This window comes from Pleuronectes platessa, chromosome 18 (assembly GCF_947347685.1).
Source record: "Pleuronectes platessa chromosome 18, fPlePla1.1, whole genome shotgun sequence".
Classification (NCBI taxonomy): Eukaryota; Metazoa; Chordata; class Actinopteri; order Pleuronectiformes; family Pleuronectidae; genus Pleuronectes; species Pleuronectes platessa.
Window position 1 is genome coordinate 1779251 of NC_070643.1, and position 139538 is coordinate 1918788.

The 139538-nt window shown below is 40.6% G+C and overlaps 3 protein-coding genes across 3 annotated transcripts; all 3 read right to left on the reverse strand.

The window, feature by feature from the left end:
* Positions 1-6924: 6924 nt before the first annotated feature.
* epb41a (erythrocyte membrane protein band 4.1a) lies at positions 6925-49267 on the reverse strand. Its single transcript, XM_053446589.1, has 20 exons — positions 48953-49267; positions 46663-46944; positions 46173-46277; positions 43809-43851; positions 43627-43702; positions 42815-43033; positions 42259-42346; positions 40559-40711; positions 40327-40424; positions 39357-39532; positions 36735-36982; positions 36306-36380; positions 36058-36105; positions 33996-34058; positions 30659-30829; positions 17021-17149; positions 15753-15869; positions 14083-14163; positions 13646-13765; positions 6925-9415 (listed from the first exon to the last, which is right to left on the reverse strand). The coding sequence occupies exons 1-19, from the start codon at positions 49265-49267 to the stop codon at positions 13667-13669; spliced, it is 2586 nt and encodes an 861-aa protein (XP_053302564.1). The 3' UTR covers positions 6925-9415; positions 13646-13666.
* A 34812-nt stretch (positions 49268-84079) lies between these two features.
* On the reverse strand, positions 84080-86260 carry LOC128461600 (piggyBac transposable element-derived protein 4-like). Its single transcript, XM_053446590.1, has 2 exons — positions 84678-86260; positions 84080-84555 (listed from the first exon to the last, which is right to left on the reverse strand). The coding sequence occupies exons 1-2, from the start codon at positions 85995-85997 to the stop codon at positions 84130-84132; spliced, it is 1746 nt and encodes a 581-aa protein (XP_053302565.1). The 5' UTR covers positions 85998-86260; the 3' UTR covers positions 84080-84129.
* Positions 86261-93165: 6905 nt separating this feature from the next.
* Positions 93166-107398, reverse strand: ccn2b (cellular communication network factor 2b). Its single transcript, XM_053446591.1, has 5 exons — positions 107264-107398; positions 105096-105312; positions 103740-103991; positions 96132-96388; positions 93166-95762 (listed from the first exon to the last, which is right to left on the reverse strand). Exons 1-5 carry the CDS (start codon positions 107315-107317, stop codon positions 95457-95459), a joined length of 1086 nt encoding a protein of 361 aa, XP_053302566.1. The 5' UTR covers positions 107318-107398; the 3' UTR covers positions 93166-95456.
* Positions 107399-139538: the final 32140 nt, after the last annotated feature.

Sequence of the window (139538 nt, forward strand, 5' to 3'; positions counted from 1 at the left end):
GGGCGTTGGCTGTTTCCTGCAGTTGCTCCTTGTCCCCACTGGGAGTTTTGACATTCACTCCCAAGCCATCAGTCCCTTCTCCGAATTTCGGCATACCGAACACAACCCGCAAGCAAACATCCAGAGCCTGTGAGCCTATCTCCAATTCCAATTTAGCCATTTTAGTTTTAACATGGTGGTTGGTGAACAGAGTGCATTTAGCTGCTTTCTCTGCTGATTCCGCCTCGTCCACTGCTAAGAGCAGTGCGGCTCTCATACTTCCAATCACCTTCCGGGTTGGGGCTATGTTCCCTGGCAATATCCACCCTTTATTCCGCCACCCGATCAAAATCTTGCTCCACACTTCCTCCCTACTCTTCCACTCCTTAGGAGCGGTCATATTTCTCACTTGTGCGGTCACATATTCCCCAAAATCCTCCATTTTTTTTTTTTTTTTCAGTCAGTCTATGAAATTGTGTGTGTGTTGCTCCGTCAGTGAGAGGGGATGTGTGTGCGCTTTGCAATCAGTGTGTAGGAATGCTAACACACGGGCAGAGACCGCAAAAGGGCTGCTCCTCAGAAGTCTCCCCCACAGTCACTTTTTCTAATTATAATATTTGATAGTCCAATTGTTAGGCCCTTCCATTCCCTTTTTTGCGAGATTTGGAGGGCCTGTGAGTTAAATCCGTAGCGATAGTCCCACACACAAACCCGTTAAGGTGCTTTGTTTTACAGTGTGTGTCGTCACGCCAACCCCCACATCAACCACCGTCGTGGAGCTATTTTACAACATGGGTCTGGCTGAATTTTAACTCCTTTTTTTTTTTCTCTCAGCTACTCTTACACCAACTCATTTAGTCATATTTTACAGTGTAAGCTGCCGGTATCTCTTTATTAAATATAAAACCACAATTGCTAAATACACAGCGTTTTCAGACCTTTGCAATTACTATTCTAAATTTAGCATAGGCAACTTGTACTCACCCTCAGTACTACTGATCAAAAATTTAGTTTTATTTCCTATCACGACAATATGCAGATTTCAATTAAATAGGCTCTGCTTACCTTTTAATAGTACAGCGCTGTTTTGATCAGGTTCCCGAGGAGAGACAAGTCACGCAGGGCGGTTCTTTCCCGTCCGAGAGACGACCTCCTCCCCGACTGGTTGTTTTTCCACTCCGCTCTTTTCAATCGTCTGAAACCATCCTCTGCTACCATTTGTTGCGGGTGGAAATCAAAGGAGAGGAGTCGTCGTTCTCAAGTTGAAGTTAAGCAAGTTTATTCAGAGGTCACAGGTCAGGAAAACGCGGTGTCCAGCAATTGAACATGCATGGGTCTCTAGTTCTACGCAGGAGGCTGCACAGGAAGAAAGACGCTTAAACAGAGTGCGCACATAGATTATATCCTCTTGGAATATCGCGTGATGAAGATGTCGTACGTGCACTCCGTTGTCGTGGTTACCAGAGGTGATAATGTTGCTGTATCAGTGCAGCTGCGTTAGTGTGTTGTCTGGGAGAGAGATTGTGGGCCAAGGTCTACTCACTGTCTCTGTGTGAACTGAATCAGGGAGCTGGGATGTGTGATATAAAGTGTTGACTATGAGTATGGTTTAAGGAATATATGTGGTGTATCAATGTGAGTATGTATTATGTGTTTGGTGTATGTCAATATGTGTATGTGTTATGTGTTTGGTGTTTGGTGTATGTCAATAATGGGCAGAGGGGGGCATTTAATAATGTCATTGGAAAAAAATTAAAACTCCAGGACAACAGAAGGGGAATTCAAAGTATGGGATGCATATTTGATAATTTATATCATATAAAATATGTCATCAATATCATTTAAAATCATTTTTCAGTGTGTTTCCTGGCGCGATGCGCTCGCGTCAAGCGGAAAAAATAGACTCGACGCCGAAACGATCGCTGCACGGCGCTAGGCAGCCTTGGTGCAGCCTTGGTGCAGCCTTGGTGCAGCGCGGCGCTTCAGCCTCCGGTGTGACCCGCACAAAGGTTTAACATGGGAGTGGATGGGAGTCAGCTGTTTTTTAAGGCTTGGCGCGGCGCTGAAGCATCGCTTTGGCGTCGCCTTAAGCGTCCTTATAACTCACAATGCGTCGCTTAACATACGTCACATACTACGTTGCTCTGATTGGTTGTAGGTCTACCCAATTGAGACAAGAGGCATTTTTTTTCTGGTTCGGTTGAAACACGCCCCATAATCACAGCCCAATGGAACGGTATCAGACTCACATTCTGACTAGAATTGTGAGTATGACAACGTCAGGCCATCTCAGACCCATCCAGCACATGCAAAATTGACTAGAGACAAGAAAAGTGATTCAGGTTCCCTTGATCCGTAACTTATTCCCCATTCCTCCCTACCTTGACACTGACAGCACAGATGATTCTGATGGCAATACTCAAATTTAGTTTCATTTTACTTTTTTTATTTTACTTTTCTTTTTATGTTATTTGCTCCGTCCAGCTTGCTTATGTGTTTCTTAGTGATTTCTCTAGAAAAAAAAAAAGCTACTGCAATGATCCCTCACATGTGTCTCTCTCTCTCAGTGAGGTTTCTACTTATTTGTTATCCTGTGAAAAGGGTTTTTAGAGTAGTTTTCTTCCTTATGCTTGTTGAGGGTTAAGGGCAGAAGATGTCACACCATGTTAAAGGCCTATGAGACAAATTGTGATATGTGAATATGGGCTATACAAATGAAATTGGATTGTTTGATTGATTAATACATTTTACTTCCTAGCATACATTTTGAAAGTTTTTACTGGATATTTTCAACCTTAGATATACTATATGTTGACATTTCACATTTTATTACATGTTAATATGATTTACTTTTGCCGATAAATAAAGTATGTTAAATTTTGATAATGGTTAATGAGAAAATGATTTTGTATGACATGATTTCCTCCCATCTTCAGTTTAAATGCTTGCTCAATAACATTCCACATAAACAGCAGCGGCTACCTATTGTGACCTCATCGTCATGCATTGCTCTAGAACTCCTCCAAGGTGAATGTGACTGTACGTAAGCAAAGTACCAGGATAGTAGACTCGTCGATTTTCTTCTATGATTTGATGTTTGTTATTGATGTTGATTATGATGTTTCTTGATTAATCTTTGGGTAGTGATCATATTTTTATTGATGATCAAATGCGGGAGTGTAATGGAAAATTATAATGACCAGTGTCTAAGGTTGTGGAAATCCACTGACTAGGTGTCTCACTCCTGTGACCTTGGCAAACAGGGAGTTTGCTACAGCGGACGGACACAGCATATAGACATAGAGGAGGATTTCATAACTTTTTTTGTTATTACGTTTTATGAAGCACCTCTTTGTATTAGTTCTGGCATGTCTTCTTTTTTTCATATTGTCTTGTGAAACGTCTCTTTGTATAAGTTCTGGCTTTTGTGAACCTGCGGCCAGTTGTTCCATTTTGAGCGCCCGTGCTTGTTGTTAACTCTGCAGAGCTTATTATTATAAAGACCCAAAAGCAACTCCGGTCTGAGAATTTCATTATTTCAAATCTCAAGATGAATTTCCATCACACGCTGAAGCTCATTCAAAAGAACCCGACTCACCCGCTGCGTGCCGACAATGTAAACAGAGAATGGCTAACTCCGTGACTAAATTACTCCCACCCTGCGCTACCTGTAGCAAAGGGAATTAAAACTGCTTCGGACCTCATTCCGCTCGCCGAGGGGTGTTAAAACGGAATTAATGCAGTCTTCTTATCCGTTTGATCTGTATGATCGTGAATCGCCATACAGCTGCTGTCCTACTATTTTCGCTGTTACCATCATCAACCGGCAATGCACAGCAGGTGCTTTATCAGGCTCAGACTGGAAGAGTCCACTTCGGGATTTTGTGTGTTTATAATATCTGTCCGCTCCGTTAAAGCTACAGGTATTTACAAGAGGTGAGTTGCCACGTTGAAAGGACAACAAATAACTAGTTTAAATAACAAGATACATACTTAAACATAAATAACAAAATAAACCCAAAACAAATAATAATTTAAGCACAGGGAACACCAGGGAAGATAAGAACACAAACCCGATATTCCATTGGAAAGCTATGGTGCAAAATTATCAAAGTCTACCTTTGTTTTACAAAGTCTCGTTTTAATGCACCGATGCAGTTTTTACTTAAAATGTCTCTACCTCCAATTTCTTGCCTTTAGGTGCTTCAGGTGAAGTCTCAATGCACTTGAGAAACTTGACTTTCCCAGTGTCAGGAACCTTCCCAGGAACCTTCCCAGAGGTGATGTAGTCCTAAAGGTTTTTTTTCTTTTGAAAACTTCTTTCTCTTGGTTTGTGATGACCCTGAATAAAATGAGACAGTAATTGAAACCTCTAAAAGATTACCTGCATCAACTTAACAAGTAAATTATTTAACAAATTTACCCGACACAATCTAAAAGCTCTTTTTCAGTGGAGGGGTTCAGAGGTTTTAAATTGGGGGTAATGTAGTGGAAATATGCAGAATACTTTAACGGGTTGTTGGGAAACACGTTTTTATGAAACCAAAGGCCAATTTCCAGCCTTCATGTCTAGTCAAAAGCTTGAGAGGAGAAACCTGATTTATCCAGCTCAACCCTACTCTTCGCATCCAAAGAGAGGAACGCAAAGGTCTAGCTTCCAGCTCACCTTCTCAAGGAAACCTCCTCGCCCTTCAAGCTGTACAAACTCCTAGCAGCGACTCAATGTCCTGCAGGTAAGGATTTCGAACCATCATCGGAGCGCACGGCTCCCCAGCAACGCTAAGGCAGACACCTTACACAAAGCCAGGAGACGTCACAGAACTGCAAACTGCACAGCAACTTTCTCCCTTTCAAAGGACTGGTAACATAGTGGGCTTAATAATTATACTAGACTAAGCAAGACTGTTTATTTGATTCTGTGTGTGTTTATAAGTTTTATATATGCTGTGATATTGTAGGCATAAGTTAAATGAAAGTTAATGCTAGTTAGGCTCGCCACAGGCTTTCTCCCTGACTCTCTCATTATCTGATTAACATCTACACAGACACACTTATAGTCTTCACCTTACATATCTCCTCCCCCACTTCAGAAAAGGGGGGGGGGGGGGGGGGGGGCTGCTATCTTAGGGGGTCAGCGACCATTTTGAAACAAGCTCAGGAAGGCGTTACTCTTTGGTCAACCACCATTTTGAGAACACCCTAATTTACACACTCACACACACATACACTCACATACGCATCCTTGTTAGTTAGTACGTTTGTTTAGTAATTTGTGTTTTTATACTTTATTATGTTCATAATAAATGTTTTCTTTTACAAATGTTCTTTCATTAATGTTGCGTAAGTGAATTTTGCCAACCGTTACACTGTTAAGAACTCTATAACCTTCACTGTTCATTATATGCTCCCCGGGCGCCGTACATGGTCGCTCACTGCTCTTTGTGTCCTGCACCAGATGGGTTAAAAGCAGAGGTTAAATTTCCCTACAATTGCATGAGTGTGCCTGTGCATGTCTGTGCATGTGTTTGGGATAAATAAATGTATCTTAATCTTAATCTTAATCTTATATAATCTTTATAGTAAAATATTGAGATTTCGAATTGAAATAGATCTAAATGAGACTGATCTTAATCAATAAATTGGCTATATTTTCCCTTTCTTCGAAGGGTGGTGCCCCAAGACAACTTTAACCAATTAAAGTTATGATTTAATATTAATATTTTAAATATTAATGTTTTGTATTTTATTTTGATAAAAGTTGGAGTTGGACTACCTACAGCTGAAGTGGGATGCCAGCCTTTTCCATGTTGATTGGTCAGACCTGTCAGATTCACCTCTCCCGACAATCGCAGAGTGTTGCAAATTCAAGGCTGATCTTAACACACTATCTGATCCTGTAATCTAACAGACATATTCTATTATATTTGTAAATATCACACATGTTCAGTTGAAACCCACAATAGCCAATTAGACCAACTGACCAGGAAGCATCATGTTTGGAATCAAATTTGCCTATGCAGCACAAATGTCTCCAATGCTAAGTGGAGAAACTTGTGTAATTAGGACAACAAAATTAGGTCTTGTTTTATATGGTCCCACATTTAGTTGCAAAATATTGCACAAACAAGTGCAACCAGCAGTCCGCCTCTATGGTTATTTTTTAATCACTTGTGGTCCTGCCTCTTGACTTGATAATTTAGTGTGTTAATTCTCATTTTTGAATTGGTAACATATGTATTTATGTCTGTGGTCACCCATAATTTTATACTCAGTTAAGATTTTAAAATCCTTTAGTGTGCAGTACACAATATTCAACTGCTATCTGACACTACTGTTAAACTATTGTTACTATTACCTCAATCATTATTTATTATCAGAATTATTATCATTATTATTGAATAATATGAACCCTTGCTGTTATCATTAATAATATAATTATATCTATTAATATCACTGTTATTATAACAGTCTAATCAGGCTTATACAATTTTATAAAATCTTTCTCCTCTCTCTTCCCTATTTTTCCCCGCTCACCTCAACCAGTTGAGGCAGATGGCTGCACAAACTGTCTACTTCGGTTTCTTCCTGTTTAGTTTTTTTCTCTCCAATGTCACAAAGTGCTTGAATATTGTGGGAAATATTGTAAGATCTCCCAAACATGACTGCTTTCATTCATCAAGATCCATGCATTATTCTCTTAAGAAATTAACTAAAGAATGTTAAAGAAAGTAAAAAAGTTCCTGAATCCACCCCCTGATCCAGATCCGAATCTTCTTCTTTCCTTAGCCCATGTCCCATCCTTCAACCAAGGTTCATTGAAATCTGCTCTGTTGTTTTTGTGTAATCTTGCAGACAAACAAACACAAACCAACAATGGAACAAATGTACAGCAGCCAAAACACAATAATAAAAGAGACTTTGAGTACATTGATTTTTATTGTGATGTGTGCTGCTCTTTCACTAGATGACTTCCTGTAATGGTAAAATGAGGGTTCACATTCAAGAAACGTAGAAATGATGGCTTGCTTATTTCCGATGAGAAAAGGGAGTGCCACATATAAGATGACATCACGATAAAATAAGTAACATTTTGGGATGACTGTACAAAATATTGTGTTCTAAAGAGGCATGATAATAAATAAAATAAACAAAATGTAAATTGCATGTGCTATAATAAATATGATCTAAATGGGCAGTGTCTACTGAGCAGGGTTTTATTTTGCTCCTCTTGTCTTGGTACACTATAATAATAACACAAGCAGTATGCCAATTCTTAGACTATTCAGATTAAAGTAATAGTTTAAAGAAGATCAAAGCCTATTTAAAGGAGAATTATGAAATAAATTGAGGGCATTATAAACTGTTGACTAGTATTTAACTGAAAACTAATTTTGAGTTCACATGAACTGTCCATTCAATGTTTTTTAACATCATCTCAGGAATAACTCAGCAGTTCACTAAGGTGCACTTATGGTTAATACTGGTGTCCCACATGGATCTACTCTGGGTCTTCTTCTATTTACCATAAATGAAAATCATCTCTCCCACTCCACAGGACATTAACATTTTATGCAGATCCTAAGCTATATGACACATGTCTTATTTGGTTTTAAATCATTTGCTTGACTGTTTTGTGTACCAAGATTTACATTGTACAGACATCATGTTGACTGTATGACCTACAAACGTTGATTATACTTACTTTGTTTCACTCGTTTACAGCTAAATTTGATGGCTTACAAATAAATAGCAGCTAGCAGTAACTAACGGCATCCATACTCTGTGTCAGAGACACTTGGTATGATTGTAAGAATTTCAGCTCAGAGCTAATTCCTGAGTTTATGTAATGGGAATATTCAATTTAAAAATGACATTTGATAATACATTTTCCGAGCAAAAACAGAATAATGTAATTAAAGTCAATCAAATGTTGAAACAGAAACTTGCTGCAGCTTCACACATTCAAACAAAACAAAAAACAAAACTAGCCAATTTTATTCTAACCTTTCATTCAATATTTGTATTTATTTTGACTATTATGTTATTCATTTAAAAGCAGTATAAAATCATCTAATTTTACATGATTATAGATTGTTTAAAATGTCTAGATATTCTTGATAAACTGTTCTTTCTGTGTTTATTGACTTTGTTAGTGATGCCATGTTGTTCCCAGATGTGATCAATTACTTTGTGAGATGTTATGAAGATAAACAAAACTATGAAATCAACTTTAAATTGGAATTCCACTTTAAGCTTAAGCAGAGATCTTAAATTCACAGCTTTTACATTTGGACCTGGTGTAATTAAAGAATGGAATGTGTTGACAATGACATGCAATACTTATGAAATTGCCATTTGACTTCCCTCTCCCTGGATGAGTACACACTGCCCATTTAGTGGAGGAGTAGAAATGGAAAAATATGCATAACCACTGTAAATGCTAAAATCAATTAGTAGACTGTAATTAACTGTATGGGATGACTGAAATGTTCTCAGTAAAAAATCTTGAGGTTACATACAAGTGTGCTGAGTATATCTCAAAATGCGAAACACACAAAAATACGATAGGGTTGGGTATAAATAAACAAAAGGTAATTTCATTACACTGCTGTCTCCTTGGTCCTGATAAAGCCCTGTTCTAGTGACACAAGCACGACAACAATAACAACAAGAACAACTAAAACAATCAAAGATTTAAAAATCACTCAACAAATGAACAAGTCATAACTTTAAATAAGGTGAAGGAGTACTAGCCCCCCGGTTTGGTAAAATCAATCTTTTTTTTTATACATGACTTGAAAAAATATTATTTTCACATTGAGAGGGAAAATACATATTTACTGTACAAGAAATGACACCAAACCCGTGCTAAAATTTGAGAGGGATCCTCATCTCCCATTGTATACAATCCCAAGAAAAATCACCCACAATCCCGCAGTTGATGCTTTTTTGATAACATTGTTAAAAAACGCTTAATTTCCAAGTTATCGGTAACCAATTCTGATGTTAAGAAAAACTGTAGAAAAATAAAGTACCAGTAATCTCAAGATTAAAACACCAAATACCCTTGAAAAATTGTCTTAAAACCCAGAGAAATTTCCACTCATGATTTACTTTATTTTCTTTTTTTTTTCTCTTAAATTTCCCTCTTTTGTGAGTCCAGTGGTTGTTCTTTTGGCAGTAACTGGAACAAGACGGGGATTGTGGGGAATACAGGGGGGTTCTTGGGAATGTTCTGGTGACTGTATCCTTCAGGCTGAACTCCATGCTCATGGGAAAGTTCATAGTTCAATGTTGATGTTCGTTCTCTCTCCTGTGGTCTGGTGATTCACGTCACAAAGGCAGTGCATTTGGGTGTAATGGCTGGGGGGTGCTGAGGTAAAATGGTGTGATGTCGACACACAAAAGGAGGGAGAAGTGGGGGCAGCTGAGGGGTCTAAGGTGTAGAAAGAGAGATTGACAAATGGACAGAGAATGGGGGGGAAAAAGAGCCAGATTTCAGATCACATCGTGACAACACCAGCAAATTCTGACATGTGAGCACAGACTGAAAATAGATGGTAGCTCCTGTGATGAAGTAAGTAAAAATAGAACATAAAAGAGAAAATAATGAACATTTTAATATTTGCATTAAGTTGGATTACTATAAATGAAAATGTTCATTGTCAAATAAAATCATGTGAATCAGTCTAAACTTAATCTGCCACAAGGTTACCGCTGCTTTGATTGTTCACATTATAAATTCAGTCTAATTAACTTAACAATCATGTCAGAATATTATAATTATTCAGGAATGTTGTGTATACATGAAGTCATATAAAAATTAAAAAGTATTAGATTTTTAGTGTTTTTTCATCTAGATGTATTTTGCCTTAAAATTTGTCACGTGATGCGAACGTAATTTATCTTAAAATTAATTAATTTCCTTAATATGCTTACATTTTTTTTTTACAATTTCTCAATAATATAAAGTCATTAGTAACAAAGTAATTGCATTTCTTTAGAGTTTTTGTATATAATGATCTCATATTTTTGTTCTATAATGTCACCTTCCCCTTATTAAATGTAGTTAACAGACTTATTTTTCAGGTAAAGTGCATAATATTGATAAAAATGTTTAAAAAAATACCATTAATTTAAGAATAGTGTACTAGCGATTAATATTTCAGCCACTGAAATTTTATATTTTACTTTAAATTGAACACAGGTCTTGGTATTACTGGTCGCACCACATGATAAGTGGTCACTCCAAATGATATGAAAAATACAGATTCAGTATACCTTGGCAACAAGAGACACCAACACGAAGGAGTACATAGCAGTACAGCAGTATATGCGAACATAAAGTGTGCTTAATGTTTATGAAAACCAGGAGGGAAGGCAATAAGAAAGTCCATGTCACAGCAGCTTACATTTCTATAAGCTGAACATGAATAAAGCATCAAGTCTTTGCCAGAGTAATGGAATATGTAGGACTCTGATAAAATACTTTGTAGTTATATTTAGGGGATATTTAAACATATTGACGTTGACTGAATATGCCAGCAAACCAAAAGTACATGGGGGCATTCAGGTCCTCAGTGAGGTGTCACAGACTCTATTTGGACCTGGTATTATCATGTGTTCCAGACCTAACCCATCACATACTAACCGCTTGGACAGTAAATTGTATTCTAGTGTTAAGGTGTTGAAATAAATCCCACTAGTATTCATTATGTATTCTGCTTGCTTCTTTTTTACTGTATTGACATTTAGGTGTGCAAGCAACACTTTAAACACCAACAATCATTTAAGAGCTATCATAGTTTTGTTCAGTTTAATTTTTTATATGTTGCCTGTTTTGTTGCAATACTTTTGCTCTTTGCCCGTGAGAAATTATATTTCCAACAAAATACTTAAATTGTGCTTGTTTTACAGCAACAACCAAACTAAATGTAGTTACACAAAAGTTGTATAGCTATACATATACATGGCTGGTGGGAAACACATACTTGAATACTTTTGTTAACATTCAGTTCTCAAGCCTCCTTGTAAAATGAGCAGAGCAATAATACTTGAGGACTGTTTGGGGCCTTGGAACAACTGAAACATGACAAATGATGTTGCAAGTCTACAAGAACAGAGAGGAATGCTGCGGTCTGGCAGACCACACTGGGGCCTAAAAGGCCTTTAGTTCTGGATAACCGCCTCATCACTGAAAAGACAGACTGGGAGGTAGGGCTGTTATGTTTACATACCAGGCTGTCAGTGGGTTAAACAGCACCAGATTCCCAACCTGGACCCTCATAAACAAGGCCACAATTAAAGCCTCATGGGCACCATTACTTAACATACCTCATGCTGCTGAGGCATCTTGTTTCATGATGAATCAGATTTAACCAAACTACATCTAAACACTACTTTGGTTCATCCACATTTTCCTTTGCATGCAACTTGTGTAATAAAGAAGAATATTAAGTAGAGATTTGTGGTTAATTGAGTCCCAATGTAGACCTATGTAATGTTATATACAAATCACCATTTCCACATTCACATAATAGTATTTGTTCTCCTGGTCACCAGTTGTTTTCTGGTTTAATTACAGTGATAGCTTCAGTGTCTCATTATGGGTTAATTTACAATGAAGTCAAATTTTTTGTCAATACATTGAAGTCTCGCCTCCAGGCTTACTTCTAAAGCAAGATTATCAAGGCCAGATTTACTAAGAAAAGGACATTGGGAGAATGTGCACTGCAGTCTCTGATGACTCTGCAGCTGGAAGCTGTATGCAGCATCTGAGTTACTAAGACAGAAGCATAGCCTGACCATTATATGGTCAGGCTATGTATTGAGCCTTGTGCTTCCCTGCAACAAAGAGCAACACACAGGCGCTGCTCAGTGAAGAGATTTCACTAAAATCACAAAGCTCCGAAGATAAATAATGGTGTAGCTTATCTTCAGTCCACGTGTTTGAACTACATCTTAAATATATTACACTCACAGTGGAGGAAGTGAATATGGATGTTACTGCAGCAAATGCAGCCAAAAGCACATTTTAATGTCTTTGTTCTAAATCGTTGGGCTCTGTAGGCTAAATCCCATTACTTCCTGTCCTTGTTCTTTGTCAAATGCATTTGGAATGTGGAGAGGTGCACCTTGCAAACACTTGCTAAAATTACTTGAAAGCTGTGACGCCAGCACATATGTTTGAGGCAGAATGTGTTATCGTATTATTGTGGGGCGGCTGTGGCTGATGGGTAGAGTGGTCGTCCTCCAGCCTGAAGGTCAGCAGTTCGATCCCCAGTCTGACCCATCTGCATGCCGAAGTGTCCTTGGGCAAGATGCTGAACCCCGAATGGCCCCCCATAGAATAATAAAGTGCTGCAAATAGATGCGACTGTATGAATGTGTGTGTGAATGTAGAACTGTACTGTAAAGCGCTTTGAGTGGTCATCAAGACTAGAAAAGCGCTATATAAATATAAAGCCATTTACCATTTATGTGGATCAAGGTTTATCATTATAGTTGTATGAATCACAACTTTTAAATATTTTACAAAAATGTGCTCTTTTCAGATTTGCTTTTCATTACCTTTTAAATCATCAATACCACTAGATTTAGTAATCGACTTGTTACCTCGGATCAAAAGATTTTCTTCAGTTATTGATCACCGGTCCGATGCTGTACACTTACGACTTGGTCAGTGACGTCCCAAAATATTTTGTTGAGATTATATATCGCACAATCAACATGTTTCTCACAATGGCTTAGACAATAACAGACGCACCAACATGCAGATGAGGTTTGTCAAATTTTTATAGAGCCTTTCTAAAAGAACCAGTGCAGGTTTAATGCCGAGTTGGTGAGGAGGAAGAATTTTGAAGTGATAAGTGAGGCAGAGGAAAGCTAGCCACCATGCTAACTGCGGTGGTAACAGCGCAAAAACCCGCTGTCACGACTTTAACTCCACGGCTATCATGACACTGAATTAGAAAAACGCAGTTCGGAAACAAGACCGAGGAACCGCTGCGCTAAGAAACGATACTATAAGCATTTTGACCCGCTGGGTGTCACTTTATTTCAGCTAAAACTGTCCTTTCTAGGCGTGTTCGGAGTCAACTACAATTCTCTAAGCTCGTGCCAAGCAAGTCCTCTTCCATCTCAAGCAGCTCAAGCTCCATCAACAGCCTTTGTCTGATAGTTGCCATCATTCACTGTGTGTGAGGAAAGCCGGGAGGACGTAAATAAACAATCGTGGACTTTTCTACATATAATATCATGAGGTAGGCGTCTATAAGCTCGTCTCCCGTTGCGCCACCTACTGTTCTGTAATGTATTTTTATCTTTTACTTGACGTAAGAAAAGAGCTTTTATTTTCTATTAGATTTCTTATTTATAATACCTCAAATCAAATGTGAAAACTTGCAATAAATATTGTTAAAATATTATTCTATAATACATTATTTGATTTGTCAGTTGTTGACTAGACCAGACGTTAATACAACTTATATTTCAATATTTATTAAACTGAATCATAATGCTATTTTTCGGTACCTTTGCTTGAGGAAATGTTCTCTATCTGGATCTCTCTGAATTTTAATTGAATACCCCTGATCTGCAGGAACAGCAGCATCATTGTGATGCTGCTGTTCCAGTTTCAGTCAGAGCAGTCAGCGTAGGCACTCACCTTCAAAAGGATCAGCCTATGTTACTCTGGGGTGATCTCTGTTTCCTGGTGCACAACCACTTTGGTAACGGACATATCTGGGTGCTGCTCTTTTGCCTCTTTAATGGCCTGAGCCAAAGCCTGAGGAGTGAACAAAGGACAATCTAGGTTGGTTAAGGAGAACACAATTTATGAGTTTAATTAAAGTGGCTTGCGCACAAAACAGATTTACATGATATATGAACACAACTACTCTATAAAGCAAATTGGGACTTCAAATTATTCCACCTTTTTCTATCATGTTCACAAACATTCCAAGCAGACATCTGAGCCAGACACACAATTACAGCACTTTCTTAGTAGAGCTTTAAGGAAAAACAGCATTATTTAGCACTATTTATTGTGAGCAGGGAAACGTGAAAAAAATATTTCTCCTCCTCCATTATTTACATTCTCACCTTGTCATGATCAATTTCAGTGTCTCCAGTGATGACGATTCTCTTCTCAATGCGAGTTTCAGACATCCCTCCTTTCACCGTCTAAAATAAAAACATGATACAAGCTGAAATAAGAGAAGAAACTGCTGGCCCTGAGAGAAAAAATTTGGATGTAAACACAGTTTTTGAAAATGTTGCATGTCAACATGGATGCATGAAAGAATCTTTCTGAAACATTTGACAGCGTGCATGCATTTAAATGAGAATAAATAACTAGAATGGTAGAATGTCTTGCAGAAAGACACTAACTGCTCAATATACAATTTCTGTGCTGGTTATGCCAATATCAACTGCATACATCAGCATTCTTGTGTCAACGATAGGCTATGCTAGAATCCTTGAAATATTATTGTATAGTATTCTTGTAAGTATTCTATTGTCATAAGTAAATCCCCTAGACCCCTTGCTTTAGAGGATGTAAACAGCCAGTATAAGGATGCTGTAGATTCAGCGAGTTATGCTGAGGGCCACAACTTTTGGATATCTGGCAATAAATATAATCATTCTTATGTAAGTACTGGAGACTGGAGCATCTTCATGCAATGATATAAGCAGATAGGATGTATAAGTTCATCACATTACATTTTCCTTTAGCTGATGCTTATATCCAAAGCGACTAACAATAAGTGCATTCAACCATGAGGGTACAAACCCAGAACAACAATAATCAAGAAAAGTACAATTTTCTTAAAAAATGCCAAACTACAAAGTGCTATAAGTAAGTGCCATTTAAGTCTAACCCTAACCCTTTTTTTTTTTTTTATCAAGGTATAGTCGAAAGAGACTTTAGTTAAGTCACACTGAAACTTTAACGCACCAACTGGACATATATTAGGAACAACACACTAATACTGGGAAGTTCCTCCATCTGCTCTCAAATTGCCTCAGTTTTTCAAGAAAAAAATTTCACGGAATGTTTGACATTTCCCTTTGGGATTCTGCTCCATGTTGACATGACTGTATCACATAATTTCTGCAGATTTGTCAGCTGAATGTCAAATGTCAAATGAGCCTACTTTCTCTAGCCTCAGCTAAAATCCAACTTCATCAGACCAGACTGCATTTTTCAGGCTTTAACTGACCAGTGTTGGTGAGACTGCAACTACTGCCGCCTTTCTATGGCCATTGTCCTCTGACCTTTCTCATAAACAAAGCATTTCCATTTGCAGACATGTCAGGCACTGGGTGTATTTAGTTTTTGGCCTCATTCCGAGAAAAAAAACCTCAGGAGGTGGATAATAAATACTCAAAGAACCCAGTAAATGCCCAGAGATAAACTGTAGAGACTGTACTGTAAAGCGCTTGAGTGGTCAAGACTAAAAAAGCCCTATATAAATACTGACCATTTACCATTAGTACCCAACTGAAGTTTTCTTAATAAAGTATAAATAACATAAACTATCCTTATCCTTTTATAAAATAAAACAAAAAAACTTTTGACTGATTTTGATAGGACATATGAGGATATGGGAGGCTGTATAGTCTTCAGTAACCCTCAAGCAGGTACTCAAACAGTGGTTCAATACCAATGGCACAAGTGATTGAATGTAAATATCCATCACAGCATGGTAGTAAATTACTGTATTGATGTATAATGAGTTTCTGCAGGTCTGTTAGTGATGTGAGCAGACCTTGGTGATTTGGGTGGTGGTGGTGGTGCTGATGGTCTCGGAGGTGATGGTTTGAGCACTCAGCAGTACCCCTGAGTTCCTCTCTGCCAGGCTGTCCACCGGCTGTGGGAGAGACACCTTTTAAGTGTTGGAAAAGAATCTCAAATTAATAAATTTTAAACACACTTGTATATTATGTGTAATTTCTGTAATTGTTTACAGACATTTAACAACATTTCATTTTGGAAATTGTTGGCTGTGTATTGAACCTCAGGACATAATTCACCAAATTGGTAATCTTCTTTTCTTTTTCTTCAATCTAACTACATTTCCAATTATAGGTTGCTTTATTCAGATTACTTTAATCTTGGTTTTGTTGTAAATTCAAAAACGATATACATATTTCTCAAAATAATCAAAAAGTGGTTATGATGATAGATTATGGATTTAAATGGAAATAGAAATAATAGAGGCTGGATTATTGAGTAAAAGGAGCAACTGCATTGCGGCCCCAGTATCTCAACCTACCAAAAGGTTCCAGATTAAGTGTAAATTGTAAAGTTCACCCCTTCAAACTGATTAAAGCAATCCATCATGCAAAAGGCTGGTCTTACCATTGGAAGCAATTGGAATAAAAACTCCTGATCAAGGAAACTTGGACATGCGGACAGTAGGACTTGATATTGAACTGCCCAATTCTATAATGGGATGACCTGCTCTACTGCATGAGCCACAGCGGCCCAGTGTGTGATATTTAGTTTCTGGTGATGTAATATATGGTTTGTTAATACTGTGTGGATAAGTACAGTATTATTAGTAAATATTGATATGTCAAGTCATGTCCAATTTTATTTATATAGCACAATATCACAAATCACATACTTTCCTCAAGAGCTCTAGAGTGTGTTGAGCATTAAACACCCTCTATAGTGAAAATATTGTTTCCCATTTGGGCCCTCTACTTAATCTTTGGACATAATATAGACTGTTTCCACAATTTGAAAGTAGCCACAGGTTTATAAAATATGAAGATTTAATGTCCTATAGACATGTGAATAGCTTTAGCCTCGCCTGATTTAAACAGATAGCCAGAGGTGAGACAAGGGTAAAGATCTATGGTCGGAAAAAGTTCTCTGCAGCAAAGATTTGGTAAGTCAACATGTGCAGTTGAAAATAATTCTACCCTCCAAACGATGGGAGACCATTCAGGCTTTACTGATTGTATTTATCAGAACCTCAGATACTTTGAGAAATGTTGTATTCTGTGCGATTTCCAGAATTGCCCTCACCTGTGCTGACTCATATGTAATGGTCTTGGTCTCAGTGTGAACTAAGGGGACGTCCTTGTAGGTCACGGTTCCTCTCAGGGAGTTGGTGACATCTGAGATGGTGATTGTCTGGGTCTTTAGCACAGGAGACTGGGGGGATAAAATGAATAATCAGGTGCAAACTCTCTGACACTCGCACATTATAGCCTCTAGCTGGTACCATACTGGTGGGCAGAAAACATTGGTACTCATTGTCCTGTTAGCATGCACATACATTAATACTGACTGCTGGGGTAACTGCTGTAGTTTTACATTAGTTAAAAAAGGCAGAAAATTAATACCAGTTCATTTTTTATTTCACACATGTTATAATTCAAGTTTGTTTCTTCTGACTTTGAGTTGTGTCTTTGTTATCATTGTATGTGTGTATGAAGCATCAGAAGAATGAAGTGTCTCTAAAATCAGTCGCAGTCCATATTTATATCTGGAGGTGCACATGCCTGTAGTATCTGTATTGTCTTTACATTACTCAGTCAGTATAATCTTAGATAATCCTAACCAGAGTTACACTGATGGTTCACTGAGCAAGAGCAGTACAATAATCACAACCAGGTATTTCCCTTATATGTACCTCTGCCGAGTTTAGGTGAGACAGGTGATTCGAGGGTGAAAATTGGTCTCATCTACCACATCATTCACAAAAAGTAAATTGCTCCTGTTTTTCAAAATGGTGCCCAGGACTAGATGGTAAATGTAAAATGGTTTTGTACTTATATAGCGCATTTCTAGTCTTGATGAACACTCAAAGCGCTTTATATTACAGCTTTACATTCACCCATTCACACACACATTCATACAGTGCATCTAATCGCAGCACTTTGTTATTCTATGGGAGGGCCATTCAGGGAATATCCCAAAACAACAGACACGACCAGAAACTATCCTGAACATAATTGTCTTGAAAGTGAAACACAATTTCTGGATACAATCCCATTCTAGGTTCTTCTAAGACCTCCTCCCTCCACCAAGTTTGATGAAATTTGTTTCATTTGTTTTCGCGTAATCACGCTAACAAATGAGCCAGCCGACAGACATGGGTGAAAACATAACCTCTTGTTGGAGGTTATTAGCTTCTCTCTCACAGCTTTCCAGTGGTATTTCTTTTCATCTATAAAGAAATCCATTTCAGTCAGACAACTTACGTTGTTACAACAGATTTAGTGTTTGGCGTCTAGCCCCCCCCCCCCCCCGGGATGGTGGAGGGGCTGACGCAACTGGTGGCAATACTGCAGCAGCAGTCCGAGCAAGAGGTTGATGGGAAATGTCTCTATGGTTAAATAGACAACCTGATAACGTGGGTGTGTAATATAGATGGTTGTGGAGAGCGAGGTATGTCCCATGATGTATGTCACATGATGTATGTATGTTGTATGTTGGCGCAGCGCAGCTCGAGTTGCCTGCCAGAACTAGCTCGCCGGCGTCGCCACATTTCTTGCATTGAACACTAGAGGACATTCTATGTTAAAACTGTGAAAACAAGGCATGAACCTGCACAATTCAAACACCACCGACTTCTTTCCCAGTGTGATCATCATGTCACAGTCTCGGCCAATAATCATCATCCTGAGGCTCTGCAATTCACTTTACTGCAACCATGAACATAAAAATTCCCATTGATTTCAGTGATGTTCCTCTGTCATTCCTTTCAATTAGGTGCAAACTAAATCTGCAATATGGAAACAATAAAGCCTTGTGTTTTAGGTTGCTAAACGCAAACCTTACACAACCAGTGAAAAGGTTACAATAAAATATCATGGTCTAAGACTCTATATTAGAACAGGATAAACCACCAATACCCAGAACTAAAAAGTCCCCATACGGCAGCTTCTCAACAGGTTCAACTCAAGAAAGCACTGAACAAACTGATTGCTTGTGCTGAACACTTGCCGTTTGTCAATGAACCCAAAACCCAAAACTCCAAAAAGAGCCAAATACTGCTCCCTGAACTACATAATGTTTGTGTACTTGTGGACCACAGTTCACTGGTGGTGTGTGCTTTATTTCGTTGTCAGTTGAAATGAGTAGTGGGAAAGCTGGTGAAACAAACTGTACATATTTGACCTGTACTGTCACACATGTCAGAGAATGTGAGAGGTGACCTCCATCAATGCAGATTGGACTGGTTACAATCAGGAAATATACAATATTTGTGACAAAAGGTTTCAAAGATCCCAAAACCCACTCTGAGGGCTCGTAAGGAACTAACTTAGTAAAAGAAGCTTAAAAACTTGCATTTGAACCAGGAATTAAATTTCATGAAATTAAAGGGATAGTTCACCCAGAAATGAAAATTCACACAATCTACTCACCCATGTGTCGATCAAGGGGTTGGTGAGGTGATTGGGTCCCAAAAAAACGTTTGGAGTTCAGGGCTAAACAATGTTCCAGACCTATCTTCAGACGTAAATAAAGCAACAGAAAAAAACACAACATGCCTCCATACTGCTCGTGTGGTGTCTTGAAGCCCCGACATTCATATTTGACTCTAAACAAGTTAAATTGCAAGGTGTTTTCAGCCTAAATGTCCTCTGATATATTTCGACGAGGTGTATTGAGGGACCATCGGAAATGCTTACGTACACTAGCTCAGCCAATTCTGCTGGACTTTTAGGCTTAAAACATGGTGTACATGACCTCATTACGAGTTGTTTATGACTGTCGGGGCTTGCTGACACTTTGATGACACCACAGGAGCAGTGTGGAGGCATTTGTGTTTTTTCTGTTGTTTTATTACGTCTGAAGCTTTGGTTACTAAAGTCTTCAATTGTATTGGATTTGGCTGCAACACTGTTTACCCCTGAAACTCCAAAAGTGTTTTGTACACTTCACCCACCCTTCCATCAGCATAGGGCTGAGTAGATAAGGAGTGAATTTTAAAAAGTTAATTTGTCAACCATCATCGTATCAGGCCAGCATGAAATATCAGGAGCGGAAATGTGTGCGTGTGTCTCCAGACAGCACACACACACAGGCCCCGGGGCTTCGCCCCAACTCACTCAATCAGAGACGCACATATCAGATCAGAGCTCGTTCCTGTGAAGCAGCCGGTCAATGACAAACAAGACACAGTGTTAAAAAAACAAGTTGAAAAGAAAGTATTATGAAGCCTGTCTTGCTCTTTGGTTCACAGTGAATGAAGGAGGACATGAGGAGAGACCAGTGTGTATTTTAGGTCTGAAAACTCTGGCAGCTGACAGTTAGGGACCCAACAAATTAAGAAGACACTTTGAAACATTTCTCCCTAGTCACATGCATGTGTTCTTTTTTGTTAAGCTCTATCATCGTTGTAACAAAGCGATTATAATTTAAGTAATTTTTTCTCTATTTTTTAAAAAGTACAGACTGATGGAGGAATGTAGTGATAAATGTCACCAAAAGTACTTCAATTAAGTTGAATTTAAGCAAAGTTTAAGAAACAGATTAACAGAAATAAATGTTGCATGTTTTAATATATCTGTTTCCTACCATCTTTGTTGTGGAAATCATTGTTAATAATTATTGTGAGAAATAATTAACATTGACATGATCAGACAGTCTCTTCACATATATTATTATTGTTATTAAAAGGTGATCTTTGCAACTTTGTTATTCAGGAAGTTTGTATCAAATAAGTAGCCCTTCGTACTACTCAGTACCTATGAAGTAACTCTCAGTTTCAAAAGGTTGGTAACCCCTGCCATAGATCATCAGTTCCCAAACTGGGTTACGGGGTACGCGAAGTGGTTCAGGGTGTACATAGTGGTGTGCACAGAGCCCTTGGGGGCTGGAATCCCACCTCAGCCGGCGCGCCGGCCCTCACCTTTCACTTTCAATGCTTACGTCAGACCTCCTAGGTCAATGTTCCAAGATGGGTCGGACCCCCCGTTATGTTGGTTTCATGTTGGTATCCGCCGCCGCCACGCCCCCCCACCCTGAACGACGCAACATCATCCAGGGCGGAGGGGCGTGGCGGCGGTGAAAAAAAAAAGGGGGAGTACGAAGCTATTATGCTATGATTTTACTGGTCTTGGCCCACTTGAGATCAAAGTGGGCAGTATGTGGCCAATTAACTAAAATGAGTTTGACTCCCCTGCTTTAAGGTAAAGACAAACATGCAAATAACAGCATTTGGTGACATTTATGAGAGCTAATGAATAGATAACATACATACAACAAACTGCAAGTTTCTTTGACTGTTAGCTAGAGGCAGGAGAGACAGTGGACTAGTGGCAGAAACTTGGACTATGAGCAGAAAAGGTCTCTGGTTCGTCTCTGGTTCGACTCCACGGAGAAAAAACTAAAAGACAAACCCGGATTGATCTGTCCAAAAATCCAAGAGGATTCTCCCTACCCTGTCTAGTGCCCCTGAGCAAGGCTTCTATAACCTTCACTGTTCATTATATGCTCCCCGGGTGCCGTACATGGTTGCTCACTGCTCTGTGTGTCCTGCACCAGATGGGTTAAAAGCAGAGGTTAAATTTCCCTACAATTGCATGAGTGTGCCTGTGCATGTCTGTGCATGTGTTTGGGATAAATATATGTATCTTAATCTTAGTCTTCTGTATGCTATATGATGAGATAGGAGGCAGGTGGACAGACCAAGTTGTCGTCTAAGGTGGAGACGGGATCAGCTGTTCATCACATGCGGAGTGGCAGTAGTGACTTTCACAAGGTGATGTCATAAGTCCACTCTGTAGGCTCCGGTTGGACCATCATTGAACATATGTGAGGCAGGAAAAAACTAATAAACTATGATTCTTACCAATAGATGCAAACATGATTGAATAGATATACATCTAATACAATCATGTTTGTCAGTGTAGATTAATCTAGTTTTCACACATACCATACTGGGGCTTTAAATTATTACTATAAAAGTGACAATATACCAAGATAGAGAAGAAATCCATTGGTTGCATGAGGGTAAAAAGTTTTGTCATTTCTAATATTGACACAGTGAAAATGTTAAATACAGAATCCAATGACACTGACTCTGGTCATAATAGACGTCCAATTATCCACCAAAAGGCTGAGTGCATTAACTGAGCATATAAACAGTCTTTTTTTACAGTATTTATTTCATTAGTAGTGTTTTAAAAGTAGCAAAGACACATTACAACTTATATCATGTCAGTCCAATCATCATTTCAAAGGGTAAACATTACACTTTCCCAGTGTTTTTTAAAATAATATTTTACATTTTATTCTAAAAGCTCTGAGCATCACCTTCACTGTAGATACAACATTCCTTTCTATTCTTTGAAATTATGTTGATGAATATTTAAATATAGCAATGGTTCTTACAAGAGGGATAGTGTTAGAGCCTCTGAGCCTCTGTGGAAGTCCCAGAGTAGTGTTATGATCAGGTGTAAAAGGAGATAATGTATCACATTACATGTGATATATTATCATCATATGCTCATTACATGGTCCACATGAACAACATGATCCACATTTACAAATGCACCACAACAAAACTTAATAAAATGCACAAGCACTGTAGCTAATTAGGCTGAGCGAAGGTTTCAATTCTGCCACTGTTTATGGCAGTGTGTGGACACGTGCAGAGACCAGATGTAAAGCTATAAATGCAACTTTTCACAGTGAATTAAAATTGAAATATTAATTCACAAAGGACTTTTTGGGGAATTCCCGCACACCTGCATATTACCACTAAACTGTAGTGTATCCTTTCAAGTTTTTTTTTGTGTATATTTCAAACACGTGGGTATGTTTCTCATAATTATCAGATTATTAGTACAACTATTGTAAATATTATCTCTACAGTCATCTGATAGCCACTATACTTGTGATGCTGGTTTTAATTGATTTGGTTGATGGCTAACTTTCTATTTGTACCGCATTATATTGAGTGAGGCTCAGACTTGACAGAGAGGTCTGAGCTCTGCTGAGGACATTTTCTAGTAGTAGAATTAATTGAAATGCATATGCCATAATCTTCATTACCTCTACTGATGGAGTATACAGTACATTAAAAAATACAACTGGTGCTGATCTTATATTTTTGTATGCCTGTTTTATAGCAGATTTCTTGTTATGGTAAAGTTAATTTAGGCAGTATGAATGAAAAATAAGTCTAATTATAAACTAAACTGCAGCAGTGAGTCTTTCCAAATTCTGCAGTGACTAACAAACTAATAAGTTTGAGTCTCCTGAATACTGCATGAATGAATATGTGGTAATGGGCAGTAGTTCAGCATGTACAGGGTGAAAGGTTGTCAAGTTGAGGTGAGTAAAGTGTATGGGCATCAAGTCCATTTACATGTATCAGTCAGTCAACACCCACTCTACTTAAAGTAATCTAAAGTTGAATCAACAGTACTCAAGTAAATTTGTAACTGTTTAAAATTATGAAGAAAAAACTTTCCAGTCTCTTGGGGTGCATATATTCTTCTTTTAAGTGAGGAACAAAATAGGCTTGTTTAGTTTATTAATATGTACAATAACAACCAACTTGGGCCAAAATACTGAAATTTAAAAAAAATTGATCCTGAGATTTAACAAAGATAACCGCACCAGATTTATTTGCTATCCATATTTACACCATGCTAAAACAGTCATTTGCTGCTATTAGCTGCAGAAGTAAAATGATCTGAACAATCAGGAACTTTGACTGATGTTGGCCTTCAGAGTAAAACGATTTCAACATTGTGCCAAACATCTTTGAGCAGGATTATAACAATCTTTGTCTGTGTCAACAAGAAAAGTTGCATATCATAGCTTGACATACAAGGAATACCATCAGCACTTATACAACTAAAATAGTTTACATACTCAGCAATGATGTCATGTAAACAAGTACACCACATTATAAGAGGTGCAGCAGCTTACATTTAAGGCATTTGAAGGTACATGAGCAGTGCAGGACTGAGCTGAACCATCATCTCTTGCAAATGTCTTAATAAGATGATCACGTTTCTTATAAGGTGTAGGAAATTCCCAAAGTCCCACTGAACTATGGTTTTATCCCATTCACATCACTGTTATTATATCCTTGCATCATACCATGGAGGTGTCTACGTGGTTAGTTCAATCATGTATTTGGGCTTCCATCATTAATGAGGTCATAATCAATATTTGTTCAACAACAAAAAGTTACTGGAAATGTATAAAATTACTGTGTTGCATTCCTGAGTAATTCCACTCATGGATTCTTAACTCCCACGTGGCCTGATTGTCATCTGATACTTGGTCCAGGATTAACATGGGGTTAATGCGAATCAATCACAATAGCACTCTACTAAGCTACACGTGGATTCTTAATAGTGACTCAGTATACTTGTTCCACACAACTGAATGGGGACTGTTTAACGTAAACAACTGAACTGAGATCTTGGTGTATTTTGTCATGTATCATGCCACTATAGCCACTGGACTGATGGACAGCAGACAGCAAAAAGTGCTTGATACTAAAGAGAATACAGTGTATATATATATGCTACAATGCATGTGATAAATAGAAAGTTCCTGAATAATTAAAATGTCAAGTTTGTTTAATCAAGATTCAAGATGACAAAGGAATGTTACCTTGTTGTTCCCTCGAGCGAGAGAAAGTAACTTCTAAAACATGAAATTGCACTTCATTCTCTATTTCTTAGCAATAAAAAGCATGTTTGCTAAAATCAGTTAATTCACTTTGCTGCTATGTTCTGGTATGACCAATAGGTATGATTAATGTTAGTCTATAGCAGCATATCATGACAGTGAAACTGACATTATCAGTGATATTGTTTAGGGCATATCGTTAGTATTTTAGCATTTACCATTACTGTCATTGACCTTCACAGGATGAAACAATATATGGGGCTATAGTAATGACCATGCTTGATATCCAAAGACTTCAGTGGTGTGATTCTATGTTTTGTTCTCCAGCCAGTAACATCAGAGCTAACATAATCTGTTAGCTGGTAGCAATGCCTGTCAAACCTGCTTTCAAACTACAGATGGTTGCCTGACATAATTTCAAGGGGCCAGTGGCATATTGTTAATTACGCACATTATTTTTAGGGTTATAAGTCACATGCAAAAAAAAGAAGTGTGTGAGCGCTGGTCCCAGATGCCCTAATACCTATATCTCTATCTAGCTGCTTAATTGATATGCAAGTTCACACTCCAGGAATGCTTTATACCCTGGGGGGTCTCAAAGCAGTGTTTTATCTTCATTGTGACAGAAGACGGAACATCCCATTTATCCATGAAAACATAAATATTAATTCAGCCACTGGGTATTTTGCAGACTGTTTATACCCCAGATAGTTTGCCAAACTCATTGGTTGGTCATCATTCCCAAAGCCTTAAGATGTATTCCTGACATTATCACTGACTGATTCAGTAGCTTTTAGCAATGGAGCTCCTGATTGATGACCAAGAGCTCTACTGTAATATATAGTATGTTACTGCCTCATTAAAGCTTAATAAAACACAGAGAAAGCATAATCCAAAACAATAAGCCGCTGAGCCATTAACACTATGTGCAGTTAATGTAAGGTCTAAGTTTGTACTGAACTCGAAGTTCGCACCAGAAACAGATTGAATATACAAAGGACAGTGATGCATTCACTTACTATTGTACTTACTTTGGTGCATTTATCACAAAGGGTGATGCATTAACTTACTGGAGGACATACTGAAGTGCATTTGAACATCTTAGGACAGGATATGAACTAAATAGTAAATGACTAAGAATCTATAGACTGAACTGAATTAAATTATTCAAATGATTCATGATTTCCAACACTAAATATGGATATGAAACATCGATGATTGTAGGTGTGGACTAATTATTGGTTAAAACTGTGTCTCGAGGAGTCCTCTTTCAAGCACTTCAGGTATATCAATGAGTTAGCTTGTAGGAGCTTATCATATCTGCCAGTCACAATTATCATTTCAGTCAGAAAAGTTGATAGCTTTTGAAAAAACAAGAAGGCTGTTTTGCAAACCTCTATCTGAAAGTACACTGGATTTCTGTAGATTGTTCATAATCAAATCTCCATTATTGTTATGAAGAAGTTGACAGATATAACATAGAAACAGTAAATAAGCAAGGGAGGAGCATATCAAGGATGACTGGTACTTCAGACCACGTCCATAGAGGTCGCTGTTTAGTGAAATTTACACATGCTAGCTTAAATGAGTAAAATTTATTTTGGAATCTTGCCAGATGTAGCTCAAATGTAGTACATGGAGGAAAAAATAAATAATTGCAGTATAAAAAGGTAAAAATAACAAGTTCAAGGTAGAGGGACAAACCAGCACTTAAATGAAGCAGTCTCTAGATCGCTGGGGGCATCTTAAGGAATACAAGTTCTGGATTTTCATATATATCTGTCTTTTAAATAAAAGCAAGCCACAGCATGGTCAGCGCCATCACGAGCAGTCCTGACACGAAGAAAGACATCCGTGACTGCTTGAGCCTGGCTGGGTTTAGCTCACATGGGTTTACCAAGCTCCTCCCCTCGTCTGGCACAGTGATAGCCACCTTTAGAGTGTGACCATGGCCTTGTTCTTCCTCCTCTTCCTCCTCCTCCTCATCATCATCATCAACCCAAGCAACCTCACTGTCCACCTCATCTTCTTCCAGCAGGCAGGCTTGTCTGTACAGCGGTGGTCCCCCTGGCACTGGGGATAAACTATATGCTCTTACCTTGCGTCCAAACAGAGACTGCCTCCCTCGCTGTGCTCAGCAGCAGCAGACCAAGAGAGACAGATAACAATGAACAGAGAAGGGGAATATGGTCAACTGACAGGAGAGGGGAACAGGGGGATAGAGCAATGAGGAAGGTGATACTGAAGGGGAGGAACAAGAAAGGGAGGGTCAAGACAGTATTCACCAAGGAGGGGACATTGATTTGTTCTTGTAGTCCCCTGTCCCCTTCAAGTTTCAATAAAGTTGTTTGTGATGATGCCTGACAGAATAATGTTAACATGTACAGACAATTTACTTCACTTCATGCATTTACTCCATGTTTGTTTTGGGGATCCATATATAACTATTGTAACTTAGCTAAAATTACCCAGATAATCCCATACTCTAATTATGCCACGGTTAATATGTTGGGTGCCTTACTGTAATATGAAACAGGAAACCTCTAGTTCTTACTTCTGTGTGGTGACTGTACATGATGTGGGGTTTTGTTTATATTGATTTTCAGGATTTACTGGTTTTGTTGAAATGCACATGTGGGAAACATTCAGAGGGACTTGATTTAGGACAAGTTTTGGCTTATGTTTTCATAGATATCTTTTGAAGCAATCTATTGTGCAATGTTGTAATATCTGGGAATATTGCAACATTGGACTTCAAAGTCTGACAGGGAAAAAATTAAAAACATAAGGAGTAACTCAAGAAAATCTGTTAATTGCTCTTCATGTGTTTGTTGTTTTTTTGCAGAATTGTCTGCTCCCATTGGATGGTTTATATGAAAATAGTCTATCTTCAACAATTGAATACATTGATTATCATTACATATAAGTACAATAAATAATTTAGCAACAGGAATGAGGTTAGCTAGAGCTTGTTACAAAGGTAGGCCTAATCTGTTATTGTGCTGTATTAAGTAGCTAGCTGTGGTGGTTATACAGTGGCCAATATTAACTCTGGTTTAATAGCACACAGATAAGATGACATCTGTGTAATCTACTAAATGACAACATCCGGTTTGCCAGCAGATGGACTTTAACAAACTGGAAAATGTGATTACAACCTTGCTGTAATATAAACAAATTTAATAACACATCATACTCTTTTTATTCTATGGGTCACCTGTGTGACTCCTATGGGTGACCCTATATCAGAATTTTAACTAACATTTCACCTTGTGTGAAAATGAAACATATTGTTTGCTATATTGGTTTAAAAATGTATTTTTTTCTTTTCTGTACTTTAAATATGTAGGTATACCCTGCAACAGAGCAAAGTTGCATAGCAAAAGTAAATAATGGAAATTGTACTTGGTAAAATTACTGATGTTACTTGAAATAATTTGACTATAATTTCCTCACACAGAATAAGTTACCCGCTGATTTATTAATTAAAACATTCCCTAAATGACAGAATATCAAATGTTATTTTAACACTAAAACCCCATCATTAATATGAGCACTAGCTGAGAATGTTTTATTTGTAAAAAGATGGCAGCAACAGTGACGTGGCCTAATCAGCCTACACCTTTGACATAGCAGAAGGAAGAGGTAGACAGGAGTAGCAGGGGAGGCGGAGAGTATTAATAAATGTGTTCTCCATGGTGGGAGCAGGACAGGCATTCTCATAAAATTCTGCCTAGTGCAAGCCATTTTGGCAGTGCAAATAAAAAAACAAAAAAAACTGTAATATGTCACTTGCATTGCTTTATAATGCATCAACAGTCTGTCAGATACGTGTCAGGTATTTGGAAGAGCTCACAATCAGAAACTCTCTAAGGTAGATCTGCACTGCAATCAGTGGGGGTAATGAGGATGTATAATTGCACACAAGGCAAGATCTGTGTTCAGCCTGTACAGAATCAGAGAATCTCATGTGTCATCACAATTCCTAGCATTCAGCAAGAATGAGGATTACCAAAATTATGCCTCTGGCATTCAGCTAAAAAGTGCTCTTATGGCTGGATTCTTGAGTTTTATTTTTTATTTTAATAAGATGATGTCATTTTTGTGCAGGACCCCATAGCTAGGATATAAACTGTGTCTTGTGAGTAGAGGAGAGCAGAGAGCCAGAGGGCGAAACTGGCAGGTCGGAGGTCTGAGATCCTCTCTGACCTTTAGTATCATTGTCTGAATGCGCAGGAAAGAATGGTGAAGGCTGTGGGGCAAAGGCTGGAGTTGCTGGGTTTTTGAGTGGAGCCCAATCAGGCCCACACTTCAAACAGTAAGGGGATAAGGAGGACAGATGTGGCAGAGATACAAGACAGAGACACAGGAAAACACATAAAGACATCCAGGTAGGGATAGATACATGGAGGAAGATTGGAGGGTGAGACAGATGGAGGGAGGGGGTTGTCAGTCTTCTTGCTATTAATCATTCTTCTTAGCTTATTTTCCTTGGTTATGTTGTTCTCCAGTCTTTCACTAATTATATCAGGCACAAGAGTCATGCAAATACATTACTATTAATCTAGCCATGCGATTGATTGGCACATCAAGCAGGATGAAAAAGCTTGCGATGGCCATTCACGGTGCAAAGGTAGTGGTAAGGGGCCACATTTAAGGTCAAAGGGTATGGGATCCAGGACAAGGCACCTACAAAGGTGCCAGTATGCTTCAAACTAAGTGGTTGGCAGGGTGTTGAATGGTGCTAAAAGTCCCTTTCCCCCACCTACACCTTTCCCCCTTCTTTTCAGGGGGCTGCAGTTTTTACAGCTTTTGTAACTTTTTCATGAAGAGATTGTGCTGGTGAGGGTACGCAAGATTTAAATCCCTCCTACTCTTTTTCCATTTTTCACTGAACCACTTCAGTCTCTTCCCATGTGAGCAGTCAAGTACACCACCATGAACGTGTTACAGAGTAGATTGTTCCAAAGTGTCCGACCTTGTCTCCAGTTGTACAACTGTTATTGTCTCTCTCTATGATCACAAGCCCTTCCCCTTCAAGTGGGCAAGTGTTAGAATTACTATAAACACATTTCTTAAGGCATATATAGACAGTACTTATGCTAGCTGGTTTGAAGCATACTGAACCCCTAATGTTGCAGCTGAGCAGTCTATTGAATTTGAAAAGCTGCTCGTTAACAGAGGGCCACAGCCACAGCCTCCGGGTGCCATTCTTTTCATAGCTCATGAAGAAAACGCCAGGCAGCGTTGACCTTCTGCAGCCTGTGCCAGAAAGCACTAGATCAGAGCACCTTTACCTCAGACACGCCATCAACTATTCTGTGTGCAGGTACAACTGCGGACATCCTCCCCTGCACGCACACACACGCACACACACGCACACGCACACACACGCACACACACACACACACACACACACACACACACACACACACACACACACATCCCATCTTCACATTGGCAAATAGAGTATGAACAAATCCTGAAGTGTCTTTAATCCCTTTGTCAATGCAGTTATAGTGACATCATGCTTAAGCAATGGAATGACATGGAGAAAGCCAACAGCACCCCTAAATAGAGGATCAGTGTACAGATATGTGGACAAGTGCTTTTTTTTATTTTGTAGATAACAACTGTATGCAGTGCTATACTTGGTCTGTAATTGGGATCATAATATAATGATATCACATGAAAGGATCAAAAGGGTGCTATTTCACACTGCAGGCTCGATGATTTAATCACTGTCTCATTAGGGTTGGGATATCCAGTAGATGTATCTGAAGCTGACATAAATAGCAAATAGCTTGCGAGAGAAGTTTTTTCAGGTTTACTGAGCGGCCTTCATTCAAGCTATTCAGAGTGTTACGCAGTAAGAATAATGGTTTAGAGGAGCACGCTGCCATTTAAAAATTAAAATAATTAATGTTACTTAGCTTAGCACCTGTCTCAAACTGACAGGCTATATATGGATGATCCCACATGGGATGGAATGAGGTCTAATCAAGAATAATAAAAAGTATTGATGTATTTTGCGCATCAGATTGCTGGACTCACCGCTGGCGGGAGCTGGCCATTGATGCTCGCTGTGCGGAAAGGTGAGTTGGTGGAAAGACGCTTGTCCCACTCACTGGGACGAGGTTCCGGCACTGACTCCATGAAACTCCTCTTCAGCTCACTGATGCTAGTGTGATGACGCATGATTCCAGTCTGGGTCTTATCCACGTCCTTCAACAGGAACATAAAAGTCAGTATCAGTAGACAAGGGATAGAATGATAACATGAGAGAACAGGAGAAAAGACAGGATTATAGAAAATGATTGAGTAAGATGTGAGATAAAGGAGGAGTGAACTATAAACAATGAAGTCCTTTTTTTAAAGGAGATAAATAGTTTTAAAAACGATAATTTAACAAATCATTCTTTAAAACAGAATGAGGCCTTGTCATATTCTAATGCAACGATCGAGTCGGCCTATTCTCAATGACATGCTGAGGTCAAGGAAGAAGTTATTTTTCAGACAAACCGGACACCAGACTGCACTCATGTGGATCATGACAAAAGATTTGAAGCAGCAAGGTTTTGAGGATAACTCTTGGTTACAGGTGACTTAAAAGGCAGGTTCAGCAGCAACTGGTGCACAAATTATGGCTGTCACCAATGTAACAAAGAGGAAATGTTTAATGACAGGGGTGTGTCATGTTTCTCTGAAAAACCTGCCTATGGTGTACAAAAAGTAGGAAAGCGGATGAATGGTCAGTTAAAGGTTCAGTGTGTAGATTTGAGTGACATCTTGTGGTGAAGTTGCATGCTGCAGCTGAATTCCCCCTCCTTCCAAACATGAAAGATAACCTGTGGTAGCCTTCAGTTGTCATAAAAACTCAAAGGTGTTTCGTTTGTCCAGTGTGGACGAGTATAAAAAAAACTCCATAGACAGGACCTGCTCCCGATGCAGATATAAAGTATTTACATATAAGGGGCCCATTTTAGGGTAAAGAAAACAACAAATCATACAATTTAGATGAAACACACTAGTGAAAACATCACTAGGATTATTTTAGATTCAATTTCTGCCAATAGATCCCTTTCACCTAAATCTTACACACTGGACCTTTAAGTGCAGGCAGGAAAGGTAGTCTGCTGAGGGATTATAACAAGCCCAGTAAGTTTCAGTAAGTTAAGGGAGGAAGGGTAAGTAAGCAAGTGGCTGTTTCCAAGGTTGTTATTTTGTGTATGATCTCCTGGATGTCAGCAGCGCTCCTGGAGATACTGGATTTATCTTGCGTAAAAGTGATACAGATCTGTTCTTTACGATTTAATGGTTGAACACCTTTTTACTAAAACATCCAACTGTTGTTCTTCTTCTTTGTTAGGTTTATTGGCGGCTGGCAACCAACCGCCATCAACTATATTTTCTTCCTCTTTTCTATTCTACATTCTTTTCACTGCTTCAGTGTTATATGCATATAGTCAAGCTGAATCGGTGATGGGTTTCATTAATAACCTAAACCAATACAGCAAAGGCCATGTTAGGAACTAGTATTACCACTTGTCCTGAGAAATCCAATCTCAAGCAGACAGCTGTAAATTAAACTGTTCCTGTCGGTTAAAGAGGCCAAGGCAGAAGAGCTGCAAGGTCTTCAAATGATTAGCTGAGGGATTGTCACTAACTCCTTTTACAATACATGTGCAACTATAAAATTCACCACTCAGAAGCACAGACGCTCATAGAGCACAGCTATGACAGTAATCAGGGCAACAGAGATACAGTCACAAAGAGGAAACACACAAGGAACCTTGCATTGGTGTTATGTACATGAAGTGGATTAACCACATGAAGAGAGAGTGTTAGTAACCATGAGGACCAATGAGAACAAACAGCAGCAGTGTTCAGAATCTTTGAGTGACAGAGCTGAGACATACACGACTGGGAAAGAAAAAATAAGAAGTTTCTTTGTCAATAAACTCTTTTCATAGCAGACAATTCGTTTTTTCAGAAATAAGACAGGCCCAAACGGAATTAATTACTGATGATGGCTGCATTCTCTTCAGATAGGCTGTTACTGAGATAGCTACGCTTTGCATTCATTGCTCGTGGTCAGGTCAGGATTGATCAGAAACAATGATGAAGTGAACGTGGCTTTCTGCATCGTCATCCAGACTAATAACAATCCTGGAGTTTTCAAACTAAAACAGGACCAGTAGCATTTCCACAAGTAGTAGGGTGGATTCCAGGCGGTAATGTAGCAGAATAAGGTGTTTACATATTCCAGTAGATGTAGATGTACCCTAATGCATTTAATGGAATAGACCCTATGCCCGTGTTTTTTTTTATACTTGTGCTGACATCATCATAATGTCTGCTGGGAAAAGAGTCAGGCGAGCACTAGATCACTTTATCTTGGTTTAGTTCGGATTAATAGTTGTTTAGATCAGTTGATAGTTTTTGGCAAGGTCTCACTTACGTGAAAAGTTGTTTTTACTTTACTGTTGATGATAAACAATTTTTTCACCCACATTTTCCCATTGACACACAGAAGAACAATATCTCTTTGGATGGTTTCCGGATTTTTATCAGTTCATCAGCGAGTTGAAGTTTGAAATTGTTGGATTTTTTTCAAAGGCTGGTGAGAGCTACGTCACATTAACATCTTAACAACAGTAGACTCAGTATTCCGGTGCTCTGTCCATTTTATGATTCACTGAGCAATGCAGAAGAAATAAAACTGAAATTGAGTGTGATTAATGTTGCCAGCCTCCTCCCCTTTGTTTATTATTAGGTTCTATCCTCATAGTACAGTTAAACAAAAGCTGTTAAGATCACATATTTCCAAACAATGAAATCAATTATGTAAGTGGCTGAAAATAAATTAATTAATCACCACACCCTCCAGTTTATATTCTATCTCAGCTGGCTCTGTTACATCAACAGAATCATCAGGTGTACATGAAGACGTAGTGTTAAATAGAGACCAATGTTTTTATTCCTACGTTTTACTGAATTTTGTTCTAACTGAGACTCATCTTGCCAGTATTTATTTTCTCTTGGGGACCCATATCTTCCCATTAAATGCATATACAGTACAGTAACAGTAAGGGTCTCTTTGTATGATTTGTTACATTAACTCCAATCTGCAGCAGCAGTTTAAAACTTTAACCTTTCCCAATCATATATTTTATAAAATGAAAATATAGAATGACAAAGACAATGTCAAAGTGAAGTGAAACTACTTGCATGAGGTTCAGAGAGGAAAATAGTGCATGCCAAGCCTTTAGGATTAAGCTGGAAACACGGCAAGAAATAAAACATGATAAAATCAACACAAAGTGCATGCATGAAGAAAAACATGATGGCAAACAGCCAAAACGGATATCTGACAACTGAAGATACAAACCTCCAACATTAAATTGCTATGTCTGATATAAATAGTTTCACCCTCAAGTTTCTTTGCTCTTTTCTGTGGAAAATTAGGAAAAGGGAAATAAGCAGAAGCATAATTGATTCCAATATTTTAACATTAAATTTCCAGTAGAATCCACTGTGCAGCAATGACAAGAATCCCTACAAAAATAAACAGCACATTCGGTTGCAGCTTCCAGCGTGCCCAGCTCATCAGGGGGTGGAATTCAGAAACGCTTGCGCGCACACGCACACACACACACACACACACACACACACACACACACACTAGTGTATATGAGAAGCCAGGCAGATACACACTCGCAGCTGAGTGTGGAGGCGACATGCAGTGCATGCAGAGGCTGCTGCAGTGCAGTGCACAGGAAGAGGAGCATCAGTGTGTGACTGTTTGTCTGATGGTCGGATGGAAGCGTCACTTCAGGAATTTTCACAAAAAAAACAACACTCTTTTATCACTATTTACACATTTCAACTTCTTATCCTGTCTTGATGGATTGGTGAAAATGTATCAATTTCCTTACAATACACACAGTGCGAGCTTATTTAAAAAAATGTGACTGTGACAATACTTCGGCACAGTCAAATGAAAGCAGGCCTATTGTGAGTATGCCCTTATCCTGAAGTAGCAGCCAGTCAGTGTTTCAGCTATGTTATACTGTGCAGCTGTGGCTCAGCAGCGGGTTGTTCACTAAACCAGACTGTCAGCGGTTCAATCCCAGTCTCCTCTATTTTGCGTGCCGTGAGCACCACATTGTCTTTTTACATAATGTCCTGAGTCATTAAGTCTACTACACAACTGTAATCCTATAATGATATCATAAACACGAAATGCAAGGGAATTAACTTCTCACATAAACTGTTAGAATTACTATGACTGACTTAATACTTTTTTACTTGAATTATACCCATAATATGAAAAGATAGTCTTTGAAGAAAAGTACATTTTTAAAATGTACATTATCCTACTACATACATAATAAATGTAATCAACCTACAATTAAACTCAGTAGAGCAGCTTCCACTGTTAAAGCTAAACATGTCTGTGTGATTCTATGATAATAAGTACCACACCTCAACTGTTTGATTCCTTACATCAATCCAAATATCATTTCCTGATAAATTTAGTTATCAGCAGGAGATGTGCGCCGCAGGCGATATGCGCAGCAGGAGATGTGTGCCGCAGTTTTTTTATTAATTTGAGTTCATTATTATTATTTTTTTGTAACAAACAAACTAAAACAGAGTTTAAGGGGTCTTTTCCTTGATCAAGCCTGATCCCACCTCCTACTTTTGGTGCAAATCAATTCATCATGCTTACAAACAACTGAACAGTGGATGTGACAGAAGATTTTAATTGTTTCTTGTTAAATGTATTTATTTATTTTATGGATTGTTTGATAGACATGTTGGAAAAATTAGTAAGTATAATATTAGTATGTATCACATTGTTTAAAGTTGTGTTCGCTGGCGACATTTGGATTACAAATAAATATACTGATCTATATGGTTTACGGACAACGATTATACTGATCTGAAGACACACATTTAACCGCAGTTTAAGAACTCCATGTTGAATATAACTGCCAGCCGATCAGTCATTGGCTTCTACTAACAATAATTACATCCTGGAGGAACTAATTCCATCAACAACAATGAGATATTAACTTAACATCATTGAACACACGTGTTATTTGTGTAACCGAAGCATGTTACAAATAAACCAGTGCGACTTTTTGCTTATGGAGAAGGAGAAACCCACTTTTACACAATAAAAGGCAGCTGCATCAAATCACAAATGATAACCTGCACAACCCATTGATTTCTCCTTAGTTGAACGGCAACTTCTTGTGAACAAACCTTCACACAACGACAAACAGCCAGAAATCATAGAACAACCAAGAGAAGCTCTTTGTCTGTGCAATGACGAACAGCACTGTCAGGCAACAGAAAAGCAAATTAAAGTCTCTTGATGTATAACTGATGAATGGATGAGGATGGTGAGGGCAGCAGAAACACTGGCTCGGGAGCACGCTAACCTTCCTCACTCGCACCACCTCCGTCTTTGTTTTGTCCTGAGGAGAGTGCTGTTCCTCCACCAAAGGAAAGACAAAATGACTATGTGTTCAGGTGTACACTATCAATTCTACAAGCCAGCTTGGGCAAATTATCTGTAGATATGATACCATATACTAGCAATAATAATATTACTTTATTTATGTCTAGTTTCTGGTTTAACTGATTCCATCCCAGCCTCAGTCTGATCATGCATCAAGCAAAAACAAACCTGGCTCTTTTTCTCTCTTTCTCCATTGGCGGTGGTCACAGTGGGGGAGTGCCTCCGCTCTCTCCTGGCCACTGTCTGGTAGCACAGACAAAGCTCACACATCAGGATGAATCCCCAGGATGAGCACGGATAAAAGCTTCCACAGTGCACCTGTGTTCCATGTAGAGCTATAACAACATCTACACATTTTGATAGTTTCCTAGTCATCAGTACAAGCTTCAGTTTGTTCGTCTAGTACATTACCCCACTGCTCCACACCTACACTTCATCATACACTACAGAGAGGTAGAATAGGCTCCATGTGAACATTGCTTTCTCTCTCCTCTTCCTGATGTCTGATTGAAGATAATCTGTAAGGTCCCCATTTTGTTCAATAATGTGAAACCTTGAAGCTGCATGACACATGATGTACAGGAGTGTGCCCACTACCTTGATCTCCGGAGTGGACTCTGGTCTAGGGCTGTGGCTCCTGGTATACTCAGCTGACTGACTTTCCCTCTTCATCTCTGCCTTCCTGTCTGCAGAGCGGTGACTTTTGGGAGTGTAGCCATCATGGCGGACAGAGCGATGCAGGGTGGGCAGCAGCGGAGATGGGGATGCCTCCCCCGGGGACACCGGTGACATAACAGGGGCACTGACCGGGCGAGTGGATTTGTTGTCGGGAGTGGACGCCATGGCTGAAGCAGACAGACAGAGGAAACAATGGATTCACTTTACAAACAAAAACTAAACTAAATTAAATTCATCTATTAATGTGGTATCCATGCCTTTTGAGAATATTGTTTACTACCATTATTTACTATGATTTAGAAAAAAAGCCTGCAATGAAAATGAGGCAGAGTAAATCATCTTGCCGGCCATGGCAACTGGGCTACAAAGTATACTCCCATGTGCTTGGGTGTGTCCCAAGGTCTCCTTGCAGTTGAACGTACCTCAGCAGAAAGGCATCCCGAACAGATGCCGGACACATCTCAACTGACTCCATTACACGTGAAGGAGCAGGGGTACCCTGAGTTGTATGGAGCTCTATACAATAACGCTTACACTGCATCTCTCCTATTTCTCTTCTCTCTCCTCTTACCCCTGAGCCTGTTTAATTTTTCTCTCCACTGTCACCAAAGTATTTGCTCATTGTGTGTAACATCTTAACCTAGCTACATAATGTGCCTTAAGAGAATATATGTTGTGATTTGGTGCTGACAAAATACATTTGAATTGGATCAAACACATAACTTATACATAGACACTAAAGGAAAAAGGGGGAATTGAAAAGATGATGAGTAGTAGTTTCTTTCTGCTTTCTTTTCTTCCCCCTTCTTCCCTTTTTTTGGAAACATCTGGACTCATTCCGATCTCCTTTACAACTGATACTCACAATTCCTTTACATTTATGTATTTTAAACACTGTTGTGACCAACTTTATTTCCAGCAATATCACTGTGACAATTATGCCATAAGCTTATTTTTCCTACTTTGACCTAGCTTCACATAAACTACTGTGCAGGTACACTGAAATGATGTTGGGATACAAACAGCATGTATTAAAAAAGATTTAACTTATATAATGTTTCTAAATCTTCTGTTTAAGACCAAAATTTGAATCCAATCCACCTCAGATAAATGTTCGGTTTAATAATCTATATAATTACGTGGTAAGTAAACATGTCAAACTGTGATGGGGACCCTTATACCTTTTAGACATCAGCATGTTAGCAATGTCATTGTGACCATATTTGTACACTGATGTTTAGCACAAAGCAGCACTCTTATTAACTATAGCTTGACAGAACTTATATGGCTGTATACCCTTAGTTTTTTTTATTTTCATCCTGAACACATCCACACAATACAATAGCAATGGCACATAGCAGCAGAATAGTTGAAAGAGTAATTTAAAAAAAAGTATTTCCTGTGGTTAAAATAACTGTATCCAACTGAAGACATGAATTCAGGGAAGGAAAGCTTTGTACATGAGGGGAGCAGCAAGAAACGGAAGATATAGAAGGCAGAAGAAGTTTCTAAAAACATTTTGTGTGGTTTAGCATAATCCACCATGGCTGGTCTGTGTTGTCAGCATGACTTGAAAAAACAGATGTTAAACAGTAAACCAAGTACTCAAGTTACATAATGCTGGGTTCCAGATGACAGAGCTGTGGGGTAATGAGGAGAGTATCATGTGATCAAACATAACAGCACAGCTGTGACACTGTAGAATGTGTGTGAGGTCTTTATGTGCTAGTTTTTCTCTTAAAGCACCATGACATGGTTCAAATGGTTTGTTTAGCCTTGACTTCACATTCAGACTTTCCACATCATTCAAGGGTTTGAACAATAGGTTTGGATTTTTCAGGTCACATGGCACAGTTCCTGAAAACCTATTTTTCTTTGTTTGGTTTATTAGTAATAGTGGATGGAGCAAGACCCTATTAATTATCACTCACTCTTCCTCAGAACTGTAATCATTCCTCCTTTTTTATATAAATGGTGATGTAATGCCTTTATTGTATAGCTCAATTGTGATGAATCATTTTACTCATACACAATCATACACTGAAGACACAATCACTCTTTAGCACTGCTATAAGACTAAAAAGGCACCCAGTAGCACAGTTTTGCAAATTTCATTTTATACTTTCTCTTGTTAAACAGAAGCAAAGAGTGGTTTCTACTTCTCTACCACGTGAAAGTGGAGAAAAAGTCTATCGCCAATACTTCAACAAGCTCTAGCTCCACACTTTGACATGGGAGCCAAATAGGTTGCTGAAACAATGCAATTCCCTCTATGTACACTGGGTGTCACTGTATTTGTGTAAAGCTACTCTTGGGGTTCTTCTGTTGGAAGTTGAGGTCACTGTGTCGCTGTGTTTGGTTATCCGTGAAAATATGTACTTATTTCATTAACAAATTTGAAAGTATTATTCTGCAACTGGAAGGATGCCTGCATAGTATTTTATAAACACCACACACAATATTGCATTGCCAAGTAAAAGTTTGCATAGACAACACACACACAGGCCTACAGCAGGAACAAAAGGTAGAAGAACGGTGTACCTCCATCCAGGCTGCGCGAGTTCCTCTTGCTGGACGAACGCTGGAACAGAGGAGCTGGTCTATCAATCAGAGAGCTTGCCTGTCTGGTCTGAGCTTGAGTCCGACCACTGTAGCGAAACTTGGAGCCCAGTGCCAGGAACTTCCTAGGGGTGGTGACCATCTCACTGGAGGTAAGCCTGTACACAAAGAACACTGAAACTAAATATCTGATCTCATCATCCTTAAGCAACAAGCAAATGTGTTCAGCAAAAGTCCTAAGCTCTTATAAAGCACATTGAGGAAACTGACTAAGGCCAGGCTCAGACTACTTGAGATTTATGTGTTGATTTTTAGGAATAAAAATCGGTATGATTATGATCCTCATTTCAGTACTTTCGCTGACATTGCTGCCAAACAACTCTACATTTTTAGCTGGCTTCACTATTGACGGACTTTAAAAATCTCACTGCAGGTATTACTGCCATGACAGCAAGTTGTTGTGGGAAATCTTACTGCGTGAAGGAACAAAGTTTCTGTAGAACAATGATGTGTTCAGAAGAAAAAAGAATTGCCAAACGCAGATGAAAAGCAACTTTCAGAGTACATTATGAGATATTTTGTTCCAGCAGCTCTTATCTATTTATATAATTTACTCAACATTGAGTGTCACAGTTATTGCCAAAGAGAAAAGGAAGCTCCAGCCTGTAATTCAAAGGAAGACTACGTAATCTTCTTCTGACTTAACTTTGAAAATGTCCATGACACATAACAGTTTCCATTTTGTTCACATCTGCCTCCTCATACGATCATGTGAGATCACATGAGGGGCTACATTACTCCAGAGGTGTGGGGCATGTTTGAGATTTGACAGATTTGACAGAAATTGTTTAGTTTATCCTTGTGTATGTGATGCAACCCAAAAATGAAAAACCAGACAGGTTTTGAAAGCTCCTGCAGCCTGAGCCCAGCTTTAAGAAATTTAACAACTCACCTGAAGAAGGTGTGATGCTCCACACACACTTTCCACATTTTCTTGGCTGCCTTGTAATTGGGCAGTTTGAAACCAATTGCACTTTCATACTGTTCCACCTGTTGAAACACAAACCATTTAATATGAGATAAATTAAATTAAAACTAAGGTTTCATTCATGGTTCAATTAAGCTCAGTGAATAACAGATTTTACAGATGGATGAATGTTTGTCGATATGAAAAAACTCTGTACCTCTGATGGTCTTATTTTGATGAAGAAGCTGCTGCGTTTGTATGAGACTTTGAGGACTTTGGGCCAAGGGAAACGGTTGATCCTCAGTTTGTCTTTGTAAACCATCAGACCACTGGAGCAAACCCCCAACATGATGTCAACGCCATCCAGATCCTGACAGACAAACCCAGAGACACAAAGAGGTCCATCAACTATCAACAGGACCTGGAGATTTCATTAAACTGAGACAACTTGACGGAACCTTAAAAATGTCTTAAAATGTCTGCTGCACTGCAAACCAAAGCAGCTTCAGTCAGCATGAGAGTCTGTTGGAAAGATAACCACATTCCTCCACATAATGATTTCACTATGGTGTTGCAGAGCATTGTCTAAAGTGTAACACATTGACGTTCTGCCATATGTTCTCATCGTATTGGCACACCTTAGCTACTGTAACTTGTAAACTCTGTATGATGCATTTTATCACTAAATGACCTCACTAGACCCACTTGAAGAGGAGGGTCTAGGTCCAGTTCCAAGCAGCTGCTGTGGTTTGTAGTGTGAGGGCTGAATGGATTGATCCAGAAGTCCATTTTAACAGATACCCAATGACATATCATCCTCTTCAATTTTTCAGGATGTATCTTGAGGTTGAGGTGGACTGCCTCTATAACTGCTTCTATCTCATCAGTAAACAAAGGGTGATTACAATATGACCTTACTCTTTTTTTTTTTTTTTATTACTTAAGTTCAGTTTTGTCACTTGTTAATATTGTTGATGTGTGGACTTGATGAGGATTTTAAGTCAATGAGCTGCTTTGATTCTGCATCCAGATTCTAGGAGTGCTCTACGCAATTATATCCTGAATGTACTGCTCTTCGAGTGGTCAAGTTGTAAATGCTAAAATTACCTTGCATTAAAACAGGTCAATGTACAAGACTATCTGCAGGACTGATGATATGTTAATAATTAATATGATAATATATATATCTTATTTACATTTACAGAAGGCGAAATAGCTTTCTACTGGTCAAAGATTGTAATCCCTAGCTCCTCCAGATATTATTGAAATGTCCATGAGATGAACTCTTAACTGCTCCAGATGGTTTGCCATCTGTTTATGAATGGGTGAATTAAACATAGAAAAATCTGTTTGTTCGACATACTATATAAATTCAGTCCATTTATACAAATATGACATTGGGACAGTTAATGCAAAGTTTTAGTGGTGATCAGCACACACCATGTGTTTGAAATGTTTACTACAGCTGGTACTACCACCAGTGATTTCTGTGTCAGTAGAAAAAAATGCCCTCAGCTGTCCCTTGTATTTACCTCTGCAGTACGATGCAGCTTCCATGTACTGCTCACCATCATCCACTTGGAGGCAGTACAGTCCTCAAAAAATTCCTTCTTCTATATTTTGTTAAAATCCCTGCTCGGATGCAAAGAGATTGACCTGATTTCTACTGTAAAAGCTGACATGTTGCATGTCTTACTGGTGGTCTATCATGCTTCTGTGATGCATGACATTGAATCTGTGAACAGACAAAGCTAAATGGTAATGTTTTTTTTAGAGTGCTTCTCTAGTCCTGATGACCACTCAAAGTGCTTAACACTTTGTTGAAAAAACTTTTTCATCTTTTCCCAACATTTATATATAGTTCCAGAAGGTTGAATCACAAACAGCAGAGAAGAGTTGACCAGCTCCTGCTCTCACCTTGGCCTGGTGGAGGTCCACTCCGTACATAGACAATTTCTTGGCATTCTCAAGGAACATCAGGTCTGCCTGGGCTGGACTCATTATCCTGCCATAGCAGTAGAAATCAAAGAAAACCTGTAGTCACTGTGACAGCTTGAGGGAGAGTTGGGAAAGGTATTTTTCCCCCTTTCTCATAATCTCTCTTTTATTTTACTAGTAATAGCATTCATTTATCATTACAATCTTTAGATGGAGGTGTGCAAAATGTGCTACCTTTAGAGACAAGTATGTTCATACACCTCAAAGATTTAGTGCACAAAACACATGATTCTATTATACATTAGAATGTATTGCTATAAATTAGAATAATTTTGTTAAAATGTTGCTTGAATATAAAAGTACTGCCATAATGAGTAGTTTATCGTCAACACATTTTGAAGATAATATTTTGTACTTAGGTTTGATTTGTAATATATTATAGTTTGACAGATTTACTTAAAACTGCTGTGGACACAAAAAGCACTAGAATATGAGCGCCAAATGAACCACTGCTAAACTGAGGCAGTGTTCTGACCTGTATGTGTGGTGGAGCTCCATCATTTTGACCTCAAGCTCCTTGGTCTGACCCTGAGCCATTTTCATTCCCTTCGCATATTCACTGCCATGCACCTCAGGGTCGTACTCGCCCAGCTCTGACTGCAACGCGTAGGAGCCCAGAAGGGCCAGCGTCACGAAGGAGCATGGAAGGCGACCCTGCAGGATGTCCTTCCGCAGCTGGAGACACAGGTAGTACCTTCCATGCACAAACAGGGATTAAATGTACTGGGAATAACGTTCTGATATCATGATAACAGATAAACTATTAATCAAAGGTCAAAGAAACTGTCATGCTCAGTCAAATTCTCATCTGTACATGCCCCTGCAATGTTTGCTTAGAATATTAATGTCATTCTTGGAGTGAAGTAGAATAACACTCCACCAAGGCCAGATGAGAGTGCATCCCTCCATAAAGTTTAGTGGAAAAATGTCCAGTTTTTTTTGCATTATCTTGCTTACAATAAAACCGACTAATCAACCAACCTGCAGACCCGGGTGTAAACCTCCCTGAGAGAGGTAGTTAACCCAGAGGAAAGGGTCTAAGTAAATTAACTGCTTGTTGCTGAACTGTATTAAAGCTCACCCCCACCCTAAGGTGCCATAAATGGTGTACATTTTTCCTCTACATATCGATCATAATATGTTCTAACCTATGACAAAATAGAACGATAGAAACATAAATAAGACTGTTAAACTTAGTCATCATCTTGAAAAATGTCCACATTAAGCTTTGAATGCAATAAAATTATGTTTGTAGGTGGTCACTGGACACATTCACTCATGACTTACCTTGTTATGTCTTCAGAAAGTTGGGCTGGGTCCGGTGGATAGAATTTCACATTGAAAGTGAAATTGTAGTCGGCACCTTGAGGGAAGAAAAAAACAGAGGGTGTGATAATGATAAATTATAAAAACTACATTAGAAACATGTTAAAAAAGAAAATGAGAAATATATTTAAATGTAAGCTCACCTTGTACCTGCCTGCGGATCTCCTTGGCCAGGTCCATCCAAGTCTGATCAAGAAAATGAGTGATCAAACATCTATTAATAACATCTTTACATCTATAATTATCCCTCTTATTGTTTTCATTATAACAACTAGTCAGAGCTGAAAACTGATGGTGCACAACTGTTCCTGCTTTCTCTCTCCTCTGCTACACATTGAGGTTGGAATAGTTAGATTGACACTAACTGCTAACATTAGAGTATTAACAGCATTCATGTATCATTACAATCATTAGATGGAGGTATGCAAAACGTGCTACTTTTAGAGACAAGTATGTTCAGAAGCCTCAAAGATTTTATGCACAAAACATATGATTCTATTATATATCAGAATTCATTGTTATAACTTAGAATAATGTTGTTAAAATGTTTCTTGAATAATAAAGTACTGCCATAATGAGTAGTTTATCATCATTACATATTGCAGATATATATACAGTGCCTTGCATAAGTATTCACCCCCCTTGGACTTTTTCCCATTATGTACTGTTACTAACTGGAATTCAAATAGACTTAAATAAACTTTTTCCCGTTTGATCAACAAAACATGCATAGTACTTTGGAGGTGCAAAATAAATTTTATTGTGACACAAACAATAATGAGAACAAAAAAGTTGACATCTGTTGGGTGCATAAGTATTCACCCCCCTGTGTCAATACTTGGTAGAACCCCCTTTGGCTGCAATCACAGCTGCAAGTCTTTTGGGGTATGTCTCTACCAGCTTTGCACATCTAGAGATGGAAAGGTTTGTCCATTCTTCTTGGCAAAAAAGATGAAGCTCAGTCAGATTGGATGGAGACCGTCTGTGAACCGCAATCTTCAAGTCTTGCCATAGATTCTCTATTGGATTGAGGTCTGGGCTTTGACTGGGCCATTTTAAGACATTAACATTCTTTAATCCAAACCATTCCTTTGTAGCTCTGGCTGTATGTTTAGGGTCATTGTCCTGCTGGAAGATGAACCTCCGCCCCAGTCTCAAGTCTTTTGCAGGCTGCATCAGATTTTCTTCAAGGATTTCCCTGTATTTGGCTCCATCCATCTTTCCCTCTATTCTGACCAGTTTCCCTGTACCTGCTGAAGAGAAGCATCCCCACAGCATGATGCTACCACCACCATGTTTCACTGTTGGGATGGTGTGCTCAGGGTGATGGGCAGTGTTGGGTTTTCGCCACACATAGCGTTTTGCATTGAGGCCAAAAAGTTCAATTTTGGTCTCATCTGACCAGAGCACCTTCTTCCATATGTTTGCTGTGTCTCCCACATGGCTTCTGGCAAACTCCAAACGGGATTTTGTATGGATCCCTTTCAACAATGGCTTTCTTCTTGCCACTCTTCCATAAAGGCCAGATTTGTGGAGTAGACGACTAATAGTTGTCCTGTGGACAGATTCTCCCACCTCAGCTGTGGATCTCTGCAACTCCTCCAGAGTAACCATGGGCCTCCTGGTTGCTTCTCTGATTAATTTTCTTCTTGTCCGACTCTTCAGTTTGGGTGGACGGCCTCCTCTTGGTAGGTTTGCGGTTGTGCCATATTCTTTCCATTTTCTTATGATGGATTTTATGGTGCTCAGAGAGATGTTCAAAGCTCTGGATATTTTTTTATAACCTAACCCTGCTTCATATTTCTCCACAACTTTATCCCTGACCTGTTTGGTGAGCTCCTTGGTCTTCATGATGCTGTTTGTTCAGTAATGATCTCCAACAAACTCTGAGTCCGTCACAGAACAGGTGTATTTATACTGAGATTAAATTGCAGACAGGTGGACCCTATTTACTAATTATGTGACTTGCAAATGTGACTTGTGAATGCAATTGGTCGCACCAGATCTTTGTTAGGGGTTTCACAGTAAAGGGGGTGAATACATATGCACTCAACACTTTTCAGATTTTTATTTGTAAATAATTGTGAAATCCATGTAATATTTCCCCCCACTTCCAAATGATGCACTATTTTGTGTTGGTCCATTACATAAACTCACGATGAAATAAATTTTAATCTGTGGTTATACCATGACAAAATGTAGAAAAGTCCAAAGGGGGTGAATACTTATGCAAGGCACTGTATACTTCTACTTAGGTTTAACTTGTAAAATAGAAATGTTCTCTCTCTGTTCATTACTGAATCACATGCATGTTTCAAGACAAAACAGGTTCAATGGTATATATAAAATAATGAACTAGATGTGTTCACTGAATCCACACACACCAATAATAGAGAATATCTCAATCCCTCTTCATACATGGAATGTAGTAGTAGTTTTCAAGTAATAATTTTTTCCACACTTAAGTTAGACTGATACAAACTGCTGACAGTCAGAATCCAGCTCACCCTCATGGTAGGCGTGTCCCAGATGACAAGGCCATAGTAGTCTTTCTCCAGCAGGTTCAGATGGTCACACACCTTCATGAACAGCTCCTGGCCTGTGGCGTGTTTCTTTTACAAATACATTAAGGGGATAAGAATGAGACAATAAGAAATTGTGCAACAACTATATGTTTTATAGAGGAAAAGAAAAGACGGCAGGAACAGTTTGTCAGTTACATTTGTTGACCAAAAAAAACTATTATAAGAATTGCCTCTCCACTAAATAATTTTGTAAATCAGCGACTTTTAATCAAACAAAATAAGCAACTTAAATACAAGACTTTGTGTTGTGGGAATTTTAATAGTCCCTCTTAACGTGCAAAGCACTATTGAATTTATAACAGTATCTATAACCGTTAATATCAAATAATTTACCAGTTGACTTAAAATGTTCCTTCTTTGTTCTTCTTTCATGATGTATGGCAAAACAAATAAAAATGAGAAGTGATCTTACATCCAGCTCACACTCATACAGAGCGTCATCGAGCAGAGTGATTTTGATCTGCATGGTCTTGGGTCGGCGTGGAGCTCTGGGAGCTTTGGCCTCCTCCTCTGTTGTCTTCTCCTCGTTCTCTCCCTTACTCCCTCCTTCAGGATCAGACTCCTTCTCCTCCTCCCTTTCTTTGTCCTCGTCGTTCTCCAGGGCAGCCTCCTCTCCTTTCTCCTTATCGTTTTCTTTGTCCTTTCCACCCTCCTCCTCCTCTGCCTCAGCTTCTTTCTTCTCTACCTGGACAGCCTGAAAGAGACAGTATGATCACAATGCAATTCACACTTTCTTCATCAACTGTTCTTGTGAGTAAAGGCATCAGTATCAAGTTAAACTGGCTGTGAGACTTGCATAATGGTCACAATGAAACAGATCACTGATTCTTGAGAATTGGGACAAAACAGGATTCCATATTGAAATAATGAAACCTTAAGCTCAGACAAATTAAACCACATGTATGTATCTACCATGAACTAAGCTACTGAGGTATGCTTTGATACAACCTTAGACCCCCATCCGAAACCAAAAACACAAATACATTTTCACTCACATTATGCTAGACCCTTAAAGTGTGTCTATATAGCTTCACCATTATGTGTGTGTACGCATGTTTCCTTAACCCTGATAGAGTTGATGACTATCAATTCACAAAAACAATAAAAAAGCAGAAAATGCTAATTTAACATATTTAGCATTAATTAGACAAACTAATAACCTATTTCTATATTTCACTCAAATGACTCAAAAAACTTCTGATTCAATGTCAACTCCGTAATTGGCCTGTCCCCACCCTCAGACATTTTCTTTTCAGCTTGATGCCAGATGCTAACAGAGCCTACTTCACGAGAATAAAATGATCTAAACACTCGGTTTGTGAAGACGGTCTTCGCATATCATGAATGTGACACAGGATATATTAACATTATACCTTACTTGACCCTGTCTGCCATGGATGCACTCTGTATAGGTGGAATGTGAAAATGTATCCTTCAGAGTGACTGCTGGCCCTAATATTACCTGATTTCATTTCATTTTAATGAATGACTGACAGTGTTGACAAAAAGTGGGGAAACAACTTTGAAACCTTATAAAATATGCAAGTGTCTTTGCTCTGATATGATATATTATTAATTTTTTCTTTTTAATGAACAAGTTTCTTTTACTCATTAAAAAATATTTGTGTCCATTTTATTGCACACGAATGATTGAACCCTTTTCTCTGGCCATGCTGTTTAAGATGTAGTGGTAAGACCATTAGTGTCATAGATTTGATATAGTAAATAGTAAATTACATTGAAGGGGATAATTGTGCTGAATACATTCTATAATTAATCCCTCATTATTTATTAAAAATATTTTAATTTTTAAACTCAACAGCAGTTTCAAATGCTGAATGTGTTTTGTCCCCTGTCTCAAGAATCTGTGAGATGCTGTTGGTGCCTGCCAATATTCACAGGGTCTCACTCACACCAGACCCATATAATCCACACAAATCATTCAGTGGTTGTAAATATAAGGGATCAGTTAAATGCTACAGCAGCACAATATACCCTCTGTTTACACTGCAATCCTCTGAGGTGCTTTCTTTTACACTCCCTTTGTGACAGGGCGTACAATGGTTATTTATGGTGTATATTATCAGCTATTACCACAGAAGACAGACCCACTAGACGACTACACATCTTACTGCTGTAGTTACACTTGAAGGTGATGTTACATAAGCATTTGTATAGATGGATGGCTCCTTGCCTAATTCACTTCAGTGGGTTGTATGGTCCAATTGTATTTCATTTCCAATGCTTCTTAGCTACTCATGCTGCGCACACTGCAGACACAGTTTGTGTCTGCAGTGTGCGCAGCATGAGTAGCACATTAGAGAGGTATACAACTACAGTGTTTGTAGTTGTAGGGCAGGCCAGGTTTTGATAAGTCGACTATGTGTAAAAAAAAACATTACTTGAAAGCTACTACTACATTCCATGTATTAATAGGGCTTGAGATATTCTCTGCTATTGCTGTGTGTGTGTGGATCATGCAATGATATGTCTGGTATGTAATGTACAGGTCATACAAATATATGTGTTTCATTCAAAAAAAATTCACATATTTGTCCACCTCACCATTACCCACTTTTTACAATAAAAAGTATCAGGATAACTATCAAGGATCCTGGCTTTTGCAACACTTTGTATTAGACTGAGACCAACTTTTATGTTTTGGCCCACCACTACTGCAAATACAGAGCATATAGGCTAACCTGAGCCTCAGCACTGTTTACCGAGTGCTGATCCAGGGCGACCTCTCCCTCTGTCCTCAGTTCTGGTTCAGGGTCAGCGATGGGGGCTTTAGCTTCTTCTTCCTCTTGCTTGTCCTCCTTCTCTCCCGCCTCGCTCTCACACTGTGAGCGCCTCTTCAGGAAGGAAGAGAAGAGGCGGGAGAGGCCGCGGCTCGCAGAGTTGCGGTTTCGAGGCCGGAGCTGCTCCTCCTCTGGTGAGGGTGGCCTGGCGTCCTGGCCGGCTTCCTCCTGCGGCCTTGGCTTCTTCTGGTGGCTCTCCGCCTCGTCTGTTGTCATGGCAACAGCTGTTGAGGAAGAGGACAAAATCAAGTCAATCAGAAACAGCTCTGTATGTATGCAAATCCAAATAAGGTAAAAACAGGTCAATCTGAGGAGGGCTGTTCTAGTCAGGGTAAAAATGGTGCTGTTTTAAATGATCCTTGTGGTATTTTGACCAAAAAAATGTTACAGACATTTCATTAAGACCCCAAGAAACCATTTCAACTTGCGGTAAAATGGGCATAATATGTCCCCTTTAAAAAATGAGCAGACACTACATACTAAGTGAAAAATATATGAAATAAAAAAATTAGCAGACAATACATACTAAGTGAAAAATATATGAAATTACAGAATAGAACAAGATAGAAGATAGTGGACTAGGGAGCAAAATAACATACAAACATGTGAAAAAAATACATTGCATTTTACAATTAACCTTTTACACAATAATACTATAAGAAAACTTATAACTGCTTAAAATAAAAAGGCTTCAATTTTATATAATTATTCTTTACTCTGTTGGAAGAATTACATAGATTTAAGTACTTTAGGTCAATTATTTCTCAGGTGCTGTTGTTTCAACTGTAATAATAAAAAATCATTCAATGATTATCAAGACTAATCCAAACCATTACTGAAAACATACATTATTTGTTTATTGACCATTAATTGTGAATTGACCATTTTTGTGAAGATCGGTCAATGTGAACACGTTCCGGGGGTCTCGGGGGCGCACCATTGAGACATTTTTCAACACCCACTGAAAATTCCTCCAGAATACTTAAATTTTTACCACTTTCTAACTTTCTGCAAATTTTGGTAAGAATTTGAGCATGTTAAAGCCCTCAAAAAGTCAATTAATTTGCCTGAATAATATTAATAATAATAATAATAATAATAATAATAATAATAATAATAATAATAATCCTTACAATTTCAATAGGGCCTCCCACTGTCAGTGCTCGTGCCCTAATTACCAATCAAAGAGTCTGGTCTACATTACATTACATTACATGTCATTTGGCAGACGCTTTTATCCAAATTGGTCTAGTGCTCAACTAATCCATGAATCGACTAGCTATTGTTTAAGGTCCAATAGCTCGTCAGGGATTTTTTCCGTCTCATGTCATCAAGCTAAATGAAGGTGCATCACAGCAGCGAGATCTAGTTTTACTTTTTCACCGCAATAGATATGTTGAGACACCTCAGATTGAGCTCTACTTTTATACGTTCACCTTAAATAGTTAAATTGAACATTGTGTTGTAGCAAAGCCCATCCACTATTATTTCAGAAAAAATAAATTGCAGCTAACGGCCTCTGTTATTATAATCCTTGACATCCTCTGCTCTGATATATTGGCATCCTGATACCCAACAATTGAGCAGCATTTCTACAACATTTACTGTCTTGTCTCAAGTCAGCACCAGGTTGACCTCAAAAGGAATGGGGAGAGACTATAGACTATTTAAAGATGGACGACATGAGAGCCCCCAAAAATAGAAGTAAAATCACCTTGATTGCCAACTTGTGGTTGGTTGAGGTGTAAGACCTAAACTCTGCCCCCTCCATATTAGTGGATGGGACATGCACCAAAAGGTTATGGTCGTTTTCTGGAAGTTGATGAAAGGAGAACTCAGGCAGCAGCTGATATCTTATGCAGAAGATATTAATGTAGACTTGATGCATCAAGGAGACCAGGAGGTGTCAAATATACAAACGCAAACAGAGTAACATGTGCAATTGTCACCCCCAAGTCTGAAGATGTCTCACACAGCATCTGCATATATCTTCCTCTACTTGCGTAACTAATTCCAACAGCACATCCACGAATGGCTAGAATTGTTGTCACTCTCTATGTTACATGAAGTTGTTCATATCCTATTGGATAGTTAAGCCTAAATTCTGCATTCCTAAATCACATAGTGTCCCCATGTTTTGCCACTGGTGAAATACGTAAAAGAGTTGAAGTTGGTGCCTCTTTGTCTGACGCATCAGAGTTACAAAATCAGCTGTGGCTGAGGGGGAGAGCGGTCGTCCTATAACCTGAAGGTCGGTAGTTCGATCCCCAGTCTTCCCTATCTGCATGCCGGAGTGTCCTTGGGCAAGATGCTGAACCCTGATTTGGCCATCATAGAACAACAAAATGCTGCTAATAGATGCACTGGCTGAATGTGTGTGTGAATGGGTGATTATAGAACTGTACTGTAAAGCGCTTTGAGTGGTCATCAAGACTAGAAAAGTGCTATATTAATACAAAACCATTTACCATTTAAATATTAAAGTCCATGAGTTAGACACTACAATATACTGTATGTTGGCCCTTTATCTATAACCTGAGTTTAGGCAGTGAGAAGAAAGGATCTGTTGAATTAGACAGGCACGATTCTCCTGTACAGAATTAATATACAATAAATACATTATGTATAGTGGCTTATACAGTAATGTGGGAGGATGGTTACAAATTCCTCAACACAAACTAAAAAGTCAAAGTCATTTCAATAAAAAATTATAAAATGGTTTCTTTAATTTTAGGCAGCTCTTATCACACTAATCTATGTTCAAGTGTTCAATTTTGGTTATAATTAGTTGTTTCATTAAAAAAAATACAGGCCGAAACTTCATGATTGACAGCTGAAACGATCTTGATTGATGACAATGCCATGGCTCAACTGGGCAATAAGTAATGTAGAGACTCTGACTCCAAATAACATAAGCAAAGCAAAACGGCAGAGGACGCATCCTTAATACATTTTTGTACAGTATGTTTCTTGGAATGTATTGTCTCTGATAACGTCTATGGTGGAACCTGCAGGTTATGGTTTGACCCACACTTCACCACTGTGTGCTGCAGAAGGGGTTTTATTAACAACAGCAACTTGAATTATGTGAGCACACACTGATTTGTAAAGTAGGCTCATATAACTGATTCTGACAATATCGGTTTTTCCACATAGCTGTTTTATGGAAGACCTTTTCTTCAGGCATTACATCCCCTGCAGCAATATGAAAGCAGCAAGATTTGCATGCTTAATAATATCCTTAATAATCACCTCTTCACCCCCTCGTTACTCTAGTTTGTCCTGAAACTGCTTATTAGTTTTATTTGTTTTAATCTTGAAATGGGTCATTCCGTTTCTATTGGTCATATAAGAAACCTGTGGAACCAAATAATTAAGGGAAATATGGGCTAATGAAGTTCGAACTCTGTGGACACTGTGACTTTAAATGTCTTTACCCCCCCCCCCCCCCCTTCATAAAGGTCACAGAGAAATTGTTTTAATAACGTTTTGAAGCTCTTTTCATGCCAAGTCTTTTCCATATTTATTTTTAAAGTATTCTTTCTCCTATACAATAAATAGCAACAACACAATCACAGAAGTTAGCTTATAATATCATCAGATCTCAAGGAATTTTGGTCTTTGGTTTTTCAGTTGCTACTGACATATCATTACTCATCTGAAGTAGCATCACATCAGCACTTAGTGATCAGTGCAGGATCAAACACAATCAAACTTTGTTGATGGGGTGCAAGGCCACTGGCCTGATAATCGTTTTAGACGGAAGTGGTCTGAATATTGGCCTGAATACTTTCTAAAACAACACTTAAAGGTATGCTGCCAGACTGAGGGTGGACAGCTTGCCACCACAAGAAGTTCCAAAAGCTGCTGGCAGCCTGCAGTGCAGCATGGATGCTGGCGCAGCCACATTATTGCTGACAGGGCAGAGAAAAGTCAAAGTGTGTGCTCATCAGCTCCAGGTGTACTGATGGGTTTGTAATGAGAATAACACACACAAAAAACTACTACGAATTCTAATGGCTGGTTGCTGAGACACCGTATGGTCCAGGGTAGCAGTTTGTAGCAGGTGCCACAGAGAACACCAGATTGTGCAGCTTTTGAGTCCAAATATGAACATCAGCTTTTACCTGGAAGTGTGGTCAGCAAAACAAGCTGTTTATTGATTGTTTCAGCATGGTGATTTTATAAATGAAACAGGAAAGCAATATCTAGTCTGTAAGTAATTTGCCTGACCAAAAATCTGATGTTGATTATGACTTCATATTTCTGTGTCAGTGGAGGTTGCGTTAAACTATTGAAATGCAGGTCAGAACTTCCATAAACTGAAAATTATATAATACAGCAACTTTAGTAAAGTTTTAAGTGCTACTTTAACCCAGCATGGGTCAGTGGGTTTATTTTATAAAAACCCATTGGTGCTACATTGACCTATGCTTCCTTACTGAGTATCTATTAACTCAGAAACAAGATTAGAGCCATAAAATGTTGTAGTCTCCTATATTATATATTGCAATGATGCAGCAGATGTATTTATATCTAAATAAAACGTTCTATTGCTTTTAAGTCACCCTATAGTAACAATGATTATGTTGAAATATAACATTATTATATTTCTGCCTTCTACTTCCCCGCCATGAAACAACAAGAAGAGGCCTTTACTTCTGATGCCCTGATGTGTGCTCAGGAGAGCTGTCAGAGGATTTTTCTTTTTTACACCCAAACATGATTCATAGAACCCACAGCATGTAATGTGTGTTATCCAGCGAAAAAACATTCAACTAATAAGTAATGGACCTCTATGGACCATTATCGCTTCATTCCCTGGCAATCTTAAAACAAACACAGACTGTGTTTCATAGCCTGAAGTGTTTGAGTAGTTATGCTGCTCCACCGTACAGGACTAAAGGTCAAAAAGGCTTCACACGGAGATACTGTAAGGTCAGAGGTCAAAGATCTTACCCAGATGCTGCAACATCTGGCATTAAACACACCAACCATACAGGGCACATACCTGTTCTTCTATTCTTTCTTAATCCATTGCTTTATAGAAGCTCAAGTAATGGTAACGATCTTGCATTATATACTGAGCAATAATACAGTAAAACACGGATAAAAGTAAAGTCATGATGTGATTAAATTGTTTGATGTAGGCCAGGCAGTTTTAAAATTTCAAATAGATTCTTTAATTTAGACACAGAGTGAGGCCTGGTTCACAGGTTAAAACTGAAATGCATTGGTGAAAAGGAATAACATACTTAAGCATATCTGCAGTTTTTCAGATTGTGTGGTCGCCTGAGTGCTGAAAGTGAGCTTAAGGACTGAAATCGGCTTTAAATTTAATCGGGCCGTGTGTGGGATTAAAGGCTGCTCTGTGCTGATGTGGAGGCCAGAGGCAGCCGGATGTCTATCAGTCACTGCTGGACACCCCTCCCTGTCCCAACACACACACACACATAGCTGCTAGCATGAGCCCTGACAACAACACAGAAACTGGGAGTCAGGCTGACCCAGATGAAACCTGAGGCAGTGAATATTTAACGAGAGACACGAGTAAAATGAAGCAATACACAAAAAACTAGGCATAACAGAAACAGTGTGGGGAGAGGGCAGTAAAGGGTCACACGACCAAGCGCTTGGGATAACGATTTTTGACAAGAGGTATCAGTGACACTGACAATCGATGTCAACATTTTACTATCCAACAAATTGTACAATTATACAACTTTTACTTTCATTTTGTAAAAAATAAAAACAGCCTTGTATATAATATCTTTATTTTAATTATATTTAGTATTTCTATTTTTATCTTTCTCAAGATTAAGTTTCTATTGCATGTCACTAATATCTCAGTAAACAAAGGTCATATTCAGAATTGTAAAACACAAATGGAGAGCTGAGTTTGTCAGTTCTCACCTGGCATCATGGCGTGTCATGGCGTGTCTCTACATGAGTCTACAGTGACCACTTCTGTTCACAAGATAAAATTATGTTGCTGTCTGAGTATAACCAGATGTGTGTGTGTGAGAGAGAGAGAGAGAGTGTGTGTGTATGTGTGTGTATGTGTGTACATTAGTAAAATTCTTAAAAATGGCAAATCTGTAAAAAGTGTAAAGATGTTTTAAACAATGTTAAAAAATGTGTCCCAGAACACCTCGAAATGGGGTCTGAGGGATTGCATGTCAAATATGTCCTGAATGTATCTTGAGTGCATTTGCAATTATATTTACAAATGAGGACAACTTTGGTTTGAGCTCGAGAAGAAGCTTGTAAAAGAAGTTTGTTTGAAGTGACATTTCAGTCTCATTTATTGTGACAAACAACCATCACCAAGGTCAAGAATGAACTTTCAAACTGAACTCATCAGTTAGGGTGTGATGTTGGAGATGTGTTTCTAATTCATGATTATGTCAATGTTAGTTAATATGTAAGAAAGGAAGAGATGTACAGTGTGGCGGCATGATTTTCTTTGTTCACCAGCAGACTCGAGAGATGAAGAACAATCATGATGAGCATGTAAGTGGGAAACAAATCAGGATGGGAGGGATAAATATAGACACAGATAGAGAGGCAGATGAGTCAAGAGAGACATGAAGAAGAAGTGCCACAACAAGTAGCCGTCATCTACTCATCTACTCTCTACTCTCAGCACATGAACAGTGTTTGATTGGTTTAAAGCCTCTGCAGGTGCATGAGGAACATTTCAGCTACAACTAGCCAGGAGGTCTTTTAATAAGAGAATAGCATAACATGAAAAGTCATGACAACAGCCTGCTCTCTTTTGGCGAAGACTTAGCGCCACTACCAATACCTCAGCTCACTACAATTTGTATTTTTCAACTTTATTGACACAAGCAACATTTTGCATTGAAAGAGGCTTATATTTTTTATACATGTTCATAATAAATCTTTAGTCATGTATATGAAATTCACTCAAATATATGAAGGTTTGTGCCTTACATTCACAGCGGCATGCAGCTCTATACATATGCATCATAGCACTGTGCCTCACTCATGAGTAAGTGATGTGTACAGGATAAAGCCCTGTCAGCCTCTTCTACCTTACATCAGCTAATTTTCACGCTCACCTCAGGGGACATGCCACACATTTCACACAACATCACCATAAGGAAAAAGACCCCTAACTGATGATCCGTGTTGTCTTCTAATTCAAACTGACACATTGCCAGTTACATCCAGCTGCTGACTGGTGATACAGCTGAATATACTAGTTCATATAAGTCTACAATGTATCCCCACTGGACAATAAAACATAAGGAAAAGTACTGTCCTTAAATGACCACAAAGAAGATAGTGTTTCATATGGTAAAAAAAAAACATTAAGGGGTTAATAATGACAAGGATGTGAGCGAAATACCTAAAACATGAAAAAACAGAGACGTGAAGATCTGGTTCTCCAAAAGAATGTATTCTTGAAAAGTGATTATGAACGATAAAGTTGATCTACCTTCACCAGCAGCATTATATGAATGTTATAACTTCTACATGTTGATATATGATTATTATGTACCTACTATCTACCTGCTAATTCCAGAAATGTCTGTCTATATGAAATGAATATCACACAAACCACTACAATTACTTGCTTCACACTTGTGGCATTTGTTTTTGAATGGTCCAGGGAAGTATAGTGCCACATTTGGTGTAATTTGGATTCAATATTATTCTATTTTAATAAACAGGCACCCAGCGCTATGTAGTAGTCAGTGGGGGTGGCATAGCGTGCCAATGGTCTGTGGGCCGAGTTGAAAATGTCTTCTTAAACGTCCTTGGATAAATTACAGTAGCAGTCCGTAACTGGGATAAACTGCAGTTCAAAATCCCTGCCAAATCGTTTCAGTATTTTTGTATTATTTTACCATATTCAACTGACAATAATAAATCGAATTGAGTTGAATTCAAACTGAAAATTCTTCAGTGCGTAGGATGAATGCAAAGTTTTCTAGCCTCACTCTCCATCAAACTGTTTAAAATATCCTCACACAACGTCCAGCACACAGTGACAGTATATTGTAGAATTGTTTAAGAATGACTCACTAAGCACAAGGAACAATTCTGAAGTAGCTCCAGAACATCAACACAATCCAAGCAAAGAGCCAAAAGCAAACAGACAGGTCAAAACGGCCACTGCTCTAGAGTTGGATTGAATCCATGGACTTTCCACGGATTCAATACAACTCTTCAACTAGAGTCTACTACAACTGAGAATTCATAATGTAGAGTTTTACATTTAAATTTTGGCCTTACAAGAAATATCTAGCATCTGCAACATGTCCGACTTAGAAGCTGTGTTTATATTGAACAATCATCCATCTCAGCTCCCTGTATATTGAGTCGACCAGCTCCACCTTCTCTTGATAACAGCTGTTACAAATTGAAATGCCTATTTTCAACAAAAAGAAAAAATTACATATCACAGCTGAATTGGTTCCCAGTTGACTACAAAACTGATTCTTATAACTATTGGTTTATGATCGGTTTGGCTACTCATTATATCACTGATCCCATGTTCTACCCTCAGGTCACTCAGGTCACTCTCATCTTAAAACTAGAGGGGACCATACTTTCTCTGGTGCGGCCCCCAAGCAGGTGTTCATACCGAGCTTGTCTCGTGATTTTCTTCATATTCATCATTATTTTATCTTAATGTTTTTACTGCATTGTTATCTGTTTAGTTTCTCCTAATCCTTTCATCTCTTTAGCTATTTCTATGTTATCATCACCCCATTTCTATTTTCTATGCTTCTCCTTCCTCTCTTTATATTATGTAAATCAATATGAATTGACTGAAAATAACGCAGAATAAATTACGAGACACAAAATAACACAGAAATATTTGCTCTGGTCTCTTGAATCGAATGGTGCAGACGATTCTCTGTTCAACAGAACAATTAAACGCACTGTTGGAACACCACCGACAGTCTCCATGGTGACTCTATAGTCTGCTGGAGAGGAGGACAGATGCCACAGACTAATGCCTGCTCCCCCTGTGGCTGATGACATGGAACCTGATTCCAGCGTGATCAATGTAAACAGAAATCATAAATACAGATTTTAAATGGAAATACCGTTCGACTGGGATGATTCTGTGGCAGAGATTATTAAAGAAAGTATCGCTGTTTACAAAGACCTGATCAGCCCGTCTGCTCTCATTCACATCATCACAGCAGCTTTATGGACATTCTCACAAATCAGATCAGTGTGAACATCTTAAACCGCATTTTCCTGCAACATTTGCTCCATAATACGAAAAGAAAGAAAACCTCTGCGTTTGACAGCGGGGACAATAAAAGGGGCGGTAGGTGTACCTGTCTGCAAATGGCGCTGAATGTGAAAAATGTCAACACAGTGTGTATGTGTGTGCGTGTGTGGGCAGCTCCCATGTGATGTGGACACTCACCCCGCTCCTCTCAGATCATCCAGCTGAAAAAAGGATCGTGTGTGAAGGCAGATGCTCAGCGGTGTGTGTCTCAGCGACTGTCCCCCACCAGTATCCGTTAATATAGTAATTGATGAGCGTTATCAGGCGTCGTTTGACAATGTGTTTGGGTACCAGGAGCAAACGGAGTGAAGCCACGCCTGTGCCCTCAGTGTTGTCTGACAGGCAGCCAGAGGAGGCGACTGAGGAGAATGAGGCTTCAGACAAACTTCAAATGTGATTGGAATGATTGAATCTACTGTCACTGTCTGTTCTAAACCTGCCTGTTTGAAATGGTCTATTGACTTGTCCCCTGGTAATGCTCCGGAGCTACTTTGGAATTATTCATTGGCGTCAGTGAGCCCTTGTCCTCCCCAAGCAGTTCTACAATATGCTGTCACTTTTCTATTGTTTGCATGCTGAACTTTTGTGTGCATTTATTTTTATTAACAGTCTATGATGCAGAGTGATGTCTGAAAATTTGTATTTATCCAACCTGGTTTGTCTGTAATGAAGAATCTAAAGTAAATGTTTTTCTCAAAATAAAACTGAATTACTTTTACTACTGTTCATATATGTGCTTTATACATAATTTTGAATGATTTACTTAAATGCAAATATTTTTCATACATTGTATGTTTGCTATTTTTAGAGCTCTCAACACAAACTTCAAATGCAACCTTTCAAAATTAAAGCTCTGTAATTCTGCTCAGTATAAAGCAAGTTTTTTTTACATTGAAGACATATTGCCTAACAAGAAATGTTTCTATGAATGTTGTTGCCAGGACAGAAACCATCAGGGGCACATGTGTCTGTGTCCGATATGGTACGATAAAGATGTTTAGAATATATCGCAGTGGCTATATTACAATTATGCTATAACATTGATTTAATAAGATTGCAAATAATATGCTATAAGTCAAGTCAGAAGTGTACATGTAAGCATGTAATGTTCAGAGATGAGCACTGTCATCGGTCTCATTTGACCATATCACTGTTTTCTACTACTGTCTGAATTTTGCAGCACTGAATTCTTAGCTATGACTTCATGTTTGTAGTAAGGTCTGTATCCACATCCACCTGTAACCATATCATCCTTCTCTATGTAACAGTGGATTGACTGTCATAATTAAATAAAAACATTTTCCAATATGAATATTTAAAAAACAATCCCTGTCCTCCCGTTTGTGTCTATCTCTGACTACATTTTTGTATCTATACTTCCCTCAAAAATCATAATATTTTATTATAATTAGTTATATATTTTGTTGGCTAATGGGGCAAAAGTACAAAGGGGACAAAATAGCCAGGCTAAAATGATATAGAGAAACATCTTTCCTGTAAGACTGCACACAGGGCTTAGACACCCTCATCCACGCCCTTTGGCTCCTCCCTTCTTTGTACAGCAGGGTGGAGCTTCGAATGTAATAAGGCAAGTATATTTGCGGAATTACCAATAGGAGCAGTGTTGGGAGCAGCCTGCGCCAATCACTGCTGATGAAGCAGCTGTTAATGGCAAAGCTCCTCAATCAGTAACCAAGGATCCCTTCGCCATAGAAATCAATGCCTCCATTTCTACTCATGGATTGCTAGCAGTGTATCAGTAAAATAGGAGCGCATGTCGTTAAATTCAGTTGAATGAATTCATAAATATAACAAACCATCCTGGGATCTCTCTTTTTGTTGAAGATTGTGGATACAATCCCATTTGTTTTTGTGACAATTGAGTGTAGTAGTCCTATTTTCATATGAGAGCACGATAATCAACGTTCTGTGATCAGATCAGGCATTATTCAGAACCTCTAAATAATGAATAACAGGAACACAATCTTTAAATGGGACAGAAACAACAATAAGCAACAGAGAGGTTGTTGCCTACAGACACAAAACAGCAGACAACATATCAAGAGAAGGAGACTACTGAGTTCCTCAAACTAATTGTGATGCCTTTAACTTTTTTTCAGATGTGAGATGAGAGGATGGATGTCCCTCTCATGTCGACACACAGAAGAAGAACAGCTTTATATTGCTCTGGCAAATTTGAAAAAAATCCAACCCTAACCATAACTGTTAAAAGTTTGACATGTTCTTAACTTAAATTTACAAATAAAAATAAGTGCTACACTCTTAACAAAATTTACATAACAAAATTACATAATAAATTTAAGTCTTAACTTAAATAAAATTATGAGCACAGTAATAGTTTCAGTGCTTAAAACAGCTAAATACTCTAGTTCCAAACTAGACGGTATTGTCATAATATCAGATGTAATGTGGACAGTAAAATATGGATCACGTCTGTCTTCTCACATAACGTCTTTCCAGCAAATCATGCATGCTGTGATGATGAACGTGAATATGGACCCCTATGTCTATTAACATATCTCTTCCCACTTAACAGCTTTCAGCCTTACATGCTTGTGACTATGAATATAACCTCCACGTTGTGACCTCATATCTCGCAAGTCTTCCCAATCTCAAGTTTCAAAATAAGAGCCTTGTGCATTGAAAATGATTGTTTCTGTACACTAAATCGCTTCAGAATCTTGACACAGCTTCAAAACGTTGGTATTTTGTGTCCCCTCACTACTCTTGTCAGAGGATCCCTCTGCTATCAAATGTATTCTGAGAGTCGGCAGGTGCTTCATTTTGTTGTGTTCCTCCTTTTACACAGAACTGTTTTCAAGCAGTTGCTACTGTTAATGATGAATAGTTAAGGCTATATCTAAATAGAGCACAACCTTAATTAATGTGCTAAGTAACACCGGACTTTACTACCTACTATTTGTTATTAAAATGGCTGCGGTGAAAAGGGTCCATTCTCCCGTTACAGAAGTCTGGGAATTCATTTCCATGGTGTACTTGGTGCTCAAGTGGAAAATCTCGATAACATCTCTGCTAGGCAACAGGTGATGGCTGCACGTGCCTCCACACAGTGACTTGAAATGTCATCAACCCTCCTGCACTCACTTAAGTTATAGTTTACATTCTTTTTTAATGGTTTTTAGTTACATTACATTCACACATACAAAAGCAAAACAGATAAATAACAAAGGTCATAAGCTGTCAGCAAATGGTTTATAGCTGCTCGTCAGTCACTCACCAATCACAGCCCATTCTCTCAGCAAAAAAGTCCCTTTAAATACTACCTCCCCCTCACTGATCCCTGCTCAGCTACACTGCCCCTCACGCCCTGCTGCCGGGCAACTTGCCTCCAACCCCCCAGCCTCCGCCTTTAAGCACTGAGATGTTTGTGGTAAATGGTATTCATCTGGAAAAAATGTATCTTGCCTGCTACACCCACTGGGGGGGGGGGGGGGGGGGGGGTTGCGCATGCTGCTTGGCTAATCCAAGCATAACGGTATTCCCATTTGTGCAATAAATGGTTAAATCGTGACAAAGTGTTCTAGAATTTTTCTAGAACTTCTACTTTTTTCACTCTTTCTTTTTTTATGAGCAATGTAGTGCAGAGTAGAATCACAAGAGTATATCCAGCAGAGACTAAAGACCCACACATTGGACCAGAAGAACAGTGTTCAATGTTTCTGATTGAACCAGAGGCACTGAGGATGAAGAGGTTTGAGAGCCAAACACTCCGAGGCCACACAAGGAGGAGGAGGCCACATGACACAAGCGTTGTTTCAAGGCACTACAGCATCAGTTTCAGCTTCTCCAGCTAGAAGTGCAGGCTTGCACTTATACTGTCCCAGAGCCCAGTTCACCAGTGACACAGGCCCTGGAGTATCCCGATGCAGATAACCACCATCCACAGGCCCAAGCTGCCTCCCCTTCGGAAATAATACATCCATCCACAGGTCCAACAGTTCAGTCTCGATTGAGCCATAACTAGAGAAATTTACAAAAATTATTACGAGAGTTGCAGTGGCGTGTCGGTGGCCAAAATCTGACAGGGACTTTCACCTTATTTCACCGTTGAATGGTAAAGCCAGAGGTGCCTATGTGCAAATGGATGATTCACACGATTATGACAAGGTAACAAATAGGATAATAACCCTTAAAGGGAGAGGTTCCGCTCCATAAACATTGCACCTAGAGAGAGCCCAAAGGAGCTGTATGTCCGGTTAAGTTAGATCTATGGAAAGAGGATCCAGCCTATAGATAAAACAGCTGCAGAAATTGGTGAAATCTTTATTATAGAACAATACTTTAGAATGTTCTGCCCTCAGCTTGATGTTTTGATTAAGGAGCATGTTCCTAAATCAGTTGCTGAAGCTGCCACCCTGGTTGACGGGTGTTTGTTGCCACCCGCAAAAAGAACCAGCCATGGAGCAATGCCGCCTAGAAGACCTTTTAGGATATATCGACAAGCTTATTCAACTTCAAAACCTTCTAGTAGAGCACCAACTTGTCAGCCGTGCGGACAAGAAGGTCACACCAAACCATGTTGCCCCCAAAAATCCAGCTAATCTCACTCTAATGTTTTTCGTTCCACGTCAGAAGATTGACTTTAAACCTATGGGTAATCAGTCAATTAAGATGACCACAGTGCAGATTAATGAGAAAATCCTTAAAGCACTGATCGATGCTGGCAGTACTCAGACCCTTATGCAACTGAAATATGGATCAGCTAATGTCATCCGCACTCTCGAGACAATTCCCATCTTTAAAGTTATAGTGTGGCTATTAAAAGAACTAAAAGAAAAACATGCAGATGAGAATTCCACAATCCTCAGTACCATGCCTATGGTGTTTATCTGGAGACTCAATCCAGGAAGTCTTGGAAGCCATGTAGCCAAAGAAGGCAAGATGAATCCAAACACACTGTTCTAAAACCACCAGTGGAAGATGCTCCAGACAGCCCCTGGTTTCAAATTTCCTACAAATATAACTCAAATGCAGCAAAGTAATCCAGCCTTGACCACCGTCTTGCTGAGCTAGAAAAAGGGAAAGAAAGGGGGTCTGTCCCATCTTTTGGCCAGGTTAAGCAGCTTAAGGTTCCTCGTGCAGCCTGAGATGTAATATTCACTTTGGGCAACTCTATTCAATGGGCTGCCAACTCTTGAAAGCAAGCTGCTGACAAAGTGGCAGGGGCCTTTTGAGGTGCACAGGAAACTTGGACACACCATAAGTGTGTGCCGTGTGCTTCATGTTAACCTTCTCAAAGTGTGGGTTCCAAGAGGTGAGAAGTAAATGGTAAATGGTTTTGTACTTATATAGCGCTTTTCTAGTCTTGATGACCACTCAAAGCGCTTTACAGTACAGTTTTACATTCACCCATTCACACAAACATTCATACAGTGCATCTAATCGCAGCACTTAGTTAGTGCTCCAAGAAAGGAGCACAAGTGTTCTTGAATCGAGCTGTGGATGAGGAAGACCGTTACTTACCTCTACCAACATCGGCTGACCTTAATTTGGGCCATCTCTCTAAAAAAAAGCAGTCTAAGGTGAACCCTTTACTTAATTCAGAAAATAACCAGATTGTACAAAACTGGTGAAGCATTATATTGTGTCGACAGATGATGTTACTGTGAGATGTATGAGTTACAGTATACTCAGTATTATATATTCAGTCACTGAAGCAGGTAGTGAACCTCATGCTGTCTCTTGGAATCATTCAACCTTCAAAAAGCGAGTAATGTAATCTGGTTGTTTGGTTCCAAAAAAGGATGGAAAAATTATATTTTTCTGATAGACTTCAGGCATCTTAACTTAATTTCAAAGTTTGGTTCATATCCAACTCCACGAATTAATATCTCATTGAATTCCCTGAGTAAGAACCCAGTTCTCCATAGTCAAAAGTTCTATTGAACTGTTTAGAGTGTTTTAAGTAGTGCTGGTGCTAAAATGTGTGCAAAGCAAAATGCAACTTGTTTAAAATCTAGTAATCTCAGCAGATATTGGTCAGACTTTCAGAGTAAGTGAATAATTTTATCAGGAAACTAAACTTTTATCATGCAGTACAGAAGAATGTTTTTGTGTGGTTTTATTCCATTTAAAGGTGAGGAAAAAAAATATCTTACATATGAACATCTTTGATATAGCACTTTTTTGTGATGGTATAAGTCAATTACAAAAATGTTGTTTGCAGAAACACATATTATCACATATCAAATTTTAATTTCTAAAATTAAATTATTTTGTGGCATAATTGAAAAATTGTTTAAGAATTGTTTTCATCTGAGATTTGATAAAACAATAAACCCCGGAAATACAAAAATCTGTGGAATAAAATAATCGTCCAGTTGCTAGCAGATGTCTATTAAACGTCCTTCTCTCGATCTTTGAAAAAATGGAAAAACACTATCTCCAGCATTCACAATCAGACCCAATGAAGAGTGAAGCAGCACACCAGTACACAATACAAAAAGATTTTGCTGGTCTCCATGAATACAGCATCATAGTTATAATCAGCATATCTAAGCCACTTTGAGAGCTTTTGTTTGGGATGGGGTGTGTTCAGCTCAATGCTCCCTGCATCAGCAATCTGTACAGTCAGAGCCTCTCACACAGTCTCACACACACTCCTTCCCCCATCACTTCACAAAAGGCCACCCTTTGCCCTGACAGCCCCTTCCCCCCTTCACTATCACTTGCAGCCGCCCCCTTCCCCCAGTGTGAGGAGCAGGTGCTAAGCCAGACTGTCTGTTGAGGTGAAGAGACAGCATGGAGCATGGAGGCTCCCCAGAGAGGAGCAGAGAGAGAAGACCAGAGTCCAACACCCCTACCACCACCCCAACATGTCCCCTGTGCCCCCTGAAGATTACTACCAGCTTGTAGACAAAACACTTCAACTACAAATGAGGTTTGGTGTAGACAGAGACTAGCATATGATTGCTGCTTGACTGAAACAAGATATTAAATGAACATTTCTTACGTTGAAGCCTCAGCCAAACACAGTCCCACCGTGCAGAATAAACGTGTCAGCTCCAGGTAATTCTCTCTGGTTTTGGCAGTTTTTAATCTATAGCAATTGAGCATCATGTCTTCCAAATTGGGCTTAAAAAAATTAAATAAAAAAAATTGTCACCAAAAGGTTTCTTGACATCTTCATCAGTGTTGTTTTCTTTTCGTTAGTTAATTATTGTTACTAGGGGTCTATCTGGAGAAACTCCTTCACATACAGCCGCTCAGGAGAATGTCAGGGGATTATCCAGAGTTTAGGGCATGTAAGAAAGCAGCTACAATGGCAGCCAATATCGGGACATTAATGCAAGAGGTAAAGGCTTTTAGAGATGGATTTTAGTCTCTCTGGTCTGAGAAAACACTGCCTGCAATGCAATCACTTTAATTCAGCAAGGAACAACCACCAGAGGAGAAGGAAGAGATCCCACAATGGGACCTCACAGCAGGGATACAGGCAGTATGAACACCAACATGCTGACCAAACACACACCTGCCCTACCAGCTTCTGCTCCAATGCTCTGAGGCTCAGAGTCTGAGCCCATGTTAACACCTGGAATTGACTAGTGTATCAACACTTTTATCAAACTCCTCCAAGCAGCAGATCCAGCCTGCTTTACTTCAGGTGGGATTCACCCGAAGAGAAATGTAAATCAAATTTCCCCTATATGAACAAAGAAGTGTTCAATACTCTTCTGCTCCCCCCCTCCACTTTGTGGCCTCCAGCTGAGCTTGTGCTTCTAGATGCATCCCTCCACTTCCACTCAATTACCTCTGTGCCAGCACAACAATAGCCCCCAACGCAGTCTTAAATTACGTGCTTTATCTTATGGTTTATCATCCACCTAAAAGCCTAAAGGGTCAGAATCAAGACAGAATCAAGAACTTGTTCCCTATGCTGTCTGTTACCATCTCTGCTGTTGCATCAGACTGAATTTAGGCTAAAATAGAACAGGTCCATCTGCTGCCGTCTATTCTGCAAACATTAGCAAAGAGCCACTGAATATTAAAACTCCAATCTTTGGATAAAAAACGTACATATTTTGCCTCTTTTATGACAAAAATTTAGGGTAAAAAAGGCACAGGTATTTGTGCTTAATTATTGAGGAAGTTCAAGAATCCAGAGAAATGGTTTATTAAAAGATTAAATGAGCAATTTCCAAAACAACAAACACAAGCTGACTATTTTGCCCAAAACAGCTCACACTGTACCTTTAAGTTTATTAAGAGACATTCATTTTTTTTATATAAGTGAAACTACTTAAATACTGTACCATGGCCCTGTTCTTTAATAAATGATAATAAAATAAATATAAAAATAAGGACCCCTTATCAAACATACACTTTAATGCTATAATTCATATTGTTTTCAATCTTTGAAATACATGAATACTGTACTGTGTACCTGAATATAAGAAGTATTTTTTACATAGTCTGGAGAGGTGTACATTTGCAATAGTGCAAACAAATAATACATTTGCAATAGTGCAAACAAAAAAACAAGTGCACGGTAATATTGCATGTTGCGATTTGAAAACAAGCTAAATGTGTACAACACCAATAGAGAACCACCCTCTACAGTACAATGAGTATCGTGACTGTGCCTGATGTCTGGATGTGAGTGAATATTCTGCCCTCCTCATTCCACTGGATCAGGACGGAGACATGTGATAATGATAATCCATCAGGGTCAGAGACCACCTGTTTGTTCATTCCTCCTGCCTTGCTCTCTGCTGCACTCTGGTGGACACTGACAGAGGCTGCACTCTGTGGAAGAGTAATGACAAGAAGATGTCACACCATTTTAAAGCCCTATGAGACGATTTGTGATTTGTGAATATGGGCTATACAAATACAATTTGATTGATTGATTGATTGATTGATTGAGTAACTGTTTTAAATCACTTCCCATTTCTGTTTGGTCTACTTATCATTTCATGGCACAGATCCAGAGGAACACCAAAAAAAAAACGAGGGTGAAAGTATAACCTGCTTGGTGGAGGTAATTATTGAAAGGGTGAGGAAAGCATGGCCCCATGCCTGGGCCAAAACATCACTACACCTGTTCCTGAAGGTATAACTTCCTAAAATGTAAAAATGGTTAAGCAGCTCAAAATACTGCTGTTATCTACTGACAGTTATGTCAGTTATCACATGAGTGGTATTCGTTATAGTGCACTTCACTGCATATATACAAACATGTTGCCTTTCCGTGTACTACAGTGTCATACAGCTGCTGCCTTTGGAATCACACAATACTCAGAATATTTAACCAGTTCCTGGAACATCTATGCTACAAGCTTTGTAATGTCTCCTCTTAAATTATCTCTACCTGGATCAACTTTGTATTTAGGCAAATTAGGTTAGAAGGAAGAGTATGCTGTGTTTGTGAGAGCACTTCCACACCTCTAAAGTGTTTCCATGTGCACTTAAATAACAGCATCTGCTTCCCAGAGTACACCTCAGCAGTATACAAAGGAGGTCATCTGTGGTCACCTCCACTCTGACGCTGAGTCAGAAACAGCTCTTATAGGATTAAAGTGGAGTAGGTCACATGAACACACTTGTTATTCAATCGTTTGAGGCAAAACATAGTAATACAAAGGGAATTTTACAGAGTTTTCTCTGTCTCCAACTAGAAGGTCATGTATTCTCACTCACCATTATGTCAAAGGCAAACGTGAAGAGGACATCAGCAGCCACAGGCCCAGGAGCGCAAAAATTCAAGCAGGAACAAACAAAACAAGAGGTTAGCAAAGTATCTGATATGTCATGCTGATTAGATTCATATTTACAATTTTTGTGGTTGGGTTTAGAACAACTTACTAAGACAGACCTGGTTTTCTGACCTCTAATGCAGGAGTGGGGAACTAATTTCCTATCAAGCCGTTAAGGGCTAGAACTGCTTCTTTGGTGAAACGTCTTATGTCAGACTATAGTGATGATGTCAATTGTGATAATGACCATGACAGTGATTCTGATGGTGGTGATGATTCTGATGGTGGTGTTGATGATGGGGGTTGTTTTAGACTTAACAACTTGTTCAAACAAATCTGCACCTTTGGTAGCTTCAAACATAGCTTGTGATGACAGAAATGATTCCCTTACTACTCACTATATTATCTGCATCATGAAGTCATGCAACCTCCTGTACAGAGTGAACTTACAGCCAGACAATGGGTTCAGAGTAAACCATCCGAGGGGTATCCAAGTATATGATCTGTTCTGTAGCATACAAGTTGCTCACTTGTATGTCCACACTAGTAAAAGACAAGTATAAGTGTAACAGGCACATCTGTTTTACAAGTTTACTTCACTTAGGAAGAATGAATATAATGTTAGCCAATAGCAGCCCATAAAATGTCTTCTATTGACAAATCATATCTTTACCTTTGGATTTAGCATTATGGGAAATTAAGCAACAATAAACTGCAAGATTTTGCTTTATAGCAGCTCTCAGCTCTGTATTGTATAGAATGATAAGGCTGTTGATTATCTACTCGCTCTGTCTTACTGACTGTTTGACAAATAAACATAAATTCTAGCTGGTCTTAAAGCTACAGTATGCACCACTCAGCAAAAATGAACTGTCAAGCTGCAGATCCACAGTCAATGACTCCCTTCTGCTCTGCAGCAGTCAACTGAGCTGTGATGCATTTAGTGTGTTGCCATCAGTGAAGTCGCAGTGCATCCTGATGGACAAACAATGCACTGTGTATAAAATAACCTCTTCTTAGGATTCCATCATCATAATTAAGATAATTTATTGTTATGTATTAGCCAATGCTAACATTATTTTGAATGGTAAAATTGAAACACAACATGTGAATAACTACAAACAGAAAATACAGAAAAATACTTTTTCTGTGCTACACAATATTATATCTGTATTTCCTGAATACTGCATATCAGTCATAGAAAATGTACATCTGTCTCCCTGTGTACCTCTCTCCTTTCTCTTTTTCATCTGGTTGTCTTTCTTGTACATACACAGCCGAGTACATATGTGTGAACCAAATCAAATCAGAAACAAAAGAAAGCATCATTAAATACAACTGTCCGTTTATATACAAGTGTATTTCAGTCACCACCGTACGTCACTGTGCTGGTGGTATTAGCCAGGGGATGAACAGTGTCAGGTGTTCACCAGATATAGTGTTTGTAGTTAAAATGTTGTGTCATCTGTCAAGAGAATCTTTTTCCTCATGCACTCTTTGAATGCCTTTTGGCAAACTTAGACCAGGCTTTAACTCAAAGTGGCTTCTGTCTAGCCACTCTACCATAACGGCCTGATTGATGGAAGGTGCTGAGATGGTTTTCTTTCCAGCAGGTTCTCTTATCTCTGCAGAGGACTTCTATAATCGTCACACTGACTTTGGGGTTTTGAAAGATGGAAAACTCTAAGCTGAGTAATGCTGATTCAAAATTTCTGCCATTTCACAATTATTAAGGTCACTGAGCTCCTAGAAACACTCCAAGCTTTAGAAATGGTTATATACCTAATTTCATCACAGAGGTCGAAAGAGAGTTCCTTGAACGTCATGACCTGGTTTTTGGGGTTGAAGACTGTCTGACGTGTCGTATTTCTCAGTGCCATAACTCCATTGTTGTTCAGAAACAAGATAAAAAACGAGCCACAAAATTGCATTGGGCGACATGTTATTGAATTTACCATGAAGACAATGTTAGTCCAGTTGTCTGTAACACTCACTGCAGCATGAAATGAGGATTAGATAGAGAGGCCACAATTAAAGCATCACTTCCTGTTTAATTAACGTTAAATGACAGTGGGCAGCAGTTTCAGAATTATACAGTTTTCAGATTACTGATAGTTTATAACTGGTGGAAGTAAAGTAGCTGAAGCTCTGTCTGCTACCTACAAAGGGGAGCATCCAAATGCCATATCAGAATTGGGCTTTCATCAAAATCACCACCAAAAAATATTTCTGCTGAGTAACTTCGACAGGATCCTTAGTGCTAACGTTTTCACCAACCACATAATCCTCGACTCAGGATAAGCCATGGACACATACAGTGGATGGAGTTATATTCAGGTATTTATGGTATATGGGGAACCACTGTTCTGCTGACACCTCATATCTACAGAGCCTCTTACAGAAATGACACTAGAATCATCCTTGAGGAATTTTTTGTTTTTTTTTACTGTTGTGCCTTACTAACATAACATTGCTTTGTGAATAAGAGCAGGCTTAATTAACCAGAACAAGATAATGATACATAAACAGAAAGATTTGAAACTGTGTCACAGTGTGGTATTTGTCTCATCTCTCAATGGAATTTGGAAGTTGTTTAGCATCAAATCCTCTCCTGTCAGCAGCATCAAGCAGCTGTGGCAGGTAATTGAAACAAATCCATTACATGTGAACTTTTACTGTTACTCATCTTTAACAGGCTAAATTAGTACAGAAAGGCACTAGAATATTCCTGCTGCCGCCCAGAGACATTCAATGGGGCTGCCTTCAAACTACTGCAGCAGTTGCATATTTACAGTCAGATACAGACGAAACAGCACCACATCATGGAGTTTGGTCAACAGTTACAGCACCTGAGAGCTTGGCAGTTGCTCTGCACCGCTTCCCTGCTGCTATCGGTCTTTTCCATCCGCCTGGGCTGCTTGGATTTTGGGTAAAATCACCTGCAACTCATCGAAATGACAGACAGCGGTCCGCCAGGCACCGCGGAGGAAGAGGAGGAGGAGGAGAGGCAGCCTCGGGCTCGGGAAGCGCTGCGTCAAGCTGCCGCTGTTAGACCGGAAACATGGACGCTGCCTCCACACGCCTGCAAATAATACAACTGTACAAACGTAAGAAAAAAACTGTGATGCAGGTGGTGGGAAATTATGGCGGTCAGCAAGAGGGAGCTCTGCAGCTGCTTATTGTCACATTTGTGCACGGTAGCAGAAAGTAAAGTCAGAGGTGCAAGTGGGCAGGAAGTAGGACACACACGCATATATAAATATATATTTAAGACAGTAAATGTTCTCTCAGGGATGGATGCACGTGGACTATATGATCATATTCCAGACACATCAAGGATTCCTCCCCTGACATGGATTAAATCGTACAAACTCATCTCCTCTAGTTATATGGATTATGTATGTAACTCTATAATTTGCCCCAGTTAGTGTTTGCTGGTGCAGTGCTCATTCTAAAAATGCCGGTTTGCTTGGCCTGTGTTAATGCTCTGGGGTCTACTTCAGAATTATTCCTTGGCATTAGTTCTGCAACAAACATGTTAGGGTTTGTGTGCTGGACCTTGTGTGCTGAGCCTTTTCAATACCGTCTATGGTGCAGAGTGAAGTTAGAAAGCTTCATGTTCATCCTACCTGATTTATCAACTCTGTCCGCACACAAGTCCAAATCGCACCAAACTTTCTCCTGGAATTCACAATACACGTGCCAAGTGTGAAGTCGATAAGATGAGCAGTTTGGGAGATATGCGTTCCATACACATTCAGCCAGGCAATTGTGGAGTTCCTGAATAAGAAAAAAAACAAAAACACTCCTCATCTGCTCTCCTGCAATTTACATTCTTATCAACTGCACTCAAACCTGTGACTGTGCACTACATGATCAGAAGTGGTAATGTAGGAGTCATTCAGGCAAATGGAAACTAATTATCTGACAGCTTAAAATGTGTTGCTAACCTCAGATAAACCTGGATGCAAACCACTGACTCTAACTAGCCTTAGCTTGGCATTTGGCTTCTCCTCTGAGTGGTATCAGTGATAAACTGAGAAGCTCCAAACAGAAGGGTTAGGGGTTACAGTTGCTTGTTTCCTTAGTCATGTGACACATAGCCTGTCATTGATTCACCACAGATAAAACATATAGATACCCAGCAATTGTGTTGACTGATTATTTCACTCATGATATGTCTGGAATAATGTAAAAAACAACCGAGGATTATGTTGATTTGCTTAATTGTAACTGGGAGCACCTGGCCAGTGTTCCCAATTATTTAAGACCGCCCCCCGAGACGCCAGTGAACCAGTGGCTGAGCGCCTCATGATTTCTTTGACAAATTCTAGTTTGTGAAACAGATTTTCTAGCACATCGACATTCCTTTGTTCTAGCCCATGAGATGATCCTGATAATTTCAGTGAGAGATTTCAGTTTCTATTTTTTAAATAGATTTCTAAACCAAGGCAATTAGTCAACTGAAATTTGTAATCTTCAACCCAGTGAAGTGTGCAAAATGTGAACTTGTTTAAATGATTTCTGAAGCCACTCTCGAACCCTAAGCTAAACAATAAATTTAAAACGTGTCTACACGGGATTCACTTTTTGTTCCCTTTGAGACCATGTCATCATGATATGACTATGTACTGGATTCAGGTCTCATAGACTGTGTGTGTGTGTGTGTGTGTCGATGGTGATAATTCACCTATTGACTTTGGTTGCCAACTGCCAATAAATTGAAGAAGAAGACTACATAGTGAGCAGTGTTGCCACAGTTACTTTGAAAAAGTAACTTAGTTACTTTACAAATTACTTGATTTTAAAAGTAACTTAGTTACTTTACAAGTTACTTGATTTGAAAAGTAACTAAGTTAGATTACAAGTTACTTTATTAGTTACATTCAGCAGCTGCCGACAACACCCCCGCCACCTCAACATAAAAATGACAACCGGTTTCAGTGTTGCCAACTTAGCGACTTGTCGCTAAATCTGGCGACTTTCCAAACCCTCATGGTGACTTTTTTTGTCAAAAGCTACTAGCGACAAATCTAGCGACTTTTTCTGGTGATATTGGAGATTTTCTGGTGTTTTGGAGACTGACGTGAAAGCACGTATCGTTCTGCAGTTACTGTCCTCAACGAGCAACGGGTGCTGCCGTGAGCCCCTCCGCCGTCCCAACGCACTCACAGGCGGTCAGTCTCCCAGTAGCCTTACGCAGGAGTCCTGCAGTCAGAGACGAGAGGAGACCCACACTCTGCGTCCTCCAGACTGCAAATGAATCGCGCATGCGCAAAGCCACCGCTGATCCTGCCCTTTCTTACAGAGAGGGATGTAAGTGTCAATGTATCTTCACTGTCACTCGAAAACATAGGTCATGAGTCATTGAAATCAGTCTCTCCATCGATGCAGAGTCCGCATCTCTCGTGTGGAACGTGGTGAAACTGAACCCTTTCAGGGCCCTGAAAACTAAACCATAACTTAAGAAGAAAAAATTAATAATAATAATAATAATACATTTTATTTGTAAGGCACTCTTCATCCGAGAATCTCAGAGTGCCACAAGTACATAGTTAAAATCAAAGTCCTAAAAACTCAACTCAAAGTAAAAACGCCTTCTTGAATAAAAAGGTTTTTAGGCCAGTCTTAAAAGAGTCCAGGGTCTGTGTTGCCCTCAGGTGGTCAGGGAGACCGTTCCATAGGCGGGGCACTGCTGAGCAAAAGGCCCGGTCGCCCATGGTGCGGAGCTTAGTGTTGGGAACTCAAAGGAGCGAGCTACTTGTAGATCTGAGGGTGCGGGTGGAGGTTTGGGGAGTGATGAGTTCTTGTAGGTAAGGAGGTGCATGTCCATTTATGCATTTATGGGTGAGGAGTAGGACTTTGTAGTCAATCCGGGTTGAGACAGGGAGCCAGTGGAGTGAGTGGAGAGTTGGTGTTATGTGCTCATATTTATGGACTCTCATCAGGATCCTGGCAGTGCTGTTTTGAATGAATTGCAGTTTTTGGATGTTCTTGCTGATGTTGATGTTGTGATCCCAGTGAAAAGGGAATTGCAGTAGTCCAGTCTAAAGGAGATGAATGCGTGGACGAAATAACTTGCTCTGCCAGAGTATCTCTTTTGGATCATTTTGCCGGTCCCAAGCCCGGATAAAGGAGGAGGGTTGGACCTAGAGCTAGAAGATCCACCCCACATAACAGCCTTTTGCGACCATTACATTATGCAAATTAGGCGATGACGTCATTTAGTGACATCTAGCTACTTTCCTTTCCTTACTGAGGAGTTGGCAACACTGACCGGTTTTGCTAACACTCACTTTATTAGAAACCGCCGGAGGGGGCCCCCGTTCGAACGGAGGCTTCCCCCAGCAGGCGGCGTAGCTGAGGTGATCCGCGAGACGGGACCGACACACGTCCCGAGTCGCTGCCGCCGACCGCCGTACCCGGTCCCCTCCAATGGCCCGCCTTCCGCACCGCCGACGGACACTGCCCCGCGGCCCATGAGAAGGAAAGCCCCCGCACAAGCGACGCCATGAGGCGCCGCGGACGAGGACCTCTCCCCAAAAAAAAAAACGTTGAGGCGTGCCGCACACCGATCCTCCGGCGGCGTGGAGAGGAGGGCGACAGGGCGACTGCTCCCCCAGCCGCGGCACGTGCCCAGCGGTTTAACCACAAATAACAAAATAGTAACGCAAAGTGACTTGGACCAGTAACTTTAATCTGATTACTGGTTTGGAAATAGTAATGCGTTAGATTACTCGTTACTGAAAAAAGTGGTCGGATTAGAGTAACGCGTTACTGGCATCACTGATAGTGAGGACACTTTGAAAGCAAATTTTGACCAGTCCTAAATTTCTGGCAAACTTAGGTAAGGTTAGGTGTTGGGTTGGATATTTAGTTGTGATGGTAATGGTTACAGTGAGGGGCTGGATAATGTATGTGAATGGGTGTGACTGTGTTGTGTTTAGACTGTGTAAACTTTAATCTTGATGTTGTTTTCTACACCTGACATCTATTGCACTTCTGTCCGTCCTGGGAGAGGGATGCCTCACATGTGGCTCTCTCTGAGGTTCCTACGTATTTTGACCCTGTTAAAAGGGTTTTTAGTAGTTTTTCCTTACTCTTGCTGAGGGTTAAGGACAGAGGATGTCACACCATGTTTAAGCCCTATGAGACAAATTGTGATTTGTGAATATGGGCTATACAAATTAAATTTGATTTGATTTGATTTGATTTGATTTCGAGTCAGTTTCAGATAATTATTTTAGTATTCTGCCTCACATTATGAATTATTTTACTGTACACTCCGATGTATAAGAATCATTTAATCATATTACACAATACACAGTACATTTAAAAACATAACTGACCAGCTTGCGGATTTAATCACAGAAACACACTCACCGTGGCTGTTGAGCTTCAGTCAGACACACACACAGACACAGTATGCTTTAGATGATCTGGCTGCCTGCCGGTCTGTACAGCAGTGCAGGTGAGGGGAGCAGTGCTGCAGTAGAGCTGGCAGACATATACGGCTGTGGCTGAGGAGTAGAGCGGTTGTCCCCAGTCTTCCCCATCTGCATGCCGAAGTGTCCTTGGGCAAGATGCTGAACCCTGAATTACCCCTCATAGAACAACAAAGTGTCTCTAATAGATGCACTGTATGAATGTTTGCGTGAAAGGGTCAATGTCAAACTGTACTGTAAAGAGCTTTGAGTGGTCATCAAGTCTAGAAAAGTGTTATATAAATACAAAATCATACATCATCGTCCATCCTATTTATCACACACAGTCATGGTAACCTCTGCTGCACCAGCTCCACCTAACAGATTTCAAGTCTGAACTATGGCGCCATAGCAACCTTTTATTTTTCGCACCAGGGAAACACACACGCACTCTTTCAGTAAACCAAAGAGTCACCATCATCAATAAATCAATCAATCAAATTTTATTTGTATAGCCCATATTCACAAATCACAATTCGTCTCATAGGGCTTTAACATGGTGTGACAACCTCTGTCCTTAACCCTCAGCAAGAGTAAGGAAAAACTATTAAAAACCCTTTTACAGGGTAAAAATACGTAGAAACCTCAGAGAGAGCCACATGTGAGGGATCCCTCTCCCAGGACGGACAGAAGTGCAATAGATGTCAAGTGTAGGAAAACATCATCAAGATTAAAGTTTTTACCAGCATAGATGAGGGTAAACATTTTGAGGGATAACTTCAATATTATATGTCAAGCAGTCCTGCTGCAATCATAGTCTATGGTCAGCAACCAGCAGGATCATGATCCACCATCCAGATCTGATGCCACTTTAGTCCACAGTCATGGTCCACTGCCGCTGATTAGGATCCATCATGAGCCGCTGCCGCGGTCCTGGTCCACCGCCTGTATCTGATGACAACGCGACACAGGATCCGCCATTACCACTATGCTGAGCCCACAAGATATAGAATCCGCCATACTGGATCCACCATTGCGACCTCTGATGCGCGATCCACAAATCGTAATCCATGGTGCGGCCACAGCGGGCCCGGATCTGTGGGCGATAAAGCAAAGGGACTCGGGAAGGGGTCAGTCAGTAACATGTACTGTGTACTGATGAGTTATGACTTACTTCAATGTGATAGGGATGGAGAAGAGGAAGGAGAAGCTGGAAAGAGAAGCTCGGTGTGTCATGTGTCAGAAATTCCCTTTGCGTCTTAGCATCATCAGGGGTTTTTGCCTTGTAATCAATGCTACAGGCTGAACTTGGGGGTACACTGAGGCTCAAGGTAAAACTGACTGGCTACTGGTTTGTATGATAGTACGATGAAAACCATGTGGCCCACTCAGTAGATCAGCCATCAATACCTCTATGCCTTTTTAAACTAAACGCTTCCTATTTTAGAACATAGGACAAGTAACGTTCTGCCGCACTAATTAGCTCTAACTATAAGCTTTATCAAAAAGGAAGGTTTTGAGCCTACTCTTAAGCGAACAGATAGTGTCTGCCTCCCAAACTGAAAGTGGTATATTATTCCACAGGAGAGGGGCTTGATGGCTAAAAGCTCTGGCTCCTACTCTACTTTTAGAGACTTTAGGGATGACAAGTAAGTCTGAATTTTGGGAGCGGAGTGCTCTAGTGGGTTGATAAGGAACTAACAGCTCTTTAAGGTAAAAAGGCGCTATATTATTAAGGGCCTTGAAGGTGAGGAGGAGAACTTTAAATTCTATTCTAGATTTAACCGGAAGCCAGTGTAGCGATGCAAATAATGGAGAAATGTGCTCTCTTCTCTTGGTTCTCGTCACGTCACGTGCTGCGGCATTTTGGACAAGCTGTAGAGTCTTTAACGACTTACTGCTGGAGCCTGATAATAATGAATTACAATATCCAGTCTCGATGTAACAAAGGCGTGGACTAGTTTTTCTGCATCTTTTTTCTGCATCTTTTTGCGAAAGAAGGTCTCTGATTTTTTTTTTATATTACGCAATTGAAAAAAGGCGGTCCTAGAAATTTGTTTTAAGTGACTATTAAAGGATAATTCAGGATCGAAGATCACTCTCAAGTTCCTGACTGTTTCATTGGAAGCAAGGGCAATGTCGTCTAGCGCAGCTATATCATTAGATAATGTATCTCTAAGGTGTTTGGGGTAGTATTATAACAATTGTTTTATCTGAGTTTAATAAGAGAAAATTGCGGGTCATCCGGATTTTTATGTCCTTGAGACATGTTCGAAGTTTAGTTAATTGATTACTTTGTTCAGGTTTTATTGACAAATATAACTGGGTTTCATCCGCATAGCAGTGGAAATTTACCGAGTGTGTCCTGATAATGTTTCCTAGCGGAAGCATATATAATGAGAATAAAATTGGGCCGAGCCCAGAGCCCTGTGGAACACCATGGTTAACTTTGGTACGCACAGATGACTCATCATTAATTTGCATGAATTGGGAGCGATCAGAAAAATAAAATTTAAACCAGCTAAGGGCGGTTCCATTATTGTTAATTAACTGTTTAAGTCTTTGTAATAAAATTTGATGGTCAATTGTGTCGAATGCTGCACTGAGATCTAACAGAACGAGGACAGACACAAGTCCCTGATCTGAGGCTATTAGAAGGTCATTAGTGACTTTTGCTAAGGCTGTCTCTGTACTGTGATTGGCTCTAAACCCTGATTGAAAGTCTTCATATATATTATTTTCCTGGAGAAACTCACACAGCTGATCGGCTACAACTTCTTCTAAGATTTTAGACATGAAGGGGAGATTAGATAATGGCCTGTAATTGGCTAAAACCTCTGGGTCTAGGGTGGGTTTTTGAGTAGGGGTTTGATTACAGCTATTTTAAAAGACTGTGGTACATAACCTGATGATAGTTACAGATTGATTGTGTTAAGTAACGAACTATCAATTAGGGGCATTTCTTTAAGTAATTTTGTAGGATTGGGATCTAAGATACAGGTTGTTGGTTTAGAACCTGAGATTATTTTGGTAAACTGATCACGGGTGATCAGAGAGAAGCTGTCTAAGTAATGGGTAGGATTCTCAGCCGTTTCTGAGATCTCTGTTGTTGGGAGGGTATTAGTGCCAATTGAGGGCAGGAGATGGTTGATTTTATTTCTAATAGTTAGAATTTTATCATTAAAAAAGGTCATAAAGATATTGCTATTTAGGGAATCGAGGAATACTGGGTTCGGTGGAGGTGTGACTCTCTGTCAGCCTGGCTACAGTGCTGAAGAGAAACCCGGGGTTGTTTTTATTCTATTCTATTAGTTTTGAATAGTAGGCAGCTCTTGCTTTGTGGAGAGCCTTTTTATATTCTTTTACACTATTCTTCCAGTCTATGAGATTTTCAACATGGTTACTGGAGCACCACTTCCTTTCTAGTTTTCTTGATAATTGTTTTAACTCATTTGTCTGGGAATTATACCACAGAGCTAATTTACTATGTTTGACATTTTTCTTTTTTAGAGGCAATATTGAATCTAATGTTAATCTTAATGAGTCTGCAGAGCTAACGACAAGGTGGTTGATCTCAATGGAGCTCGGGTTTTCAAAAATTTGTTGTTTATATCTACGGATAATACGGATTTAAATGTAATTGGAATTATTTCCTTAAATTTAGCTACAGCACTATCAGGTAGACATCTAAAAAAAAAAATTTTTATTAGTGGCATATATTCAGTTTTCGAAAAATCTAAGGTTATTAACAGTTATGCCGGTAAGGCGTTACTTAGTAACGCGTTCCTCTAATCCGACCACTTTTTCAGTAACGAGTAATCTAACGCATTACTATTTCCAAACCAGTAATCAGATTAAAGTAACTTGTCCAAGTCACTGTGCGTTACTATTTTGGTATTTGTGGTTAAACCGCTGGGCACGTGCCGCGGCTGGGGAAGCAGTCGCCCTCCTCTCCATGCCGCCGGAGGCGCCGGACGAGGGGGGGTAGGTCCTCGTCCGGTGGCGCCTCACGGCGTCGCTGGTGCTGGTCTCTTTTCTCTTGGGCCGCGGGGCGGTGTCCGTCGGCGGTGCGGAAGGCATCACACTGTGTCTGGACTAATTAGATTACTGTGACTGGAGTAATCAGGTAACGTGTTTAGACTAATCAGGCCAGCAATCATTCAGTTCAACAGGAAACATCATAATCAAGGTTACATTTGTTAGAGATTCAATCATCAAAGGGGAAATAAACTGTAATATTTCCCTTACATAATCTAACTTAGTTACTTTTAAAATCAAGTAATCTGTAAAGTAACTAAGTTACTTTTTCAAAGTAACTGTGGCAACACTGGTTATTAAATGATGGTCTGATAGAACTGGATTGCGCGGAAGTACTGTTAAATGTTCAATTCCGACACCGTACAATAATACAAGGTCAAGTGTGTGGTTACAACAATGAGTAGGTTTGTGTACACACTGACTGAAACCAATCAAGTCTAGTATCGAAATAAATGCTACGCTAAGGCTATCTTTATTATTGTCAACATGAATATTAAAGTCACCAACAATAATAATTGTATTGGTCTTTAGGACTAGGTTTGATAAAAACTCAGGGAATTCCATTAAAAAATTCGGTATATCACTTTCCATCATCGTCTCATCACAAACATTCTGAGAATATGGAAATGCTAACCCAATACAAAAACCCTAACTCAACAAATTCTCTTTCCAATTTAATATGTAAAAACCATCAGTATGTTACATATAAAAAGAAATATACTTTTTGTAAGATGAATAAAATAAAATATAATTCTTGACATAGATCTCAATAGCTTTAAATCTGTCATTTAATTTGACATTTAAAAAATAGTTATTTGTACTAAAAAAAGTTTATTTCAAACATAATTTAAGTTACGAAAAAAATTATTTTCCACACTCATTCTTTTTTAATGTTCATTCTTTTGACAAACACACTCGTTGACAGGGTGTGAACTAATGTGCTTTGATTCACATTCCATGCATTGTATCCCAAGAAAAAAATGTTTATATTGAAGACTCAGCAAAGTCATCAATTACATTTGCAATAATTGTGAAGGGGAGAGCGGGGTAATGTGGGACATTTTTTACATTTGCTCCCCTCTAGGCGAGCTAAAATGATATATCAGTCAAATTTACACATTTCCCCTTTAATTCAGGATGTTTTCTAGCAATGGAAATTATCAGAATGTCTTCAGGACAAAGGGCAGTGAAAATATGATTGTTTTAAAAAAAGTGGTCTTGTGTCCCACTTTACCCCAGCTACGGGGTAAAGTGGTCCACTTACTTTTTCCACTTTAAAACAACCATAACAACACATGTTGTAATAGTTAAAATCCTGACAGCTAGATTGATAACAACTAATATCGGACTAGTAACAGAATCATGGGGATTGGTCAATTAAGCACATTTATGATTATTATGATTCATTTGATCTCTTGCACACCCTAGCTTACCTGCACATTGTTTCTCTATCCAATTGGCAGGGATAGGGATATTGTTTTTCTCTGCGTATTCAAATGCCAGTTCACGGCACTTAACTGGAGCAACGCCATGGAACTGGTCAGCTAGTTGTTTCAAGTGTTTGGCAAGCTCCTCCTCCATCTCATCTGTGAATATTCTCTTTGCCTCAGCTACTGCACCCCAGGCTACAGATTTTACTTTCCCTTTCTCTTTTTTCTTTATGAATCTTTTGAGGGTTGTCTTATCAATATTTCTATCCCTTCCAGCTTTTCTTAAGGACTTCTTTCCTTGCATGACCTCAGCGGCTGCACTCTCCATCTCTGCGAGGGGTGTTTGGCCCCAGGTTGTCTTCCTGGTATAGTTTCTTGGCATGATGGCTTTTCTACAATGTTTATGACAATAAAAATAAGACATATATAATGTAATATAACACTAGAATATGTTTAAGACTAAACTTAACTTGTGCTTCATGGTGGGGTAAAGTGAGACAGTGTCTCACTTTACCCCACAGCATTTTTCCCACTTTACCCCACAGCCACCGTTTTAGAAAAAACAACATCTCTTAGCAATTCAGGCTAATCTTCAGCTAGCATCAATCACATGATTTTATATGTTTGAAGTTCACCAACATGTATGATATTAGATTTTATACCTGAATCAATTTGTTTTGACACAACAGTTGATTAAGTTCAAAGCAAGAAAATTTACTTTTACATGCAAAAAACACATTTTTGTGAAAAAACCTACTTTCCACAGCACCAGCACCAACTTCTCTCCTTCATGGCAAGGGGGGAATGGGAGGGGCTTGAAAACGTAATGGTCAAATTACTACAAATGTGTTCCGTTGCCTAGATACAGGGGGTGTATCACATTACCCAATGTCCCATATTACCCCGCTCTCCCCTACAAAGCACACCCCCAGAACACAACACTAAAGCAGGCATCTGTCACTTAAGATATCCTATGTTATCAGTTTTTAGGCGTTGTTAAAAATTGTCTTTGATGTGTGTTTTTTCCCTGAGGGCCACCGTAGTTTCCATTGGTTTCATTCCCTCAATAAGAGGTCGTTGGCAGGTCAGATCTGATGGAAGCAATGTCTAACTCATTCCACAAAAAAATAATGGGGGGGTTGTAGTTTAACCTATTAGAGCCTGTGAAGTTGCAAAGTAAAAAAATACACAACATTCAAACTTTGAGTTTACGTCATACGTCAGTGGTAAAATCATCAGACAGCTGAGTCAAGTCAAACCATTGCTCAACGGAGAGCAGAGAGATGTAATAGTTTGATTACAATCGAAACACACTTGAACAATAGCTTAGAGGAGATAAGGCCTGAGCTAGGACAAAATACATTGCTAACTTAATTAGTAACTATTTACTTTCAATAACGCTGTTTTCAAATCAATCAATCAATCAGTCAAATTGTATTTTTATAGCCCATTTTCACAAATCACAATTTGTCTCATAGGGCTCTAACAAGGTGGGACATTCTCTGTCCTTAACCCTCAACAAGAGTAAAGAAAAACTACTAAAAACTTTTAACAGGGCAAAAAGAACGTAGAAACCTCAGAAAGCCACATGTGAGGGATCCCTCTCCCAGGACGGACAGAAGTGCAATGGATGCCACGTGTAAAGGAGAACATCATCAAGAATTTACAGCATTGATTAGAAGAAAAACTTTGTAGAATAATGGAAGGTCAATGAATTGATTGATTATTGTCAGTAATGGTTGAGTATCTGAGTAGACATATTGTATATCATAGTCCATGGTCAGCAGCCACCACAATGATGATCCACCATCAAGATCTGATGACACTATATTACACAGTCATTGTCCGCTGCAGCTATCAGGATCCACCATCAGCTGCCACTTCAATCGTGGGCCACCACCATTATGAGATGCCAACACGTTACCATTATTATCACAATCAGCCAGCTAGAGACAGTCCTCTTAAAATGGACCAAGAAGGGCACCAATGCAAAAGGAGCTTGGTTAATTTGGAGGGGGACTCAGTTCTTTGTCTGGTCCACTCTGTTCACAAATTACCTAGTTCACATCTACACAGATATTTACTCCTTTGGATTATGGGAGTTTTTTCTTGGAACAAGAGGGCTGCTGCCACAATTGTCTTTGTTCGTTCAGTATTTGGTTAATAGCCCACAATGATATAAAAAGTCTGTTTAGACATAAGGATTACAACATTCCTACTAGAGGTGTGAATCTTCACTAGCCTCACGATTCAATTACACTTCACCTTTCAATGACTGGCACTATTTATACATAGATGGCTCAATTTACCCCATCACTATGATCATTTTACCACCTTGGGGTAAGTTGTAGCAAAGGACCAACTTTGCTGCTCACGATTCACCTGCTCATGATTCAATTCTCGAAGCACTTCAATGCATCACATCCTCAATTTTCTGTTATTGCACATTGCTGCTTTTTCATCAGTTTATACAATCATTCAGAAGATTCTGATTTACTTCATAGTGATTGAATTTTTACTCATTGCTATTGAACAAGTGATTCTGCTCCTCTGCTCTTTCCCTTATCACTCACATGTGTTTGTACACACAGATATATATATACTGTATGTGCTTTTCCAGCTTCTCCTTCCTCTTCTCCATCCCTATTAGTGGGGTTCCGTGTTTAGGCAATATGTCGTTTTCATTTCAAATTGATGCAAAAGTTTTGTTTTCACTTCTAAGTTGTTTGTAAGGGTCTATAGAACAAGTTTGGTCCGAGGTCCAGACACGCCGGTCAAAAAATTGCCCTCTAGCCTTTGTGTCGTGTTCGTTTCTCCCCCCTTACTTTGGTGCTCCCGGTCAAATTTGACCGGCCTGTTTTAACTGCCCTTACATTAACACAAAAACCATTGATCGTCACCAAATTGTATTTAACTCCCTTTTAACCTGTAAACAATGTCTCAGACCACTGGTTACATGAATAACTGCAGTGAATAGACACAGAAATTGAAAGTTGTATTCCAAAATTAACATTTATTGTAGAAAAATCAAAACAGAGACCAAATTCACAGAACATCAGCTCATCAACATGAACACATTGTGTGTGTGTGTGTGTGTGTGTGTGTGTGTGTGTGTGTGTGTGTGTGTGTGTGTGTGTGTGTGTGTGTGTGTGTGTGTGTGTGTGTGTGTTCAGACACAGGAGTGGCATTTTGCAATCAGGTCACAGTGTGTCTTGCAAACGTAGGCATCACATTTGAAACATGTAAGACTTGTCTTATTGTCTCTAGGGGCACATAGCTTGCATCTCTTCCGTTTCTGCCCCTGTTTTGGGGGGAGAGTGGCCAGGGCCATGGCTGGGGCTTGCAGACTCCTCACCAGACTGCAAGAGGCTGGTGTGCGGGGAAGGTGCTGGCGCCGTTGAATTAGAGGAGTCACTAAAGCTTTCCCAAGCTCTGCCAGGAAGAGTCTCCTCTTGAAACATTTCCCCTGATTCCAGGCTGGGTCGATCGCTGTCCACACCACATATGCATTACATGCAGACACATCGAGGATGTTGTGGAACACAGCCACAGGCCAACGAGCTGTCATTCGCTTGCAGGTGTATGTACCAGTAAGCTGCAATGAAAGAAACAATAATGAATAGATTGGAAACAATATTGAACCTGTCCTACACAAAATGCAATGTTTTACATGAATACAAGTAAATCAAATGCATGACAGATGAAAATATACATTACCTTATCAAGGCAATCAACGCCTCCTTTGTTTCTGTTGTAGTCCAGGATGATCTGGGGCTTCCTGTGCTCTGCTTCGCTGACAGCGGCGTCTTTGTGTAGAGTGCTCATCAGGATGACATTTTTATTTTTCTTGGGCAAATATGACACAAGACTGTGTGTGTCAGTGAAAGCAAATTTGGATGAGAGTGCCTCTCTCCCTCTGGTCGACACCAGTGCAGGGGGAAGTTGAGGCTTGTTCTTCCTCACTGTCCCCACCATGGTGAGCTTTCTTTTCAGCAGCTCCTGACCAAGCCCATGTGATGTGAAAAAGTTATCACATGTGATGTTATGCCCCTTGAGACCGGCTGTCATGTCCAACACAACACGCATGCCTTGGTTTTTTTCTGGCCTTCCAGTAACAGGTTTCCCTGTGTAAACCTGCATATTCCAGGCGTAGCTGCTCCTGGCATCACATGCTGCCCAGATCTTGATCCCATACTTGCCTGGTTTGCTTGGGATGTACTGTTTGAATGGACAGCGACCTCTGAAAGGGACCAGGCGCTCGTCCACTGTCACCTCAGGGCCTGGATTGTACATCAGTGGTAGGCGCTCCACCCACCTGTCCCAAACGTTCCTGATGGCAGCCAGTTTGTCGTCTCGCCAGCGGAAAGGTCGTGTAGCTCTGTCATCAAATCTGATAATTCTTGAGAGGACATGAAACTGTTGCAGGGACATAGTTGACCGGAATATAGGCCTCCCTGACTCTGCATCCCACAGACTTTTTGTAGCCTCATTGTTGGACCGATGTACTCCTGCTAGAATCAACAGACCCATGTAGGCTTGGAGGTCTACCTGGTCCAAGGCCTTCCATGTGTCCGCAAACACACGCCCCCCTTCCAGGTTTGTCATCGCCAGTATAATTTCCACAATGGACTCTGGTAAAAAGAGTTGGAAGCTGGACTTGATGTCATCCACACGAGATGTTGCATACCGTGTTGGCCCTGGTGACATCCTAATGATATTTTCCCCTCTTGTTCTGCCTCCTCTGTCCTGGGGGGATGAATACCAGAGCAAGTTGCCATCCTTGGACTGGAATGTCACCTCAGGTGTGTCTTCCACAGGGTCCTCTTCCCCAGGTGCCTCTTCCTCAGGGGCCTCTTCCTCGCCATATGTTGACTGTTCGGTCTCATGATGGTCTGGATCAAAATCAGGATCGTTGTCTTCTATTTCTGAAACTTCCTCCTCTATTTCTGGTTCAACTCCAATCCCGTCTTCATCAGTTTGATAAAAAAGGTCAAGAGCCTCTCTGACAGAAAAACGTCTGATCGGGCGCCGACTCATTGTGTTCAGAGTAAATTAAGAGCAATGCACAAGCAAGCTATATATAGGGGATCTGTGAGAAGATATCATACGTTTTGTATCGAAAGTGTGGTTCACGTGGGGGGATGGACACATTAGCCCGGGAAAGAGCCAGGTTCCCATAACAAACACCTAATTGGTAACTTTGAAGTGTTACACGTTTAGTCTGGAAGGTGTGGTTCACGTAGGGGGACAGGCACATAAGCACGGGAAAGAGAGGACACATGGTCAGTCTGAAAGGGGTTCACGTGGGGTGGGGTGTGTGTGTGTGCGTGCGTGTATGCGCGCGCGTGCGTGTGTGTGTGTGTGTAGGTGTGTGTGTGTGCGTGTAGGTGTGTTTGTGTATGTGTGTGTGTGTGTGTGTGTGCGTGTAGGTGTGTTTGTGTGTGCGTGTGGTGGTGGTGGTGGATTTGTGGTTGTGTACTATCTGATGAATGAACACAATCTAGGGTCACCCATTCATTTCCTATGGCGGTCATTTTTGACCGGGAACACCACAGGTGTTACAAAGTTGACTAAACAACTCAAAATTCAATGAAAGTAGTGATCAGCAATTGTAAATGTTCAAATGCCTAGTGTGGAGGATATCATAAGCCCTTGAGACAATAAAATGTAAAACACAATATTTATGATTGATCGAAATGGAAATCGGTCAGATTTGACCCGAACACGACACAAAGGCTAGGGGGCGTTGTTGACTCCGAACCTACCACCAGCCTTAATAAAATATGGTAGCTGTTATAATTCTTGATCAGATTATCTGATCTGAACGTAATAAGTATGTATTGATTCAGGATCAGGAGTAGCAACTGATATCTTTATAATATGACCAATATAACCCATATGTATACAAGTGAGGTAGGATTGTTCCACTGCTACCTGCTTCTGTATGTGAGTTTATGCGTAGACATTCTTGGTCCAGACCAGGCTTCTGTGTTGTAGGAAACTGAAAAAGTGAAATCCCAGTTCCATGGAAGGATGAGGTAGCAGTACGTGATGTGGGATTATGATCCAGGTTATCCAGGGCTGCAACTGTGAATATGCACTGACCCAAATTTGTATGAAAAAATATTTTTTGCGCTGTTCCTTGTTCGATCTCCAATAGCTTTTGCAAAGCTAGCTTCAACGACCTCCAGCAATTTCTTCCTGTATGAATTGGAGCAACTCGGCTATCTGGAGCTATTACACATTACCTCAGCCAACAAGCTCCACGGTTACGTGCAACATCTGTAAAGTGAATGTTCCGAGGGGCAGTAATAAAACGTCTAGTTATAATACGACAAACCTCATAAAGCACTAACAAAAATTTCACGTGAGAGAGCACGCGGAGTTCGTTGAACAGAATAAAAAAAAAGGAGGCGGCATGAAGCAGCTAACCTTAAAGGAAATTAAGGAAAGAGGAGATAAATTTCCAATGAATAATGTGCAGGCAACCAAAATCACCGAAAGGATTTTGAACTTTATCGTAATGGATGGGCAACCGCTGTCGGTTGTTGGAGACAAGGGATTTCGGCTGCTAATTAGCCACCTGGAGCCACAGTATTACATGGTAAGCTGAAAATATTTGTCCGAGACGGCTCTACTTGAACTGCATGGTAAAGTGTCCAAACACATATTGGAGAGGATAAAAGACGTCAAAACTCTGAGTTTCACGACAGATATCTGGAGCTCTGACGTTTCCCCCATGTCACTTTTGAGTTTAACAGCACACTGGATGGATGAGAGTTTCGTGCCACACAGTGCAATGTTAAATGCAAACTTTTAGTTTTTACCAAGCCAGAGAAGCTATTGTTTTGTTCAGATGATTTTGTAATGGATGTTTAATTCCCATTTGCACTAAACTATATAAAGAGCTGATTGCTATTTATTTTGAAAGTCTACCAACCAAGCTAGTGAAGCCATTGTTTTCTCAATTTCAGCTCCTTTATTATTTTATTATTTATTTTCTTTTACATTGTATTTTGAATCCCTAATTGCACTGACTGAACCAGTCACACTATATTTTTATGATTAAGATTGTTTTACTGGTGCACAATTATTAAATAAATAAGTAATTCAGTACATTTGTATCTGTTTATTTGTTTTTAAAAAAATAGGAAAGAAATGTTTAAGTCAAGTCTCATGATCCCAGTCTTTTCCCCCCAATGAAACTTACAGTTTGTTACCATAATTTTGCGCTGTTTTTCTATATCGGTATCGGAATCCGCCGATACTAAACCCCAGATATCGGTATCGGTATCGGAGGTGAAAAAAGCGGATCGGTGCATCCCTATTAGCAATTGTGATGATACTTGGCCTCAATAGGGACAAGATCTCCCTCTGAAAGGAGTGCCACAATACGATCTTCCCCCAGTGCAACTGCCATGTTGTGTATCTGATGGGATAGTTCTACCTTCTGGAAAGAATGGTCTGCTCTATTTGTTTCATCACCACAGAAGATACATAATTTACGATTTACAGGTGCACCAGTTTGGCAGGATCTTCTTGTGGCAGGAGTCAATCCTTCAGAATAACATTTTTTTGCATTGTCAAGTGTTGTTGGCTGGTAAAGCTTATGACACTTGTGCCGTGTTTTGTGCCAGGAAGCATGATTCTGATGCATGGATTCTTCATCTGGAAGTTCTAAATTTGGGTGGGGAGCAGCACCAATTGCTCTGAACTGACGTGCAAGGCTGATAAAATCTGTGTATGCTCCCTCTCTAAGACTGACAATTGGATTAGCAACAGGGCAAACAAGTTTTTCCGTTGTTTGGTTTTGGCAAAGAATGCATAGCTGCCTATTCGTTGTCCCAGCCCTCTCATAATACCTGTTACATTTAGTCTTTCACCTTTTAGGGTTGGTTCAGCAGTAGCAGTAAAAGAAGGAATACTTACTTTCAATGTTCAGTGCAACTTATGCAGTCACTTCAAACAGTACAATGAGAACTTATTCCGTAAAGAGCCGAGTGGTTTTGTGAATTTTTATACTGGGGGCATTACTGATGGAATTACTATATTCTTCAGGCATTTATTCACTCATCCTACATGGACTGAATGGACTTTCCAAATGAGCACACAGACGAATGAACTTTAATCTATCCAAGCAGTAGAATAGAGAAAATAGTGAAATGAGGAATAGAAGATAAATAACTAAAGGGCATAAATTGTAAGATTGTAAAATATTCTTGACATACATCAAATTACTGTATATGATATGGAATAAATAATAAACACCTTCCCTTATTCAAAATACTCAGGACATTGTCCAAAGTTACTATAGCTATTAAAATTATTTATAAAAAAGGTATGAAAATTGGTAGCCACCTTATTTTTTTGCCATACCATAATTTTCATAACTTCCATATTTGAGCAAAAGTTCATTCCCAACATAGTACTGACTTGCAATAGCAATACAAAATAATGTATCATAGCAAATGTAAGACAATTAAGACCTTTTAAAAAAATTCTGATTTTGGCCATTTTAGAAAATGGGCCCAAAACCAATTTTTTTTTATCTGGTTTCTTGGACCTCAGACCAAAATTGTTCTATAGACAATTATGTTCAATTTAGAAAACAAAACAAAACTTTTGCATCAATTTGAAATGACTGAGTGCCCAGGCACCCCACTATATCCCCCTTCCCCGGAATCCCTTTGCTTTATCACCCGCAGATCCAGGGCCTCTGTGGCCGCACCATGGATTGCGGTTTGTTGATCGCGCACCGAGGGTCGTGGTGGTGGACCCAGTGTGGCGGATTCTTTGTCGTGTGGGCTGATCGTGGTGGTGGTGGCGGACCCTGTGTCGCGTTGGCATCGGATACGGGCATTGGACCAGGACCGCGGCGGCGGCTCGTGTTGGGTGGCGGTAGACGGTGACTGAGGACTGGTGTGGCGTTCTGGTCTGGATGGTGGATCGTGGTCTGGATGGTTGCTGACCATGGACTGTGATTGCAGTGGGACTGCTTGGCATGTCATGTTGGGGTTGTCCTTCGGGATGTTTACCCTCATCAAATGCTGCTAGAGACTTTAATCTTTAATCTTGAAGACTTTAATCTTGATGTTTACCTGCACGTGGCATCTATTGCACTTCTGTCCGTCCTGGGAGAGGGATCCCTCACATGTGGCTCTCTCTGAGGTTTCTAGGTATGTTTACCCTGTTAAAAGGGTTTTTAGTAGTTTTTCCTTACTCTTGCTGAGGGTTAAGGACAGAAGATGTCACACCCTGTTAAAGCCCTATGAGACGAATTGTAATTTGTGAATATGGGCTATACAAATAAAATTTGATTGATTGATTATGCATGTCAAGGTCAATATCCAAGCATTTTGAACAAATGGCAAGGACAGAAAACTGAGTTAAAATAATAATATTATTCATAGAAATGGCATTAATTCATATTAACATATAAAAGGCATTTTTATACAGAACCCTACCCTAAATAAAGAAACTGTCAAATAAATTTAAAACATTCCATTAAAGGTGTATAACATTCAAAAAAAAATAAATCCAAATTCAATCCACAGCAAGCAACAATAACGATAACCGATTATTTATTCAGATGGATATCCTTTCTATTGGGGCCACTCAGGTAACAAACAATCCTTACAGGTGATAGATCATTGATCAGCCCATTGTCTTCTCCACATGTTTGGTTAAACCACTGGCTGCAGACCACAGGACAGACACTCTTCTGTGCTTTTGGATCATATCTGTCCTAGAACTGTTCATTTCCTAGTTATCAGTTTAAACAGACAGGGACTGTGCTTACCATGAACACCTTAAATGACTGTCCCAGATCACTGAATTCACTGTACTACATGATAAAGTGATTTGAGATAACAATACAGGAAATTCTCATAAAAATGATGTCATGACAAGAATGGATGTTCAGCTTTTATTCAAATTGTCCTGACAAATTTAGTGGAGCTCATTACTGAGATCCTGCAGACGATTTACAGTAAGCATTCAGTCTGTGAGTAAAAGGTTTCTGTCTGATGCTGAGGAAAACATACAACATTACTTACTGTTAGATTCTGCTGCTGTGTCTAGGGTTTTAAATAATTAATGAGGTCACCACTGCTGTGCCATCACTGATTAAACTTAGCACAGCCCCTGTCCACAGAAAGAGAGGTCTGTGTGTGTGCACCTCCTCCAACTGAAATAATCAACATTTCAATCCATCTGTGGGTGTGTTCACATATTTCAGCCCTCCAAACAAACTTAGAGTGATGAGACAGCATTGTTTCCGCATATGTGAGCACTCTAAACGAACTCAGACCCTGATTCATGATCAAACATCATCGATTAATTAGGAACAGAGTCGATCAGACATCATTGGCATAATACATTCCCTAGCCACTTACCCTAACCTTAACCCTCCAACTAAATGCCTAACCCTTACCCTAACCTAAACCAAATTTGAAACCCTAACCCGAAAACCAAGTTTTAACCCTCAAACAGCCCTTTGAAAAAGTGAGGACTGGCCAAAATGTCAGGAACACACACACACACCTGAGGGGTAAGAAAAAGCCGAGGAGCAGAATAACTTGTGTAAAAGCGCTGAGTGCACAACTAATAATAATAACTATTGACAAGTGGGGGACACTTTCCAAATAAAAAGGGAGATCAGATTTATCTGAATGATTGCACAGGTAGCTATGAACTAGGTATTTTCTCAACAGCAAGAGAACTCCCTTTATATCCCCCCTGCAGAGCAAAAGTGGACCAGACAAAGAACTGGGTAACTAAGTAACTGTCATTGAGAATGCAGAGAGAAAAGTGGGACAATGAGTATTTTTCGCTTCAGATGTGTCTGAGTTTTCACATATGCGCAAAACATGCTGACTCATCGCTCTGGGTTCATTTGGAGGGCTGAAAAGGACCAAGTGTGAAACCACCTTGTGTTAGATACGAGAGGTGATCTGAGTAGGTTAGAATACTGCTGTCAAAATCAGCACTAAAATTGCTAATAAAAGCCTCAGCTGCACCTCTCCACCTAACACAGAACAAATATGTTTGATTTCAGGAAATTACAAAACAGGCATAGATGCAATATGTTTTGCATAAGGAAAAATACATCAAAACTGGATTTGTGGTTTCTATTAACGCTGCCCCTCTGTCTTTGAAAGATCGTTGCCAGGCCAAATTGGCGTAGGATCACAGGTCTTCTCATAGTCATGGTCCAATGATACACTAGTGGTCTTTCCTGTGTGAGCACTGAAATAAAGATATATTTTCTTTGAACAAAGTCGTGTCCATAAATGGTAAATAGTCTGTATTTATATACCGCTTTTCTAGTTTTGATGACCACTCAAAGCGCTTTAAAAACCCTTTAAATACTATTCCACCAAATAACAACAGGGGGCATTGATGCTTGTGAAGGCTGCTGGAACCACCTTCTCCCAACCTCTGCCTCAGCTTCTGCTGGCTATTCTCCCTCTTCCACTACCTTTTCCTCTTGGAAGTGAGCTACTCCATGATAGTACACATTTAAATAATGTTGGTGTTGAAAATTTTGACTTACAACATTACTTGTCCTGCAAATGTGATCTTTGATCTGCGACATTTAAAAGGAAGAAACAAAACTGACATGAAATAATAAATTTATACGAATATATTAATCAGTAGTCTTATATCTCTCATATCTGTATATCTCTCATATATTGAACAATTGCTTGGAAGTATGATACAAAAACTTATTAATTATGCAGAAAGGATTTTAAGAAGTCGATTTTAAAGTTAAATTAATCAAATAAATAACAATGGCATTCAGGCCTCCATCTTTAAATGCTTTGGTTAAATCCGCTTACTAGCCTTTGAGAAATTACACTAGAGCAGACCGACTGGGCAACAGGAATAATGGGAACAATTTTTGTGAGCTGTCAAATTAGTGGTTCATAAATCAATCCGGGAAGCCAGTACCTCTCAGTCAGAAGCGTCAGTGTGCCTGTTATTTGGGTGTGTGGTTGTTCTCTCACCGAACTAACCCCCCGAGTGTGTGTCTGAATGGACCGAATGGAGCCTGGTGTCTGTATCACTGCCAGCTGCTTGACTTAACAGTTACTCTTACATAACACATGAGACTGCTGCTTCATCTAAAATCCACAGCTTCTGTTTTTAGACTCCAGCCAACTCTATGCTTTCTATTTTCAGCAACAAGAACAAGGCAACCATGCAGTGTATCTATAAAAATAAACTTTGTTTATTGAAAAAGAGGCAAAAGTGCAACAGGCAATGACTCACTTGTATCTTAGTCAGGTGGCTACAGTGAAAAAACAAAGCAATAGGATACAGTTACAGAGCTACAATACTGTGTTTAAACAAATTGTATAAATTATAGTACAAAACTGTACACAGTCTTACAGTATATATACAGCTTTATTTAGCAAATGCTAAATTTGTCCATGTCCTTCTTTTTTAAATATACAGTTAATAATGGGAGTCAAATTAATTTTGTCCATGTTAAATCATTTTCTTCCCTACACTTGTCTTTAGACTGTGGCGTCAGAATAGAAAAACAATTGGAATTGGACAGACAAAGGACACTGAACTAGACCAATAAGCAATAAGTAACTGACCTCTAGCTTCTCGGGAGGCTACCAATGTCAAAACAGACTAAAGAGAGACTAAATGTGTGATAACAAATTTAAATACAAAAACTGATGTCTCCTGTATTGTCATTACTTTGAGAAATACGTCGTACATAATAAATGTAAGGCAAATATTTTAACTTTTGTTTCCCCTTGCATGTCTTGGCGTGGGCAGTTTCTCCAGGAGCATTTCAGCGACTGCCAGGGAACTACATTTCCCCCAGGAGTTTTTTTTATGGAAATTTCTTATCAACTTTCATTGATTAACCCACATTGTGTTACCTGTACTCTCAGAAAGACACTTGGCCATGTTTGTTTGTCATTATTCAAATCTCTTAGGCCACATTTGCAAAAATACATTATACATTACCTTTATGAAAAATAGTAACATAATCTTCATCTTTGGTTAACATTATGTTTTAAGATTAGGTTCATGGTAGCTAATCTTAACTATGGTCAATAAACTTCAATAACATTATTGAGCCAGTTTCTCTATGTCTGTCACACTATTTTTTAGCAATCACTGTTTTCCTGTAAATGCTCCAAAAAAGTTTGTCACTCATTAATTATAGATAGAGAATAAATGTTATTTAAGGATTTTAAAACAATAGTGCAGTTGAGGTGCTCCTATTCATCTTTAGAGACTGTTGATAATGTTTCATTGTCTCAAGATCAGAACTAAATTACCTTTGAGTCTCAATGTAATAAGTAATGGTCATAATGTCAGTGCTATTAAAGTCTACATTTTCAAGATTGTGCATCACTTGAAATTACAAAGCTTTAAGAGCCATCATTCAAATATTATCTAAATGAAGACAATCAAGTGCTTGGCTCATTTATTTTGTAAATATTTGAATATTTAGAGCTGAAGTAATATCCATTAACGCAACTTGCAGAATCCTATGGAATAGAAAACCATACAACATGGCTTTACTGTATCCTAGTATGTGATTAGTAAAGACATGCATGTCTTTATATTTGAGAAGGGAAATTAATTTTTTATCTTTGAAACCATATAAAATAATTTTGATCAAAGTTCCACTCTTCAGTGCTGTTTCTTTCGACCCTGTTCAGTGCCAGTTGTCATTATGTGAACAGTGTACAGTTGGTTGTACTTTCTAGAGTATGTTTGGAGATGCAGTCCTTGTTTCTGATCAAAGTTGCTTTCTGGACTCAGATGCAAATGTCCTCTGATGCCAGACACTGTTTTCGAAATGATTCTTGGATTGTTGGGTACTGTCACCAGACCCTTGGTACCAGGGTGCATCAGTAGCAGCTGCCTTATGGTGGGTTGATCTTTTGATACAGATTAAAAAATGTAAGACCTAATTTGTTTCCATACATTTCTTTTTCAGTACGTCGTCAGTTTGTATCTTAACATTCATTAAAGAAAAGCTACATTCAAGAAAAATAAACATGTCTTGCTCTCCTTCATCTCTTAACCTGGCAGGATTGTTTGTATTCAGAAGCAAGTAAAGCTAAATTCTTTCAGATTTGTTTAGGTCTGGCCGGGACAGCTGTGTATTTTTGTGTGGGCATTGTTCTTCCAAATGTGTATAATGTGTAAATCTCTGATGGATTGGGAATAATTTGAAGGTCTATTTCCTACTTTTGTATTGCATCTTACCAGACGTTGTCCAGACACACATTTCATAACAACATCGGCCTCATCATCTTTCCTCAAAGCAAACCAACAATTGAACAAGAAAGTGTTGTTGTCTCTTCAAGAAAAGATCCTGAATTTCTGACCCACTGCTTGAAGTCTGGATTACACTGAATGTGCATGTGGTTGTAAAGGCAGAGCGTTGGCTTGGTTATTAGCATTTTGCAGTCCTGATGAGTGGGTTTCAATGTGTGTGTGTGCATAAGTCTCTGGTCACATATTGTTGTCATAATCCCCAATCATCCTCCGAGTATTGGATGCCAGGAAGATGTCGTTATCATGAGGACAGTCATGATGACAGGAGCAGGTCTTGATAAACATCATCTTCTTCATGAAGATATCTCCCTCTGGACAGCGGAACTCCACCTCGGCTGTGATTGTGGTGTGAGGCGTGCAGCAGCGATTGTCTGTACAGACGCCGCAGAACTTAGGTTTGTACAGCCTGGTGCTAGAGCAGCCTGACAGTTCAAAGTGCATCCCTCGCTGGGCCTTTGGTGTCCGGACACATTTCTTCCCTTTCTGTGGGACATAGATGATAATCTGTGACTTATTCGTCCGCAGAATCATAGAGTTGATCTACTTGTTACTTGTACTGTGAGGTGCTGTGAGTTGTCGATGAGACTGGAAAAGCGATATATGAATATAGTACATTTACCATTATGAAGCATCTCATATTTCTAATCTAATTCCTTCTGAAGGAAGAAGTACTAAAACATCATCACTTAATGAGTCATCAAAATGATTTGTGGGATCTTTCACCACTACTAACACAGTAAAGTACTCAGTAAATGAATGAAAATATGAATAAACGTTCTTTTGCACAGTAACTGATGTGGAATATTTCTTCCCTCTCACACTCATCTTCTAGTTACAAGTAAACCAACTGACCTTGATTTCTTTCACAAGTCGGCTGTTGCAGGGCCGGACCATGCAGATCCTGGTCTGCCTCTCCAGCTGGCAGCGCTGGTTGTCGTTGGTGATACGGGATGAGACGGCCATGCCACAGGTGGCCGAGCACTCACTCCACTGTGTAGTTTGGACTATGCAATTATCTTTGTGACTCTCTCCTTGTGGCCCATAGGGAGAAGCCTGCCTGAAGATTGATTCAGGATTTGAAGAGGGCAAGGGATGAATCTGAGAGGCTCCTGCAACCAGAGGAAGTAGGGCAGAGGGAAATGTGTAGAGAGAGTTGAAATTAAATTTAACTCTATATTGTTTTGTGACTAAACTAAGACAAAATTAACTGTAAAACATGAACTATGAACTAAGTTGTGTGTGGGTGTTTGCAGGAAAATGACATTCCAATTAAACCACAAGTGCAAAAGCATCCAGCAAATGTGTGTGATTTGGGGAGGAACCAGTGTTTTGGGGGTTACTTATCGTTGCAGTGTAGTGAAATTAGTGGCATGGACTTGATGACTGAAATGTCTGTTTTTAACAGGCGCCAATAAAGAAAAGGGAGATGCTTTTATCACGCTTAAGGCAATCATGGTGTGAGAGACTGATTCTACATAAAAAAAATACATAATTTCTGCACAGTATGGACAGTATCGAGTGCTCTGGTCACGTCTAATTAGATTTATGTATTATCTATATGAACTTTTGGCCAAGCCGGCAGTGTGGCTCTAAGGTAAATGGTTTTGTATTTATATAGCGCTTTTCTAGTCTTGATGACCACTCAAAGCGCTTTACAGTACAGTTTTACATTCATCAATTCACACACACATTCATACAGTGCATCTATACGCAGCACCTTCAGGGCCATTCAGGGTTCAGCATCTTGCCCAAGGACACTTCAGCATGCAGATGGGTCAGACTGGGGATCGAACTGCCTGTCATGTTCTGTCATTTTAGTTTGTTTCCCTTTGTCCTCTGTCGGATCGTTTGTTCTTCTACCAGCTGTCGTCCATGGTGCTGTCCTGTCCTGTATTCCTGTCCTGTCCTGATCCCTTGAGCCTCTTCACTTTTGAAACCCTGTGTAAGCTTCATTGTGTTTTTGTTTTTCCCCTTTAGTGTTCACGTTTGTTTTGTTTTGTTAAAATAACTAGTTTACTTAAAATCACCTTTTGTTTTAAAACTCTGCATCTGGGTCCATCTCCTTCATCTAACCGTAACACTGCGGACCTTCAGGTTGGAGGACGACCACTCTATCCCTCAACCACAGCCGCTGGTTATGTCAGATGCTTGTTCCATTTTGGTCCAGTGTCAAATATGTTAACAACCTCTGGCATGCCGTAATAAATCCACAAAACTTATGTGATCCCCTGATCTTTTCCTCCAGCCCCATTTGAAGGTGGAAATTGGGAATTCTGAATAAAATGTCTCAATAACTCCTCAATGAATCACCATGTAATTTCATGGAGACAATCATGGTCTGAAAGTACAAACAAATAGACAAACATATGCCTGTCTATTTGTATATATACATATATTTGATATAGTACAATTGCCCCATTAACTTTACTGCTTTTAAATATACTTTAAACATTAAAAACTTTAGGGTTAGGATGAGTGTAGCCTATTCCCTGAGGTCTCCTTTTCAGGTGTTTCTTCTTCAACTGTGATGCTGCTGGGGGTCTAATGTTGCCTGCCTTCTCTGATTGGATCAGAGGGTCAATAAGTCTCTTGGGGGGCGCTAGTGAGCACTGCATGGAGTAGTCCTGTTTTCGAGTGGCTCCTCCACACTCTCGCTAAATATTTGCTAAAATCAACACTTTCAGAAATATGAGCGGACCCAGCAGAAACAAACCTAAGGAGAAACCTTCGCATCCGAACGCGAACCCAAAGAAAAGCGGCAAAACCGTTCCTACTATGGAAAAGGTTGGTGCCGTTAGCCCTGAGCTAAGCCCGGCTAACAGCCCAGGCTCCGCTGCTAACACCGATGATCCTTCAACGTCACAACCCACGCTGGCTAGCGTCTTGGCGGCTATTGGGAAACTGGACAATGACATGAACGCCAGATTCAACGCGCTTGATTCTAACCTTCAACAAGTTCAGACTTCCCTGGCGGACCACACGGCACGCATCTCCGACTTGGAGGGTTTTGCTAACGACCACGAGTCCCGCATCGCAGCCCTGGAGAAACGGTGCACGGAGCTATTGGAAACCAACAAGTCCACTAAACGTAAGCTAATAGACCTCGAGAACCGATCTAGACGCTGCAATATTAAAGTTACTGGGCTACCGGAAAAAGTTGAGAAAGGCAACCCGACTCAGTTTCTCGCTGAGTTCCTGCCGCAGCTCCTCGGGACCAATCATTTCTCAAGTGGACTCAAAGTTGACCGGGCGCACCGCATCGGTCCACCCTCAGCCGGCCGTCCACGCACCATGATCGCTAAGATTCATCACCCTCCGGAGAAGGAAAAAATCCTTAAGCTTGCCCGCCTGCAGGCTCCCCTGACCTTCAACGGCGCCCGAATCAGCGTATACCCAGACTTTTCACCTGAAGTCACCGAACAACGCCGCGCCTTTGCCGGGGCAAAAAAGAAACTGAGGGACGCCGGGATCAAACACGGTCTCCTCTTCCCCGCCAGACTGATCTTCAATCACGGCACGGAGCAGAAAATATTTCAGGATGCCACGGATGCCGAGTCTTTCATAGACAAATGTATTACATCCCCCGCCGCTCCGGTGTGAGCTCTATCCCCGCCCGGGGAACTTATTCATCCTGCTGCCGCTCCCAGACACCCACGTAAGACATTTTAGTGGTACCCGTTTCAGTTTCTCAGTCACACTAAGAATTGAGTGTTATTTAACCGCTAAATATATGAGTGTTTTTCGTTTACTTGTGTGGACGGGGCTACCGGTCTATTGATTAGCGAATCATGTTCTCTGCTTTAGCAAGGAGTATTATTCTAGTTCGACGGTTTCTTGCAGTGTTTAGCCGTTTCTCAGTGCTTATGTTTTTCTTGTTCCACCTCGTTTGGTGGGGTGGACAGGGGGGGGGGGTTTAGTCTGTATGTCTTCTCGTTTTCCCTTTTTTCGCCTGCTCTTCTTAAATGTACCATACCTATTATGCCTTTCGATATGTTACGTCGTCATACATCTACTATCCTTCTGTGATCATTGACAACTCTCCTGCTCCGCCACAAGGTGGCAGTTTAACACTACTTAGCTGGAATGTCAGGGGTTTGCAGAGTAACTTGAAGAGAGGCAAAGTCTTCTCCCATTTAAAGTCTTTGTCAGGAGATATTATTTTTATGCAAGAAACGCATATTAAACATAATGAGCAATGGAGGTTGAGATGTGCTTGGATTTCTCAGATATATCAGTCAACTTTCTCCTCTAAGGCCAGAGGTGTAGCCATATTAATCAGACGGACCGTTCCATTTGAACATATTTCCACTGTCTCTGACCCTAACGGCCGCTATTTAATAGTAACAGGCCGCATTCTGTCACGGCATGTAACCTTTCTGAATATTTACGCACCTAACTTTGACGACCCTGGTTTTTTTAGGAAAGTCTTCAACCTTATTCCAGATTTATCATCCACTCATTTAATCGCGGGTGGTGATTTTAATACGGTATTGGACTGCTCTCTTGATAGACTCTCCTCTCGCCCCACCAGTCTCTCTAATGCCAGTATTGCGCTGAATAATATAATTAAGTCAATGAACCTTCTTGACATTTGGAGGCTGCAACACCCAAACGATAGGGACTTTTCCTTCTTCTCAAGCGTACATAAGTCGTATACGAGAATTGACTACTTTTTGACTGACGCCACTTTGACCTCAGATATAATTTCCTCCAAATGTCATGATATCATAATTTCTGATCACAGCCCGGTTGAACTAAAAATAAATATTGTTGGGACCAAGACCGCATTTAACTGGCGGTTCAATCCTTTACTACTTAACAACATACAATTTCGCCAGCAAACAGCCAGCAGAATAACAGAATATTTTCATGAAAATGATACACCCGAGGTAAATGACTCCACTCTATGGGAGGCTTTTAAAGCTGTTATACGAGGACATATCATAGCTCATGAGGCTAAAATAAAAAAAGACAAGAAGAAAGAATTAATTGATGTCACAACTCAACTCAAACTATTAGAAAGAGACTACAGATTGACCGCCTCACCTTCTAAGCTTGTCGAAATAACCAAATTAAAGTCTAAATATAATGCTATCCTTTCTGACCAAGTCAGCTTAATGTTACTAAAAGTTAAACAAAAACACTTCGAGCTAGCCGACAAGCCGGATAAACTACTGGCTCGCCAGCTTAGGAACATCCAGGCTAGCAGAATGATTCATGAAATTAAGACCAAATCGGGAACCACTACTACAGACCCTGAGAAAATTAATGAATGTTTCCGTGAATTCTATGAAGATCTTTACACCTCAAAGTCTACCACTACTGCAACTCATACCTCTGAATTTCTCCGCACTCTCCACCTGCCTAAATTGAGTCCCTCTGCACAAACAGATTTAAATGCTGACATAACATTAGAGGAAGTTCAACAGGCAATCCGCTCTTTTCCTAGTGGAAAGGCGTCCGGCCCGGACGGATTTGGCATCGAATTCTATAAAGCATATTTAGACATTATAGCTCCTTTCATGTTAAGAATGTTTAATCATTCTATGTCAATTGGTCTGCTCCCGGAGACGCTTTACTCTGCCAACATCTCTCTGATCTTGAAAAAAGACAAGACCCAGACAGACCCCTCCTCATACCGACCTATTGCCCTCCTGGGCTGTGACCTTAAGGTGTTCACTAAAATTCTTGCAAACAGACTGAATAAATGCATTGCAGATATAATCCATGAAGATCAGACTGGATTTATTCCAGGCAGATTTTCTTTTTTTAATGTAAGGCGTCTGTTGAATATTATGTACACTAGTTTTGGTAAAGATTCTAAAATAGCTGTCCTCGCTCTTGATGCCCAAAAGGCGTTTGATCAAGTTGAGTGGTCGTATATATTGGCTGCAATAAGGGAGTTCGGTCTGGGGGAGAGCTTTGCCTCCTGGGTCAAAATGCTATACGCTCGTCCTACCGCTTCAGTTATCACTAACAACAACAGATCTCCTACCTTCAAATTACAACGATCTTGCCGGCAGGGCTGCCCCCTCAGCCCATTATTATTCGCTATTGCAATGGAGCCCCTCGCTGTCAGTATCAGGAACCACCCTTCTATTGCCCCAGTAATCCTTGGGGGGGTCGACCACCGTATCTCGCTGTACGCGGATGATGTAGTTTTGTTTTTATCCCGCCCAGAAGACTCCCTCCCCCCTTTATTAAGACTCATTGAAAAATTTGGTGAAATATCTGGCTACACTGTAAATCTGGATAAAAGTGAATTCATGCCCCTTACAGGTGATCTGGACCCAATTTTCCTTAAAAACCTGCCATTTAAAATTGTAACAGACAAAATCAAATACTTAGGAACCACAATCCCTAAAGACCCCAAGTTAATTTATAAACTGAATTTCCTGGACATGATTGATAAATTAAAATCGAATATCGAATCCTGGAGACTGCTACCATTATCTCTGATAGGTCGTGTCAATGCAATCAAAATGGTAACTCTTCCCAGATTCCTCTATCTCTTCCAGAATCTACCTGTTTTCTTGCCCAAATCCTTTTTTAAATTATTAGACTCACTCATTCTACCTTTCGTGTGGGGTTTCAAAACGCATCGTATTGCTAAAAAACATTTAACCAAACCCAGATCAGCTGGTGGCCTCAGTTTACCACTACTACTGGGCAGCGAATTGCAGAGCGTTAATGTATTGGCAAAACGCACATCAGGGTAATGTTACTGCCCACACCCCATCTTGGCTCGCAATTGAACAAAGTCTCCCCGTCAGTTCTATGCCAGCCCTCCTCTTCTCCTCAGCTCAACCCTTAAAATCCATTGCTGGAAATAATTTCATAGTTACAAGCTCTTTAAAAATTTGGTATCAAATAAGGAAATCATTTAACCTGCCTGAGATCTCCTCTTACACCCCTCTCTACCGAAACCACGCTTTCCCACCTTCATTGTCTGATAACACTTTCCTTTTCTGGAGGGATAAAGGTATTGCCACCATTGGGGACCTTTATCTTAACAAGACTTTTGCCACCTTTGCTCAGCTGAAGGGGAAATATACACTGTCAGACACGCACTTCTTCCGCTACCTGCAGATTAGAGATTTCACCCGCAAAAATATTCCTTACTTTCAATCGTTGCCAGCTCCCATTGAATTATACACTCTTTTGACTCGACCTCCTGATTCTAAGAAACTCACTTCGCGATTTGTTGATCTTTTCACCTCACTTAACCCGACCTCATCCCAGCACTTAAAGGAGGCTTGGGAGAAAGACTTAGCCTTGTCGATAAGCGACAATGACTGGGAATCCTACCTCGGTGATATTCATAAATGTTCAATAAATTCAAGGCACCAACTTATTCAATTTAAGGTTGTCCACAGATTACATTATTCCTGTACCAAACTCCATTCTTTCTACCCCTCTGTATCCCCAATCTGCTCGAAATGCCAGTCAGCTGAGGGAACCTTAGGCCATCTCTTTTGGTTTTGTCCCAAATTGAACCAGTTTTGGTCTGATATTTTCAAATGCTTTTCTGAGGTATATGAGTGTAACATTTCTCCAGATCCATTCACTGCAATTTTAGGTGGCTCCCAGCACCTTTCTATGCTCACCAACGAACACCGTAGGACTATACAATACGGCATGGTCATAGCAAAAAGGAACATACTAACTTTATGGAAGAGTGGTGAGGCGCCTTCCTTTAAGGCCTGGCTTTCAGAAACTACCAGTCTGCTGCATATGGAAAGGATCCGACACAATGTCTCTCTCAGCTCTGCAGCCTTTGATAAGATTTGGCAACCTTTCTTTTTATATTTGTCAAGAATGACCCAACAGTGATAGTCATGCTCCACTCACATTCCTTTCTACCAACGTAACTTCATGTTTTTGACTTCTATATAATGACAGGTATGTTCTGTAGATAATTGTATGTACTGTTTCAGAGCAGGTCCCCTTTATTTATTTTTTTTTAATTTATTTATTTATTTATTTTTCTCTGTCTCTCTCTCTCTTTGTACTCTCTGTTGTTTTTTTTGTTTTTTTTGCTGTCTGTACAATATGTGTTTGTCCATGAACACTTGTTCAATGTGTCTTTTTTCTGTCACAATATGCTTATTGCCTGTTTTATATATTGAAAATTTATAAATAAAATATTGAAAAAAAAAAGAACCACAATTGAACAAAAAAAAAAGTCTCTTTTTAATAATTACTTTTAAAAATATAAAAAACAATGTAACACTAATGAATTGCTAATATTTTCTGAAATATGTAGTGAAGTAAAGGGGAAAAGTACCTAAACAAAGGTAATAAAGTAAAGTACAAATACAAGAAAGAAAAAAACAAGTCAATGTACTTTGTTGCATCCCAGCAATGACAGTGACGATCTGATGTGGTCGTAGACTCCTATGGTCATCATGTTTCTACCTAACCATATCTAGCAGTGGATGTAACAGAGGTGACACTGACCGGCAATCACTGACTGGTAGTGGTGGTCCTGAGGCACCTGCTCACATATCCACTCCTCACAGCATCTCCCGGGGATCTGGATCCGGCGTGGGTATGGGCAGTCGAGGGAGGGCAGCCGGATGTCACTGGCACACATTGGCACACAGCCGATTTCTCCATTCATACACACACAGTGGTGCTTACAGCTGGGCTGGAAGGACTCCCCACTGCGGTAGACCACCCCTCCTAGGTCACACGTCTGACCCTCTTGAGCTGGTGACAGAGAAAACACATGCAGCTCTGTCACTGACTTTTGGTTCATCCAGTCAGAGTGACCGAGCCATTGGCCAATGACTTATTGTTAACAGTGTCCATAATATCATCAGGAGTGTGTATGAGATTGGGGAAGCCTAAAATATTTTACACTCTGGCTTCAAACCTGGTCTCGGAGTGATGTAAAAAAATAATTATCTTAAAGCATAGCCATTGTATTTAATTATAGGGCTGATCTGGTTGATTTTGCCAAACAGCATTTAGGATTATAAATCAGGGTTTTAACAGAGCAGCAGTGTTGAAATGACTTGAAGAGATACCCGATGTTGTCTTAATGGGTCACGTTTTCAGTCACTGTTTCATATTTGTGCCATTGTGTGCCAACTAAAACAGAAAAACATGTAAGTGAGACCAGCTGTATTGTGAAATGGGCGGATTTAAAGTACTATATATATGAGCAGAGAGGAGACATGCAAAAAAGATGCTGAATTATGAGGTCATGATTAATATTAGCTTAATAATGTTCCACAGCTGTTTTCCACTACAGTTAATATTCTAGGTTTTGACCTAGTCTTGTTAAAATTATGTGCATACAGCCTTGACCGAGTAGCCACATGTCAAATATCATCTTGTATCATATGGCCATCTGAGTATAAAGTTTAGCACATATACCTACGTCAAGGCCTTGCTGTCTTTTTATGAAACCACATTTATTGGTCCAAACCACTAGATCCAAACATTTCTATGCACCGAATTACACAAAACAATAGTGTCCCAATCATATTTCAGATTTTTTCATCAAGACCCATGAGTTATACTTGGAGAAATCAACGAAGATGCTGAAAACACTTTACATCCAAATAGCAACGAAAGTAAAGAGAAACAATATATCCTGGAACCCCCCCCCCCCCCCCCGAAATGCATATGAAGACATAACCCCCTTGGCAGAGGTGAAAACTCTTGATCACCTTTGAATCATACAGATCATGAGGCCATCGATCATATAAAATACTTTCTTCTTATCACGAGAAATCAATTCTCAAACGTTATATCTTCCATTAGTATGGGGGCAAATGAAAGTGCATATTAGAAAGAATGTATTACCCATGCAGATGCCAGTCTCAGTGTCACTCAGCAGAGCGTAGTCACAGTAGAGCTCTTTAAGATGGTCACAGGGCTCCAGCATGGAGCAGGGCTCCCCCAGCTGCTTGGCACACACCTTACAGCAGCCACAGCCATCCAGGACCAGGCTGGTCCCCAATGGGCAGAGTGGGAAGTCTGCAGGGCAAGCGCAGGGCTGGGAGCAGTCCCGGGCCATTGTCTGCAACAAACAGAAAAACATAGGTTAAGACCACATGAAACAATTAGCAGCAGGACATAGGAAGAATTTAAACAGGAGAACAGAGAAAACATTTAAACGTCTGTTTTTCAACAAATCAGTCTCAGTAGCTGCTCAGTAAAAGTACAACATATGAAAAAGTTGGTCCTTGAGGGAGTTCAAGGGGGTTTTGACAATAATTGCATCCATTTACAACACACTATCAGAATGTATGACTATTCTGGTCTTGAACGCCATACATCTCCTGTAATTAAACATTTAAAAGCAAAAACCTTGTCAAATGGGGGTCTGTGGTCTAATTTGTGTTTGTTTAAATGTTGTTGATGTGCAAAAGTTAGGGATCCCCTGCACGTTATGATGCCTCAGAATCTCAGAGACATGGATGGAGTCTTATTTAGACTCCAGAGACCAGGTTCACATCCCTGGGCGGCTGTGGCTGAGGGGTAGAGCGGTCGTCCTCCAACCTGAAGGTCGGCAGTTCGATCCCCAGTCTGACCCATCTGCATGCCGAAGTGTCCTTGGGCAAGATGCTGAACCCCGAATGGCCCCCCATAGAATAACTAAGTGCTGTGAATAGATGCACTGTATGAATGTGTCTGTGAATGGGAGAATGTGAAACTGTACTGTAAAGCGCTTTGAGTGGTCATCAAGACTAGAAAAGCGCTATATAAATACAAAGCCATTTACCATTTACCATCCCATCACCTGCGATTCTCAGTCCAGACCAATGTGCTAAGGAACTGAATATTTAGAGCAAATGCTTTTAAGCCGCAGTTCCAACCAATCCTACTCACTAAAGAAACAAGAGCAACACATGCCAACTCCAGTGACAACCCCATAAGTGCAATATATGAGTAAATGTTTAGGGGGGTAGAGGGAGCTGTGACATGAGCATGAGAGATCTGCCCTAGTCCAGTCGGTCGAGAACCTCCCCAAAGCTCAAGTGCATTAACCAGTGACTGACTTGTTTTGCTTGCTCAACTAGAACCCAGTGACGACCTTTAATGAGCAGGTCAGTGGTCAGCTCAGCTCATAATGGTAACATTGTTCCTGTAAAAATATGATTGGATGCTACCCATAAGTAGAATCAGCCCGTAATTGTGAACCATAAATGAAGCAACTGATGCCAAACAGCTGATGCTAATGATTTCAGTGCTCTGCCTGAAGAATGCTGCATTTCAGACTCGGACAACTTGAGCAACTTGAGCAACTTGAGATTTGTGCCACTCATAGTGAGAGCTCCTGTGGATTAAGTTGGGGCATATGCATCTACCCTGATAGAGAAGCAGTTGTCTGATTCCACACCATCGAGGCAAACATTTATAAAGTCAGCATAGCAAAACTGTTATAAATTCAAATTTATGTCAAATATGAGACAACTGTTATTAGGTAGCTATCACTGAATGTCAATTTGGAAAATTGTTTGTTCAGAATTATGCCAAATTGGTAAAGGAAGCGTTTCACAATTTTAAGGAAACTCAATGTGTTTTTATACCATATAGTAACATGTAATAACATTGCAACACATTTGCCGCCAACATTATGAGTCATGTGTTAAAGGAAGTGAGGCTGTTTGGTTTTGCTCTGGTTAATGACCACACAAAATGCCACAAGATGGCGACAGCAGACAGAGATCACATGGGCCTGCACACACTTTCCATGTTCTGTTTTCCTCCCACTGTAAAGAATCAGCAGACAGGGAGCAGGTTTGGGAGAGGAAAGTCTGAGTATGGAGGTGCAGAAGCAGAAGGAACTGCCTACATTTCCCCCCACAATCTTCCACTTTATCATCAAAGACTCCACTCTCACGTAAGGAGTCACATGTTGACGAAAATGCACATTTGCTTGCAAGGACCAAAGCAGCACAATAACTCAACCTTGATATGAGTTCATGCTCAAATTAATTTCATTTTGACAGAGAAAGAAAACTTACCGAAGCGATAACAAGCAGGAAAAGAGAGAACGGGGCTGAAGTTTCTACACACATGTTGCTTTGCAGGCTGCAGTCCACTCAGTAGTACTGGTTCCTTTGGACAGGAGGCTTGCTCTTGTTTTTCTCTCTGCAGCAGACTGATGAAGGCTGGGAGGAGAAATGGCCTTAAATACTAGCCCAGTGGGTGTAGCCAGAGAAACGAGAGCCATGCAGCCCTGCTCAGGGAGGTGAAAATATTCCAAATCAAGTGGTTACAAAGGCAGCCTCCACCAACACATCATTAGTTTGAGGGGCTGTGAGTGGACAAAATGACAACAGACAGGGGGTGTTAGCTCTAGGGTAATAAGGTGACTGACAGAGGCTAAGATTGGCCATTTTGAGTCAATTTACATTCCAATTTACAGGTTTGTGTGCTGACTCTGACACTTGCTGTAACATATGAGTAGTCAAAGCCATAAACAGCACTTCAACAAAAGACAGTTTTAGGAATGTTGGTCACTGAATCTGAGATTTCATGCAGCAGCGGTAATGATTGTGGAAAAAAGAGGGTGGTGTAAGCCAAACACTGACTGACTGCAGAGGTGCACACACACACACACACACACACACACACACACACACACACACACACACACACACTTAGAAAACCCTTCTTAAGAGAAATAGGATGTGGCCTTCGTGAAACGGAAGATGGTGGCAGTGGGATTTTAATCATTTGTTCTGCAGCTTGTGCAGGTGAAGGCACTCCACAAAAAGAAATGACTTCATTTTCATTGTGATTTGGTATGCAAGTATGGGACCACGATTTCTTACTAAATCTCAAACATGCTCCAAATTCAGCAAGTCTGTGTTGATGAGACGCCTGTCATGACTGTTGACTGCTGTCAAGTTCCCACAGGCCAGTTTATAAATGTCTTATGGAAGTATTATGTGAATAGAGAATAACATATTTCCTGGTAATAATATTGGGGCTATCGTTTCCATTCGTGATCTGTCATCATTCATGGGTGTAATACTCATGAAGTCTGCCTGTTGCAGTAGGTGCTGTGAGTTTCTGTGTTATCACTGCACTTATGTACATCATTTTCAAAATTAGCTTCATGAAATGAACAATGTCCAGATATCTTGTTGTTTACGCAGTAAAGCCTCCACACCCCAGCTCTAGTTCACATCCTGACCACTAGATAGAGCCAATTTTGCCTCCAGATTTCTCTTCTAATCTCTAAATCACATTAAAAACATTTTACAGGTAACGGACATGAAAATATTTGGTTTTAGGGTATATTGAATAAAATGTTGATACTATGTTGTGTAGGGGGCTCTATGACCGTCCTTCTTTAGATCATTGTCTTCAAAGGAGCCTGGTAGAAGAAATAAGGCCTTATCATGGACAGTGACATGGTCAAACCTAAACCTTACATCAATTAATGTAGCTCATCACGTAAGCACTATCAAAGTCTTCAAAATAACCTATTGTCCACCCAACAGTAACTTGACAATCAGTTTGATCTCAGACTTTAATAACTTTCCTCTCTGCTCAGGTAAAGTCCCACGAGTCCGTTGTACTGTTATCCTTGGGAAACCTTTGGAAATGTGTTAACACTAAGGCGTATTGACTGTGCTGCAGATCCAGTCCTCTGTTTCTTAAGTAACATGAACACGTTAACACTTCCTTAGTGAAGTATACCATTGATGCTAGTAAAAAAATCCATCACATGTTTTGGGTTTAGACCTGGTTTAAACATAGAGAATCGCTGATTCGTCACCCTTAGAAAACCCTTGTGTGTCTCACTGCCTGGTTAAACAAGACCAGGCCACAATCTGAACAAGCATGAACTGAAATAACCACAGCTTGTGGGAGCAGAGTATCAATGTATGTGTATTATTTTAATTTTATTACCTTAATCATTTCCTCATTATTAAGAAAGTGAAAAGTTTAAATGTTCAGCATTGTTGTTATAGTGCAGTACAGTCTAAAGAGGGCTGTAAATAATTATAATTAAAAGAATAAGATACAATATTTGTAGAGAGGTGTTTAGGTGTGCAATTCTGAAAACAGGCCTTTTCTCTGAATTGAATGGTTTTGGAATGCAGTTTACTTTCTTGTAAGAGAAAAATCTGAATGTATCTTACATCACAAATGTTTTCATAAAAATAAGACAGGAACTGCTGGATTTGGATAAATAAAACAGTGAGTCGTTGTTTAGAGCATCGGCAAACTGCAGCCATTCTGAAGCAACCACATAATTAAATGTTACTTGTCGCCATTCTCTTGCCACAAATATTACATAAACATTACATAAAAAGCTCAGTTCAGGCTAGCAGCTTCCATGTTCAGATAGGTGACACGATGCATCAGTCTGTCACAGCTCCGCTCACATGTGGCACTCAGATGGGACACAATGTTTGACCTGGAGTAAATGACTATCATTTGTTGTTTCCCCCTCCTGCACACAAACACACACCCACACACAAGCATGCACGTACACGTGTATATGTAATTTGTGGTTGAAACAGAAGAAGTTTGAGTACCAGTATTTCCTGTGAGTAGAAATCATACAAGCATCCTTTCTGTGTACCTACTCCCAGGTCCAGGCAGGTTGACTACACAACAACACAATGGAATTTATCCTCACTCTTGTGTGAGTGTTGTGTGTTCGACCATCAGGATCTGTTCACATTAAAATAATAGGGTAGCGCCCACATTGCTGGCACATTGGGGGTCTTAACCTACAATAATTTTATCAGTGGATGTTTGCTTACCACAAACACATACTGTACACTATGTACAAGCTCACATTCCTGGATAATAACATACTGTAAACATTATGTTATTTAACTGGAGATCCTGGAAACTCAGGGTAGAACTACAGCCACCATGTTAATTTCAAGAGATTTCAAAATCCTGTTTCATCATCTTAAAACAGTGCAGTGATTATCCAATAAGCTTACATCAGCTTACATGGGTCTGTTACTCTAAATGTCCTTCTTGGTAACACAATGTTTTCACACTTCACCTGTTGTTTCACAATACATACTGTGAATAGTGAGTGTGAAAAGATACATTCTGCTCAGTGTGATTGTGAGGATGCAGCAGCCTGCATATTGGTATGAATCCTCATTGTTTTTTTCGTTTCTTTATGCCTGACACCATGAGGCGGGGAATAAATCATATTATATTGCATCAAATTGCCACAAAGCTTTGCTGAGCAGATTCATGATCCTCACAGGATGAACTCGCCAAAATGCACTTTTTTGCATCAAATATTGTGTTCATGGTAATGAATAAGCATATCCCTCAGTGCAATGTAACTTAAATAGTAGCATATATATGGGATAATCAAGTATGACATGATAAAAACTAAAATTATCACAATGTGATGGTTTGCCTCTGCAAACAGTGCAGTTTCCGTTTACATAAATCTACTTTTCAGACTCTGAAATATCACATTCAAGCGTTGAGCTTTTTGACCTTGCCCAAAATCAAATCAGTTAATCCATGATTCAAAGCGAGCATGTGTTGTAAATGTTAAGGAATTCCCTTGAGGTGTTCTTGAGATTTTACATTCACAAAGCAAAATAGAGGGTATTTAGAGGTCAGTGACCTTGACCTTTTGACCGTAGACCACCAAAATGTAATTAGTCCACCTTGCCCTTCAAAGTCCAAGTTAATGTTTGTAGCAAATTTCAAGACATTCCCTCAAGCGTATCTTAAGACTTTCGATAACAACATAAACATACTTTGTGAGGCAGTGACCTTAACATTTGACTACCAAAACAAATCAGTTAATTATTGAGTCTAAGAGAATCTTTGAGCCAAATATGAAAGGATTCCTTCTATGCCATCCAGAGATATCGGGTTCAAAAGGCAAATAAGTGCTTTGTGAGGTCAAAGTGACCTTGACCTCTGACCATCATAATCCAAACAGTTCATCCCTCTGGCCACTGGCATTCACTGTCGCAGAAGCGTGAAAATAGCAAAAGGAAAAATGTCACTTCATTTCATTAATTTCTAAGTCAGATTTAACAACCAATACAATGGCCTGTTTCCTCGTGTGAAGACATAACTTATCAAGATTTAAATTGAATCCCCATATTTTTTTGTGAGATACATTAATTATTGGTGTGGTGGTTGGCATTGCAGGTAGAATTGTTTACAAGAAGAAAAAATAATATCAACCTTCAAATGAGCTCTATGTAAGTTGTTTCTATTGCTACACAGCCAATGTTATTGGTAACTGTTTACCTACCAGTCTAGAAGAAATGTGTGAGTTCAGCATCAAACTGCTGTATAAACAATTTTCAGCCTTAATGATAACTTGATGTGTTGCTTCTATTTCTCTCACTTGTATGCTTCTATTGAAGTTAGCATACACAGCCTATAATTGAGCAGTAACATGGAATCCTTGTTACATGGATTGAAATATATAGTGATCTTCTTGCCTTTACCACCACTCAAAGTGCTTTACATCAAAAGTCACATTGTCACACACTCACACACTCACACAGGAGACTAGCACATGCATTCCAATGTGAAAAAGCAGAAAAACACCCTCCTTCAATTGCAGTGTAATGGAGTACTTTGTTGTGTAACTTTCCTTTGGTGATTAGCAGTTCTTTGACCATGATCTCTTAGGTGCTCATGAACTGGAAGTGAAAACAAGCCACCTGACTCCACAGCTTGTTAGTCACAGCAGGATACGTAGAGTTAATTACATCCTGTGTTATGGTACAACAGCTGAAGTGAGTCAAGGTGTTTGACTGGAATTGGAGCCCAGCTTGGTTCTTTTGGCTGCGGCAGGATCTGGATGACTCAGTCCAGCCGAAGTACCAAAAAACTCAAACTCAAAGGCTTAATGCACAGTTTTGGTGGTTTTAGTTGAGTCCTCTGTTATAGGAACTCGTCTCAAAGGGAAAGTAAGTCAATCATGTTGTTTTTGGGATGTATGACATATTATCAGCTCTACTGCTCCTGACGATGAAGATGATGTTGTGGCAGTAGACTGCTCCTTATGAACAATGTAGGCTTAAGTCAAAGTTGTGCCCCAAATATAACCTGTGACGTGCTTTTTAAATGGCTTGACTTAAATAATTGTTAGATTCTCAGATATAAATTTTTTTATGTTCATTTTAAGTGTATTGTTAAGTTGTTGAATAAGTAAACAGTACTCTTATCTTGAGAGCTAATTTGCAAGTGCCTACACAGGTAAAGGACCCCACCAGCAGGCACAGGGGCAACAGTCTCATGGACACGTCTTATTACCTTATGTTTTGAGTTACGTTTCCCCCCCTGTCCATTTGTGTGTTTGTTTGTAATCAGGGTTACGCAAAAACTGCTGAACTGAGAACTTCCCGCTCCATTGTGCACATGTGAAAAGAAAACTTTATCTCTCTGGAGGTCCTCCAAAGGACCTGTCTGATAACAGCCATATTGTATATACAGCTATCGTAAATGGAGTGTATTTATGTAGCGCTTTTCCAGTCTTATGGCTCACTCAAAGTAATACGTTTATCCATACATTTATACAGCGCTGCTAAAGGCAGGACTTTTCTAATATCTATCATTTATACACTGTTGGTTACTTGAATTGAATAGTCAACCATTGAATAATTTTGGAACAATTTCCGTCATGATACATGTCAAATATGTTATGACATTTTTTGAATTGTTTAATTCTTAAATCAGTCAGAAACTGAGTTGTGTTTATAGTATGTCCTGTATGTCCCCAAACTAAACCTTTGGTTGTGTTCTTTCTTAAAGTTGACCTTTTTATTTTGTTGTATATATTTCATTATTTTGACTGTACATTTGTCGGTTTAGTGTCTGTTTCCGTCACTTTATAAGGAAGTTATTTGTATCTGAAAATAAGTTAATGTGCACTGTTCAACCTCTGGGTTGTATAGGTTGCAAAGTGCAACTTGCAGTAAGAAAGTGTCTTCTCATAAAACTCACTTTTGAAAATGTTTTGTCATTAGCACTGGACAGTCGCTCATGGTGGATGAGCCCCTCTATAGTGGAGCCCCTACAGCTTCTCTTTCGATCAAAGTCTGGGACATTTTTTACTTTCACATGACTAATTTGAGGACTGAGTGTTGGTGTCATCAGAGAGATCCTAGCTTTGATATTTACCTCGGATATTTGTGTGAAGAGATTGAACAAACTAACATTGTGTAAACCTTTCACCAACTCAAAACATTTCATACCCAAGCTGCAGCATTCAAAGACCCAGACACACTGTTTCTTTACCCTGACATAAATCAGCAAACTCTGTGATTCCCATGCACCGTCAACCCCCTCCCTGCTTTCATATCCCAGACGATGTGTGAGGGCCAACAGTCTTATCATTCTGCTTCCTGAACCCCCCGGTGAGCAGTGAGACAGAGACCAGGTCACGATCTTTCCATCGCTCGTTTATCTCAGCTGACTTGTATTTCCTGTGCCATGACCTCACCTGTTAACGCGCTGACTAATGTTATTCACGAAAGATTAGCCCATGACCCAGGAGGGTGGAGTGCTGGGCTGAACTGTTATTGGGCCAGACAAGCTGATTACATTGGGTAGCTTTCCTGCTGAAATAATAGAAAATGAAGGCAGGTCCATCACTGTGGCTTTTCTTAATGCCTGTTTCCCTCTTTGGAAAGCCCATGATGCAAGCAAAATATGATGGGTTGATCAGGTATATATGATGGGAGGTTTGGTTGACGCAGTCGTGCTCCAGAGTTAACTAGTTCAGTAAACTAAAGTCTAAATGATTTACTTAACTGCTGTTATTCTTATATTCATCGCATGTCAGGTATTTCAGTTGAACAACAGACAAAATCTGAAGGACCCAAATTCACAACTTTTCAAAATAAAAGCTCTGTTATTCAGCTCGAGCATTACAGCAACAAATTACATAAGAGGAAGTGATTCTATGAGTGTCTCTATCAGTTGATTATAGTGAAATAAAAATAATGACATTATTATCACATTATTACATTTCATTTAGCTGACGCTTTTATCCAAAGCGATTTACATAAATTATCAAAATCATCTTGCTGGATTATTGGCTGCAGGTACGTAAAATAAAGATGGAATCATATCCTATGGCCTTTGCATTCAATAGATCTCAGCCCGATATTTTAAAGGTTGGAGGGATAACAGAACTACTCTGGGGGCAGATTCAAGATTTATAAATAATTTTCACATAAAAAGAACAAACAAGTTTTGCAGCAAGCTATCCTAAAATAAAAGATAGTAACCTGTTTTCTTTTACCCTTTGCTACCATAAACCTTGGTTTGGTCTTTTCATCTTTATTTAATATTTATATGTATGTAAAGTGTGTAACCCCTCTTTGCCTTATGAGGTTACAGGTATATTTGGGTTTCGGTTTCAATTCGCAGTTGGACCAGTTACCAGGATTCTAGGTTAACGCTCATGGAGCCCAGGATGGAACATCAACATTGACCACACTCACACAAAATATAGTTTCAAAACTGTATTGTTAACAACAATTTTCAACATGGAAAATAATAAAATGCGCGCAAAATAAAATAGAAATATAAAGAAATGTCTTTATGGTCTTCTCTTCCTTGATATGAGCTCAGTTTATATCGTTGGGGCCCTTTGATCTTTGTGTTTCCTACCACACCGCAGGTTTGGGAGGTGGTTCAGTTGACTCTGTACCTTAGTTTCGGCTCGCCATCTGGTTATCTCCAGCGGATGTCTGGAAGCCGCCTGGTGGCTATCCAGTGCTGGTCTCCTATCTATCGTCGATTACCGGTGTCGCTGATGTCCCCTCGACATCGAGCGTCACCAATTCAAATCCTTCACAAAAACCTGACCTGTAGAACAGGCCACATTCATACATCTCAGTAAATTACAACAGGCCATTGTTTCTCAGTTAAAATAAATAATAACATAAATATGACCTATATATTAATTTAAATCAATTAACAAAAATATATTATTCACAGGTCTCACTTTACCAGTGAATGAAATAAAAAACTCAAATAACTCAAAATAGCCTTTTAGCATCAATTGTCCGAATTAAATAATGAAACAAGGTGTTATCCCCCTTTTTCTCTCCTTCCATACAATGCAAACAATAGCTTAACATTTAGAATTACCCCACGTTGTTAGCAGTTAACTCGTGCGTTAGCTCAAGTTCAATGCTCATTCGCCTTGGTCGCTACACTAGCGGCTAACGCACAAGGTATCAATTTAGCAATTAGCGACAAGTTAGCACTGACGCACACACACCTCCACTCGACGCTCCCCACATTCAAAAGACACATTAAACTCACCGCCGAGCGGGCAACATCAACCGTGGACTGTAGAGTCAGCTCGCGGTGTTTTTTAACTACTTCTAGATATTTTTCCAATCAGAGCGTTCCTCGTGCAACCGAACGGTGCGTTCTCTCCTCTCCCACTAAAGGCAGAATTATAGTGGGGTTGCACGCACGCACGCATGCACGCAAGACACGCAACACGCCCCGTTCGTGCCCTCTGCGGGCTTGCGTGCGTCCGCCAATTTTTCTAACTATACGACAAAGCGACGCGAGCCTCACGCAGCCCGCAAGGCTTGTGATTGGTCTACTTACTACATCCCGTCCGGAGTCTAGTTGCCGGTTTCATGCCCCACAATACGCGGAAATCACGGAAGATTTAGAAGAACGAATATGGACCAAATAGAAGAGCACTTGGCAGAAGAGATCCGAAAGTATGACCACTTGTATAACCCGTCACTGACTGGTCGATTTGTCCGCCAGAAATAGGCTATGAGGAGCCGGAGTGGCGATGTAAATAAACAGTCGACGAAGAAGAAGACGTCTCTTCTTTGTGTGTTTTGTTTTTTAAACAAAACGTTACTCCGCCTAGGGTTCTGGCGGTGAATTGCGTTGCAACACGCGCAGCACGTTAGAGAAGTATAAACCAAAACGAGTCCGTCGATGCAACTGCGTGGCCTTCCGCGGTTGCAGTCGCAGGACTATAATTCAGCCTTAACTATCACACAGAGTTTTGCGTACCTGCAACGCCGCTGCACCGTGACGTCATGACGCACGTCTCTCTGCTCTGTCCGACGCAGTTAACCCCATAAATGCCAGCTATCGCTCTCTCACACATTCATACAAAGTAATCTCTCTCGTGTAACATCAGAGGTCCAACTCAGTGTCTTGTAGCCATGCCCTTGTCTCTGGTCCCACGTCAAAGAGGCCGGCTTCCGAGGGTGGTCTGTGTAGGGGGCAGGTGGTCATACTATGTTCGACAGTCTGTTCAGGGGCACCACACTCGCATGCAGCGCTGTCTGCCAGGCCCCACTTCTTCATTGAAGATTTGAACCGACCGACCCCAGTACGCAGACGGTTCAGCAGAGTCCATTGCCGGCGTGGAAGAAGGTCTCCTGTGGCTCCATCTCCTGGATCCAAGATGTAGTGGTGGATTTGGGTTGGCCCAGCCCTCTCCCACTCCTGTTTCCAGGCTGCCGCCAGCCATCCATCTTTGGACAGGTCCTCAGTGGTGGACCGGAGCAACTCTTGTGCCGCCTTGTTGTAAGGGTGGCGGGACTTGAGTCTGCTCAGAGGAGCTGCTGTCTCTGTGGTGTCATGGAGGATGTGCCAGTCATGCTTCCGTGCTTTCCTTGCCAGGACGAGAGTGGCAGCCTCTCGTCGTAGGCCAGCTGGTGCGATTCCTGCTAGGACTGGCAGCAGGACGATTGGGGTAGGCTTCAGGCATCCAGTGATGATCCGGAGGGCGTTGTTGATAGCCACATCCACCATTTTCGTGTGTGGACTTCTGCTCCATACTGGGGCACAGTACTCCGCTGCTGAAAAGACCAGGGCTTGGGTGGATACCCGTAGTGTCTTGGCAGTGGCTCCCCAGGTTGTGCCAGCGAGGCGACGGATCAGTGCGACCCTTGATATTGTCTTTGCCCGGACATCTTCGAGATGTTGTTTGAAGGTCAGTGTCCGGTCCAGACGCACACCAAGGTATTTAGACGCTTGCTGGGACTCCAGGCGCTTGTGGTTGGTGTATACCTCTAGTGCCCTCTTGGCGTCTCTGTTGCAGAGATGGTATGCTGCTGTAACAGTCTTGCCGGTGCTGAGTTGCAGGCGCCACTTTCGTAGGTAGGCTACTAGGACGACCATGTCTTGGTTGAGACCGTCTTTCATTGCCTTCCATGTGGGTCTTCTCAGCATGATTGCGAGATCGTCTGCGTAGCCGTACTTTCTGGATGCTGTGTCTGGTAGATCATAGATGTAAATATTAAACAGCATCGGAGAAAGGACCGAGCCCTGTGGGACACCGTTCCGTAGTCTTCTTAGCCTACTGCGCTGGCCATCGCTGGTCTGTAGGACAAAACTGCGGTTAGACAACGTCTCCATGATGAATTTCACCATATGTCGATCGGTTATTGTCCTCAACAGCTTCAGGTGAAGTCCGCGGTGCCAGACGGTATCGTACGCGGCGGTCAAGTCCAGGTACACTACCCCAGCTTTCTCGTTATCCTGGAAGCTGTCCTCGATGTCTTGAGACAGAAGTGTAACCTGGTCCACTGTGGACCTACCGCGACGGAAACCGGCCTGTTCCTGTGGAAGCTGTGGGTCAATCACTGGCTCAATGCGGCAGTGGATCATTCTTTCCAGGATTTTAAATGGAACACAGAGCAGCGATATGGGTCGGTATGCCTTGGGGTCTTCCGCAGGTTTGTTTGGCTTTGGCAGGGCGATTACAGAAGCACGGCGCCAGATCTTGGGCAGCTTGCATCTCTGGTAGCAGGATGAGAAGAATGCACAGAGCCAGCTGGATGTTATTGTGCTCTGGTGCATAACAAACTCTGGGTGGATGTTGTCACGTCCTGGAGCTTTGCCTGGCTTGAGCTTGCTCATGGCCTTACTGAGTTCGTCTGCTGTGAATTCTCCTGAGAGGTTGGAATCCGCACTGGCCACCCTGGAGAGGGAAGTCACCTCCTGCATTATCAGACGGGCAACATCTTTGTCTGCGTCTGGGAAGCGACCGTTTTTCAGGAGCTCGGACGCGATGGCATCTGCTGTGACTGGGCAGCTTGGGGGCTTTGTGCATCTGCCTGTTAGCCGGTTGATGGTTTGCCACGCCTTCCGACTAGAGTGGGTAAAGTCAATTGACTCAACAACTTCAGTCCATCTGTCTCTGCGTGTGGTGTCCAGTCTCTGAAGCAGTGCTTCTGCAGTCGCATCCACATCTTCCCTGGAGATAGCCCTCTGGTGGGTGCTCAGGAGGCGGCTGCACTCCTCGTCCCAGCTAGGGATGTAGTTCCTGTTGTAGCCGCGTGGGATGGTCTTTTTTGCCGCTCCTAGGAGGACCTTACAGTAGGCTTCATAGGCGGTGTCCACGTTGGCTGCATCAGGTTCTGGCAGACTAGCAATCCTTCTTTCTGTCTCCTGAGCAAATGACTCCCAGTTGGCCTTTCGAAAGTTCCATCTTTTGACAGGTTTCCCTGGTACCGGTTGCACCAGTGATGGGACTTTAATGATGGACGGTCGGTGGTGTGAGCGGGGAAACCTGTCTAGGACGCGTCTCTCCGGTTTCGGGTCATTGCTCCGGCACACAGCGAAGGCCAGGTCCGGGTTGGTAGAGGTGTTCCAGCGTGCAGAGAAGAAGCTTGGCGGCTCCTTGGGGTCGTACAGTAGCAGGGCATCGGTGTTGGAGGCCCATTCACTCAGCGCCACTCCGTTTGATGTTGTGTAGTTGTAACCCCAGTCTGTGTGTTGACAGTTGAAGTCACCTGCGTAGATGGCGGGGGCAGTTATGGGCGGGAGTGACGTAGCAGACAGCTCTGATGGTGGGGGCTTATATACGTTGATGACTGAAGTTTCCTGGATTTTAGTAACCAGCCACTCGATGTTGTAGCCCGGTGGGGATTGGCTAGTGACTGACCAGGTTAGTTCAGTCCTCACGAAGGTTGCCACTCCGTGCTGCTTGCTGTGAATGGACCCAGCGAGATGGAAACCTGGCATCTTGAGGATGTTATTGTTAGTGCAGTGTGTCTCCTGCAGGAGTACAGCCATTGCCCCGTTGGAATCAGCCAGGTGACGTACGATTTCGAGTTTGGCGGTGGTGAGGCCCTCGACGTTGAGTTGGAGCACTGGAAGACCACGGTTTTCGACGGTCGGGATGACCGTGCGTCCTGAGTGGGGCACTTCTCCGTTCCTTGGCCTGCCAGCTCTTTGTTTGGTTGGCGACATTCGTTTCACAAGTTGGTCTTGCACCATCTCTTGTTACTCACAGGGAAGGCCGCGTGAAGGCTGTCGTCTTCTCCCCCATACAAAGTAATAGCGGACTTTTACTCTTTCTTCTTTTAACTTTTTCACAGCTTATGAAGCCTGGGCTACAAGTGCACACATTCAAACCAGCAGATAATTTCCTTGATCTACATACAAGCACTTTAGAACAATGTTGTATAACAATTGCTTTAATGTCTATGAACTAATACATACAATATAGTCTCACCTGTTAACACGCTGACTAATGTTATTTGAACAATATTAGCCCATGACCCAGGAGGGTGGAGTGCTGGGCTGAAGTGTTATTGGGTCAGACAAGCTGATTACATTGGGTAGCCTTCCTGCTGAAACATTAGAAAATGAAGGCAAGTCCATGACTGTGGCTTTTTACTACCTGTTTCCCTCTGAAGAAAGCCCATAAAATCTGTAGTTGACCAGGATAAAAAGTGATTTACTATCAACTGTAGTTGTGGCCTTTAAAACCCAAACTAACAATATCTACAATAATATCATATTATGACACTGGAATTAAAGTAGAATTGTGGTGTTCTGGGTTCCACTGTTGTCAGGTCTCGTCCGGTCCGATAAGTTGTTTCACCTGGGTGGTCATGATTTATGTTCTGTGTTGTGTGTCCCTACTCATCTCTCCTCTCGTTTCAGACTCCTCACTCCCTCCCTCGTGTGTGTGTTCCACCCTGGTGATTGTCAGCTCCTCCCCGATTGGTTGCACCTGTTCCTAATCACCCGGTGTATTTAGTCTCTGTGTTCCTGTGTCGCGTTGCCAGTTCGTCTTTGTATCTTCATGTTCTTAGCGTCCCAGCATTTCTCTCTGATAGCACTCTTGTTGCCGACCACTGCCTGTTTAACGTTTCTCGTCTCTGCCTTTTCCCTGCCGGATACTCTGCACCTTCGCCAACTGCCTGCCCGTGTACCGACCTTGGACCTTAACGATTACCAACTCTGCTTCTGCCTGCTCCCTATTGGATTTACGTTCTCGTGTTTGGACTGCCTTTACGTGTACCATATACAAGAAGTAAAGTTTGTTAACTGCTCCTACCTGTGCCTCCGTGTTCTGCTATTGGATCCTAACACCATACTGCATCCCTCACAACTGTCTCTGTGGTTGTGACCCTTGACACACATGGTTGTGTGTCAGGGGACACATGACACACCTCTTCATCGCATTAATGTATTATCAATACGTACAGTAAATATTGCTCCTCTCTTTTCGCTCAGACTTTTTCTTTTGTAAAAATAATTTAAACATTGATACACCTCCATCTATGTTAGACACTGTCTTTTCTCATGAGTGTTGTAAATTATTTGAAAGGTTGTTTTCTTTTTTTGATGTGGTCTCCTACATGTGGCATGTATTACATCTATTGCACTTCTGTCCCTCCCCTCACTAGATGCCTCACTTGTAGCTGTCTGAGGTTTCTAAGTGATGAGGTTTATGGGTAATTTTATCTTTCTCTTGTTGAGGGTTAAGGGCAGAATATGTCCCCCCTTGTTAGCCCTATGAGGAAAATTGTGATTCGTGAACATGGATTATACAGATGAAATTGAATTGATTGATAATATTACAAACCTCTTAAAACAATTACTAAAGAGGGAGGTGAAGTAGTGTGAGATTGTTGCTCCATAATTGCTGGCAGATTCTCCTGGTTAGGATTACTTCAATTTTAAAGGGCCCATATTTTACACCTTTCTGGGACTTCATTGGAGGTATTGGTACCCCTAAGATGATATATCAGTGGTTTAAAGTCGAAAAAACTATTGCAGTGGGTACCGTCTGGCTGGGGCTGAGAGAAGAGTGCGATTCCATGATGACATCATACGGAGAGGAAGTACAAAATACGATGAATGAATAACATATTTCTTAGAATGGACTGAGTGACAGTGTCAGGCCTGGACTGAAATGAGGACTCAGATGCAGAGGATTACACGTACCAGCACACTTTATTAAATTCTGATCCTCTATGAAGAGTGACAAACAATCGGGCTATGAAAAAACTCACTTAATATATACAAAACACTCACTAGAAAAAGAAAGAGGTATAAAACATAAATCGCTCCCGAAGGATGACAAACAAAAGGCTAGAGCAAGAAATCGAAAGCGCTCCCGAAGGAGGAAAACCAAACTACTATGAAACGGTACAAAAGAAAAGGCTCACCTAAACAGAAGGCTCATCAAACTATCTAAAACTCTCTAAACATAAATCGCTCCAAAAGAGAGGAAGAAAAACAGATTACAAACACAAAACGAAGCTAAACTAGAAAACTTTAACAAACGAAAAATCACTCTCAAGGAGGAAACAGAAAACAACTTACGTGGCGTAGCAAAACTCATAGGCAGAAAACGACATTGACTGTGGAAAAGGGCTTAGGTGCACGGACAAGTACGAAACACTTTGGCACAAGACAAAGGGGAGCACAGACTATAAGCACATGAGGATGAACGGAACAGGTGGAAACAATCAGGGATCAGTGACACATGAGGAAGGGCAAGTGACCTGAAACGAGAGGAGAGTTAGGACTTCAAAATAAAACAAGAAGTTACGAGACAAAAAACCCAAGACAAGACAAACCTCACCACAGTGTGACAGTACCCCCCCCCCCCCCCCCTCTAGGGCCGACTCCCGATGGCCCAGGCTGGTCAGGGTGGTCCCTGTGGAAGTCTGTGATGAGAGTAGAGTCGACAATGTGACGAGACGGAACCCACTGCCTCTCCTCAGGACCATATCCTACCAAGTCCACCAGATACTGTTTACCTCGGCCCCTGTTGCGTACCGCCAGCAACCGCTTGACCTTGTATACCGGACTGCCTTCAATCACTTCTGGGGGTGGCGGAGGGGTAGCGGCTGGAACCATCGGACTCTCCTTGGCGGGCTTGACCCGGCTTACATGGAAGGTCGGGTGAACACGGAGGGATCGGGGCAGGCGAAGGCGAACTGCTGCAGGACCGATGAGCTTGATGATGGGAAACGGACCCACGAACCGCGGCGCCAGCTTCTTGGAAGGGACTTTAAGTTGTAGATCCCTGGCGGAGAGCCACACTCTCTGTCCTGGCTGGTAGGTTGGGGCGGGTCGTCTCTTGCAGTCCGCAGTTTTCTTGACTCTGTCCCCTTGGCAAATCAATACCTGCGTGCCGGCTGCCCAGATGCGGTGGCAGCGGCAAACCATGCCATGGGCAGAGGGCACAGACACCTCCAACTCGTTGTCTGCGAAAACAGGGGGCTGGTAACCAAATGCACACTTGAACGGTGACATACCTGTGGCCGAGGTGGGCAGTAGGTTGTGGGCATACTCGACCCAGACCAGGTGTTTGCTCCATGTCGAGGGATTTTGAGAGACCAGACACCGGAGGCCGTCTTCTAGTTGCTGGTTTAGGCGTTCGGTCTGGCCGTTGGCCTCCGGGTGGTAACCCAAGGTCAGGCTGGCCTCAGCTCCGATGAGCCGGCAGAACTCCCTCCAGAACCGGGAGACAAACTGGGGACCCCGGTCTGAGACAATGTCTTTGGGAAATCCGTGAACCTTAAAAACATTGTTCATCATGATCTCCGTCATTTCTTTGGCGGAGGGAAGTTTTGGCAGAGCAATGAATCTAGCCATCTTGGAAAATCTGTCCACAACTGTGAGGACAGTGGTGTTACCTTGAGAGACCAGAAGCCCCGTGACGAAGTCTACCGAGATGTCGGACCACGGTCTGGAGGGGATGGGAAGTGGCTGCAAGAGACCCATGCGTGACCCGGAGGACGTCTTGTTTCGGACGCAGACCGAACAAGCCTCTACGTACTCCCGGACCTCCGGTTCCATGGAGGGCCACCACAACCTCTGGGAGATAGCGAACATCGTTCTTCGAACTCCCGGATGGCAGGAAAGCAGCGAGGTGTGGGCCCAGTGGATCACCTGTGGGCGTAATTCAACCGGGACAAACAAACAGTTCTCTGGGCACCCACTAGGTGATCGGCCCTCACCATTAGCCTGCTTAACCTCATTTTCTATCTGCCAAGTCAGTGCTCCAACCACACAGGTACGTGGGAGGATCGTTTCTGGGTCCTTGGCAACAGGTTCGGGGTCGAAGAGACAAGACAGGGCGTCTGGCTTGACGTTTTTGGACCCCGGCCTGTATGAGAGAGAAAAAGAGAATCTGTTAAAAAATAGCGCCCACCTGGCCTGGCGAGAATTGAGTCTTTTGGCTTTCTTGATGTATTCTAGATTTTTATGATCAGTCCAGACAATGAATGGATGTTCAGCCCCCTCGAGCCAGTGTCTCCCCTCCTCCAGCGCGAGTTTGACCGCCAGCAACTCCCGGTTACCAACGTCGTAGTTCCGCTCCGCTTTGGATAGCCGCCGTGACAGGAAGGCACAAGGATGCACCTTACCATCCTGCTCTGACCGCTTGGAGAGGATGGCCCCGACCCCTTCGTTGGAAGCGTCCACCTCTACCACAAACTGTCGTTGAGGGTCTGGCAGGGTGAGGATGGGAGCCGAGGTAAAGCGGTGCTTGAGGATCCGAAAAGCAGCATCAGCTTCAGGAGACCAGTGGAACTGCACCTGTGTGGAGGTAAGAGCATGGAGAGGGGCAGCTATTGCGCTGAAGCCTCTGATGAACCGCCTGTAGAAGTTAGCAAACCCAAGGAACTGCTGAACCCTTTTGCGGCTATCAGGTGTAGGCCACAAAGAAGAACCCGGCTCCGGCTGATGATGATGAGGGGCGAATCAGCCCCGCTTTCAGGGAGGTTTCGATGTACTCCCGCATGGCTCCCCTCTCTGGCCCAGAAACCGCGTACAGGCGGCCTTTGGGAATGGTTGAGCCCGGAATCAGCTCAATGGCACAATCATAGGGTCGGTGAGGAGGAAGTGAGAGGGCTTTAGTTTTGTTAAAAACCTCTTTGGGGTGGTGGTAGCAGGAAGGCACAGAGCTCAGGTCTGGGTAAATGGGATCTGCGGCGGGATTGACAGAGATCAATTTAATGTTCGTGACTTCCTCCTCCCGAACCGAGAGGTTCAAACAGTTGCTCACACAGTCCCCTCCCCAGCCCAGGATCTCTCCGGTTCTCCAGTTTATATGGGGATTCTGAAGAAATAACCATGGCTGTCCCAAAATTAGAGTCTGTGACGGTGACTTGAATACATACACCGCGTTCCACATTATTATGCAAATTGGATTTAAGGGTCATAAACATTCATTTTTTAGTTTTTGAATTAAACTCATGGATGGTATTGTGTCTCAGGGCTATTTGGATGATTGAAATCAATCTCAGACACCTGTGATAATTAGTTTTCCAGGTGAGCCCAATCAAAGGAAAACTACTTAAGAAGGATGTTCCACATTATTAAGTGCAATAGTGCAATACCTTGGTCAAGGTATCACAACATTGGATATTTCCAAAAGAATTGCGCGTGATCATGGGATGGTGAAGAAATTTGTCACTGATTCACAGCACAAGCGGGTTCGTTCAGACAAAGGCAAAATAAGGAAGATTTCTGCCAAACAAATGTGTAGGGTTAAGAGAGCAGCCACTAAAATGCCATTGAATATCAGCAAACAGGTGTTTGAAGCCGCTGGTGCCTCTGGAGTCTCGCGAACTTCAAGATGTAGGATGCTCAAGAGGTTTGCAAGTGTCCTTAAACCTGTTATTCGCCACCCCTAAACCAAGCTCACAAGCAGAAAAGGTTGCAGTGGGCTCAGGACTACATGAAGACTAACTTCCAAACTGTTTTGTTTACGGATGAGTGCCGTGCAACCCTTGATGGTCCTGATGGATGGAGTAGAGGATGGTTGGTGTATGGCCACCATGTCCCAACAAGGCTGAGACGTCAACGAGGAGGTGGCGGAGTCATGTTTTGGGCCGGAATCATGGGGAGAGAGCTGGTAGGCCCCTTCAGGGTCCCTGACGGTGTGAAAATGACCTCGGCAAAGTACGTAGAGTTTCTGACTGACCACTTTCTTCCGTGGTACAAAAAGAAGAACCGTGCCTTCCGAAGCAAAATCATATTCATGCATGACAATGCACCATCTCATGCTGCAAAGAATACCTCTGGGGCATTGGCTGCTATGGGCATAAAAGGAGAGAAACTCATGGTGTGGCCCCCATCTTCCCCTGACCTTAACCCTATTGAGAACTTTTGGAGCATCATCAAGCAAAATATCTATGTGGGTGGAAGGCAGTTCACATCCAAGCAGGTGCTCTGGGAGGCTATTATGGCATCCTGCAAAGACATTAAAGCAGAAACTATCAAAGAACTCACAAGTTCAATGGATGCAAGAATTGTGAAGGTGATATCAGAGAAGGGGTCCTATGTTAACATGTAACTTGACCTGTTAAGATGATTAAAACTTTTTTTGATTTCAGTAAATATGACCTCTTAATGCTGCACATTCAACAAATGACAATTTTTAGTTCTTTACAACCTATAAAATATCTTGAAACTTTGAAACTCAGAAACTCTGCATAATAATTTGGAACACTGCATTTTGAGTTTTTTATTTTTCAGCAAAGTGTAATTTGCATAATAATGTGGAACGCGGTGTAAAAAGGAATGTTTTCCCGGTGATGGTTAATGCACAGTTTGAGAGGTGCTGTGATATGTGTGATAGTAAAAAGTTCCTGTCCATTAAGTGCTTTAGCTCTGAGGGGCTTAGCTAAAAGTTCTGTGTTAAGGCCCAGTTGTTCTGCTAGTTCCTAGTCCATCAAGCTTTCATCAGCCCCTGAGTCTATGAGCGCCTTGAGTTCAGTGGTGGTGTGGTGCATTACCTGGACTGTCGTGAGAGTGCGTGAGGTGGTGCCTGAAACCTTGAATTCACTCACCACCATGGTCCTTTTGGCAGTGCAGGTGGCGACGAGATGACCGGATTCACCGCAGTAGAAGCATCGGCCCTCCTGCAGACGTTTCTGTCGTTCCCCGGGTGTTAGTCGAGCTCTTCCTAGCTGCATGGGCTATCCTTCTCCTTCCGGAGCGGAATGATGACGCTGCCCTGGCGGTGATCGACGGGTGGTTGAGCATCCTGGTGCTTGAGTGCGTAGGGGTCTCTCCAGTTGACGGGTTCTGCGAGTGCGATGAGTGAGTCGAGATCTGTGGGTAGGTCCAAGGGAACCAGAAGGTCTTGGATAGGAGCTGCCAGCCCCTTCAGAAACACGTTGTATAAGGCCGTTGTATTCCAGCCACTCTCCGCCGACAAAGTGCGGAAACGGATAGCGTAATCACATACGGAGTCGCTGCCCTGTCTCAGCCCGCTCAGCTCCCCAGCTTTCTCCCGGTCGGTCGTTACCGGGTCGAAAGTCTTCTGCAGCGCCGCTTCAAACTCTGTGAGTGATTGGCAAACTGGCAAATCCCGGGCCCACTCTGCTGAGGCCCATGCCTTGGCTTTTCCGGTAAGGTGGGAAATCATAAAAGCAATCTTGGATCGGTTAGAAGGAAAAGCATGGGAGTTTAGTTCATAGTGTATGGAGCAGTCTATGAGAAATGTCACCAGCGAATCGGGGTGGTCGGGCTAACTTGCATCCTGCTCCAACGGCCGGCCCAGTCAGGACAGGAACCACGGGTGTAGCATCTACAAAAGCGCTCCCGAAGGAGGAAAACCAAACTACTATGAAAAGGTACAAAAGAAAAGGCTCACCTAAACAGGAGGCTCATCAAACTAACTAAAACTCTCTAAACATAAATCGCTCCGAAAGGGAGTGACTGTTTTCATACTTTGAGGGAACCTAATGACCCCCTTCAAGTAATTAACAATATGGGCCCTTTAATGAGGTTATTTCTGGGTCTGAATTATCCTCAGAGATCGCCTTCTCTTCTAAACAAATTAATCAGAATCAGAATCAGAAGGTATTTATTGCCAAGTAGGTTTACACCTACCTGGAATTTGCTCTGGTTATTGGTGGATACAATGAACATAAAAACACAATAAATACAACACACATAAGAAAACAATAAAAAACAATATATAAAATAAGAAAGATATAAAAGATAAAAGATATAAAAAGTAAAATAAAAAGTGAAATGCAAAATGCAAACAGTAGAACAGTGTCAATTTGCAATATAATATTATACAATATTATGTGTTAATTTAACACATCCTTGAGGTGTGGGGGCGGAATAAAAGTCAAAGTCAGGTGGGGGTCCCGGGCCTTGTTGATAAGGCCAACTGCAGCCGGGAAGAAGCTGGTCTTGTGGCGTGAGGATTTGGTCCTGATGGACCGCAGACTCCTGCCGGAGGGAAGAACCACAAAGAGTTTGTTACCTGGATGGGAAGGATCGGCCACAATCTTGCCTGCATGCCTCAGGGTCCTAGTGGTGATTGGATTTGCTAATAAGCAATTTCATGTTGAAACTCCTTGTCTCTTCAATTTTGTTCAGTGGGCACTGCAAGAGTTTCTTTCATATGATTGGTTCATTAACATGTGTGTTCTTTAATGAACACACACACACACACACATACACACACACACGGTTACTTGACCTGTTAACAGAGACAACAACTACTTTGATTTCCCACAATCGCTGACTGTAATTATCTATGCACACAACCTGAGCTTTCTGTTGCCACGAGAGTGTGTGTTTCAAACAGATGACTCACTCGAATGCACATTAGTGAAAAAAATACAGTACTGAACATTTGAAGTCACACCGAACACAGATAAAATTTTCTCTGCAGCAGGCCAGTGAACCGTGGAGTCCAATTTATCAACAGCATTCATGCACACTTTGATATTTAACAGTCCTGACCCGTAGCATGCTCCACACACATCCTCTGTCCCCCAGATTCCAGGACCAGCCCTTTGAACTTCTACTGCAAATTAATGTCAATATTATTCACCTGACTATGAAGCGTAAAGGTTGCAAAACTCTCCTCAGACAAATATGTGCACAAGTTGTCACACAGGGATTTAGCTTGTGCTGAGGTGATAAAACTACCTCCCTCTCAAGACATCGTTTCAGCACTTCAATCTTTCCGTCTTTCCTGATATTTATTATTTTCCAGTCTGTGCCAGCGGACAGTCGGGCAGTTAACCCCATCTGCTCTCCACTTTGCTCCACTTTTGTCTTCATCTCGTATCATACATCTAAGTCTGGACCCTGGCCCAAGGCTTTGCTGCTGTTTTTGTATAGAAGAATGAAATAAACAAAACACGACTCCCAAAGGTGTGTCCCCAGTGAGCTGATCCTCTGCTGGGAATGTTTCTGCTAATGATGCTGAGGTTTTATACCTTGGTGGTATAAACTGGAATTGTCATCACCATTATCCCTGCCTTCAATTGTCCCAACAACAATTCAAATTAAGTATAAAAAAATAATGATTGGTAAGTAAGTAAAGTATATCACTAAATCAGTCCAGGTGTTTCCAATAAGACTATAAAATTGGAGGGAGGGAGAGGAAAATAAACAACTTGTATTTCTATTCCTCTTTTTGGTCTTTGTTTTGTGTTAGTTGTATGTTTAGTGTTTGCCACTGTAGTTTGGTATACTCCTATTACAAATTGTCACCACCATCCTAAGACCACACCTGGTAGTCCGGTCCAACACCCTTTGTATCGGCTTCTTTGTAGTATTGACTGTACTGTGGGAGGATGAAGCAAAGTAGAGGAAGAGGCTGTGGTACATGCATGGAGATAGCATCTGAGGCAGAAGAACATGGCTGGAAAGCACTAGTCTACCCAGTGGAGAGGTTGGTGCTTCATCAACCACCATCAAGTTGCTCAAAGAGCCAGTAATCCATGGACAAACCCTGCACCAGAACATAAAGAAACATCAGGGACAGCACAACGCTGCAGCCATATGGCTCTGGATCAGGAGGAAAGACCCCACTTAGGCCCTAAATTGTTAAGGACCCACAGCCTGGTCTCATCAGCCTGTGGAGGGCCTGCCTTAGCATAGTGTGACTTGTTATTAAAAGGCACTAAGGTGCACAACTGATCATATCTCCCTAACCTTAGCAGGTGGTCACTAATATCTGCTGGTGGTCGGCAACTCAAAATCAAGATCCTCATCATCTCATCTTTTGTTCTGAAATTATTAGTAATACATGTGTGTGCAAAATGTGGTTTCTTGTTCTCACACCTCAGTCACTTAAAGCTGGATTCATTCATGCACGTTACCAGGATGCACTGATCTCAACAAGTTGGAATTAGCCACCACAAAGAAGAAATAGCCACCAAAAGACAAAATACACTGTATTTACCCAAATACAGTGTATTTTGGTTGAGGGGGTAGAGCGATGGTCCTCTAACCAGAAGTCCGGGGGCTCGATCCCAGTCTTTCCCGTCTGCATGGCAACAATACTGAACCCCTAATTGACACTCATAGAAAAAATGTGTGACAATAACCTGTAGGTAAAACACTTTGAGAGGTCATCATGACAAGTGCTCAGACCAGACCATTTCCCTTACTTCAACCTAAAAAGATCTGTGCCTCACAAACAATAATATTAGTTTAATCAAAGAAATTTGCTTCTATAAAATAAAAGTCATTATTCAGATTAATAACAGCCATGTTCCAAATAACTTCTCTTGTTCACCTTATTATAACATTGAAATTTATCCAGTAAATTTTCAGAATCATGATATAAATTCAACATCACAATTACCTCAAGTTAAACTTATGAATCATACTTTTCTACATCTCATCATTTACTTTACTGCTCCATAACCTACAGACAAGAATTATCCACTAAAAGTTGGAAACGACACCCATTTTTTGTTCTTTTTTCGTTCCTCCTAGATCCTAGTTGGACAAAAATATATATTTTCAACAAAGTCTACGTTCTCCCACCTTCGTTTTATAATGCGTTGTCTCAAATGTACAATTACAAGAAAGGTGGACATGTTACAAAGGTTGGAAAGGGAGATTTTCAGTTTTGTTGCTTGGGTAAGATAGCAGGGAGTGGGATCTGGTTTTAATGGAATTATATTGGGTTGACTGTGATGCTAATTCTCTGGAATCAGTATATGTACCAAGTCATCCTCAGAAACATTTTGGAAATTATGCATTTGTTACTTGACAGATTATTATTGCACAACACCAAGTATTTCAGCACTGAGGAGGAAGTCAACAGAAAAAAAGTTCACCTTTTCCTAAGATACTTTGTGTAATATCAACACACTTGCAGTTTTCTTTCTTTGTAGTTCGGAGGTTTTGTCCTCCTCGTCTGACTCCACCGACCAGTCTACCAAACTTGCAGTTTTCTTTGTGTCCCATTTGAATTCTTGCTTTGATCCTCGTCGCCAATTGTAATATCCTCACGACCACACGATGGTTTGCTTAAACGTTTGTTTATTATTCACTGCACACCGACATAGCATAGCCACGGGCCTCACTTCTTCTCTGGTATTGTCTCTCTAACCCCCCTTGTCTTATCCCTTCACCCCAGCGTTACCTCCCCCTAGGGGATTAGTGCAGGTAGACTTTTATCTGAACTTACAACATTTTGCCAATGCTTCCATTGTGTAATTTGTGTCCGCAAAGATTTAAACCATAAAGAACTGGAGATGATTTCAGTTCTGTTACAGTTCGGGTTAGCCCGCATAAAAGTCTGGCCTCTGGGACACATGCTGGGGTTACAAAAACACCTCGTCTTTAATGAGGTGAGGGAGAGGGCTAAAAATAGCTCCTGGACTCCTGGACTGAACCTTCCCTCTCTGCACACTCAGGATGTTGTTTAAGTCTGGTACATTCCTTACACACTTAGCCAGCCTGCATATTTGCCTCCTTCTCTCTGTTTTATTCCATCCAACTTCTTGTGGCCTTAGAACACTTTGTACCAGCTGTGGCTAGATGAAGCTCTGAAGCATCGTCTGCTGATGTTTTGAAATGTAACTGTCACATGCGTATGTTCACTCAGATACTATTCCAAAAGTCTGATCCAATTGTTCTGCAATTATTCCCACCTTCATGAAGTTTGTTTTGTTTTTGATGGGTGTTGAGTCAACTTTTAAGGTACTATGGATTGTGTAGTTTGAGATCCTATTGAATTGCATTGGGTTATACTGAGAATCTTTACTGGGCACAAGATAGGGATTACATATTAGGAAAAACCTCTTACAGAACAAATTTCTGTTTTTAAAATAGCTGCCACCAAGCCACATCAATCAATCAATCAATCAAATTTTATTTGTATAGCCCATATTCACAAATCACAATTCGTCTCATAGGGCTTTAACAGGGTGTGACATCCTCTGTCCTTAACCCTCAGCAAGAGTAAGGAAAAACTACTAAAAACCCTTTTAACAGGGTAAAAATACGTAGAAACCTCAGAGAGAGCCACATGTGAGGGATCCCTCTCCCAGGACGGACAGAAGTGCAATAGATGCCATAGTTTTTTACATGATAAGGACCCACACCTGGTGATTTGTGACACATAATTATAGACCCACTAAACGTTTTTGTATGATAGGAGAAGGCTTGTGACTTTTAACTTGGCAGTCAACTGTTAATTTCCTGTTTCCTACCAACAGTCACTACAAAGTGTTCAGGTGAAAGTGACCCTCCAGAATTTCCTCCACAGAAGAAACCACCTCCGGCGTGGAAAAATATAAGACCGGAGTCAATATTGGTATTGCTTTTCAGATAGAAGATTGTGGAGAAACACAGTTCAGGACAATGGTAGTGATAGTGAGGTTGAAGAAGTTTGGAAACACAATGACTCCTCCTACAGAATTGGCCATCTGTTGAAACTGAGTAGCCAGGCAAGAACGGGCCTAGGTCAAGGATGTGAACCAGAACTAAGGAGTCAGCCTTCATATGTTCTCTCGAGAGATGGAAGAACCTGCAGGACGGAAAACCTTCTCAGCAGCTTCCATCAATCAGGCCTAAATGGTATAGCTGTTAGACAGAGGCCACTTTGAGCGAAAGTCTGCTTTAAGTTTGCCAAATGCTGCCTAGCTGCTGTTACATCACTAGTTAGAAACAGTTGTGTGTTTATCATTTCCTTCCATGTATTTGGACATTAAAATCGCATTTACACTTATGTTCAGTGAGGCAATAGATATTTTTAGAAGAGAGTTTATGGGCGATCCTTACTTAGAAAACTATAATATAACACAAATTTGATCATCTTAATCACTGACCGAAAACTTGATTTTCCATGCGCACTCTCTCTCACACACACACACACACACACACACACACACACACACACACACACACACACACACACACACACACACACACACACACCCACACACACACACACACACACACACACACACACACACACATACACACCACAGCAGGCCCTGACATCCCAGCTGTGCTAGTCCAGATGGAAAATGAAATATGAAAAGTAATGTACTGAATGCATATTGAGGTCATGATGTTGACAGAAGTTGCTGGTGGGTTGGATGTTGTACCGGCCTGACCTGCATGGGGCAAGTATTATGCATGCAGGGAGTATGGATTTTAATCAGAGACCAGAGTGACATTTTCTGGAAACAGTCACTCCTCCAACTTTACAATTTTATCAACTAGTATTTTGTGAATAAAAGAGAGAGATTTTTTAAGTGATTAACACAACCCTGCTTTCTGTAATAATAAATAACGAATGGAATAAATGCAGGAAACTACTTAGTCCTTTGTCTCATATTGAGCTTTGTAGGCTCATTTTAATAAAACAACTGGAATTGCATTGAAGTGCACTTCTGCCAAAGACCTACAGTCTCCTGATAAAACCCCATTTAAAATTAAATACAAACAGATTTCTATTTGGATCTGCGGCATATTACACACGCTCATAAATATCAGTTTCTGATAATCACTATCTTGATAAAAATAAAAAAAAAGCTACATCCTGTTCTAGTTGCCAGAAAGTGACACATATTGATACAAGTAGATTTTTATAATTTTGGGGGGAAATATTTATTAACCAGGTGTTGGGACTAGCTGTTTGCCTTTGTTGATTTAATGGTGTTTTTGAACAAATTGTACAACTTAGATTGCACTTCTAAAACTAAACTTACAGAACTGTGGTTTTATGTCTCTGCCAACTGTCACAATGGAAATCTTATCACTTGTGAACAAGGCAAATATGGGCTTTGTGGTGTCACCTTGACGTTGACCTCTGACCACCAAACTCCTATCGGGTTATCCTTGAGTCCAGGTGAAAGTCTTTGCCAGATGTATTAAAATTGCTTTAGGCATTCCCTGATTTATCGCATTCACAGCAACATAATGTGAAGTGACCTTGACCTTTTGACCTACAGACACCAAAATCGAATGACTTAAGTGAATATTTTAGCAAATTTGAAGATTCCTTCTTCCAATATTTGTGGGCACTTTGACCTTTGACCACCAAAATAGAATTAGTTCCTCATTGAGTTTAAGTAAATGTTTGTACCAAATTTTAAGCAATTCCCTCAAGGCGTTCTTGAGATAATGCGTACAGACGGACAAAAACATAATGCCTTTGGCAGCTGGCTGTTGCTAGCAGGGTGGTAAAAAGATATGGATGGAAAGAACACATTTCTATGACATCTGCTCGACAAAATAAAAGTGGCCTCAACACACTAATAAGAGTTTTCAGCCTCAGGAGCATTCATGTGGTCAGCAAAATTTCACAAATTCCAATCAATCTGCCTATTCAACAAATACCATGGAAAAAATTTGATATGGAATTAAAATATTTCATTGTACTATGTGGTTGCATTAATAATTCAATATATATACTAGAGCTATGAAAAATAACGCGTTAACGCGTTATGATTAAATTACAGGATTAACTGGTTTTTTTTTTTTAACGCATTTAACGCAGGCGCAGAAGGACCTTCCAATTCCACCGCCTCTGCACTAGTCGCCGCTCTAATGCAGTCAGACGGCAGCTGCCATTCAAACAAACAAACAACATGGATAATTCTGATGAACCTGAGGACCTTCTGGACGGGAAGATCGTGTTCCAAAAAAACAAAGATCGAACATTCAGTAAAACCAAGGTGATATGCACACTCTGCGAGAAGACGTTATCGTTTCACCGTAGCAATACCCGCCTAACCACCGCAACGCGAAGCATGTGTTGGTCGGCGAGGGGCGTTCAAGTGGAATGCGCCAAACCAGACTCACTCGCCGGACACATTGTGCAAAAGAAGCGGTCAGCTTTACTGTCAGAGAATTTGAACAAGTTAGTTTGCCTCACCAACTGGCTAAAGAACGAGTAGCTAAGAGGACCTTTAGAGGCATTAGATTGTATCATGGTGTGGTTAATGGTTGTGTGACAAAAAATATAAAAAATGTCAACCATCCTATGGCTAAGAAGCTCAAATAATTTCTGTTTAATTTTTAAAAAAAAGTTTTATTCAACCACACAATGGCTAAGGAACCCGAATTCTGTTTAGGATGAAGATTATATTAATGATCCATATGGAAAAGCAATGATAACTGCTGAAGAACTGCTGAGTTATGCAATGCAAAATGGAGTGATAGCCTTCCTTATTTAAAATCCCTTTTGCCTTGTACAAATCTCCCACTTTACCAGCACCAAAGCAGCCCCAGACCATCACATGACCCCCACCATGCTTGACAGATGGCGTCAGGCACTCTTCCAGCATCTTTTCACCTGTTCTGCGTCTCACAAATGTTCTTCTGTGTGATCCAAACACCTCAAACTTTGATTCGTCTGTCCATAACACTTTTTCCAATCTTCCTCTGTCCAATGTCTGTGTTCTTTTGCCCATATCAATCTTTTCTTTTTATTGGCCAGTCTCAGATATGGCTTATTCTTTGCCACTCTGCCTAGAAGGCCAGCATCCTGGGGTCGCCTCTTCACTGTAGACGTTGACACTGGCATTTTGCGGGTACCATTTAGAGAAGCTGCCAGTTGAGGACCTGTGAGGCGTCAATTTCTCAAACTAAAGACTCTAATTTACTTGTCTTCATTCTGAGTTGTGCACCGGGGCCTCCCACTTCTCTTTCTACTCTGGTTAGAGTCCGTTTGTGCTGTTCTCTTAAGGGAGTAGTACACCCCGTTGTCGAATATGTTCAGTTTCTTCGCAATTTATCGTATTGAATAACCTTAATTTCTAAGAACAAGAATAGACGGGCGAGTTTCACATGAAAGTTCTCTTTTTCTGGCCATTTTGAGAGTTTAACCGAACCCACAAATGTGATGCTCCAGATACTCAACTAGCTCAAAGGAAGCCCAGTTTTATAGCTTCTCTCAGCAGCTAAACAGTTTTCAGCTGTGCAAACATAATTGCACAAGGGTTTTTCAAGGGTTTTCTAATCATGAATTACTTTTCTAAGGCGATTAGCAAACACAATGTACTAGTGATGCACCAATTTATCGGCCGAACATCGGTAGCGGCCGATATTCACCTCGTTTACTGATATCGGCTTATCGGTAATAAACTTGACTTTCACCGATATCATTGGCCGATGTTCATATTTGTGGTAAATCCGCTGGGCACGTGCCGCGGCTGGGGGAGCAGTCGCTCCGTCGCCCTCCTCTCCGCGCCGCCGGAGGCTCAGTGTGTGGCACCGGGAGGTCCTCATCCGGTGGCGCCTCACGGCGTCGCTGGTGCGGGGGCTTTCTTCCTCTTGGACCGCGGGGCGGTGTCCATCGCCGGCGCGGAAGGCGGGCTGTTGGAGGGGACTGGGTACGCGGTCAGCGGCGGCCACTCTGGACGCGTGTCGGGCCCTTCTCGCGGATCACCTCAGCTACGGCGACCGCTGGGGGAACCCTCCGGCTGGCGCCTAGCAGCTGACTGAGAACTGGTGCGGACCAGGGGATTCCGACTGTTTAATTAAAACAAGCATCGCGAAGGGCCACGGTGGGTGTTGCCGCGATGTGATTTCTGCCCGACATTCAAAACAGGTAAAACTGAGGAGGGCTTGTTAAGTTATCTTGACTCACGCAGTGTAACTTGGCGTAAAAAGTATGAGCGTAGCGTCTTTTTAAGTACTTTATTCTCATGTGCATCGGCTCTATTCATCCGTCTCATGCACAGGTAACAAGGGAATTGACAACATACATCATACACACAGAAGCCGTAACACATCTAATAAACGGGCAATACTGCAACCGTAAATCAATGAGAAGAGCGTTCTCTATAATGATACTTTAACAGGGCTGTTTTAGACAGGGTAAAAAGGTGCTGTTTTAAATTATCCTTGTGGTATTTTGACCAAAATATGTTACAGTCATTTCATTAAGATCCCAAGGAACCATTTCAACTTGCGGTAAAATGGGTATAATATGTCTCTGTTAAATAAAGTTTAGTTAAATCAAAGATTGTTTCATAAATCTGATTCAATTTGTGCTCATTAAAAGATAACAGTGATGAAGGGCTGAACATTCGTTAAATAGTGCTTTTTAAATAATGATTTAATTATTTTTCTGGCACAAAAGGGTGAATGAATAACAACAAAAAGAAAATAAACAAATATCGGTATCGGTATCGTCTATCGGCCAGATTGTTATTTTAAATATCGGTATCGGCCAAGAATTTCCATATCGGTGCATCCCTACAATGTACCATTAGAACACTGGAGTGATAGTTGCTGGAAATGGGCCTCTACACGCCTATGTAGATATTTCATTCAAAACCAGACGTTTCCACCTAGAATAGTCATTTACCACATCAACAATGTATAGAGTGTATTTCTGATTAATTTAATGTTATTTTCATTGAAAGAAACAGTACTTTTCTTTTAAAAATAAGGAAATTTCTAAGTGACCCCAAACTTTTGAACGGTAGTGTATATATATTTACATATAACAAAATGCCAGGTATAAAAACTACAGGAGTAAAGGATAGTGTTCAGCCCAGATATCTCTGGAAGTAGCAGCTCCTTAAGTTAGCACATATCAGTAGGTTTGCATCGTCCACTTGTGGAAGTCTCTGTTAAAATTTTATAAGATGAAAAATTTTATCAAAATACAAAACAATGAATAATGGCTAAAACATTGTGTTGCAGCAAATATTGTTCAATCTTTTGTTTTGCCTTTATGTTTTGTCCTTGTGGAAGGTCATTGACAGATAAAATTTTGCACTAAGTGTGATATTCCTCCAACCAATTGGTCGTTTATGTCCTTCTCAATGGCTTCACCAGAAAAGGCCACTGAACCAGCGATTTGGTTTTTGAAACCCACTTCTTTCCCGTTTTGGTTGACTCTCGTCAAATTGGTCTCCAGCAGCAGCAGGGCAATTAATCAATAACAGATAACTCACATGTCCGTGTTGGATGATTCAACAAAATTGCTGGTTATACACTTTGAATGGGGTGGCAAAATGTGATGCTGAACTGAATTGTCGTTCAATTGCTTTACTTCAGAAATTTAGAAAAGCTAAACTTCTCAAGCAGCAGCACAGGCACCAGCCACTGAAATCAAGAGTGTGCAAAAACAGCCCCTTATATCAAACAACAAAAGGGAGGAGAGATGATTATTGTGGCTGGGAATCACCATGTTCTCTGTTATCCAATATTATTTACTTACCAGAACTCAAACTGGAAAAACAAAGCCTTCAACTGCCAATTATGTTGTGTCTTGAGTCCAAAAATGATTGGTTATCACCTGCACTGAGCATCAAACAAGACCAGAGCACTTGACAATAGGGCAAATCTGTCTGCTGATAAGGACAGTTTGATATGATCAGAACCCTCAGGACAGCCCCTGAATGGACCTCAAGGTGCAGGTTAGGTGCTGTTTTGTCGATATTGTACAATACCTGTTCATTGGGACCCATTTGTGGGCATACCCACAAGCAGATGAGGGGACAGCGGATCTACCAGTTGGATTTGTGCATTTTTTTTAAAAACAGGTGAAAGCACATGAAAACTGATATTTGCCTGGAAATTTCGGAAGGGTAAACACATGACTGCATTCCCTCAGCTTCGCTGGAAGATATGAGAGACAGGTACCACTTCATTCCATCTTTTTAACATTTTTACTTTTACATTTGTGACAATCAGAGAACTGTAATTCTTTATTTACAAAATATGAAATGAAAGCTGTTACCCATGTGCAAATTTCCATCACATCAGTCATTAAATTCTCAAGTTGAAAACACGAGGTAGAAAAGAAACTTAAAAAAATCAATAAGAGCTGAAGGAATGTTCTTTACCGCAGCCATGATTCTCGTTCATGACAGGAAGTGCCAGTCAACCCACAGGAATGCAAATAACTACAGCAGTCATGGTTTTCCACAAGTGAGAAAGACCTGGAGGGGAGTGTCTATAAGTCAGAGAAAAATGACTTTGTGTCCTTTTCGTCTGTGGACATGATGGGAAAACAATACATTCATATCATACAGTCCACAGTTTATGTCCAGCTCGAGATTAGGGTTACCCAGCATTAAAGTAAAGTGCCCCTGTTAGCTACTTCCTGTGGGCTTGAGCAACTAAACAGAAAGTCAGTGTTTCTGCTCTTCAGACTCTTCATAGCTAGGTGACATGTGCTCCTCAATTATTTACCTTATTACTGTGTGGGAGTACTATGATTATTTACACCAACTAGATAAATAATTTAAAAATGATTATTAAATTGTGAAAAAGTGACATTGAATTAAAAACTACATAAAGCATAAAACAGCAAACATAAGGTTTTGGGAAAACTGCCATTCAGACAGCAGATTTTTGAAAAAAGGTATATATGTAGGTAATACAAATATGAGCGAAATATATCATGAAATAACATTAAAGCTCTGTAAAACTGGTATCATGAAAATAAGAAGGTTGAAATTGCATTAAGGCACATTTTAGGGGCTACGGGTGCTTAAAAATGTCATCATAAAAGAGACATGGGTCTTAAGCATAGGTGTGGTAAAATGGGTCAATACTGCCCCCTAGAAAATGTCCACAAAGTAGCTATTTTTTACCTAGTTATATGAAATTCGGAAAGGCAGGTAAGATCCCAAGACTTACAAAAAAGCCTTTTGGATTCCTAAATCTGACAAACAGATTGGTTTCTAGTGTCTTGGAAAGTTTAGATGTCTTTAGTGGTTGGTTTGAGCAAATTGGCATCAGTTACTTGCCCCACCTCCAAGGAAGTACAGTGCACACTCACTTCCCAAATGTTGTCAAGTGGAAGCAATTGGAGCT

What these genes read in the sequence shown, in the direction of transcription:
- epb41a (XM_053446589.1), bottom strand. Translation starts at nt 49,267, where the DNA reads ATGACAACAGACGAGGCGGAGAGCCACCAGAAGAAGCCAAGGCCGCAG. An exon ending in TAAACAGTGCTGAGGCTCAG is followed by an intron (nt 46,945 to 48,952) that starts GTTAGCCTATAT and finishes TGTCTCTTTCAG; the next exon opens with GCTGTCCAGGTAGAGAAGAA. An exon ending in AAAGAGAGAAAAAGAGCCAG is followed by an intron (nt 36,106 to 36,305) that starts GTTTGTTTTTGC and finishes GTGGAGGAACAG; the next exon opens with CACTCTCCTCAGGACAAAAC.
- LOC128461600 (XM_053446590.1), bottom strand. Translation starts at nt 85,997, where the DNA reads ATGAGTCGGCGCCCGATCAGACGTTTTTCTGTCAGAGAGGCTCTTGAC. An exon ending in GCGTTGATTGCCTTGATAAG is followed by an intron (nt 84,556 to 84,677) that starts GTAATGTATATT and finishes CTTTCATTGCAG; the next exon opens with CTTACTGGTACATACACCTG.
- ccn2b (XM_053446591.1), bottom strand. Translation starts at nt 107,317, where the DNA reads ATGTGTGTAGAAACTTCAGCCCCGTTCTCTCTTTTCCTGCTTGTTATC. An exon ending in TGAGACTGGCATCTGCATGG is followed by an intron (nt 103,992 to 105,095) that starts GTAATACATTCT and finishes CTCTGTCACCAG; the next exon opens with CTCAAGAGGGTCAGACGTGT. An exon ending in GACTTGTGAAAGAAATCAAG is followed by an intron (nt 95,763 to 96,131) that starts GTCAGTTGGTTT and finishes TATGTCCCACAG; the next exon opens with AAAGGGAAGAAATGTGTCCG.